This window comes from Neolamprologus brichardi, chromosome 17, assembly GCF_056152115.1.
Source record: "Neolamprologus brichardi isolate AB-2024 chromosome 17, ASM5615211v1, whole genome shotgun sequence".
In the NCBI taxonomy this organism is placed as follows: domain Eukaryota; kingdom Metazoa; phylum Chordata; class Actinopteri; order Cichliformes; family Cichlidae; genus Neolamprologus; species Neolamprologus brichardi.
In genome coordinates this window covers 832397-951809 of record NC_142120.1, presented here as the reverse complement: position 1 = coordinate 951809, position 119413 = coordinate 832397, and the positions used below count along the sequence as shown (strand labels likewise).

The following is a 119413-nucleotide window of genomic DNA, read 5'->3' as shown; positions in this document are numbered from 1 at the left end:
TCAGTGGCAAATCATTCTACCTTTGTTAATGTCAGCTACACACATACTCTGACGGTAAAATTAAGTTCCAAACCATGCTCCCTTTGTGAATGTTACCTACAAGCATACTTTAACGGGTAAAATGAAGTGGCAAACCATCCTGGCTGTATGCATATGAGCTACAAACATACTCTAATGCCACTTAAAGTTAAGTGGCAAACCGTCATACCTACTTAAATTGGTGCTGGAATTACTCTGTGACAGCAGAAATGTGCATAAACTACTTATGGTAGGACGTTTTGCCAAAGTAGGATGGTTTGTCAGAACACCGGAAATCAGTTTTTGGCACAACACCGGAATGTGTCTGTTTGTTAATGCTCCAAAATGCAGGTGTGACCTGAAATCGTCCATTCGGATTAAAGAGGTCTCTGGTCTTTAAAAAGGATCATTTTCAGTTTTGCTCTTACGCGCGTGCACCTGATGGAGAGGGGACCGTGCTCGGGCGAACATTGAAGCCTGATCTGACCCAACGGCAGCACATGATCTAATAAACCCAAACTAACAGCAACTACACCGCAATCAAAGCCTTTTCAACAGCAAACCACTATTTTTACATTCTTAGACGTGAAAATGTGCGGAACGAATGGAAAAGAGCGCAAAAGCAGAGGAGGTGGAATCCGTTCCACGAGTCCGTGCCTTTCTTTGCGCCTGGCTGGTTCTCTCCACCTTTAAAGCAGCTAGAGGGAAGAAAACAGCTGAGAGGGAGGTGACAGCGCAAATACAATGGTCACTGAAACTGCAAAAGACAATCCGAAGGCCGATTATTTCCCAGCCGAAGCGAGCGATTGCCCCAACTCTCCCATCTCATTTTCCTCCGAAGACGGCCAGCTAAGCAGGAGGCGCGACACCCAGACCACCAGCGGCAGCATCATCCCGGAGGACAGCGGCAGCATCCAGGCCCTGGTCACCTCATCCGCAGCCGCCGCCAGCATCATGACATCAGGGGAGTTCGTGCAGACCGCTCCCCTGCTGGCGCACAAATCCAAGAGGAGCATGCTGTACAAGGCGCTGTGCTTCCTCCTCCTCATCTTCCAGGGCGGCGTTCTGGATTTCTACCTCATCATCTTCACGGACCTGTACTGGTGCTCGTGGATAGCCACGGACCTCGTGGTGATCTCGGGCTGGGGGATTTTCTTCATGAAGAACGCGCGGAGTAAGCGGGAGCGGGCCTGCGGCTTTCACCAGAAAAGCTCCATTTTCGGCTGCAACCTCGGAGAGTTCACCTACGCCTACCTCGCATGGCTCATCTACGTCATCGCCTGCACCCCTAAGGTGGTGCTCATCCTGGAGACCTCCATCCTGGAGCTGATCACGTTAAAGGTCCCGTTCGGAGCGACCGGCTTCAAGATCGTCATGCTGCTGTCTGCGCCGCTGCTCTTCTGCCTCATCAACTCCATCATCGAGGACCTGAACGGCTCGACGCGGCACCACTCCCAGAGCTGCTTCATGGGCACCTGCCTGGACCTGCTGGACAGCTTCACGCTTGTGGAGATGCTGCTACGGAACGAGATCCCCACGCTTTATCTCAAGTACACCGTGATCTCGGTGTACTTTGTGGCGCTGGCCGTGCCGGTGGTCTGGCTGTACGAGCTCACGGCGTCCGAGCTGCGCTGCAGGTGGCTTTGGGCCCGTTTCTCCACGGGCCTGGTGGTTAACGCGCCCCTGCTGGTGGTCAGGTGTTTCCAGGTCTACATCTACAAGATGCCGGTGTCCGTGTTCATGTTCAAAAACATCTTCTTCTTGGCCTGTAAGCTGCTGGAGCTGCTGGAGCAGTGTGTGGCGTTCCGGGGGGTCCGCAGGCTGGCTGGCGGCAGCAACCCGGCCCAGTTCTCCCACTGCGTGTCCGAGAACGACATGTGTCCGCACGGGTATGTCAACACTCTGGCTGTGGCTCAGTCCTAGAGCCGTGGCGGCCGTCTGCCTGTGACGCAGGACAGACAGCTGGAACTTGGAAAATCCCAAATAGCACCGAGTCTCTGCCTCGGGACGCTTTTGGATTCACGTCCACGCGATAAGCAAAGCAGGTATCAGACATGCAGGAAACAATAAAATAAGCAGTGCAGATAAAGGCATTAAGCTGCTAAATAATAGACAAAAAATTTTTTTTCTAATCAGACTGAAACTAAATCTTATCTCCTGTGGTGAGCTCCTGTCGGGCCTCCCAGCTGCATCTAAACATCAACTAAATATTATTAAAGGGCCTGAAGAGGCTCCGTGTCTGTGTTGCCGCTAACAGACGTGTCATTGGTGGGAAGACAAGAAAATGTTCAGCATGAAATAAAAAAATGGGCTAAAGGCAGAAGTTTCATCCATGTGCTGATTCAGGTCTTTCTGTGTCCGTGGGCCCAGAGGCAGCTACGTAATGATCTTAATGATGATCTGAATATTTCAGTGACTGTGATTTGAAATTTAAACAAAGTTAATAATCTGCCGTGTAGCAGCTCCAGGGTCACCGAGCCTGTCAGACTCCAACAGGCTCGACTCACTAATTAAACCGCAGGGAGCACATCTGGCCTTTGTTGTTAATCGATGATGCTTACGACCAAACCACTTTGTGATTAATCCAGCCCGTTCTCACTCCCGAGGCGTAACATGCCGACGTTTTGTCACGTCCCGGGGCGTTTCTGAGGAACGCGAAAGGAGACCTTCGGCGTTCTTATGGTACGCGGCGGGTTCTGGGCGAAATCCAGTGCAATGACGCTCCCGCGGTAATAGACGTTCCAGCCCTGTATTCCAGCCCTAACCATAACCTTTTTCCTGATCTTAACCAGGACTTTAATGATGTTAAATAGCGTGTTTCTAAGCGATTTGAAGAAAAAGAGCGAACATGTGTAGATTCAGTCCATACGGTTCTCATATTTCCTCATTTTTCCGAGGTCGTCATTTAGGAACGTGGTGGGTAGCTGAAAACGTAATATGTTGACGATTTGTCACCTAGCGTAAAATGTGACGCTTTGGCAGTGAGAACGTGTTGCAACGTGTTGGATTAATCACATGCAGAGCTGTGAACAAGTATCTGACCCTGATTTCTTCTTTTGCATGTTTGTCACACTTCTGTGTTTCAGATCATCAGACTTTCTGATTCTAATAGGATTTAAAAAATAACCTGTTTAAATACAAAATGTGCTTTTATATGAGGAAGGATGATTTTATTTATTGTTGGAAAAAGTTAAACCTACCTGGACCGGTGTGAAAAGGGGACTGCCCCCCTAAAGCTGATAACTGGCTGTGGCAGCAACAACTGAAATCAAGTGTTTGCAACAACTGCAGTGAGTTTAACGTCACTGTGGAGGAACTTTGACTGGGCCATTCAGAAAATCTTCATGTTTTTTACCATTTAGAGGTGGACTTGCTGGTGTCCTGCTGCATAAAGCCACTGTAGAGCTGTGCATTCCCGGGAAGGTTCACTACTGTTCCAGGTTTTCTTGGTAGATGGCGTTATGGTTCCCAAAGCCTTTGACATGGCGTTGTAACCCTGTCAAGCTTCCTTCTTTCTGTCCTGACGCGTTCTGTGTTTTATGGGTTTTTATTGAACAGGTCTGACCTGAAACACTAAACGTGACAAATATGCAAACGAAACGAAAGAAAAAGCAGAAACAAGGAAATACTTTAACAAATACTTTTTCCCACTGCTGCACACGAAGCCTTTCACGGGGCCCTCAGAGCTTTGTCTGCTTGTTGAACCCGCGGCCATAGTGCAGGTGGTGGTGATGTCACACCATGTTGCTCAGACGGAGGAGAAAAACACGAGATAAGAAACGGCCCATTTACCGTTTTACACAAATGACTCATTACTTCACAGGATGACGTTATTTTGAGAACAGCGTGTTCCCATTTATGTTGGAAATGATGTCGCGTAGCTGCCTGTGACAGCAGGTAAACCTGACGAGTTTCTGCGTTTGGCGCTCAACGTAAACGGATTTTCCAGTTTCTGGACATGCCTGGTGTCACCTGTACCAGCCTTACAACGAGCCAGCCAACAGGTGCTACAGTCAGACACCTGCAGACTCACAACACTGCTGTGTGTTCAGCAGCTGTGCTGACATCAAACTGCAATCTGAAAACTCCAGATTGAAGTCCCGACGCCGGGCTCTGCTCCACCTGATGTACATCAGTGTTTTCTATCAGTGACAGTGATGTCTGCTGGTCTTTAATCGTACTGAAAGGAGAGCAGACTTGTGTGTAAGTTGCTTACAAACCAGCAGTGCCACGACCCCCGTCCCTACAGTGCCACGACCCCCCCGAGGCGTCTGTCAGATCCTCTTTTAATTCTTCTTCACTCTGAGTTCTGACTCTGCAGTTGTTTTGGTCACAAAGAGTTCAAGTTCTCCAACAAACAAACAAACAAACAAAGTAAACAAAAACCGTCTAATCAGCGGCTACATTATTTCTTCATCATTTAAAGTTTGAGCCCAGAAAGCTCAGCTCACTCTGAGCACGTCTGTTTCTAACATGCTCAAACTGGTTTCTCCACAAAATCCAATTAAAGGAGAAAAATAGTGATTTTTTTCAGTATATAGCAGAAATATAGAGTTCAGCCACATTATTGCAGCTTTGGCTGTGCTCATCAACATCCCTTCAGTCTGATTTTAGCTTCTATCAGCTGTGGTGCATTTTGATGTAAGTGCCTCTCAGTGCGTTACAAATAGCTAAAAACCATAATGCAGCGGTCGGAGTTCAGCCTTCAGCTTTCTGTGTGAAGGCTGAACATGTTTGGTCATTTTTGAATTTCTAGCTCTGTTCAATTAGTCTCTGGCTGGAAGATTCCAGAAGAAAAGAAACATGGACGTCAGCGTTTCACAAGCTTCTGTACCTGATACAGAGTCGGTCAGAAGCTTTAAACAACACGAACACGTATGTGTATATAAATGAACTGAATTTGTATTAAATTCATGGTTTTCAGAGTGTATATATCATTTTACTGAGATGAGACCTGAGGGGGAGACAGTCTGCGTCCAGGTGATGCTGGGGAGGGCACAGGTAATTACCCCCTTCCTGATATCTTCATTGTTTTTGGCATATTTATCACACTTAAACATTTCAGAGCATTAAACAGATTAATATCAGATAAAGATAATCAGATTAAATACAACCTAATAACTCGTTGTGGCAGCAAAAACTGCAATCAGGTGTTTGCAGCAGCAGGTTTGAAGGATTTTGTTTCATTGAAAGTCTTTGACGGCATCACAGGGTGGAGCAGTGTGTCTATTACACTCTTTGCTGGGTCATCCTGGTGCTGAAACCCAGAACAGCACAGCAGCACGTCTGCTGCTATTCTTATAAACAAGTGTGTTAATGTTCGGCCGAATTTAACGGGGACTCAGAAGCTTCACAGAATATTATCCCCAAAGTCTTTATTTTATTTATGTTTTAAATAAATGTAACATGAGCCTTTGTTTTATTCCAGTTACACGATTGCAGCAGCTGCTGAGGGTGAAACGATCACTTATTTGATTTCTCTTTTCACTTAATCAGTGAAATTATCTTTAAAAAACTGCATTTTGTATTTACTCAGGAGATCTTTAATATTAAGATTTGTTTAATGATCTGAAACATTTAAGTGTGTTAACTATGCAAATAATAATAATAATAATAATAATAACAATAATAATAATAATTAGGGATGCAACGATACCAATTTTTTCAAACCGATACGATACCGATACTTGGATCTGAGTACTTGCTGATACAGAGTACAAAAACCGATACTTCTACCACACACACACACACACAAATGCAATGAATTGGAAGACAGGTTTTATTTTATTCTCTGCCGATAAAAAATAAAATCTTAATAAAAATGACCACAAAAAAATTTCAAGTGAAAAATAAGCACTTCTGTTAAATTATTGCAGAGTCTCCACATTGTAATTTTACAAAATATCACTGAACTATTGGCACTGTCTCGAGCTTTCAGAATAATAAATAAACACTTCTGTTCATTTATTATATTTCATATCGCAGCTCGAGTATGCTGAGAAGACGGTGCAATCCTCTGTTTTCCACGGCCGGCATTGGCTGGTCATCCAGAGCGATAAAATGAGTCGAGCCTCTGTTATTTTAACTGTCCGTGGATTTTCTCTCGACATTTTTCATCGCTTTTCCAAAACCTGAGTTAAAGTTGGCTGTTCCACACTGCTGACATTTTGTTTAGCCTAGCTACAGCAGCCTCCAGTTTCTCTTTTTTATCTGGAGCCGCCAGTCTCACTCGCCTAACCCTGTGCCTGTTTAGCGCGGGATGTCCCCCTAGTGGCCAATCTAAAAAACTACAACAGAAATGACAAGCCACCCTCTGACTAATGAAATAAGTTGGTATCGGTTAACTTTTACGAGTATGAGTACACACACATTTTACAGTATCGACCCCGATACCAGTATCGGTATCGGTGCATCCCTAATAATAACAATAACACTAATAACAGGACTTTACATTAATAGGACACTTTTACATCAGCTGGTATCACTGGCTGTCTCTCTCCTGCTTTATGAGCTGTTGTTCTGTATTTTGCGATCACGTCTGGTAAAGTTTATAGTATGTGTGCAATATCAAGTCTGAGTAATCTGAACATGATTTAGTGCCTATTGCTTTGGAGAGGAGTGAACTTTAACGACGGCGAGTGTCGGTGTGTTCGTGACCAGTGTGTGCAGCGTAGGTGATTGTTGAGGAAAGACGGCGGCGGCAGCGGGGACGTAACAGAATTATAACCTGTTTGTTTGGCAGCAAACATGCTTTGCTTTTTTTCATAATTTCAGTCCAGATTAGAAAAATGTTTTGTCAAGAAATGCTTGTTTCTGATGCACTTTGATTAAATATATATGTTTACTATATTTAAGGTTTTTAGTTTCATTGAGAACAAACGATTTTATTGAAACTTCTCACAGCAGATGAAGGAAATCTGAGTGAAACAATACTGACGTCTACATGTCCTGCAGCGTGTTACCTCAGCGCTGTCCAGCTCTTTACAGGCTGAAGGACAAAGAACACATTGCAAAGCAGACTGATAATAATAATAATAATGATACCTGTCACCAACGATGGTGTGCTCACTGTTAAAGCTAAAGCTGTATGAAGGAGTTTGAAGCCTTTTAACTTTCACGCTGCAGCACTGATTGTCTGGAGGAAGTTCAAAATGTGCACTTTGCTTAAAAGATTTACTGACAAACACTTTAAAATGTGTTAAATATGCAAAAAATTGCAGAAAATGTCGACATTATTCGACTCCAGTGTTAGGAAGCGATTGAAACTGAAACTTGTGTGATGTTGTTGCACGAACCCTTAAAAGCAGTTTTCTGTTGTGTCGAGACTATCTCTCCGCCTTACATGTTCCAGATGCTGATGTTGAGGCTGTTATTATATTATATGTGCTATGGTATGACATTGTCTAAGGCAGAGAGAGTAGGGTACACACAGACTTTACCAGTGGCCTCCACTCTGGCTCTGGATTATCTCCACTCAGCGTCTCTCTTGCTCCTCCCCCGTGAAGGAATAAGACAGGCTGGATCTAATTGAGTTCAGTTCAACTGCATTTATATGGCGCCAAATTAACAACAAGTGTTGCCTTAGGATGTTCTTTAGACCAATAATACACAACAGGTTAAAGGGGACTCACCCTGCAGCAGAACCAGAGAAGAACCAGAGAAGCAGAGTGGTGTATTAAACATGAAAAGAAACATTGCATCATGGGAAGCCCCAGCAGCCTATTGCAGCAGGGTTCGGGGTCACCTTAAAGCCTGTCAGACCTGCCAGCTCTCTGCTCCCTGACAGCCTTCTCTCCTGGCACCAAGGCTGATACACAATCACCACACTCATGCACTTGGAGCTTCCCACCCCAACAAGGATGGGACGTCATGGCCTGTGACAATCCTTTGTTTCTGCAGGAGATGCTAGTCAGGCTTTTATGTCCCTTCAGCTCGGTGGCAGCCAAGGCAATCTGTGTTGCTCCCAACAAAAACTGCCACAGGATTCTTGTCACACTTAAGGGACCTCATAGGGTGACGCTTTATCATGTTCCCCACACCATCTGGTGACCAGCTGTCCCTCTGTGGGACTTGGACAGTGCTGATGGCCTTCCATGAGCCAGTTTAGCGCCTGTAAATGGTGGCGTCTTTGTGCCAGCCAGTGCATCGCCCCTCTGTCTGCCATAGAATAATGAAGCAAAGGCTAGTGGACCACTGTTGTGAGGGTAAACCTTCTTGGTCCCAGGCCCACAACCACGAAGCATTCAGGTCCGTGAAGACGATGAGGTAGAAATCCCTTACTGCACAGGTGTCCAACCCCAGGCCTCGAGGGCCGGTGTCCTGCAGGTTTTAGATGCGTCCTTGATCCATCACAGCTGATTTAATGGCTAAACGACCTCCTCAACATGTCTTGTAGTTCTCCAGAGGCTGGTAATGAACTGATCACTTGATTCAGGTGTGTTGACCCAGGGTGAGATCTAAAACCTGCAGGACACCGGCCCTCGAGGCCTGCAGTTCGACACCCCTGCCTTACTGGTACCAGGTGGGAATCAAACTTGCAACTCCCACTCCAAAGGTGTAATAATAATAATAATGGATTTATATAGCGAGACCCTCAAAGCACTTTACAATTCCACTATTCATCCACACACTGGTGGAGGCAGCTACAGTTGTAGTGAGGCTGCCATATCGCGCCATCAGCCTCTCTGGCCGACACCAGCAGGTGAAGTGTTTTCCCCAAGGACACAATGACCAGGGGATCGAACCGGCAACCTTCCGGTTCCAAAATGAGCTTCCCAACCCCTGAACCACGATCGTCATGTAGTCTCACCACTACACTACACAGCTGCACTGACTTAAACTACATCTTATACATGTATGTGGGATAAAGAAGGTGGAGCGATAGTCTCGTTACTAAGGGAACTTGAGTTACAATGTAACCAATCGTTCTGTGAGACGAGGACATTCATCCTGTTAACCTGATTCCAGTTAAACACATGGAGCAGAAACTGGCTGCACTGTACCAGGACCAGTCTGTGACTGCTGCGTCTGCACAGCTGACGTCCTGAGACCTGCACACATGCAGCTATCTGAGAGACGTTTCACGTTTAGCAGAAAAAAGTGAACTTTTGGTCAAATCGTTGATTATTTTTTAACGAGTGTTCATTGGTGTTTATAGATATTCATAAGATGACATGTTGTTGCCTTGGCTCTGTTTCTGTTATTTGTTTGCTGCTTATCATAGTTTACCATGGTACTCTAAATGATATATTTTATACTATTTTTGTATTATTTCCTTGTGCCAGTAATCTCTGAAACACTTGCATATGTAGACGGTGTTGTTGGAAATGCTCCCTCACAGTTTCTGAGGGATTTGCACATGAAGCTTGAGACTAACTCTTAGCAGGACCGTATCTAGATGAAACGAAGCTGACGTGTCGTGGGTCTTTACCTGCATGAACAAGCACAGTGCAGTTTTACTGAAACTACCAAAGGCTTTAACAGACATGGAGATTCAGAGGAGCCGCTCATGATTTCTTCTTCTTCTTTCGCCGTGTGAAAAACAGTGTGATTTCAACACTCCTGTATCAGAACATACAAGCTTTCCTTTTCTTCTAAGTTTACACAGATGTTGATGGGTTTTACAGAGGGGACCTGACCTGTACTATAAAATTGTGTGGTGTATATCTGTACTGATATAATCTATGTAGCCAACTCTATGTGTCAGAAGAGTCACGCGGTCGAAACCTGAAATAAATACTTTCAATTAAAAACAACAGTTTTTATTGTGGATCATGTTCTGACAGAAGGTGATGATTGAAAATGTGACACAAATGTACGAAGCATCAAACAAATAACATCTGTGCAGCAAACAGGAGGAAAAACATCAGATTTGATTTTCAGGTCCTTCAGAACCAAAGATGAAGCTTCGTGATGAGAAGTGCTCGTCGTTCACAGCTGTGCTGCACACGCTAGCGAAGCAGCATCACGTTACAGTTAACTACATTACATCAGTCACTCACCGTTAGACTGGAGATGGAAAAATGAGCCTTTCTCAAGGGAACAAATATGAGACTCTGATCATCTGAAAATATTCATTTGCCTCCAACTTAAATCACTTCCTGTTTGCCTGATTTAGGCGTCAGGTGTGTGTTCAGGTATGCCAAGCCCCTCCCTCACCCACTCATTCGCCATTAAACTTTTATTCTTGTATGCATTCATCCCTTTTCAGGGTCATGGGGGCGCTGGAGCCTATCCCAGCTGTCATAGGGCGAGAGGCGGGGTACACCCTGGACAGGTCGCCAGTCTGTCGCAGGGCCAACACACAGGGACAGACAACCATTCGCACTCACATTCACACCTAGTGGCAATTTGGATTATCCAATTAACCTATCCCCACAAGCTGCATGTCTTTGGACGGTGGGAGGAAGCCGGAGTACCCGGAGGGAACCCACGCAAACACGGGGAGAACATGCAAACTCCACACAGAAAGACCTGATGGTGGAATTGAACTCAGGACCTTCTTGCTGTGCAGCAACAGTGCTAACCACCGTGCCACTGTGCTGCCACATATATACATGTTTAGTGATTTCCAGAGGCTCTTAAATGTGCCCTGCTTCCTCTCTGGCCTTTTCAACATGCGGCTTTTAGGCCACATGTCCGAGGAGACAAACAAAGAGTCTGTGCAGGCAGGGAAAGGAAACAAAGTCTACTTCCTGTAAGCAGCACAATCACACCTGTGTAGGGGGCCCGTTAGCAAAAAAAGCTGTTACAAATTCATTTAAACCAAATGCAAATATTTTGTTAAATTCATGCTGGAGCTGTTTCCTACAACATCACCCGCTCATGTTCCCACGACAACTGTCGGGTCAACAATTAACAACACAAGTTTCAGAGTAACACAAGTATAACTACACTGATCGCTGACAGTCAGGCTGCGATGCTGTAACGATTAATGACGCAGCTGCAGTACGGCTTTAAAAACATCACATTAAATGCATTTTGGAGTTTTCTTTGCAGGAACCAAACTCTCAGTAATTCAGTTGTTCTTCCTCCTGCTACAGTCACACAACATAAACCGTTATTTGCAACTTTAAAGACTTTTAAATATCCTATTAAAGCATTGGTAATATTACACAAGCACATTATGGTCAAAGGTCTTTTGCTTATTGCCAACTTTTAAATGTGGAACTTTCTGGCCTTCTCTGGGATCAGCTGCACCGGCAGTCGCTGGTTTGCGAACTCTGTGAACGATTAACACCAAAGAAGCCACAGCAACATCATGTTTCCAGTAAGATCATCAAATATACGTCACACTGTAATGTCAAATCCTTCAAACAGCTCCTTCTGCAGCTTTGCCAAAGCCGCCAGTGACTCGTCTTTAAATGCACAGTCGTGCTGGGAGGAGTTTTTTGAGCTGTAGCCTTGATCGGAGCCACTGCTCGGTCCTTTTGGCTCCTGAGCCTCGTTCTCCTCGATCTGCACATGTTCAGAGTTATCCATCCCAGCGGGGGGGAGATGCTGCCTGGGGACACTTGTGCACGACGACTCTGGAGAATTGAAGTCCAGGGAGTTCGGCGGAGCTTGGCTTCTTTGGTCCAAATAAGCAGAAGCTTGGTTCAGAGATATCCAGGAGTCCTCCTCATTATCTTCAGTGGGAATGTGACTAAAAGGTTCATCGACGAGGGAGATCCAGTTCTGTCTGGGCGGCGGTGGATTGTTTAAAACGGGCTCGGCGACGTAGACGGACTCTGTCAGCACGTCGTCCAGGCCTGATGGATGCTGACGTCTGTCTGTTGGGTTGACTGCAGGGATCAGTTCTATGACTGAGGACAGCTGACTCTCCGGGTTCAGCTCGGGGGTGAGAATATGAATGCTGCTGCTGTTTGCATTGATTTCCACGTCGTGAACATAGACAGGAAACTCATCTCTGATTAGAGGGACGCATTCAAGGACAGGAGGAATATGCAGCTGTTCAATAAGCATGTTGGCGTCATTTAGCACCTCCTCTTCACTAACCACACACTGCTTCTCGAACCAGTCGGGATTTTCAAACTGGTGGGCCTGGAAGGTTTCGATGGCGGTCCTCAGAGCTCTACCAGAGGGACAGTTGAAGTATTCGTCTGCACCGATTCCCTCGATGTGCTTCACCTGCCCTGGCTGATACTTCTCGATGTCTAAGATGCGGAAGAAGAGCTCTTCGAAGTGCTTCATCAGCCTGTATTTCACCGCGATGTCGAAAACCGACGGCACGTCTGTTTCGCTGCTGATGTCATCAAAATAAGCTACCATGTACTTGCCCAGCGTGCCTGCCTGGTGCATTTCTGGCAGAAAGAGGTTGAGAAAGGGAGTGAGCATGTCGTCTGTGGGCGACAGGAGGTCTTCCTTCAACGTCACTCGTCCCTGACCGCACATGGCCTTCCACTTCGCCTGGACGCCTCGCGAGCACAGCACGAGAATTTTGTCCGAGGGATCTTTCAGCTGCTGGCGCTGCCACTCGAGCCAGCGCAGACGACCCACCATGCCCACCGAGGTGGAGTCGAGCAGGTCTACCAGCACCTTGGTGCCACACTTTGTCTGGAGGAAGGTGCAGAGTTTCAGCACAACGTCCCTGTACAGATGGTGGTCTTGTGAGTAGATGACCAACACTTTGGGCTTTTGTTTGACTGGCTGCACTTCCTGAACTCCCTCTGGTCCTGCACTGACATTAGTTTTCCCTGAAAGTAGAAGAGAACACGAGAGGATCATCAGCAACCGAAGAGCAAAGTGAAACCATAACATTCGTACACAAATCGATGGAGAGCCACGTCTCCGATCAAAACCTTTGAAGTTAGAACTTAAAGGCGACTAACCTGGCTTCCTGCAGATGACACACAAAGCAGCTGCCATCAGTATACACATGAACACCACTCCCAGGGAAACTAACCCGTAGGGAGGGGCATGATCTGCTGCGAATGCTGTAAGAAACAAAAACAATTCAATGTGACACCAACAGATGAACAGACACCTGAGCTACAGTAACTGGTCTGTTAGCTCGGACTACACCGGCTAGCCTTCGCTCCCCGTGTGCTTCAGCGAGCCTCGGCCACCCTGGAACTCATCATTATACTCGCCAATGTTTCCTGCTGCTAACACATCAACTATGGCTACGTTCACACTGCAGGCGAAAGCGCATCAAATCCGATTTTTTATGCGACCCATATCCGATCATGGTATGACAGTGTGAACGGCACAAATCCGATTCAAATTCCCAATTATCAGCGCCCGAGAAGACATCGTGAACGCTTCCTGGCCATCCGGTGTAGATGTCAGTGAAACTGTTGGGAAGACAACGTTGGAGAAACGTGAACATTTTATTTGTTCTGTATAATCTGCAGATTCTGACAGAAACCTGCAACTATCCTTTGCAGCAGCGCTCCTCTAAAACAGCAATAAGGATCATTATTAGGTTATTTACATTATTATGTCAATAACAAAATAACTTAAAGCAAAAATTGGGAAACGTAAACAAGTCTTTATATTAACGGCCATCAGTCAAACATACTGTTGCTCTGGGTCTAAACAGAGCGCGTTGTGTGTGACGTCTTCTTTTGCGCATGCGCCGCTTTGAGCGTTCACACTAGAGCGCGTTTGCTGTCACATTTTATTTGTAGTGTGAACGAGCAGACAAGAAAATCTGATTTGATCAAAAAATCGGAATTGAGCATCAAGACCTGCAGTGTGAACGTAGCCTAAGAGGACAAACTCTTCACTTGTCCACCCACTACCTGGTGTGATGATGACAGCTTCTTACGTAGCACTTTTTTACCCTGTCCTAGCTCCTTTACACATCTTGCCTCATTCACCTTCACACAAGCACTTTTTTCTATGTTTAAGTGCTTTCCATGTAACATTCGTACTCCGACAGATGCAGAAGATGAAGAAAGAAACTGACTGGAGCAGCCTAACTAAACTAAAACCCAGAAACATTCATTTTGGGTGTCTGAGCAATTTTCGCAGTTACTTTGTTCCAAAACCAAACTATTTGGTTACATTTAAGTCAAAATTAAATGGCTGTTAAACCCACTTTTCCTCGTAGATGCACAGCTGGTTTGAGTCATTATAGTAGCAACAGTAGCGAGAGCAGAGCAAGCATCAGTGAGAACAGATGCAGCACATCGTGAAAGGAGGAGGTGGGCTGTAGAGTGGGTAAGCTAACGCAGCTAAACTCCACATGTGTGTGGGGTGGATACGAGCAGACGCTGAACCCTCATGTGGGCCGCCATCAAGAACAACTATTCATCTCACCACACTTTAGAAACGTCAGTAAGAGACTTTTCAGTGTTACAGAAGAACTAATGTCAGAAAAGATTAAACAAAACAACGTTTACGGAAAATGCTGGGAATCAAACCCCTGACTTTATCATCACTTTATAAAGTATTCACCGGACAGAGCATTCAGCCGCCCTCTGACTCAAACATGATACTGACCTGCAGGACCTTTCGTCACACTGGGACAAATGTTTTGCGTTTTCCTTCGACGGGTACAGTCTTCACCACATTGTGAGAAATAAGGTTTAATCTGCAATAAAGACAAAATGAACTTGTGCACCGAGGTGAGGTGGGATCCTACAGAATGGTGAATTATCAGAATAATAATAATAAATATGATTAAACTAACATCACTGTGCAGAACAGGCTTGAAAGCTTTACCTGAACATCAAACTGGCAGCAGGATCTGGGCCAACTATCCAGGCTGAACGTTACATTCAGGGTCTGATTCGCCTGAAAACGAGTTTGACCAACATTTAATAAACAACACAGTAAAAACAATGTTTTAGATGTTTCACCAAATAAAATTCTGTTATTTTCATGTTCAGCTTCGTCTCTTTGGACGTGCATATGCATGAACCTCGTAACGCCGAGTCTGGAGCGTATATTTGATACAGGACATCAACCTAAAACCTACATATGCAAATTAATCTTACATCTCTTTTTGTAATAAATGGTACATGATTCAATAAATACTCCAGTTTCAAATAAATTATAATTGTCTGGCAATTATTTCATCAGTCGTGCTTTACAAGGTAACATCTATATGACTGTAGTTTACACACGATAAGCAGCCTTTTCTACAAGTGACGCAAAAAAAGAAAATAAATTGCAGAAAGAGGCAGAACGACGTTTCCTGTATGGAAAAATGTGTAAAAACTAGGTTAAGGTACAGAATATAGGCCACTGTGACGACAGTGCTGTTGAAATGAAACTGCTAACTGCACATGAACTCTTTAACCCTTTAAGACCGACCATAGAACCAAGTCCGCCAGAGCTTATATTATATGTTTACATGCTGTGGAGCCATTTTTGGGAGCATTTCAAGTTGATATACATCAATACAACCATTACAGCCTAAATTTTAATAATATGTCTGCATTAAGTGCATAGTAATTACATAAATTGTAAAAAAGTGCAATAAACTACAAAAAAATTGAAAATCGTTTTTGTTTTTTTAACATATATTTCTAGTTAGAGAAATTTAAGAGGCTTATCCCTCAAAACTGTAAATACAAAAAAGTTGCACAAAATAGTTTCCCACCACAGGAAATTTATTTTGAGTGTCTTCATAGTTTTATTTTTGAAATACACCAATTTTTATACACTGCAGGAAAAACGAAAATAAATATTATGATGCAAATTTGCAAAAAAGCAGCATATGCATCAAAATAAACTATTTCCAGCAGTGCAATATGAGTCCTAAGCATCCCAGAAACCACACAGAAAGTCATAAAGTCAAAGATAACTTTTAAAAACACCAGTATAGGCTCATGAGGCCCTGATGGTAAAAAAAACTACATTTCAGCAAAATGACGTCACTTCCGGTTTCGGGCAGGTCATGGCGGACATGCGATAGTTCGTGCTGATGGACGTAGGAAGTGTTATGAACAGCTGATCGGATCAGCAAAGCGTGTTTCTGGAATATTATGTTTTTGTTGCTGCAAGTGCTTTTATGCAGTTTTTGCAAAGCTATATGTGGAAGGAAACTGTGACCGAGGACAAGCTGATGGTATAAGATGTAAGTACAACTCCTCCGGTTTCATATGCAAAAAAGATTATTGCGCTAGCTCACGTGGTTGCAGAGCTACCGGGATTTAAAAATAGTTGCGCAAAACAGAGCGTGCTGCTCTGACACAAAACAATTTGAATATGTAGGACGATTCAATTTTATTTATAGCAGGTTTCTGTGAGGCAGAGAAATCGATTTGTACTAACAGACACTTGGAGGAGAGAGACCTGATATTTCATAATCACATTATTAATCCTTACCTTATTTAAACTGTGTTTGTCCTGTTTAGAAGAGCAGCCGTCAACAATAACCATGTACTGCTCACACAGGCTGTCGGGGCTGAAGCTCACAGCCAGAGCAGGTTTTCCATCAGCTAGAGCGACCTGACTCAGACTGATGTTGGGCTGCCACAGACTTCCTGTCAGCAGACAGCAGGACAGACGTGCTTTATAAGATTTACTGACTCTCACTGGATTTACAGCTTCTATCTGTGACGTACCTCTCTCTGTGCAGAACTGTGTATTCCTCATTTTTGGATCTTCACAACCTGAGTAAACCAAAAACAGTTTCAGGAAATCGATTATAGAAGATCGTCATCTAAACCTGCCATGGGACAGATTTCTGTATTTGAAAAGATCTTTATGATGAAAACGAAAAAGGATCACATCACTTTGTCTCAAACACTTTGTACATTCAAGTCTTCAGGATCTCTGCGGCGTGAGTTTCCCAACCAGTGATTTATGGAAAGGAGAGGGTGTGTGACTGCACACAGCTGGGCCTCTGATAAGTGTTTAGTCCAGTATATTCCAGCTAATCATTCGAATGATTCTCCAAAAGTTGATTCTGTTCATCTGGACGTAGCGTTTTCTGGGAGAAACGTTTTGTCACTCATCCAAGTGACTTCTTCGGTCTCTGAGTGACGAAACGTTTCTCCCAGAAAACGCTACGTCCAGATGAACAGAATCAACTTTTGGAGATTTATTTTCCTGGATGATTGAGATGCATCAAGACCATTCGAATGATTATATAAGTTCAAAAAATAACAACAATAAACAGAAAATCCCAAACTACTCCAAGAAAAACAACCAGCAACAACCAAACACTGGCTCTGAATTCAACTCACCAGGGACTCGGACGTTTTCCCTGATGTCGTAGCTGCTGTGGTGCAGCTCTGGTTTGGGTATGTTGAAGACGGAGACCTGGTAGCTCTGCCCCGGATCCAACACCAGCATATCAGCTGAGAACGACCACTGAAAGCCAAGAACATCGCTGAGCGTCAGGAGCACACGGGAAACCTTTGCACCAGTACGAACGCCACTGCTGGACGTGCTGGTGCATGTTTGATCCTCACTCACACAGTGGGATGAGCGTGATGGGTACAATCAGTGACATGAAAAAATGTATATGGACCTGTGTAGTAGTTTTCTCAATGGCTGCTTAAACTAACGCAGTACTTCACAGTACTTGAAGTATCCTCGTCCATTTTTAATAATATTGATTTATTGGATATTTTTTGTATTATTTGTAATGATGAAAAAAGACATGTTCAGTTTAATGAACTTTAGCTTCAGCTTTGCTAAACTTTGGTAAATTGTCTCCATCATTGCAACGATCAAATGTTTATGATAGTGGAGGAACGACAGCGTCAGCGATGATGCTGCGGTGAGCAGTGGTTATATCAGCAGTTACAGGTTAAAAGTTTGCATTGAGAACAACCATCATGTTCTCCGTGTACGTTCATCCTCTGTAGTTCAAACCATTTGGTCAGAGCTCAGCAAACAATCATTGAAGTTGAAGCTTTGTCTGCATTAAATGTTGCTGCAGGGATGAAGTTACACAACGCTGAAAACCACACTCACCTTTTCTCCTGATGGACTTCTCATCGGCAGCTCTTTTTTGAAAGAATATCGAACACACAGGTTCTGATTGGTGGATTCCACCAGGACATGAAGCTCGGTGGCGTTTAGGAAGTGGATACTACCTGCAGGTGAATGTAGCAGAAAATATTCAGGTTTTTAAATAATGCCGAGAAACAAACAAAAACACACACATTATCTTAACCTGGAGTAAACACCAAGAGTGTGCAAACGCACATTTTTATTATTAATCTTCTGTTTCTTTTCCAAATAAACTTTCCTTTTTGCTAAAGCATATAGTTAGGGCTGGACCAGGTGACCCTGAATCCTCCCTTAGTTATGCTGCAATAGACGTAGGCTGCCGGGGGATTCCCATGATGCACTGGGTGTTTCTTCTTCACTCACTATGTGTTAACAGACCTCTCTGCACTGAATCATATCTGTTATTAATCTCTGTCTCTCTTCCACAGCATGTCTTTATCCTGTCTTCCTTCTCTCACCCCAACCAATCACAGCAGATGGCCCCGCCCCTCCCTGAGCCTGGTTCTGCTGGAGGTTTCTTCCTGTTAAAAGGGAGTTTTTCCTTCCCACTGTCGCCAAAGTGCTGCTCATAGGGGGTCATATGATTGTTGGGCTTTTCTCTGTATCTATGAAGCGCCTTGAGGCGACTTTTGTTGTGATTTGGCGCTATATGAATAAAATTAAATTGAATTAAAAATAGTTTTAATGTAACAGTTTGTTTCCTGGTATCTTATCAGATTTGTTTTTACTATTTGTGAAACAAAGTGTGATAAAAATCTTTCAAGGGGTTGACTCAATGTTTTATTTTATTTATTTATTTTGTTGTTGTTGTTTATGCTGTTTGTATGTGTACAGCACTTTGTGAACTCTGGTTTTATGTTAAAGTGCTTCATAAATAAAGATGGAAAATGAAAAAACACCCACGTTATAAGTAACTGTCCTGACTTAAATCATCATCATCATCAGTTTTAAAATCAGGGATTGTTGAAAAGCTGATGGATCTGTGATGGACAGTGTGTACTGCTGTTCATCCCCTCAGACTCACCGTCATCCTTTAGCTTCCAACTAGCCTCCAGCACTGGCTGCAGGAGTCCTGCCTCATCTGGCCTGACGTGCACGGACACCTGCAGCTCCTCTGGGTTGCTGGGAGTGTAATCATGAACTCTCAGCCAGCGTTTGTCCAGACAGTTCGCTGCAAACACACACACACGAGAACAGTGTCATTGTCCCAAAGCAAAGGTTTTAGTTTAAGCGATTGTGTTAATTGTGCGTCTCTTTTTGTTGCTCTGTTCCAACACTGTGTTTGTTACTTCCTGGTATATTACAGCACGACATCACAAACGACTCTTCCCAAATGTAATATTGGTGCATTTAAAGAATAATTTTTGTTTGATTGTTTTCCAAATTCTTGTTGTCGTTCTGGCTGCGCCGTCTGAACCAGAGTCGAACCAGGAAATCTGAGCAGCAGCAGCAAGAGGAAGACTGAAGAGCAGAAATCCACTCACTTTTACGAACTTCACAATTCAAATCCTGGAGAGGAAAAGACGGACAGAAAGAGAACATCAGTAAGGAGACGTGTAGTATTCAGTGTTAGAAAATGTTTCCATCAGCTCCTCTGTAGGAGCCAGTTTCAGGTCCTATCAGTCACCTGTAGAGACGTTACTTTACTTTTATTTGAAGAGGAGTCACGTGAACGTAATATTTACAACAACTGTTACAATATTCATTCAGCAAACAGCCGTTTGAATGCCCGGATGTTCTGTTTTAAGTTGATAGATATCAGAGCTGTACAACGCTGTGCCTCACACACCGACACACGAACACTGCTTATCTGATAAACAGCTGTCAATCATTAGCACTGCGCGCTGTTACCGGTTAAACTGTGACTTTGTTCTTCGCCACACAAACACCAAAGAAAAGAAAAAATCTTCACTTGTTATACAATCAAATGAAATCATCAAACAGGTACGAGGACTACTCTCTAAGTAAGAGTTAAATGAATTACGAACAGTGCTCAGTTTTATTTTAGTTTGTTTAGAGAAAAATGGGCCTTAAACAAAATGTAGCTCAAAACTGTAAGAAACAATAATCTCATGTAAAGAAGACAAAAATATCGAATTCTTTAAAAGACAAACTTTCTTTCTCTACCAGGAAAATTCAAACAAAGTTTCTTTTCAAGTTTGTCTAAAATTATTTTCATAACGTTTACAAACAGGAACAGGAAGTGTTTGTTGTGTTCGACAAACTTGGAGCCAGCCACGCTCCACTGTAAAACCTTTCTCACCTGTCGAGAGCACTTGAGACGTCCGGATAAAATCCTGAGCGTGGCCGACAGCGACACGCACGTTAACAGCAGCAGCGCTCGATGGAGCCTCATCTTCTCCTTTCAAACGAACAACAGTCGCTCAGTCAGACGCTTCTCTGTCCACGGCGAAGCGAAAACCCCCGACGGGGTGTAACTGGAAAACTTCCTGCTCGATGTGACATAACCTGCTCGATTTACAGTAAGTTACTGAATGCTACATTCAGGACCCGTGGGAATTTAGACTACTGTTCTGTTGACTCTGACGAGATTGAATATGAAATAATGGATAATTCAATAAGCACTTCAGGTGATTCGTGTATTCGGTTTTTCCGACTCACGCATGGTGAACGATGCCTTCTAAAGCCGAGGCTATGATGGGATTTTTAAATGACTGAACTCATCACACTCGTTCAATTTTAAGAAACGCCTCAACATTTACATTAAACTTGCACATTAACACTGTGCAAACAGAGACAGCAGTAAATGACAGAACAGCGTCAGTGAGCAACGTTCATAGATTGTTTCTAGTGTAAAAATTTACAGCCTCCCACAAACCGTACCCGGTTCTCCCATTTTTCTCTCTGACAGTGAACGAAACATCAATTTTCCGTTCTCTTCCTGGTTCTGAGGCTTCGTTACTGTCGTTACTCACAAAGGCTCACAGCAGCGTCGTGGGAGGGCCGTGAAGTTGAAGGTCGGGGGCGGGAACACTAAGGCGTAACGTGCAGCGTCACATTTGAACGTAACTCATGTGTCGGCTGCTCTCAGCAGACAAGAACAAACAGCCAGAATTAAACTGTGAACGGATCCGCACAGCCGAGAGGAATAAGCTCACTCAAAGAGTTTGACGCAGATGCCACAATAATTAAACCCCGCAGGGCCGCGTTTACACATCCCGCCACGAGAGCAACAGGAACAAACTAAACCATCAGCTGAGCAGTGAACCGACTCCACAGGCTGGGCTGAGGTACAGTCACCACCAGAGAGCTGGATCATTTTCCTTTATTTAGCACGTTTTTAAATGAACTTTGTACAAGTTGTACAAAATATACACTATAAACAGCATAATAAAAGCCGAGGTCTCAACCAGACCTGAAAGCAAGAACAAACAGAGTTTTTTAGGAGACTGGGCAGATCTTTGGAAGCTTAAAGAATTAAACCAGGAGCCTCCACTGAAAAGACCCCATCGCCTCTGCTTTGAAGCCTGGATCTCAGAGTCTGCGGGAGCAGCTGGTTCATAGTCCGCAGTGCTCTGGTAGCATTATAGGGTTTCAAAGGTTCTGGCATCAAATCATTGATACTCTTAAAAACAGATAATACCATTTTAAACTGGATCCTGAAATAGACCGGAAGCTAGTGTAAAGAGGCCAGTAGGAGAGAGGAGTGACACGTGCCAGTCTTACTTTAAAGGAGAACATGACAGTAACGCTTCCAACTGAAATATGTTCATATATTCATGAATCTGGGAACGATCAGTTTGGATGTGAAATACAGGATTTAAGAAATTTAACGTTCTGAAACAAAAAGGTCTTTTTGGAGAGAATACCTTTATATACCTTTGGGTAAATTGATTATTAAAGTAAAACAGTATATTTTCATGTCATAAACTGTAACGCTTATAAAAGCTGGACAAATTGAATCCAAAATGACTTCTCTGAGGTTTATTTAAAGATAATTTACAACATCAAAGGTAATTTGATACGAGCCTTTTGCGCCACGTGAGCACACATTCAGAAATATTTAAATTCAAAAGAAAATGAAATTAGCTGTAATTGTCTTCACAGATGTGACCTCGTTCATAACATCCCACTGAAATATTTATTAATGTTTCCTGTTACTTCTTCTTAATAAATGCACACGTAACCCTGCGTGTGCCGCTTTGATCCAGCTGCAGAGACATCAGTGTCATTCCTCTGTATGTTTGCTCAAAGTGATGAACACAAAGGATGCTGGTGCCTTTACATGTACTGTCAGCTCTTTGATTGGCAGGTCCAGATCTCTCTTTTTTCCTCCGTCTGTCATTTTCATGTCATCCTGCACATGTTCATCTTCCTCCCACCTGACCAGCGGACTTCCTCTTCCTCCCACAACAGACAGGCCAGCTGACAGGTAAGGCTGAGGACACTGGTTTCCTGTCAGAAATGAATATTGCATCCAGTATGGAAGAAATGGTGAAACACTGTATGAGACTTGAAAAATATCCTCGTCAAACACGTTTCGATGTTGTTGATTTCACTGAAAGAAAGTGTGCTGTTTCCACTCCTGCCTGAGAAGCCAAGTAAGTGAAATAAACTGGACACGTGTCTCAAACTGCACAGAGAAAAGCCCGACTGAAGGAGAAAGGTGTTTGTCTTGGATATTTATATCTGTATAAGCTGTCTGCCTTACGAGTTGTGTAACCTGCTAAAATTCTCCATATTCACTCAAAAGAGAAAGAAAATGAGTCAGACATACAAGAAGAAACATCAGTCGTACAGTTTCTTCTACAACTTGTGTCCATGTCGGTGCCAGAACACGAGGCTGCGTTTTGTCAGTTGTACCTGAACAAACCAAGGATAAAAAAGTCAGCAAACCTGTAAAGACCTTCACATTTTCAGACACATTTTGCACTGAGTGACTCATGAGGTGAAAGGAAAACGCTGCACGAGTCAAGAACAGTGAACCAAGAAACGTTTGCAGAGTCACGTTTCTGCAGCTGCACTTCACAGCAACATGTTTTGAAGTGTACACACAGTGCAGGATGTCTCACAATAACAACACAAGACCTGAGTGCTTGGCCACACGCCACTGCTAAGGTGGAGCTGTATTAAAACCACAGGAGCAATGGTGAGGGGCCGGATCACTCATGGACCAGAGAAGGCTATGAACTGGGGACCAGTGACCCCACCATTAGAGTTGACCAAATCTCTGTTGCTCAGAGTGAGTTGTGGGTGAAGCATCACATTCATGACTTCAGTGCATCTATTGTGGGAGAAACCACTTTGTCTCCACTTTGCCAACATTATTGGCTCATTAGTGCAAATTCTGCTGCCAGGAAAATGATTTCTCCCTCTTGTAGATGGTCCACATCTGTAATCAGATCTCTCCCTGTTTACAGATGTGGCTGTTGATGTCTTTGGCCCATTTGAGGTAAAGAGGAGTTGCAGGTTTGTTATTTTCACTTGTATGTCCAGTAAAGCAGAGCATTTGAACGCACTTATTCATTGAATACCAGTTCTTGTATCCATGCACTGTGCAGACTGATTGCTACAGATCCTCCTGCTGCTCTGCGTTATGCTGGGAAAGGCTCAATCGCACAGTCAGGACTGTGCTGAGTGCTTCATCAGCAAAGGATGAATGATGAAGGATTACAAACCCTTTGAGAGGGTTACATTTGACTTCTAGCTCACACAAAGTGATCTGCTGCTCTTCAAGCCAGAGTTTACTTTATGCATGCAGTACCAATCTTATCCAGCAGAGGGGAGTGATGTCCTGCACCGTGCATGACTTTGCCATTCTCCATAATCATTACCTTCATTGTTGTGATGTTGACGATGAAGATCACGACAGCAAACACAAAAATGTCTTTCAGTGTTTTATTGTGAAATGATCCACTTCTACAAACATCTTTAAATTTTAAAGCAAACGCATTAAAAGTCTAAAACGTGAGGCAGTGTTAAAAAAGTCCAACTATAAATTCAGACTTTTTGATTTGTTGTTATGAGATGATTAAATGGCGTAACAGAGAATACATACAACACAACGTAATTACAAAATAAAAGACAGTTAACTTGTTATATGGATGTGTAAGCAGGTTGGAAACAGTTTAGTTTAGAAGTGGGAGGCAGACAGTTACTATAGCCAACATCACAGGGACGTCCCTGGATGGAAACAGTTACATCATTGTTGCAGATCATTAAATGCAAATATTCAGTTTACAATCAAAGCAATTCATCCAATATGCAAATCATTTAAATATCCACTACATATATGTGAATCAGTCGATTGATTGATTGATTGAATCAACAAGTATCATGAGAAGCAAATGAAGAAACCTCCGTGTGTGATGCATCGGTGTGTTGACTGAATCTTATAACTAAGGCTTCACTAACATTATGGACTCGAGCTCCAGACATACACATGTGCACATAATTATGAAGCAGTGGACACTTTCAAATAAAACAAGAAGCAACATCATCCATTATTATAATGAACAAAAATCCACAAACGACTAATAAACTGCTAAATATTTAAACTGTCATTACTGTCTCCCTTTGGCGCTGTTATCTGATTGATTGATTTCACATCGGTCATTTCATAGTTTCATACAACACAGCTTAGATGCAGTAACAATAATCTGCCTGACGACAGCGCACACTGATGGAGGTTCAGGCTGAATCAGACATAAGTGATTCTGCGTTGCTGTCTCACACTTTCACCACGAACGCTGACACTGACCAACCACCACTGTCCTTTTGCCATGTGTGCTGTTGTGTTTCTGCACAACACTACGGGCTGATTATAAATGTAAAAGAGTAAAACATACAGGAGAAAAGTTGCTGCAATATCATTCTGTAAAGCGATGAATGTTTGCTGTAGCTCGATAGCAGCAGGTCATAGTTTGTATTGCACGAGATTAGTAGCAGAAGCTGCTCTTTAGTAATAATATAAAGCTCTTCTGATTTCACGATAAAGGAAAAACGGTGCTGTGGAGCGCAGACGTGTCAAAGGTCCTTATTGAAACTCCCAGTCAGGGTTCATCTCTTCCAGCCCATCAGAGGATCACACAGCTGGAAGTCTCTGCACTGCTCAACACACAAACGTTTAAGTCACATTCAGTCACACATAATGACATTATTTTACTTCTATATAACAATCTCAAATATGATCCACCTCTCTGTGATAATCAGCTCTGTACCACAGGCCTCCGAGCTGGCTGTAGTTACACCTTTACTCAAAAACATCTCGAGGCCGGTGATGCTGAAGGTTTCTCGCTGTTAAGACAGAGTGTGGAGCGCAGGCTCACATGGTATCAGAGGATTGTTGGGGTTTTTCTCTGTTTTCTTATTATTGTGGGGTCTTTACATTATAATATACAGCACTTTGAGGCAATATATATCTATATAAATAAAACTGAACTGAATGAAGAAAAACAGGAAGCTGTGTGCATCGGGTCCTTTGTGTGTCTCCTGTTTATGAATGTAACAGATTTGTAACATTTTTCCTTTCTCTGGATTTATTTGGAGTTTTCAGCCGGTCACGGCTGCCTCACATCCACGTCACTCCTCATGGAATAACAAGGCCTCGCCTTTCCATCAGTCTGTAAATACTAAATTAGTGTAATTACACTGAAATAAAACTGAAAGTCTGCTTTTCAATCATATTGATATTTTGTTGTAAAAGCTGAGGCGGCGTGTACAGATAAAAGTGTCATCGTCCGTGTACTACTGAAAAAAACATCCCACCTCTGCTCTGAAGCATCAGAGGGCTTCATCCTCTTGGGGGCGCTGTACTCCTGCTCAACTGGAGGCTCCTGAGGAAGCTCACTGATCTCAGCAGAGAGCTGAAATAAGCAGCAGAGGAACAAACAGAAGACAGGAGCTTAAACTTGTGTAATGTAAAAATGACTAAACAGGCAGCAAGATTTGAGCTTAAGAAGAAATATCACTCATTTATTAATTAATCATCACCATTTGAAAATATCAGGATTAATATTTAAACTTTAAAAGTTTATTCATGTTTTATTTTGAACAACACATTTAACCAAAAGCACATTAGTGAAAACATCACGATACGGGGATGCTGTGGTTTGTCATTGTTAAACGTAAAATAAATCCCCATAATAATCGATGATGATGATGATGATGATGATGATGATGTGGCAGTCAGCAGAGCTCAGTAGAAGCTGGACGAGTTAAGAGACTAAACATCAAAGAAATTCTGCTTCGTATACGTCCACTTAGAGCTGCCGCTCCTGCCAGCTGTGGGCCAGCTGTGGGCTAGCTGTGGGTCAGCTGTGGGCTAGCTGTGGGTCAGCTGTGGGCCAGCTGTGGGCCAGCTGTGGGCTAGCTGTGGGTCAGCTGTGGGCTAGCTGTGGGCTAGCTGTGGGTCAGCTGTGGGCTAGCTGTGGGCTAGCTGTGGGCCAGCTGTGGGTCAGCTCTGGGTCAGCCGTGGGTCAGCTGTGGTCCAGCTGTGGGCCAGATCACAGCCGCTGGGCGTTTCCACTGTATACACGCCGCCTACACTCAGTTGCAGCGTGTCACCAAGAGACGGCCACTCCTTTGCAAAAACGTTGACTTTTATAGTTTCACATCCTTCTCTTTGGTTCTTTTCCATAGTGGACTCACATCTGTGAGAAGCTGGCAGTGTTACACTTGCTTCAAAACGCCGTGTGGGCGTGGACGTGATGTGTGGTGATTGGTGCACATGCATGTAAGGTTTAATGATTCATTTTAAACGTATTCAAATAAATGACAAAGTGGATGCACTAAGATCAGAGGCATGACTGTGATTGTCACTGCTGTGACTGCTCATTTATTTAGAGGGGCAGCAAGTAAATGCTGAGAATTACCAACAGCTTTAAATGCATCGGCCAAACTTCATGTCCTAAATGCTGTTCACTACTCGTGGTAGCGTTGTCATTAAAGCCAATGACTGTGCAGAGACACTGTGGAATGACATCAGTGGGGTTCTTTAAATCTGGTTGATATAAGGAGATAAGTTTTATGACAGATGCATGCAGAACACCAGCTCATTCCCAAACATTTATACCATTTTTCTTGTGCGTGTTCGTGATGTGAGCTTCATCAACATCTCTATCTGGTTGTCATAAATGTGTAAACTGTTGGTAAAATTCAGAAAAGATTTAAGACTCGTTCATTTAGACTCAGCCACGTTTAAACGTCTCAGTCTGAGGTTGTATCTGACACGGCAGGAAGACGGCGAATCCAAGCTGGACACAAAACCCGTTAAGCGCAGAGACCAACAACAAAGACTTGATGCTGTGATGATAATGCTGTGGGGACCGTGACCAATCCACCAGTTTTGCTCTCAGTATACAAGCATGTTACAACAAAGTATCCACTGCTGGTCAACCACAGAAATTAAAATAATGGATAGAGTTTGGTAACACAACAGTTAAAGTGACCTAAAAATCTGTTTGGTAACTTAAAGACACACCCACCATGTTTCTCTTTCTGCTGGCGGCGTTGGCGGTGTTGGCAGTGTTGTGGCTATCGGCGGCAGAGCGCAGAGGTCTGCGGCACAGCTCGTCTCTTTGATAGATCACCGTCTGCTTAGAATTCTGCTTCCTGTACAAAATAAAACAGGCAGCAACTTACTAATTCAGTTTTTTAATTGCACCATTTAATGGCATCCAGTAAACAGTTTACAACCAGTTTGACACTGTGGTCTTTTTTGCATGCAACACTCTGGTCACTAAGAAGCCCCCGGTTCAGTTCTGACTGTCCGACATGAAAAGGACCAGGTGAGAAAGTCTGTATCCAACACCGACTGACTATGTTTTCATTGTCCACCTGACGACATCCAGATAGAGCAAGTTTAGCCGTTCAAATAGCTGGACTCACTGATCGAGAAAGTCGCGTCCATGGCGGAGATCCACACTCGAATAGGTCAACTTCCACTTTTTTAAAGTGGTGCTCGTGGAAGTGAACCAATATTTCCATCTTGACCAAAATCCGCCTTTTCCAGACGTTGATGCTGCCGATTCTACTCTATGGATCAGAAACGTGGACATTGCTTAAAGCAGACCTCAACAAGTTTTCCAGATGTGTTGCCTTCGTCAGATATTACGAGAATCACTTCGAGACTGCCTTCGATACGAGGACATCTGACGGAGACGTGACAACCAACTGCCAATCGAGGAATTCAAAAACGACGATTGCGATGGTTTGGCCATGTGTGTCGAATGGACGCGAGCCGACTACGACGCCAACTTCTCTGGCATAAACGTCCCACACAGTGGAGAATCCAACGAACGGCGCCGAAGAAAAACATGGCTAAAACAGGTCGAAAGTAACATCAGAAATGGCAGAATAAATCTCGACAAGGCCAGGCCAATCGCCAATGATCTCCATGCATGGAAACGAGTTGTGAAGGAAATTCAACAACCGTTGGCACCCACTGCGGCGTACGGGCTTAGGATCCAGGCCTAACGCCAGCTAGGAATCAAAGAAGAAGATAAAGAGTCCTGTGTCAGACGAAAGTGAAACGCTCACTGTTTCAACAAATGTTTTGTTGTTTCTTCTTATTTAACTCAGTAACACTAACGGAGTGCTGCAGGGCTCTCTCCTGGGGCCTACACTATTGATCTTCACGGCTTGGGACAAAATCTAAAAGCATCTCTCCATTATTACACAGATGACACGATTATTTACTGTGGTGCTCGTACGACGTGGTTTTCCAACAGCTAGCTTTTGATTGCATACAGTCACAGCTGGGTCAGCTCAACATGATTTTAAATGCAGAAAAAAACAAAGGTCACGTTGGTCTCAAACAGGAAGAGGGTGTCGGCAGTACTTCCTTCTCTTTCTATTGAAACTGTGGCCTCATCCAGATATTCAGGTATTGTGATTGATGGTAAACTTTCCTTTAAGCCACACAGTGACTGAGACTGAAGTTGGACTTCAATCGTGTTTGTCTTTGAGGTGAATCCTGGATGTAATTAAATGAACTGCTCATTCTCTCCATCGTCTGGATTCTGTTTATCACGGGACACCAAGATTTATTACCAACTGGAAACCATCACCACACCATTGTACTTTATATTCTCTGGTTGACTGGTCCTCATTGGTATCATTTTATCTGTAACTAGTGGTTTGCTCCCCTCTTATCAGATTAACAGGTAACAATGACACATTACTCGCAGGTCTGAGCCAAAGGATTTAGCACTGGTAGTGTTGTGTCATTGTTCCTGTAAACAAAGACCTGAAAACGACATAAATATTTTAGTCGTAGTCTTTGGTCTCAGAACGTTATCAGTTCATACAGAGCTCTGAAAGGAGGCCGCCTCCTCTCAGCTGATTCCACCTGCAAACTTTAAAATACGTACAATGACCTTGTGAAATCATCACCGGGAACTCGTGTTGTAAATATAAAAACAGGATCAGTGGCCTCAGACCACAAACATAATCAAGTTGCTTATAAAGCGTGATAAGGAATGTCCCTCACATTGCAGCACACATACTCCAAACAGACGTTTCAGGGCCAACTTAGGCTCAAGTGTCTCACTTTAGGACACTTCAACATGTGAAGTGGAGGAACCAGTGACTGAACCACTGACCTTGCAATTAGTAGTAATGGTAGTAATTGGGTTCACCCTTGGGACGATGCATTATACATCCCTATGGGGCAAGCAAATCTTTCCAGTCAGCCTAAGGATTACGCACTTTGTCACAGAGTTTTAGGTTAAGCTTCTAAGAAGCTGCACAAATGTGACTGTGTGCTCGGTCAGGTTTTAAATGCGTAGTGAGGACATTAACCGTGACTGCACCATAGTCAAAAATCTAAAGTGGCTCAGACTACTGGGTTAAGTCCTGTTTTGAGCCAGAAATTAGACTTAAGTCTGAGCTAGCTCAAGGGTGAGTGAACTACTTGTCATGGTTAGCATTAAGGGGCTAGGTGTGTAACAGCAAAACATGGTGTTTTATTAGCTGTTGATAAAAAGAAAAATCTTTTCTACAGATACTAGTGATTAAAATGAAATCACAGCTAAGCAGTATGAGTGGAAATGTGGTGTTTCCATCAGAAACACAGAGAAAATGAAAATTAATTAAAAATAAACACAAAACGAATGAAACTTAACAGCATTAAACACTTTTCGGTCATCACTTAGAGCGATATCCAAAAGCCTCGGAGATGTCAGTCACGATGCCCTGCAGTCTTTATTAAATCAATAATTCAGTTACGTATGGACAAGCACACACACCCTTCAGCCTCACACTGCTCCCCAGTGGTGTGAGTGCTGTTGACCCCTGGTCCTCTCAGCCTGTCCTCTCCTCCGTCTTCCCCCACAGCTAATTACACTGCCTGGAGTTTAGAGCTGACAGCCTGTCTAGGCCCCCATCTGCTGCCTGGTCTGAGCTCTTTGACAGCCTCCCCTCTCTCCTAACTGACAAAGTGATAAACTAATTAGCCTGGCTGGGCACACCGAGGTCAGGGCCCTCACCACATCCAGTGGCTCCATATAGCAGGGCTGACCCAAGTCCTCCTCTAGGGAGCTGGGGCCAGGTAGGCTGGGAGTAGAATTACTAAGGTCTGACTGATTAATGGCAAGAGGCTGTCTGAGAGCCGGGCAGGCCTGAGGTAGCAAAACAGCCTGTGTTGAAGAATCGTTCCACACCTGTACAATCAAATGTTATCTGCTCATTATATAACAACGTGCAACTGTGCTAAGTTCCTCTGATCAACTGTGACTAGGAGCAGTTATGAAACTACTCATATTTGTTCCCGACTTTAAAACAGACATTCAAAGGACAAACTGCAAGATTTTGTGTTAAATGTAAGAGCCGGGTTTGGCTTCACGCTAGAGCAGGGTGGTTAATGTTACTTATATCAGGGTAACTTGCAGGTGAGACGCACAAACAGAGCAGATATCTGCCACAGTTTACCTGATAGCTGAACTCAGGCTTTGGTACCAGTTGTTGAGGTTCTCCTGGTTGCTGGACATCAGCAGCAGATTGGCTCTGGGGAAGGTCAGCTGTGGAGAGATGAAATTTGGTAAATGGACGGGTTCTTATATGGTGCTTTTCTCCTCCACACAAGCAACTGCACAACTCGCCTCCTTCACCCGCTCACATAGGCACTTTTTTTTCTGTCTAACGTTCAGAGAGCAGCGTGGGGTTAATGCTATGCAGACTGAACCAGACGCGGATGGAACCGCCAACCTGCCAATCAGCAGGTGACCTACTCTACCTCGGTGGCTTTACTCTTTACAATACACCAACTACGAGCCTCAAATCCAACTATGATTTCAAAATCTGACTGGGAACCAGTTCAGATAAAACTAAATCAGATCCTGATGAAATGGGAAGAAGGACGAACCGCTGCCCGTCATTGTGCTGTTGAGCAAGGCATGGGTTTACAGTAGCTGTTGGTCCTAATGTGCTGCCAGCTGGTTCTAATACTTGATGAAGACGAGCTGCGTGTGATAAGAACTTCTTCTCAGTCGTGATGTAATAAGTTGTAAGTGCGGTCGATCAGTTTACAGCAAAAAACCCTGAAATGTAAAACAATGTAACAATAATAATGTAACAATACATTTCAGGGTTAGGGGGTGTAACAATGTAACAATAATGCATTCCAAGAAGAGCTGTGCTGGTATTTTTGGGAAACCTTTTTCGATTTCACTTTAACAGTTTGTTCCAGATTAAATCAGAGGATGATGTCATTCCACAGCACTGTGTACAATCACAGAGCAGGTCTTGCATTACAGACTTGCTGCGGGCAGATGAACCGTAAAAGCTGCACACTGGGCTGCAGTTGCACAATAAAAGCTATAGGGGTCAACACAAACCAGCTAAAACTGTGTCTCCAGATCAGCTCCACACAAAGAAAACTGCTGCTTTTAAATCCTGACTGAATATAAAATCCAGGCATCAATTAAACTAACAAAATCTAACAACCAATTTAGAGAAAACTGCATTGTTCTGGACGGCGTCTTCATATCTCTTCTCTGTTCTGTATTGACAGGACTTTATACGAGTCAATTATCAGTTCTCTTGTTCACGTTACTCAGTCCAGCTTCAGGATGTACACGTTGAACAAATCTAAGCCAAACAAAAGGTGCTTTCAGAGCAGCAGTTACATCAGGGAAACTGTTTAAAGATCACAATCTCCACCTTAAAGAGCCTTTAACATTTCTCTGCAGAGACTAGTAGCTCGTTGAGCTCTGATAGATCAACTTTAGCCAGTACAGAGGAGATTACAGCTCATCAGACAATGACGATAGTCTCTTATTAGACATTAAGACTTCAAACGCACCATCATCAAAAGCACCAAGTTCAGTGAAAGGGGCCGGACTAAGTGCTGCATGATATTAGGCGCTCGCTGCTCAGGGAGGGCTGGTTGCTTCTGCACAAATAGATTCCACTTCTGTTGAGATGTCGTAATTAGGAATTTGTCAGGAAATCTGACCCTCTTAGGTAGAAATGACTTTGTATAATACAGCAGCGCCTCATCACTGCACATAATTTAGCTTGATTATTTATACATCAAAGAGAATCTGTCAGGGATGTGGGAAAATATTCAAGTAATGAGAGGATATTAGCAGTAGGAAGGGAGCAGAGGGGAGAGGATACAGAAAGCCGACACATTCGGAAGGAAAAGACGCAAAACGAAGAGAAAAATGGACGTCGAGCCACAAATAAGACCCAGCGGGGGAGGGGGCACTGGAAATTTTAATAAAACGTTTTAGGTTTTTTTGTTTTTTCCAATACTTAGCATATAGATTGCCATGACATTTACAGCTGTCAAATTTAATTTGACTTTAATACTTCATGGCCCCGTATAAGGAGGGCCCCGGTGTGCTGACAGTCTTTTTCCTCGAGTTCACGTAGGGATCAATAATGTGTCCTTATGAGGAATTACGCGTAACGCTATCGAGTATGCGTTTGGGCCTCCGTGGTATAAGAGGCTAATGAAATGCCATTTCTGCCATTAGATAACATGCAGCGGGACGGGCACAGAGCGGCGACAGGCTGGAGGAAGACGTATTTACTGGAGGCCCAGAGGAGATGGATCTGTAGCTTAATCTGATCCAGCACTGAGGTAACAGCAGGCGCCCATCACTGCACTCCTCAGTCCTTAAAACACGCACTGCCTGTAACACAGCTGAGTGTGATCTCTCCATCAGTTTCCTTTTCATTAGTCTGCTGAAGGATGATTTTAATTCTCAGGGCTTTTAACTGTGAAGTCTGGCCTGGTCATGACAAGCCGTCACATCACTGCGACTCTGCTCTGTGTGAAGATTTTCACTGCAAACTCACACAAAATATAAAAAACTACAAGTAATGAGCATTAAAGTAGTATTTAGAAAAAATGCTGTTTTCTTTGCAGATGTCACTGAATCAGGATGAACAGGTTCAACGTCCTCAAACAACACATCCAAATATGACGCTTCATACTGCCGACTGAGCGCTGCTGTGGACTTTTACACAGGCTGGTTAGTCGGGATGGAAGTGAGAACTGGTTCCCAGTAGGCCGTCAAGTTGGAATCATTAGCCTGCTCGCGTTAGCCTGTCAGTTTAGCTCATTGACTCCAGCTGCACTTGTGCTGATTTCAGTTTGTTTGCTGGGAGAAAATAGTCACGCAGTCTAAAATATGGCAGCGTGAACATGGACCAAACTTTTATTTTTATTGCACAAGTGCACACACAAGTGCACACACAACGAACACACAACGATCACAACTTCAGTGCTTTGCACAAAGCAAGAATGCAGAGTGATGCTGAAGCTGAGTGCATGCAGACCTCCAGCAGTGAAACAGGCGAGCAGTCGGGCTGCAGCCTCGCCGTCCACCTGCTCTTATTGCTCAAGCAGAATCACTGTGGCATCACTGTAAAGTCTGTGTGCGCTCGGCTTTGTGTTCACACCTAAACACTGAGAAAAAGATCACGCATGTCCTCATCAGGACACGGATTCCGCAGCCTACAGGTTTATATCGTTATAAAGCTGCAGCTTCACTGAAAAGCTGAACTGTTACATAATAACTGTGATTATTAGACTATTTTAGGTGAAAGTAGTGTAACTCATTACTTTCTACTGCATTACTTTTAAGAAAAGGTTTCTCTGTAAAAACAGCTCCAACGTGCACAAATGTAACCAGTTACTGTGTCCTGCTATGAGAGGAGCCAATGAGAACTCAGTGAGAATCAATACGTGATATTGATCAGAATCACCCGACTGGTTATTTTCCTGTTTATTTTTATTGGATCGTGTTTATGATATAAACTCGTTTGCCAGACCTCTTTGATGTAAAATAAGTGTTTATTAATCCTTTTAAAACGTAAACGTTTATTAATAAAAGTAAATGCATTTTTTAACCAACCTATGAAAACGTCCATGATGATCCACGTGATAAATGAAGCATGAAAGGTGCGGACATATCTCACAGTTAATCATCTGTACATGAAATCCTACAGTCTTGTTGTGTTTGACGGATGTTTCCCCATTTTTAACATTTGATACACTCAGTTTGAAACCTGACGGCCTGTTGGCTGAGCCCTGACAACAGCTCCAATTACTCTATAAATAAATGATAAATAAATAGAGTAATTACTGATACGATCAGAATCAGAAAACTTTATTGATCCCTGGGGGAAATGATTTTTCATTACAGTGCTCCATTACAAACAAACATTAACATAAAAGTCACTTATTAATATCCACAGTCGAATAGGTCAAGCGACTGCAGCATCCGCATTTTTAAAGTGGTGCTTGTGGAAGTGAACCAATATTTCCATCTCGACCAAAATCCGCCTTTTCCAGACGTTGATCCTGGTGATTCTACTCTATGGATCAGAAACGTGGACATTGCTTAAAGCAGACCTCAACAAGCTCGAAGTTTTCCAGATGCGTTGCCTTCGGCAGATATTACGAGAATCACTTCGAGACCGCCTTCGATATGAGGACATCTGACGGAGACGTGACAACCAACTGCCAATCGAGGAATTCAAAAACGCCGATTGCAATGGTTTGGCCATGTGTGGACGCGAGCCGACTACGACGCCAACTTCTCTGGCATAAACGTCCCACACAGTGGAGAATCCAACGAACGGCGCCGAAGAAAAACATGGCTAAAACAGGTCGAAGGTAACATCAGAAATCGCAGAATAAATCTCGACAAGGCCAGGACAATCGCCAATGATCTCCATGCAGGGAAACGAGTTGTGAAGGAAATTCAACAACCATTGGCACCCACTGCGGCGTACGGGCTTAGGATCCAGGCCTGACGCCAGCTAGGAATCAAAGAAGACAAAGAGTCCTGCGTCAGACGAAAGTGAAAAGTTTTGTTGTTTCGTCTTCTTATTTAACTCAGTAACACTAACGGAGTGCTGCAGGGCTCTCTCCTGGGGCCTACAAGGCCTACAGGCCCCCCCCAATAAAGAATTAAACTGGTTATTTGTTTTGTCTGTCTCAGGAGCGTCAAACTCATTTTCCATCGTGGGCCACAAACAGCTGGACCACTGATGCGTTCTGTGCAGAGGAAGTCACACATTTAACTGATGATGAAGAAACAGCTGCTGTCTGCACGACTCTTTGGACGAGAAATAAACGTGTAAAATGACAGAAAGTTGCAGGTTTTTTAAACTGTAGTTGAAACTGTATTTAGTTTATTTTATGTAATATTTAACTGTACATTTGAGCCTCTCTCAAGAACACATGAGGTCTGTACAGATGTGGAACTTTTTGTCCTCCACGGTGGAAACTGGCTAAAAATAAAACGTGTATCACGGGTTTATCCAGCTCTACTTTTCTACATTCTGCACTCATCCTTTCAGTCTCCAGGATCATTGAAATGCAGCCAGACGCTGCTCGTTTGAGGTTTGCATTTAAATCTGGCTCGCCGTCTCTCTGCGTACCTGGCCTGCACCACTGCACCTGCTGTCTTTGGAACATCTGACCCCTTTCCTTCTTTGACATAATGGTACGATCCCAGTCTGCCATTGGCCGCGTGGCGTGACCATTAAAATAAAGTCTCACAGGGCTGAAGGTTTGACTTCCACGTACCGACGGCCCATTAATAACCGCTGTGTGAAATCATCTCGCGGGCGGATATAACTGTCTCCACATCCAGCCCGTGGACGTACGTTTGACGTCCCGGTTGGGTTTTATTGGTTTCTATGTTGTAGATCTATCAGCAACTGTGTGCTACCAGTTCTGTGACAAATGCTTTACTGACAGGAAACATGCAAAGATGCTTCTAACAAGCTGAGCAGAAGCAGTGGACAGCACAAGCATCAGACGTGGCTGCTCTGGATCACAGGGAAGCGCATTAGCAGCGCTGCATAAAGAGCTCTTTGAGCGATCAGCAGAAATGAATATTGATACCGTGCAGCACTGGCACTAAACACTCGCTGCATAAACGCTTTGGTTCCTTGCTCAATGACGCGCAACTCCTTCCTTTGAATGTTTCATGACAGCAGCTACATCATTTAGACACAATTTGTCAGCAAGCAGCTGCACAGACCTGCGAGATGGATGGACCGCGCGGAGAAACACATTCAAAGTTCAACTTTTGGGCTACTTCAACAAGGATTAGAGGTGATGAGGGAGGAGAGGAAGAGGAGGAGCACAGGTCTCCGCCAACACGCAGGACTCAATGACATTTAATGGAGCGAGGCTTGAAAACATTCAGCAAACTTTTACACATCATACCACTAATCATCGAGGAACTGTAAGTAAGACAAATCAAAGCTACATGCGTCAAAAGTGGAAATGAAATAATGCTCCGCTAAAGAGTCAGTCATGTGTACCTGAAATCAGTGAACAGATGTCTCCCCACCTGCCCAAGAAAACAGTTTTCTTTCCAAGTTCAGCTTTTCCCAACATTTGGAAGAAACAGTGCAGGACACTTCTGTTGGTTTCATTAGAAACACACACGGAGCTCAATTCTACAATAAGAACGATGTTTCCATAACGCTCACATAGGGCTGCACGATTAATCGTTAGAAAATCGCGATCTCAATTCATACTTATGTGCGATCTCATTTCCAAATGACAACGATTTAAAAAAAAGAAAAAAGACAACGATTGTACCGCATTTTGATCCGGGACGTAATCTGCATGAAAACAAGCGCTCACTCTTCCTGCTCAACAAATGACGAGGGCGGAGCCTTATACCACGTGATACAGAAGCTGGCTGCTAAAATTGGCAGGGAAAAACAACGAGAGCACGTCAGGGATGACGAGAAAGTGACAGGAGAAAATCCGTCCCGGTCAACCACCCAAACATCAATAACGGGAACCTTATACAGCGCTTCCCTATACCCGTCGAACTCCCGCAGGCACAAAGAAATTACGGAGGATGTTACTTATCACCTGACCAAAGATATGTCTCCATCAACACTGTGCAAAACGAGGGATTCAGGAAAACGATCAACACCCTAGACAAACGCTACACAGTGCCGTCCCGCAGCTATTTTTCTATTGTTGCACTACCTGCTCTATACACGCAGTGTCGAGCAACGGTGGAGACACAATTTCAAGCAGTACAACATTTTGCGGCAACAACAAAACGTGAGACATTTGTTGTTTTTATGTTTATTTATTGTTTTTATGTTTATTTATTGTTTTTATGTTCAGTCTCAACTGTTACGAAGTTGACGTGCAGTTAATAAGTGCAACAAATATTTATACTGGAAAAGAAAATCGTGAGAGAATCGTGATTCTCATTTTATGCAAAATCGTGCAGCCCTACTCTCACAGCCATCATGATGACAGCACAGTGAGCATTTACATAATAATGGGGGAATGGTTCATATTAATATCATCACTTTATACCTTGTTAAAAACGAGTGTTTTGAAAAATGGGGACTGAATCTGTAATATGTGATGACTGTAACACCTGAACAGGTAAGGTTGTAGTTTTTGTTAAAGCCTTGAATTAAAGCTCAAAGTCTGAACTTCAATCTCATCTTAATTGTAATAATGTAAACAGGCAACATTAAAAACGTTGTGTCGTTTTCCATAATCCTTACAGCTCTAACTGTAAGAAGATACCGTTCATACAACGGTTGCGGCTGAGCCCTCTCTGCTGGCTCTTCAGTGACTGGTAGCTATGGTGATATTTTGTTTGCTAATAATGTATGGATACAGGGACAGCAGAAATCGATATTTTGTTACAAAAAGGTTTTTGTGCTCTGACTTCAGAGCATGTTGATCCTTTTTCTGAGCAAGAATCCTGACATTCCTTCACTGTCCAAATGTGTTTAATAAACATGACAGTTTACTTATTTTAATTTAAGACATGTTTTATTTTAATTAAGTTTAAAACTTTTTTATTTAATGTAAAATTATATTTTGTTTTAATTTACTTTCAAATTCTTCAGTTGCTGAAGGGGCTGCATAGTTTTCATAAACTGCATAGTTCAGAATAGCTATAATTGTACCAGATGGTTGATTCAGTTAAGTTGGACTAGACTGTAATACAAACCGTTCAGTTTGTCAACAATAAAACTGAAATGAGAGAAAGACTGAGTGTGAGACTTTGATATTAGAGAAAATGAATATTGATAAAGTTTACCTTTATGTACAGAATCTGAATATCGCAAAATATTTTAAAAATTGCAATAATATCGTATCGTGCGTTAAATATTGTGATAATATCGTATCGTGGGATGTATGGTGATTCCCACCTCTACTGGTAGCTGGCAGACACTTACACTGAGCAGGCCTCCCTGGCTCCTCGTGTGGCCAAACACCTTCTCCACGCTGCAGTCCTGCAGTGGATAGGCATGCTGGGCAGTAAACTTCTGCCCACTGGTGGAACGCAGGGAGCTGCAACGCTTGACCTGCAGCAGCATGTCGGAGAACAGGAAGAACATTTTAGGCTTGGCCTCTGCACCCTTTGGTGGGACCACCTTCAGCCAGCCCTCGCAGATGAACCACCTCCCTGTGTGGAGTAAGAACAAACAGAAAACAGTATTATACACATATATACATCCATCATTAGATACTCTGGACAGCCTGCAGGCCACATTCGGCCCTTTGGTTGACCATGACCAGTTTGGTCAATGCGAACTTGGGATTTAAGCATAAACATGTATTCATTAACGGAGCCATAAGAGGGCCAGCATACTCTTAGTGCAGGTCTCAAGGCTGGATACATTGGGAGGGTTACATCACATTCATGCAGAATGAGTGGATCTGTCAGGGCCTGGGTGCTGTTGGGCAGCAGGGGGCTGAAACTTGTTACCGCTGGCCAAAGACAAAGAAAGAGGCAGGAGGAGAGAAGAAAGGCAGAGTGTGGAGGTGCGAGTAGGGACTTTAAAGCCTGCCTACATGACGGAGAGAAAGAAGGCAGATATATGTGCATGCAGGAGTCTACATGGAAGCGAGGTGGAGTCCAGCTGTTCCAGCAGGGTGCAGATAGTACGTGTAGGGTTAATCTTAAAAGAACAGAATGCAAATAGTTTTGGCAAAGTGAAGAAAGCGTTAGTCAGGATCTTTGAATGTTGTCAGTGTTTGTGGCTCTCAGGCTGTCAGAGTAGCAGACGTCAGTGGACATATAGATAAAGGGAACAGAAGTGATAATGAGGTGTTGGGTGGCCATGGTGCCAAGGACATGGATTACATGGTAATGGATTTTTGAAAAGATGGAAATACTTGTGGTCGAGACATTTCAAGAAGCGGGAAGAACATAGGTGACATATAACAGCAAAGGGAGGTGCTCAAAGGTGGATTATATCTTATGCAGAAAGGCCAAACTGAGAGATATAAGACGAGAAAGTGGTGGCAGGTAGACAGCGCTGGACGTTTTTAGGATGACTGCAGAAATCAAGAAGAGGAAGAGAAGGAGGAGTCGAGGATTAAATGGCAAAAGCTCGAGGAGGAGTCGAGACAGCCGGGCGAGATTACATCAGGATCTACTCTGGTCTGTTTGCAGTGGTGATGCACGGATTGGCAGATGAGGTCAGGCAGGAGTCTTAGTGGTCTATGACAACTGCAAATGAGACTGTAGGGAGCAGATTGAAGATGTGGAGGTATGCTCTGAAGAGACGAGGAATGAAAGGCAGAAGCAGCAAGAATATGTGTGAACGGGGGAGACGGGTTTAACAACAGGCCTGCAAGGAACAGAGAAACTAGACCAGTTTAAACACCTGGGGTCAACCAGCTAAAGAAATGGACAGTGCACAAGAAATCTGAATCGCCATTATGAAACTAAACATGCAGCGAATACACAAAGCTGACTGACGCAGACCGAGAACAGACATCTGAACCTTTCTTTCTTTTTTACCAGCATTACAGACCCAGCGATGAAGTCAAAACCAACTTTGTGATTTCACATAAAATAACAAAACCCAGTAAACTCTTCTTAAAAACTCTCCATCAGAGGATCATTTGGTGGCCTTTGCCATTCTAATACACTAAGGTGTTACAATCATGGGTCCAAATCTGTAATGGAAAAACATGTTGGACGGGAGGGGCGGGGCCATGTGCTCGGCCCCAACCAGTCACAGCAGATGGCCCCGCCCCTCCCTGAGCCTGGTTCTGCTGGAGGTTTCTTCCTGTTAAAAGGGAGTTTTTCCTTCCCACTGTCACCAAAGTGCTGCTCATAGGGGGTCATATGATGTGTATTATTGTAGGGTCTGCCTAACAACATAAAGCACCTTGAGGCGCTGTTGTTGTGATTTGGTGCTGTGTAAATAAAATTGAATTGGATGCCAGATAAAGTGACTCATATAAACCCAGAACTCAAAGTATTTCTGCTTTGCATCACACACCAGGAGCTCTTCTACAAATCAGTTCTACAATCTAACCAAACAGTAAACGTCATTAGAGCACGAGCACACAATCACAGAGTGTTTGATTTTAAACTCTACTGCAGTAGAGCAGGAGTAGTGTTACTGAGATGTTGGCACTATTTGGATTCACAAATATTCTCGGGGGTGAACGAGTCCACATGCAGATCCTCTCGGTGTCTTTATTTCCACCTCAGACACTGAACCTGTCATAAACTCAAAGGTGAAGCAGACTCGATTTCTTCCTAAAAACCAAATAAACTGAAAAGCTGCTGATGAAGAAGTTAAACAGCAACACTGTCAGACTTCTCACATCCACATTTAGTTTCCAGTTGTTTTTCAGAATGTTGATTATATCCTGATAAAATGCTGAAAATAGTAAAAATAAATGTTTTTACTGAGTTCACAGCTTCATTGGCTCATTGTGTTACCAGGAGGAGTTTATTAGTATTTATTGGTGCAGCTGCTCATAACAGGCCCAGTTTCTCACACGGCCACTTGGAAAAATAACTGCCCACCACTGGTTTCACTGTGACATCCATTAAGACTGCGCTGACTACTTTTAATAATAAAAATAATAATAAAAATACTAATTTGTCAAACATTTAGTCATCTTTGAACATTCAATTGTATGTCTATAGTGCCGATCACAACAACCGTCACCTGAAGCCTCAAACTCTACAGCACATCAATTTCATGCTATAGGAGCCATGTTAAACTGCATTGTCCCTCTGAAGTAGATAAACTGAAATTGAAATTCAAGGCACTTTATATTGTAGTGTAAAGACCCCGTAATCTTAGAAAGAAAACTACAACAATATTTTGCCTTCTACAACAAGAAGAAGTAATTTCTAGTATTCCGGTCGCTGAGGAAAACTCATCTCTTTCCCTGTGATTGGCAGCAGGATGCTGATAGCTAATAAGCAAGCAGGGCTGACATTTGGATATAAGATTAAAATTTATCCTGAGTCCAGGGCGTTTTTGTAATTGCCCGAGCAAATAGCCTGTGATTGCAGCGAGCCCGAGTGGCCGAAGCTGTGCCTCTGGGGCTCGGAGAGGACGTTTTCAGCTACAGACGAGTCCAGTGAGATTAAGAGGCCGGGCCGAGTGGGGATCAAATTGCTTTTAAAATGCCTCTCAAACAGTCAAGACACATGCTATGACACTTTGTGTGAAGCCTGGAGATTAAATCTAATTTAAATAAAATCTTATACATAACAAACTGAAAACAATAGAATCATTTTAACAAGTTTAACAAAGAAAATCAGCAGAATTATAACAAACAGCTGATTACAAAAACAATAACTGACACTCAGAAAAACAATCTAAGAAAAGAAGAAAGAGCAAAGAAGGACAAGAACAAACGTGCTCTGAAGGGAAAAATAAAAACCCACATATCAAACCAGCCTTTCTCCCAAAATATTTGTTCACGTGCAAATAATCCCTTTAATGTGTATCAGCAAAACAGACTCGTTCTTCGCCTCAGATCTCTAAAATAATGCTGGACACTTTCTCCATGTGGTAAAGTGGACGGTAGCCATAATTGGCAGGGTTCGGCATTTTGGGGCTGGGGTTGGTTGTTCTTGGTTTTTCTTCTTTGTCCCTCATAATCATCAATCATAATCATTCGTGATCGATCTGCCGGGCTGGCTTGACATTCTCGCCCCACCTTCGGGTGGAGTCTTCCTGGCAGTTGTCCTTCCTGCACCTGTTCTAACGCGTCTTTTCCACGAGCAGCCGCTCGGCCTGACTTTTAGAGTTCAAAGTATTATTGTAGGATCTGAAAAGCACTGAGGTGACTGTTGTTGTGACTCGGCGCTGTATTAAAAAACTGAATTGAAGAAGTTGACCTGTTTCACTAAAATTAGAACGGGTCATTTCGTAGTCGCACCCTGTTATGAAGCTTTTTAACATGTCGGTGTTCTTGCTCAGGTAGTCACGTGTGACCAGTGTCCCTCATGCTGAAACTGTATCCTGTAGGGTCCAGTAATCGACGATGGGCGGTACACTCGCTCATTCGCAGACTTTCTGATGGGCGGGGCAATGTGATCATGCACGGACTGATTTGCGCGATTACACACAGAAGGAGTCCGAACATGGACGAACTAATTTCCCCACAAAAACAAACAAACAAATCGCTGTCAGCGTTTCTGCAGCTTAAATGCAATTAAACTCTTTAACGCGCCGACTCGTCTGGAGCGCAGAGAAACAAACTTTGGACAAACTGCTGAAATGCATTGACAGACATTTCATTGATTCTGACTCTGCGCACAGATGGGTTAATTGTTAATCGCGTTAGTCTTGATGACAGCGCGTTAATGCTGACAGCACTTAAAAAGAAAAATCCTGTTGACTGCTTCTATTAGCTCCGTTATTATTAGCAAACTCACTCGTGGGCAAATGAATAAATAAATCGCCCCCTGAAAAAACGATCGATGAAAGCCTCAGCCTATCATCGATAGATAAATTTGTCCAATCGCCCAACTCTAGTATCCTGTTCATCGGATGTGTCCGAGGCAGGAGAATAACAGATCGAGCCGACTGAGTATTGGTGGGTGTCGAGTCCGCAGGTACTTCATCCTCATTGTTTGGGAATGGCCAGTGTTGGGGGCGTTGTACTAAGCTCCACTGAAATCTACTGAGTTGTTGAATGCAAGAGTAGAAAGACTGAACAATACTACAGCTGTCAAGTCTGTAAAATATCAAAGTAATCAATCAAATCGCAGATATGATTCATAACATGTATTTTTGTATAACAATGGATAAAGAATGAGCAGAAAAATCATTTTTTTAACAACCATCCACTCCAACACAAAGCGGGGGGTGGGGGGTGGCTGCAGCATCGTAAGACGTAAAAGTATGTCATCTAGCCTTCTCCTTGGTGCAGAGATGAGCGTTCACTGTTTTTCATGTAAATGATTTAACTTTGACTCGACTCCCCTTTGAGTTCAACTGATCATCAACATCAAATCCTAGAATATCTGTGTATAATATAACGTAATAGCTAGGGCTGCTCAATTAATCGAATTTTAATCTGGATTACGATCTGGGCTTTCAACGATCATTAAAAATGACCGAGCCGATTATTAGCCCCTCCCTCGTGCTTTACTCTCGCGCTGCTCCGTGTGGCAAATCGAGCGCACCTCTCTGCGTTTCAAACACGCGTCACAACAATTAAGAGCAGCGGTCTCCAACCTTTTTTGCGCCACGGACCGGTTTATGCCCGACAATATTTTCACGGACCGGCCTTTAAGGTGTCGCGGATAAATACAACAAAATAAAACTAGTACTGGTACCGAAAAAAAGAAGATTTATTCATAACACACGTGAAAAGACCCAGGAAAACCAAGTAAACGATAAAACGATAACAAAATAACGCTGAAAACCGATAAAAACCCTGAAAACTATACATTTCACACCTGAGCCTCAACTCTCGCGGCCCGGCACCAAACGACTCACGAGGCCCGGGGGTTGGGGACCGCTGATTAAGAGAACCCGAGGGAAGCTCGGGAAGCTCAGCAGAAGTTATTTGGAGAGGAGAGTGACTGCTGTTGGTTGAAGAGAGGTAAAAAACTTGAGTGGTGTGGAAACATTATGGGTTCAGAGTCAGACGTGGATCAAGTGACACAGTGTGTAAACTTTGCTACAGTGTCGTAGCTGCACCACAGAGCAACACTGCAAACTTCACTAAACATGTTTACATTTTTCATTTATTTCTTATATTGCAAACATTTGCACTGTTATCAGTATTTGCACTATTTTATATTATTTTTGACAATCTTTAAAGTCATTATTCAACATTGTTATTGTTAAATAAATATCGTCAAATAATCGAGATCTTAGTGAAAATAATCGTGATTATCATTGTTGCCATAATCGAGCAGCCATAGTAGCTGTTATATTGAACTCAATATAAAAGAAATGTATGATTTTTGCACTTTAAAGACAATTCAGTACAGAATCACTTTTCTACTTTCTATTTATTGAACTTGTATTAATCATAATGTGATTAGAAGAAACAGAAATGGTAGATGATGCATAAGGAAACCTGTGTGAAACTATCAATCACATAAAGGACACGAGGGGAGAATCCGTGTGAAGCACGATATAAAATGTGAGACATCTTTGTTTTAAAATAAAGGAAGAGACATGAAACTGTGGCCTCCCAGGGAAAGAGGCTGGCTGCCTGCTGCACTGATGTCCCATTGATTCAGGCTTTGTGGCGCACAAACACCCCCCCCCCACCATCTCCTACAGAGCTACTTAATATGTTTGAGGGGCTCCGATGCTTCTCATCTGTCAAAGGCAGCTTTTCTTTTACCCACATTAGAGGTGGCATTGGTGGGGAGGAAGGAGAATGAGTCGGTGTGGGGTTGCGGGGTGAGGTGGTACTCCTGCAGCTCTGAAGTCTGCCTGGTGGGACCAGAGCTTTATTGGCTGGAAAGGAAGCTGACAGCAGAGTTTTGAGGGCCTGAGAACTTGGATGAGAGAAAGCTTTTGAAACTAATGCCCACATCGGCCTTAGAAAGAAGAGCTGCTGTTCAGCCGCCACTTCCAGCCTGTACAACACAAACAGCCACACACACAGAAAGCACGCCGTCATAACCAAGCACAGACTCAGGACATCATGCATACATGTATTTCCTCCTGCACACACACAGACAACACATTTTGGCTTCCTTTTTAACTTTGAGTCCACGAGGTGACTGGTCGTGGGGACAGTGGCAGGGCGAGCAGAGCGGCGTCCAGGACAAAAACCAGCAGGGCCGTGGGGAAATAACAGAACCTGATGATTCACTAATTATTATTGACATGATGTGTAGCATACACTATACTGATTATTTGCTTTAATCCATAGTTTAATATGCCGGCCCACAGCCTCAACTCTTCTGTGAAGGTTGACCGTTACTCCAGAAGCACTTGTGAGGTCGAAAACTGATGAAGGACTCCGACTGGTCAAGATCTTCCACACCAAGCTCAGGAAGGGGTCATCCTTAAAATCGTTCCCACAAAGTTGGGAGCATGAAATGGTCCAAAATGTCTTTGCTCCAGCATTACGAGTTCCTGTCACTGGATCTAAGGGGCCTCAGAGTAAAATCCCACCTCCACCATCCTGGGCACAGGGCACAGTACCATTCCCCTGACAACTGCTAAACCAACACTCATCCATCGGATCGCCGGGCAAAGAAACACCGTCACAGAGACCACATCTCCACTTCCACTTCCAGTGGCGGCGTGCCACCACACACGACGCTTTGCATTGTGGTTAGTGAAACTTGGATGCAGGTAGGGCTGCTCGATTATGGCAAAAATGATAATCACGATTATTTCCACTGAGATCTCGATTATTTGACGATATTTATTTAACAATAACAATGTTGAATAATGACTTTGAAGATTGTCAAAAATAATATAAAATAGTGCAAATACTGATAACAGTGCAAATGTTTGCAATATAAGAAATAAATGAAAAATGTAAACATGTTTAGTGAACTTTGCAGTGTTGCTCTGTGGTGCAGCTACGACACTGTAGCAAAGTTTACACACTGTGTCTACTTGATCCACGTCTGACTGAACCCATAATGTTTCCACACCACTCAAGTTTTTTACCTCTTTTCAACCAACAGCAGTCACTCTCCTCTCCAAATAACTTCTGCTCAGCTTCCCGAGCTTCCCTCGGGTCCTCTTAATCAGCGGTCCCCAACCCCCGGGCCTCGGACCGGTCCGTGAGTCGTTTGGTACCGGGCCGCGAGAGTTGAGGCTCAGGTGTGAAATGTATAGTTTTCAGGGTTTTTATCGGTTTTCAGCGTTATTTTGTTATCGTTTTTATCGTTGACTCGGTTTTCTTTGGTCTTTTCACGTGTGTTATGAATAAATCTTCTTTTTTTCGGTACCGGTACTAGTTTTATTTTGTTGTATTTATCCGCAACACCTTAAAGGCCGGTCCGTGAAAATATTGTCGGGCATAAACCGGTCCGTGGTTGGAGACCGCTGCTCTTAATTGTTGTGACGCGTGTTCGAAATGCAGAGAGGTGCGCTCGATTCGCCACACGGAGCAGCGCGAGAGTAAAGCACGAGGGAGGGGCTAATAATCGGCTCAGTCATTTTTAATGATCGTTGAAAGCCCAGATCGTAATAGAGATTAAAATTCGATTAATTGAGCAGCCCTAGATGCAGCTGCTCAGCCATGGAAACCAAGAGGTCACCTGGAGTTTGGAGGTCTGCAGTGACTGACCTTACTGAAACTTCGTGACCTCTACTCAACGTGCCGCAGCATATATATCATATATCTCTGACGCTGTGATCTTACGGCCTTTGTGGCCGAGTTGCCGTCTCTCCCAGTTTTCCACAAACAGCTGTAGAATATTTAGTAATGAGGAAATCTCACGAGTGGACTTGTTGCACACTTCTAAATAATGCTCGACTATTTATGAATTTTGAACACTATGGGTGAGTTTCTTCTTAATGACCTCACTTCCCCTTTAGTTTATGTGTGCTGGTCTGGTTTTCCTCTCTCCCCCAGTGTGTCCCAGAAGGCATAGATGCATGCATGCAATAGATGCAGCAACAGAAGATGTATAGAGGTAGTTCTTGAAGGAGATCAAAAGAATATTTAATGAGAGGATCTAACCTGGAGCCAACACCTTCATCTTTCTCCCTTTCAGCAGTTTCTGCACACGGCAAAGCTCCAAGTGGTTCTCATGGTGCCGGGTGTTGTCCTCAATATGCTGGGACACCTCACACACGACCGTCACTGCTCCTGAAACAAACAGTTTTTTCAGTGTAACTTCTTTATATAATATAATATGTATATATATATATATATATATAATATGTCTGGCTAAAAAAAGTAAAAACAAAGTCATAGCGTATTATTTTGTAGCGCATGTGTCATGGTCTGGAAAATAAATCTAAAGACTGACAAAGAACAGCAAAAACATTCGTTGGTATATTTGCAAATATTACAATGATGGTTGTAAAGAACAGTGACGAATAAAAGCTATTAGTGTGAAAATGACTGCAGCACAATGTTTTTTATTTCTGTGTTTTAAAAAGATGGAAGTCTTAGTGGCAGGTGAGAACACCAGAGTGACCATTTTGGCTCATAAAGCACAATAATAATAATAATAATAATAATAATAATAATAATAATAATAATATGATGATGATGATGATGAAGTATGGTGATTTGTGGGGTTCCTCACAGAAAATAATAAGTAAAAGGGAACTCATACTGAACATCTCATTTTGTGTGAACCTGTTCGAATATGAATTTTGTCAGAAATGTGCACATCCAAGAGTTTGACTATTAACAGCTATGTTCGGTACTGTAACACTTTAAAACATACTGTTGGCTGTAGGGCTGCCACAAACGATTATTTTGATAGTCGACTAGTCACCGATTATTTTTGCGATTAGTCGACTAATCAGATCATCATCCATTGGACTAAAACGTACAGCTTATTGCACCAGCAGCATCTGCTCTTATATAACTATCATTAGCTTACAGCTTTAAGTGTTTAAGGTATGTGCTAACTAAAAATAAAGACAAGATGATAGTTTATTAAATTTTAATGAAGTTTGCAGATTGTTTCGGTGAAGTTTAATAAACTCCTTGCTATCTAAAATATAACAGGACACCGGAGTATATTCTCCAGCATCTCACACTTCTGATAATCAGCTGTCTGCTTGATGTTTATTCAGCTGTGTAAAAACTATAACTTTAATCTCAGCCAAACCGATTTACTCAGGAACAAATAAAATACTGAAAAAAGCTGAACAATAACATTTTTAAGTTATCTAAGTGACTTATATATCATGTTTAACCTGAGTAGCGAAAGACGGCGGTGGGTTTGAAAATGGTTTGCCGGGAGTCCGGTGTTTTCACGGCTCTAGTTAGCCTAGCCCCCGGCTAGCTATCGAGCTAGTGGGTAACAGACGTCTCCGAAAACGTCGGAGCGCTTTTGAAAATATGTGGTGTCTTGATAAACTGAGCAGATATTTGAGGTTTACACAGCTACATTCTCGCCTGAAAATATGTTAAACGTTTATTTTGTGACCCAGAAAGAATAATAAGAGTAATATTAAAACTAACTAGCTGCCGCCATTGTTGGAAACTGAGCTGGGCTGCGCTATGAATTCTGGGACTCAGCTTCTTCTTCTTCGGGGTTTAACGGCAGCTGGCATCCTTGTACATGCAGTGCTGCCATCTTCTGTTTCAGTCCGTTATTACACTCTTAAATCCTACTACTTATTCCTGCGTCTTTTGGGATCTTACAAAGCTTCAAACGACGCGTCGACTATTAAATCAGTCGTTGACGATTTTGATAGTCGATGTAATCGTGACTAGTCGACTAATCGTGGCAGCCCTAGTTGGCTGTTAATAGTACTGTTGTACTGTTGTACTGTTAATAAATACACATATATAATACACCTATAGGAATGTAAGTATTTCCCAGTCATAACACCTGACCTGCATACTCCCCAAAAAAAAAGAAATCAATTAAAATAAACAGACAACATGTTCAAATTTAACACTGTAAGTTCATAAAGCAATGCTTACTTTCATTTTGACAGTCCAGACTTGACAATTTGCACGAGTAGATTTTATTAGAATTGCCACAGTTGTTGGGAAAATATGAACAGGTAGAGATGGAGGCTCATCGCTGCTGAAGTTCAGGCTGTGGCTGCTGAGCCGGGTTCAGCACTCAGCTTTAACATTCTTGGCTAGCTTATTGTTAGCAGGCTGTCTGTGCAGATACCTGCAACGAGCCAAAGGTTTGCTTGCTAATGCAGTCGTTTCTATCCTGATGCAGCTTCCAATGTAACATTGCGCTCTTATCCATTTGTGCAATGAAAATAAAAGCATGTCCATGTCCAGGTTCTAGATTGCACGACTATTTTACTGCTCTGGCACACAAACTGAAATCAGCTGATTGTAGTTGAAGTGGAATCAATAAGATGAATCAATGGGCAAACAGGCTAACAATTCCAGGGAATTGAACCACCCAGTATAACTCCACTCCTGGCGGTCAGCTCTCCGAGTCAAGTTACTTTTTTTGTACCGAGTTAAATGGTAAATGGTCTGTATTTGTATAGCGCTTTACACTACAGTCATCCACCCATTCACACACACATTCACACACTGGTGATGGCAGCTACTTTGCAGCCACAGCTGCCCTGGGGCGCACTGACAGAGGCGAGGCTGCCGGACACTGGCGCCACCGGGCCCTCTGACCACCACCAGTAGGCAACGGGTGAAGTGTCTTGCCCAAGGACACAACGACCAAGACTGTTGGAGCCGGGGCTTGAACCGGCAACCTTCCAATTACAAGACGAACTGCCAACTCTTGTATAGTGTTAAGACACACTATACAAGAGTTCGCTATGATCGGACGACCTTATTACAACTGAGAGAGCGCAGTCCTTCCTGGAATCCTACCCTGAGCTTTCAGGTTGTGCTGACTCGACGCTAGGCCGGCCCCTGACAGGGAGCCCTCCTAGCAACAGGCCGAAGCAGAGGCGAGGCAGTCGGGGAGCAACTGACCAGAAGCTCCGCCCTTTGGTTAGCAACGAAAGGCTAACCCTCCCGGTCATACGGTTCAGTCCCTGGAAAATAAAATGGACGACTCCAGGCCTGGATTTCTCCACAGAAGGAGATTCAGGATTGCTCCATATTGTGTTTCTGCGAAGCCTGGCTGCGGGAAAGGACACCCGACGAGGCACTAACAACAGACGGCTACACAGTCTACAGGAAGGACTGATGTGCTGCGGATAGCGGTAAGACTCCCGGTGCAGGAGCTGCCCTCAAACAATCATGGTGTACTGACTGTAAGATCATTTCACCCTGAAGCTGATGCCATTGTACCTGCCCAGAGAATTGCAATGCATCATTGTGAGTGTTGTGTACATACCCCCCTCCACTGAGGAGGAGGCTGCATTAAAGGAGCTACATGACATGATTAATAATAATAATAATAATGATTGCATTTATATAGCGCTGTAAAATTCCACTATTCATTCACTCTCACATTCACACACTGGTGGAGGCAGCTACAGTTGTAGCCACAGCTGCTCTGGGGCAGACTGACAGAAGCGAGGCTGCCATATCGCGCCATCGGCCCCTCTGGACAACACCAGGATTAATGAATATGAAAACATATCCTGATGCCGCTGTTATCATTCTGGGAGATTTTAACCACTGCAATCTTGGGAAAAACATGCCCAAACCACATTAGTTTGTGACCTTCCCCACCAGGAGAAATGAACACTGGACCACTGCTCCAGCAACCAGGGCTGGGCCATATCACACCGTTCACAGTGATACCGGTGTAATGTTGGGCAACGACAGGAAAATGAAATATGGCGATAGAATATGGGTAAAACCATATTCTATCGCCATGTGTGTGTATAAGCTCTTTTTAAGTTCTGTGGATATTCTACATGGTTATGCTGAGGATGTGTCGGCCAGTTTCCACTGGAAATGCCTTTTGGTTAAACTGTCAGCGAGGAATTTGCATTTGCACTGTTACATTTTTATATAACTTTAATGCACTTAAAACAGCTGCTTGTTTAAGTGAAAACACATTGATGGGTTTTTTTGCACTAATAAAGTTGTGGAGTTGTAAAGTATTTTGTCTCGTGTCAATTATATTGTTATTGCAAATTTTATATATATGTATATGGTGATAAATACTTTTGGTCGCCCTGCTCTACCAGCAACATCAGAAACACCTTTTCAGCTGAACCAAAGACACTTTGAAAAGTCTGATCACCTAGTGATCCGCCTCAGTTTATGACAAAAGGCTCCAGACAAAGTGCAAAAGTCTAGTCTGGGAATCAAATCTTTCACAAACTACAGGAGAACCACAACTACCACAGACACCTGAGATGTCCCCTCCCACACAGCCCAAACACCTACACCAGGTTTGACAGGCTGGACACAGACACACCCTCAGACAGAAGCAGCTGTGTGAGGCAGTGGATCTGTCACACAGCTGGATTAATTAAAAAGAGCACAGCTTGGTTCTACGTGCACCTTTTTAACTTTGAACTTTGAACCTTCAAACATCTCTGCTGTGCGTGTCAGCCTCTTGTCTGTTATTTAAATCTGTTGTGTTACTATTTACATATGTGCAGGTAACATCGTTGGTGCGCCTACAGTTGTATTGTATGTGTACAATAACATTAAACAGCTGTTCTGTTTTCACCATTTCTTTTCTTCATTAAAACACAGCGATGCACATTAAATATGATACACTGAAAGAAAAAACCTCGACCTCATGTCTGAACCTTAGTTATGTCCATGACTAGGATGAGTGTATCAACACAAACTGACTTGCATGTTAAAAAGAAACAAAAAAAAAATGTTTTACTTTCTTGTGCAAAGCTTTAAAATATTTGCCTCAGAACAAATAAGCAAATCATCAAAACAGACAGAAGCCTCCAATTACTGTGTGCCAGCTATAATAATTGCTGCAAACATTTAGAACCACATCATTAGCATGTCCAAAATAACAACAAACAGATGGATTTTTATTTCAAGCTCAACTTTGCTGCTCTCATTACGAACGCTGAACCTCAGCAGATGAACCTGATCCTCGGGGCAACTTGTCTACACTGAAATAATCACAGCCTAATTGGCTCACTTAACTTCACAACAATTAAAGTATAAACCAAACACGGCGTCCGTGTAGATGTTTTCTCTTTGTTGTGCATGTTTGGAGTCTTTTTCATTTCCTGCTTTAGAATAACAACACCTACTAATTAGCATGTTCTTGTGCTGAGTTCTGGACGATGCATCAATAATACATGAATTAGACTCTAAAGACATCCACACTCCTCACAGCTCTTTATTCTGCTTATTTTCTCTTTAGATGGTGTTTGACCACAACAGGAGGATTGGAGAGCTGCTGCTAGTCAGGTCAGACTTGGTTACTATTGGAGGTGGGAATCACCATACATCCCACGATATGATATTATCACAATACTTAACACACGATACGATATTATTGCAATTTTTAAAATATTTTGCGATATTCAGATTCTGTACATAAAGGTAAACTTTATCAATATTCATTTTCTCTAATATCAAAGTCTCACACTCAGTCTTTCTCTCATTTCAGTTTGATTGTTGACAAACTGAACGGTTTGTATTACAGTCTAGTCCAACTTAACTGAATCAACCATCTGGTACAATTATAGCTATTCTGAACTATGCAGTTTATGAAAACTATGCAGCCCCTTCAGCAACTGAAGAATTTGAAAGTAAATTAAAACAAAATATAATTTTACATTAAATAAAAAAGTTTTAAACTTAATTAAAATAAAACATGTCTTAAATTAAAATAAGTAAACTGTCATGTTTATTGCTGCCAAAAACAAGTTAAACACATTTGGACAGTGAAGGAATGTCAGGATTCTTGCTCAGAAAAAGGATCAACATGCTCTGAAGTCAGAGCACAAAAACCTTTTTGTAACAAAATATCGATTTCTGCTGTCCCTGTATCCATACATTATTACAAACAAAATATCACCATACTACACAGTATCCATTTTTCCCCCCCACCCCTAGTTACTGTACGAGTCAGACACTGGAGCACCACAGGAAACAGTAACAAAGAACCGGAGAAGCAAATGGATACAAGAAATGAACAACAAAGTCTCGTGTGATATTTGTTAGTCTGCTTAATTTCATACAACACAATTTATGTGAGATTCTTTTTTTAAACAATTCCCTTTACAATCCAGGCAGGCTGACACACACACAGACACACACACACGCACACACACACACACACACACACACACACACACACACACACACAGAAAAGCAGCAGAGTTTAAAAACAGATCTCTAATGAGAAGAGGAAAAGTGGTGGTGAGGTAAAGTTAGATATGTTCCCTCATCTTAGAGTCAGAGGCTGTTTTAATTTGTAAGCAGAGGCAGCACACCAGCAATGGGATTTTAATTGATACACATAAATAATTCTTTGTGTATATTTGCACTTGAGTCAGATTTGCTGTTTATTTGACGATTGAAAATAGTCATTATCGAGATTCGTGTTGATGTTGAAGATTTTATTTATTAATAAAGCTCGCCCCTTAATATCCTCTGATCCGTTCCCAATTAATTAAGTCAAAATCCACATCAAACTAGAACTTACACAAATACCAAGCTCTGCCTTTTATTTCTCTTCTAGTCGAGCGCTACGACAAAAAAACACAAATGAAAGCGAAACACTGCTCTTATTTTTGCTCAGATAAAATAATGAGGGCTGTCTGTGAATACGAGCCAGTCTGCTATGATGAAGGTTTTTAACAGGTTGTTTTGTTTCGGGTTTTTCTCCTCAGTCTGTTTTCCTGCTGATGGGAAACTAGCTTTACATTCGTCACATGTAAATCGCAGTCAGCTTTTGTTTTTGACAAACTAACGATGTTCACACTGTGAAACAGAGACATTTTTCAGTAATATTAACCTTAGCTTCTACAGCTACATCGTTCTATAACAAAACATCACAGTCAACCTGCAGACAACAGTACTACTGGGGCCGGGCCACATCAGACAGAATGGAGACATGAGGTCACAACAGCAGCTACTGAACAGAAGCTGGTTGGTAATAACTGGGGCTGGGCCACATCATACCGTTCACACTGATACCGGTGTAATGTTGGACAACAATAAGAAAATGAAACATGGCGCTAGAATATGGGTAAAACGCGCATGCGCAGTGCCTTTGTTTACATAGCACGTGGCGGCGACGCAGAATGAGAAGAGTGAAAGTGGATCGTTAAATGAAACAGATGAACCTGAACTGGTTTGTAAAAATGCTGCAGCTTCACTGGTGTGGAACTGGTTTAGCTTTCATCAGATACACAACAAAGCACTATTTTTGGTAGCGCATGCTAGCGGGCCGTCGTTATTACCGTGTTGTTTGGAAAATACGGCGCACTTAAAATCAATCCTTTGATTTTTCTGAAAGTCGACAGAGCCCCTTATAACCCCGTGTACCTTATGTATGAACTCTGGTTGTGTTTACTGACCTCGAAACGATTTTATGTTCACGGCGCTCGAAAATCTGTCAGATGTTTCAGTACGACTTTGCTAAGCTACGAAGCCGCACCGCTTGATGGATTGTCGGAGCATTACGGCTATCGTAGGCGGAGCCTCGCGGAGTGATACGTACTGTGCTTCAACATAATGTTACCGTATTGTGTGTGTATAACCTCTTTTTAAGTGTTGTGGATATTATACATGGTTATGCTGAGGATATGTCAGCCAGTTTCCACTGGAAACGCCTTTTGGTTAAACTGTCAGCAACGAATTTGCATTTGCACTGTTACATTTTTATATAACTTTAATGCAGATAAAAACAGCTGCTTGTTTAAGTGAAAATACATTGATGGTTTTTTGCACTAATAAAGTTGTGGAGTTGTAAAGTATTTGTCTCGTGTCATTTATATCGTTATCGCAAATTTTCAAATGTATATGGTGATAAATATTTTTGGTCGCCCTGCTCTAGTTAGTACAGACGGCAGCAAAGACACTTACTTAAAAGCTGTTCATATTCTGGATGGTCTGCACTGATGTTGGCTGTCAGATCCTGCAGGAAATGTTTATACCTGTGAGAAGACAGAAAAGAAATAAGGTCACAATATTACCTGACAATAGAAACGTAGTTTCCTCCATTCTCAGAGTTATAGCCACTGTTGAACAGGACACTCTTGGCTCTGTAATTGTGGACTGGTTACATTCAAACAGTGTCAAAAAAGCCTAACGAGCCAAAGAAATGTGCGAACTGTCACGACTAATTCAGATGGAAAGATCGAGTTTTACTTTGAAGTATTTTTGCCCGAGATGACGACAGACAGATACAGCAGTACCTTGATGAGAGGGAGAGCTGCTCTGGTCTGATCGTATCCTTCTCATAGTGAACAAATGAAATCCTGACTTTTACTCCAGGTGCAGATTAGAAATCATGTTTGAATTAAAGCCCCCCAAAAACAACTAAATGGCATTTTCTGTATGTGTGAATAAAACCTGGAACAATAAGTCGATGCAGCTGCACAGTTTACACGGCAACTTTAATTTTATTAAAGACACACGTGAACAAAAGAAACCTACAGAGAATTAGAGCGCTTAATAAATAAACTTATTTTGGTTGCAGTAATAAATGCCGGTGCATGCAAGCTACAGTCACAGATAACATGTTCAGTATTTTTCTATGTTGTCATAAATATAAGCAATGCAATTTTTTAAATAATGTGATATAATTTTGAGGCTATAAAAGCCCCCCCAGTTTCTCCTCACACACAGGAGCACATACGAGTCGTGCTGCCGGGTTGATGCCTGCTACAGCCCAGTCTAGCTCTCCTCTCTCCTGGAGACTGTCCCAGGGACGTTCTTATTCATTCATATCCTCTTGAGATCCAGCCTATTCGTTATGTCCTCTGTAGTGGACAAAAAAAGGTAAACTGAAAGAAACTTTTTATCCTCAGTTCTCAGGAGGTTAAAGCACCAAATCATAACAACAGATGCCTCGAGGCACTTTACATTAAAAGGTAAAAACCCTACAATGTAGAGAAAAGAGAGGAATGATTGTTTTGTGTTTTATACAAAACAGTATTTATTCTTTGTTGCAGGTTGTTAAAGCTGCTCTCTTTTTAGGTAGTAAATCATCGAGACCGGCGGGCTGTTAGACATGCCTGCTCTCATTGTGTGATCACTAACAGGATGACACTTTCTGAATCACCTAAACACAACAACAGTTTTATAAAGAATGGTGTGGCACGACGCTAATCCGGAATTATTTGTATATATTTATGGTGATATCTGGCTCACTTTAGAGATGTGAGTGCAGGTCAGATTTTTGCTGTCAGCTGTATTTTGTTTAGCCCCAGATAATACTGAAAGGTAAATACACATATTTTAAATACTGTCAACTTTCCACTGTAGGTGCCTGACCATAGACCATAGCAGACCCCAATGCAATTCCAGTCCACCACTTAAGAGTGTTGTACTTTTTTCAAAAAGCTAAACTGACACAGGACCAACAAAAATTATAATTATTCAACAACAAATTGTGTGTGTGCCAACTTGGCAATAAAGGTGATTCAGATTCTGACTCATAGGTCAAGGATGCCTCTAAAAACAAACGAGTAATAATAAGTCACATGCTTGGGGTTTTTTTTCCCTGATTGGCTAAAGATTAAATTATTCAGAATCAAAGGAAAATCACCTGCAATATAAAGTAGTATAACTCTTAAACATTTTTAATTTGGGTTTTATGTATATATATATATATAAAAAATGAATGTTTTTTTAAGTTATTTAAACTTGTTCAAATTCAGTTTAAATATGTTCAGATTCAATTCCACACAAAAAAGTTTAAGCCTCTGCCTAAGACAACAGTTGTGACGAGCGTCCCTTTCCTAAGAAATCCATGCTCCTTTTTACTGGGACGATGTGACCTTGAAGTGCATTGACAGCTGACATTGATTTCCACTGTGCTCGTCTCTGCCTTTGCAGTCTTCCCTTTTTCTTTTTTTTAGTCTGGGCTTGTTACAGAGACAAAGTGGTGCCAGTGAACGAGGCGAGTTGTAATGCTAGCACCCTGCAAATCATTGCTTCTGGTCCATTTGGTGGAATGAGTTTAATAAGGGATGTTACAGAGCACCAACGATAAAGTGTAATAGTGCAAGTACTATTTGAAAAACACTGTGAAAAACTATAGCACCATACCTCATTTCTTAGTGTTTTGCTTGAAAAACTGGGTTCAGGAATTTACTGAAACATGAAAACAAACATGGAAATCCAGTGTAGAGGGCTTCAACTCTATGGGAAGGCTTTCCACAGGGATGTGTTCATGGGAATATTCGAGCATCCTTCTGGAAGAGCATTTGTGAGGTCAGACACTGGTGTTGGACAAGACGGCCTGGCTCACAGTCTGTGCTCTAATTCAGCGGTCTCCAACCTTTTTTGCGCCACAGACCGGTTTATGCCCGACGATATTTTCACGGACTGGCCTTTAACCCTTTAAGACCTACCATAGAACCAAGTCCGCCAGAGCTGATATTATATGTTTACATGCTGTGGAGCCATTTTTGGGAGCATTTCAAGTTGCTATACATCAATACAACCATTACAGCCCAAATTTTAATAATATGTCTGCATTAAGTGCATAGTAATTACATAAATTGCAAAAAAGTGCAATAAACTACAAAATAATTGAAAATCGTTTTTGTTTTTTTAACATATATTTCTAGTTAGAGAAATTTAAGAGGCTTATCCCTCAAAACTGTAAATACAAAAAAGTTGCACAAAATAGTTTCCCACCACAGGAAATTTATTTTAAGTGTCTTCATAGTTTTATTTTTGAAATACACCAATTTTTATACACTGCAGGAAAAACGAAAATAAATATTATAATGCAAATTTGCAAAAAAGCAGCATATGCATCAAAATAAACTATTTCCAGCAGTGCAATATGAGTCCTAAGCATCCCAGAAACCACACAGAAAGTCATAAAGTCAAACATAACTTTTAAAAACACCAGTATAGGCTCATGAGGCCACGATGGTAAAAAAACTACATTTCCGCAAAATGACGTCACTTCCTGTTTCGGGCAGGTCATGGCGGACATGTGATAGTTCGCGCTGATGGACGTAGGAAGTGTTATGAACAGCTGATCGGATCGGCAAAGCGTGTTTCTGGAATATTATGTTTTTGTTGCTGCAAGTGCTTTTTATGCAGTTTTTGCAAAGTTATATGTGGAAGGAAACTGTGACCGAGGACAAGCTGATGGCATAAGATGTAAGTACAACTCCTCCGGTTTCATATGCAAAAAAAATTATTGCGCTAGCTCACGTGGTTGCAGAGCTACAAGGATTTAAAAATAGTTACGCAAAACAGAGCGTGCTGCTCTGACCGGCTTTAAAGGGTTAAGGTGTCGCGGATAAATACAACAAAATAAAACTAGTACCGGTACCGAAAAAAAGAAGATTTATTCATAACACACGTGAAAAGACCCAGGAAAACCGAGTAAACGATAAAAACGATAACAAAATAACGCTGAAAACGATTAAAAACCCTGAAAACTATACATTTCACACCTGAGCCTCAACTCTCGCGGCCCGGTACCAAACGACTCACGGACCGGTACCGGTCCGAGGCCCGGGGGTTGGGGACCGCTGGTCTAATTCACCCCACAGGTCTTCTAAATGGGTTGAGGTTAGGACTCTGTGCAGCCCACACCTTGCTTTGTTGGATCAGGAAGGGGCCATCCCCCAAACTCTTCTTGGTATGCTGAAGCATTAAGAGTTCCTTTCAATGGAAATAAGGGGCCAACTAAACACCATAATCTCTCTTCCCCTAAACGTTACACTTGGCGCACTGCAGTTAGAAAAGTACTATTTTCCTTTCAACCGCCAAACTCAGACTCGTCTATTAGATAACCAGATGGAAAAGCGTGATTCATCAATCCAGAGAACAAATCTCCACTTCTCTAGAGTCCAGTAGCGCCATGCTTTACACCAGGCAGGTAATCTCAGGCAGCGGATCTCTACACGCTGTTTTTGAGGTAATCTGAACGCCACATTGAGTCTGGAGGTTTGTAGCTATCGACTCTGCAGAAAGTCGGGAACCTCTGTGCACCAAGTACCTCAGCATGACCTCATGTCGACAAAGGTAGGAGGGAAAGAGAACTCGGGCCGAACCCCTTTGACCCCAGTGACCCTGTCACCAAGGATTTGTTTAACTGCCTCAGTGACCTCCCCCCTGAAGATAGACGAACTGTCCCCCTCGTCCCCAGACTCTGCCCCCTCCATCGAACACATGCTAGTGGGACTAAGGAGGTCCTCGAACTACTCCTTCCACCACCCCATAATGTTCTCAGTTGAAGTCAGCAGCGCTCCACCTGCACTATACAAAAAAGGTTTTGCGAGGTCTTAAAGTCTCTTTCCACGGCCTCTCCTTCCAACCCGAGTTTTTGCCCAAGTTCCACTTTGCCTGTCGGTACCTATCAGCTGCGTCAGAAGTCCCACAGGTTAATCAAGCCCGACAGGACTTCTTCAGCCTGGTGGCTCCCTTCAACTCTGGTGTCCACCATCTGGCTCGGGGGTTGCCTCCGAACCACATGGTGTCCAGATTATGTCCGTTATTGACATAATGTAACTTAACACTTAATTAACTAAAGTAACTTAGTAGGAGTCTGCATGATGTTTCCATATAATTACAATTACTTCTGCCTGAGATGCTATACCTTGCTTTTTCTGTATCCTGCTTTTCCACCATGTAACTACGTCAGTAATGTCCATGCACCATTTGCTTTTCTTTACAGCGCGCTCCAACGATAGTCATTTACTTACATCGGGGTTTCACATGACCAGCTGCTAGATTCTGGGTGTGTCGTATGCACAAAGGAACATAAATGCACAGTGTTGCTCTAACAATGAATACGACGCGTTGATATTACGTAACAATTGGCATCATTGTGGATGATATGATATGGCACAACTGTAGTTCAGGTACTGGGCTTGTCAGAGTGAGGGCTGTATAGCGAGCCACACGGGTGACAGATTATTTGATGTCAGAAATGCATCTTTAAAAATGTTTAAAATTTTATCAATTGAAAAATATTAAATTATTTTGTATGCATGTCACTTACAATAATTGTTCTTTGTCCTCTGATTACTACAACTTCAAAGAAGACTTAAAATGATATATTTTGGTAGCACGGGGTTAGTGTCATCAGTGGTGACTTAGATGTCAGTAGAATAATATCAAAGAAAAAAATGGATATACACCAGTAATTTGGTTTGTTAGAGTAAAAGAAACTGATTTTGTTAGCCTGGTTAATGAACTGGGTTCACATGTGGACATTTCTCTTTATTAGGACACTGATGGCTCACACCATTTCATCTTGTCTCCACTGCTCAGATCTTTGCGGAAACAGTTAATAATAATTCAGAGGACAGTTCGAAAAGGTTTCATAATATTCACACTTAAAGTTCTTCACTCTTTGAATAAATCACTGTTAGTTACCTTTTAAAGGAACGATGAGACAAAGTCGATTACAGGTCGCTTATAGTTCTCATTTACATAACGCATATGCTCTCGACTTCTATATTTACCAGCGCTTCTTCTCTTTTAAGCTATTAAAGTGTAGTAATCACCAATAAGTCCGTGTTATGTCCGCTCATCCAGAAAGGCGCCTGCTGACACCTCTTGTCTCTTAATTACAAATTCAAACCCTTAATGCGTGCATGCAAAATAATTAGAAATTTAATTTGTCTTCTATATTTACTGATGTGCAAATGCCCAAATGACCCGGTGTGTCTGCCAGACAGAGTGAGAAAAAAGTGAGTATTATCATCAGCAAAGCCATTTGCAACTCCTGCTGCAGGAGCAGAAAGCATATCTCTTTACCACCTCATGTTTTGTACAGCTCCGTTCTTCATTAGAATATCAGAACTATGAAAATGTTCAGGATTATGTTGTTGTCTCATTATATTTCCTTTGTTTTGCTGCTAATGAACAGGACAGGACGGCTAAATGAGAGCGTTCGGTTTACATTATTTGAAATGTGCCTAATAATGCTCATTAGTGTTTCCTTTGTGTTATTCTGTTTGTTTAATTAGATTTTCATTTCCACTTCCTACTAACAGAGACCATTGCTAATAATGGCTGTAATGTATTTGTTATTACATGAAAAGACAAGAAAACAGGACTTTTTTTTGTCTATTTGGGGAGGAGCGTCGAAAGTGATTTAATTTGTTGCTTGTTTTATTTGAAGTGGACTGTTTCCTTTCTTTTGCTCTTCCTCTAACAACAGATCCTTCAGTGATCCATCACAGATCCATTTCCTTCTTTATTCAGATTCTATAAATTCATTTTGAGTAAGATGAAAACACTTAACCAGGTTAGTCTTTGACCAAACCTTCATCTGCACTTCTGTCCAGCAGATGGAGTTTATTATTCGACAAACTGGAAATACTTAAGGTGGTATCACATAGGTTATAACTTAAGTCTAGTCATATAAGGTGACGTTTGATTGGTCAGCTGTCTGGCTGCACGGCTCCACTGGAGCCCCAGGAGAACTTTATTGACAAACCACTGACACCATTAAATGTGTGGATGAAGATTCTGCTTTAAACATCAACACAAGTCTGACAGGAGCCACTCACAGTTTCTCTGAATGATGTCGCTCATCCCTGTTTTCTAAAAAGGTGTTTCCTACTGTTGGACCACATATTCTGAACATAATCAATACCAGCCTTTTGTCAGGTCAAGTACCAACGAGTTTAAGCTTGCAGTTATTCATCCCTAACTTAAGAAGCCAGGCTCAGATAGTTCAGTTCAGTCAAACTTTAGACCCGTCTCTAAACTTCCTTTTCTGAGTAAGACCTTGGAAAAGGTTGTTCACACTCAGCTGATGGATTATCTAAACAACTCTCAAATGTTTGAAGGTTTTCAGTCTGACTTTAGGCCGTTTCACAGCACAGAGACAGCTCTCATAAAGGTCATGAACGATATCCTGGTAACGACAGACTGTGGTAAACATGTAGTGCTTATACTAGATATGACTGCTGCATTTGACACAGTGGATCACGACCTGCTGATCTCTCGATTACAGCTCTGTGTGGGCATTTCTGGCTCGGCACTCCTGTGGATAAAATCACATCTGTCAAACAGGAGCTTCTGTGTTAAGTTGGGCTCGTCCTCTGTGGCCCCTCTGCCGTGGGGTGTACCACAGGGATCTATTCTTGGGCCATTACTGTTTTCATCTCCTGCCACTGGGTGCGATCTTTCGTAAACACAACGTCTCATTTCATCTATATGCTGATGACTGCGGCTTTATTTTCCTTTCAGTCGTTCTGGTAGCTCCCCACTTAAATGGTAAATGGCCTGCAGACGCCTTAGTCCTTAAGGACCCCAAAGCGCTTTACACTACATTCAGTCATTCACCCATTCACACTCACATTCACACACACATTCACACACTGGTGATGGCAGCTACATTGTAGCCACAGCTGCCCTGGGGCGCACTGACAGAGGCGAGGCTGCCGGACACAGGCGCCACCGGGCCCTCTGACCACCACCAGTAGGCAAACATGGGGTTAGTATCTTGCCCAAGGATATTTGGCATGCAGCCAGGAGGCAGCGTGGGATCGAACCACCGACCTTCTGATTAGTGGCTGACCTGCTCTGCCACCTGAGCTACAGCCACTTAGACTCTTGCTTGATTGCCTCAGTGATGTAAAGTCATGGATGGCTCAAAACATTTTAAATGTTAATGAACGTAAAACAGAAGCAATTCTGTTCGGCCCGAATCGTTCCTCTGATATCCCTGATGTTGACCTTGCTGCTCTGACCCCTCACCTGAAGAGCTCGATTACCGATCTTGGGGTAAAAATCGACTCTGCACTTACTCTTGATGGCCACGTGAATGCGGTGAAATCATCATTCTGTCATCTCAGGCGTCTGTCGAAGGTTAAACCTTTTCTTTCAAGGCGTGACTTGGAGACTGTTATCCACGCTTTTATAACCTCACGTTTGGATTATTGCAGCTCCCTTTTAATAGGGGTTGGACCGGGACTCTGACACGCCTGCAACTAGTCCAGAAATGCTGCGTAGAAGGAAATTTGAGCACATTACTCTGGTCCTGGCCCCCCTGCACTGGCTTCCAATAGAATTTAGGATTCATTTTAAAGTCCTTTTATTGGTTTTTAAATCCTTAAATGGTCTGGCACCTGCATATTTGTCTGATTTGCTGAAGCCCTATGTTCCCACACTTTTAAAACCTTATTAAGATCATAATAATATATAATCTCACTGATCAATCCGCTGCAGGGGGAGTTGGAGCAAGTCCTCCAGCTTCTGGTTGTTGAATTCTGGGCGGGATTCCTGCAGCTTTTTGAAGCGTCTGAAGGCCTTGTTTTTCTTAAGCTGCATCTGAAAATGGACACAAGACACTGGGAGATTATTCAGAGACATTTACAAGACATAGCTTCTGAATTTATAAGACGTGTACTGGGACCAGATTTCATGATTGTGATGTGCAGAGCAGTAGTAACTACAGAGGAATAACGTCGATGAGCAAGACAATGAAGATATAGGAAAGGGTTGCTGAAGGTATGTTAAGAAGAGAAATGACAATCAGCGAGTAATAGTATGCTTTCATGCTGAGAAAGAGAACTACACATGTGAGGTTTGCTTTCAGAGCATTGATGTGCAGTATAGAAAAGGTCAGAAGGCGTTCACTGAGTGCCAGAGAAGTATGAGGGTGGTGGAGGACGTGTATGAAGACACCAGGAGAGAATCAAGGTGTCCAGTAGGAGTGAGAAGGTCGAGGCAGGAGTGGTTAGAGGTTAGAGGTCAGCTCTGAGCTCTGAGCCCATTCTTACTTGCAGTGGTCATGTGATTAAACGCATTTTATGGAAAGCTAGGTTCACTTTCAGTAGCCACACCCAGGCCTGATTACTGCCAGACCTCTTAAATCAAGAACTCACTTAGATGGAGCCTGTCTGACAAAGCAACGTGGGCTAAAACATATCAAAGAGCAATCACGCCACAATCTAAAGACACTCAGGAACAGATGAGAAACAAAATCATTAATACAGTCCTGATCAAAAGTTTAAGACCACTTTAAAAATGACAAAAAGCTTAACAAGGTTCCAAGTCGAGCTTCAACTTGCAACAAGAAGAAATGGGAGTGAGGCAAAACATTTTTGAGCAATTTATTGAAAACGTTTAAACTGAAACAGGCTGTTTAACAGCTGATCAACAGTTTAGGACCACTTGCCCTTAAAAGGCCAAATCTGTGCAAAAATGTGGATTCATTGTCATTTTCTGTCAGGCAGTCAGACTGTCATGATGCTCTCATGGCAAAGGAAAACAAAGCTTCCCTTGTTGAACGTGGTCGGGTTGTTGAACTGCATAAGCACGATCTCTCACAGCACGCCATCGCTGCTGAGGTGGGACGCAGTAAGACGGTCGTTTGATATTTCCTAAATGATCCTGAGGGTTATGGAACAAAAACTCAAGTGGAAGACCCAAAAAATGTCCCCAGCACTGAGCCGGAGGATCAAACTGCCTGTCAGTCGAGACACTGGACGATTCTCGACCCACATTAAGGCCGTTACTGGCGCCGACTGCAGCCCCATAACCATCGGACGCCATCTGAGGCTGAAAGGCTTCAAGAACAAAAAAACGTCTCGTCTCCTTGAACGCCACAGGACTGACCGTTTGGACTTTGCTACAGAGCACCAAACATGGGACACTGAAAGGTGGAAGAAAGTTTTATTCTCTGAGGAGAACAAAAGTAACCTCGATGGTCCTGATGGTTTCCAACGTTACCAGCATGACAAGCAGATCCCACCTGAGGTGTTTTCCACCTCACAGTGGAGAGGGCGCCATAATGGTCTAGGGTACTTTTTCCTTCAGTGGAACAGTAGTCTTCTCTTTATGGTAGACTTGGATATTTATCCAAGAATGTTGTTGACGATTGGCTGGTGTGAAGGGTTTTCTCATCACCATGATTCTGCGATCATCCACTGTTGCCTGTGGACATCCAGGTCTTTTTGCATTGCTGAGGTCACCAATGCCTTCTTTTTGCTCAGGATGGACTAAAGATTTTGCCACTCCTAAGACTGCAGCAATTTCTCTGATGTTTGTTTCCTGTTTTTGCAGCTTACAGATGGCTTGTTTCACCTGCATGGAGAGCTCCTTTGACTGCATATTGTCACAGCAAAATCTTCCAAATGCAACCATCACACCTCAAATCAACTCCAGGCCCTTTAGCTACTTAATTATCAATATCAAAGAAACTGCCCACATCTGCCCATGAAATAACCTTTGACTCAATTGTCCAATTACTTTTGTAACTAGATGTCACACGTCAAGGAGCTGAAACTCTTAAACCCTTCGTCCAATTGAATCTTCAGCCAACCCTCAAATGAAAGCTGAGAGTCTGCACGTTATGTCCATTGTATGACTATAATTGGAATATTTTTCAGTAAACAGGTAAAAAAAAAAAACAATGTCAGTGTCCAAATATATATGGCTCTAACTGTGTGTATGGTTAGAAGGCTATCACTGACAAAAAGACTAAAGGCCGAGTTGAAGGATTAAAAATGAAGATGTTGATTATGGAGCAGACCAGAGAGAAAACTCATGGATGTAGTGAAGGAGCAAATGCAAAGGTTTGGTACGATGCAAATGTTCGCACGATCTGATATCCTCGTGTTGGTGTTGTTCCCAGATCATCATACTAAAGGTTGTTCCAGGATCAACATTGCAAGTGACCAATCAGAATGTTGTGATGTCATACTTTTGCGACTTCGGGAAAAACCGGCGTAAAACAAAAAACTGTACTTAAGCTGCAAGAAACCGCCTTTGTCCGCCGATCAACAGACCCTGACCGTAACCCTTTAATAAACGCTAAGCAGAATTGATATTGTCCTTGCAACATTGGAATTTCATAAATGCACGAATGGGTTGGTGCGCAAAAGAATAACGTCACAATAATGTGATTGGTCACTTGCAATGTTGAACCTGGAACAACATTTTCATGATGATCTGGGAACAACACCAACACGACGATATCAGATCATCCCAAAGGTTCGGTTAAGATGGAGACAGATTATCCACTTTGGCTACTGCTAAAGAGAGCGGCCGAATGAAGACGCAGCAGCATGTTTCTTTACATCTATCAACATGTTAGATTCTGCAAAACCTGCATTCTTGAAGTTCACAGTAAAATTACATAATAAATTTGATCTGATAAAATCGCTGTGCTTTGCTATTAAATGTAACAAGAAATCAGTAAATAGATTAAAACAGAAAAACTGACATCAGTGACAAAAAAGATCAAGTTCAAATATAATGTTCATACCTGAAGCACTTTCTGGGCTTTGTAAATGTTATCCACATATGTGTAGTAATGGTGCATATGGGTGGAGAACTGGTCAAGGCCTTTGCCAAGGTAGCCATTCTCCAAATGGATAAGTAGAGTCCTGAGAGGAGAAACACACAAGTTTAAACATGATCTATTGCACGTTGTTTTTCCATGTGTTGCATGCTTTTGTTGCCAATGTTTGAAAAGCCAGATTATTAAAAGTTCTCTTTGTCCCTTTTTGCTTTGAAATTAATTAAATCAATTAATCAGCTAACATGATCCATAACATTTATGTATAATAACAAATGGTATCACTTTTAGCAAACATTAAATCCTGCATTAGTACAAAGCAAAATGTGTATTTAATATTTTGTAAACCAGTCTGTTAAATCAAAGACCCCATATATATACTTAGAACATGCTACGGTAGTCACTTTCACTGGATCATTGTCGCTTATTTTACGGGCAGTGCAAGTAAGCCGTGTGTGTGGCATGTTACTCCTGAGTCACAACATCCTTAACAAATCCACAGGACATGGCATCAAGAACTATTTTAATATACGTGGCACATTTTTTGTGCATCGCAGACCTTTGAGACGTTCGTGTTAGAGTTCACTCTCCTAGCAAACATTTAGCCTCGAGCTGAGTTATCGTGCATTATTGTCTGAGACGGCACTGCTTCTTTGCATCAGTGCCACGCTCCCTGAGAAGGAGCTCATGTGAGGTTAGATCGCATCTGAAGCATCATTTTCAACAAAGGCATACACATTTAGAGAAAGCGAGGAGGCTGCGCAGAGTTCAGAGGATTGCTTCCCTGTTAATGAGAGATTTAGCAGTCAAGGTTCTGTAGTGTTTCTTCCCCCATGGGTGACGTATTTACTGGGACCCAGACGACAGATGTACCTTCAGAGCACCCAGGGCTACTTTGTAGTAAGAACACGCCTGCCGAACTTAAGCAATTGGTTGGGGGTGTTGACACTTGTGAAGGAGCTTGTTATTTGAACTTAGAGGAAGTACCACATATTCACGCACACACATTCTCTAATGATGTTCCCAGAGACTTCTGCTCATACAAGCTGTGAGAAGGAGCACTTTACTGTTGAAGTTGATTTAAATAGATTTTAATGAAGTTGCCGGCAAAGGTAGGCTCTGTTCATAATCGGGAGGTGCAGGAGAAGCCGAGAGGGTCTAACGAGAGCAAAGGGCAGGAAAAATGTATTTCCATTTCTTTCCCTTCCTGACAGAGACTATTATGATAAATATGGAATTATGGATTGCATTTTTTACATTTTTTTCCACAGCAATTAAATTGTCCGACCATCAGCACCAAGGTGGAGATGACATTAGCATTCGATGTGTGTCGTCCGCATTAATTCCGAGCAGTTGCGGCATCGTGGATGATACAAACCCAAACGATTCAGGCCACGTCACCATTACTTGGAGAAGGCTCAACAGATGAACCGCAACTCTCAAAACACAGGATGAAGCATGAGAAACTATAAATGGAATAAACAGTTCGCTAATACTAAAGCATTAAACCAGCATTTTGCACTCCAGCTACTTTAATGACAACCTCACCTCTGCTTTGTGCTCGGTCCACACAGCATTCTGGACCAGTGCTGCACACTAACTTGCCCCATCACCTTCATTTAAGTTGAATGAAATCTTTTATCCAAATAAACTTTTAAGGTATCACCACCTTTATAGATATTTGCCTCCTCTCCACTGATAATTTTAAATATTTTATTATGGATGCCTGGGAGGAAATGACAACGTGAAGATGGGACATCACCAAACAAATGTGGGCATTACCCAGGAGCAGCTTTCTTCCTTTCATTATGCTTTGACATTTATTTCAGCTGTTTTCAGTATTTTGCCATTAAATAAAATGAATCATCTATTGGCCCGACACGTTTACTGACTTGTTTATTTTTAAAAACTGCAGACTGGCATCACCAGCAGTAACAGCTCTATACAGGGAAATCATTATTTGATCCACTGTTGAATTTGTAAGTCTGCTCACTTTCTATGGTCATTTCAATTTAATGGAAAGAGACATAAAATCAATGCAAATGTCAACATTTTACTTGCTTAATCTACAAAGACATACAAAATAATTATTGCACAGCAGTTTGTTTGTAACTGTCTAATTACATTTGGACCATTTAAAAAGGCCTTACAGGGATTACATATTATAGAGACGTCAGTCCTGAGCGATTCCTCTAATCTGAAGGAGTACAAATCAAAATTTATTTATAGAGCACATATTAAAACAACAGTGTTGACCATAGTGCTTCACAGTCAGTAAAAGCATGAGACAATTAAAACAAACAATAAAACAGGACAACAAACAATAGGTAACAACACAACAAGCTAGAATGGTAAATGGCCAGTATTTGTATAGCGCTTTACTTGGTCCTAAGGACTAAAAGCGCTTTACACTATACACAGTCATCCACACATTCACACACACATTCACACACTGGTGATGACAGCTACGTTGTAGCCACAGCCACCCTGGGGCGCACTGACAGAGGCGAGGCTGCCGGACACTGGACACCGGGCCCTCTGACCACCACCAGTAGGCGGTAGGTGAAGCGTCTTGCCCAAGGACACAACGACCGACACTGTTGGAGCCGGGGCTCGAACCGGCAACCTTCCGATTACAAGGCGAACTCCCAACTCTTGAGCCACGATCGCCAAAGTAAAAAAATAAGTTTTAAGACGTGATTTAAACGACTGATTTAAACGAACATGAACAGGGAGGTTATTCCAGAGTCTGGGTGCCACGGTTGCAACGGCCCGGTCACCTCTTGACTTCATTCGAGACCTAGGTTGTACTAGGAGCCTGTGGTTGGACGATCTAAGTGCTCTGTTGGGATTGTATAAGTGGAGGAGTTCAGAAAGATAGCTGGGCGCTAAATTATTCAGAATTTTAAAAGTGAACAAAAGAGTTTTAAAATCTATGCGATATTTAACAGGGAGCCAATGTAGTTTGGCTAAAATTGGAGTTATGTGTTCATGGATTCTCGTTCCTGTTAAAAGACGCGCAGCTGCATTTTGAATTAACTGAAGCCGGCAAAGAGAGGAGTGTTGGAGGCCTGAGTCTGGATGTGATAAATGCGTGGATAAGCTTTTCAAGGTCCTTTAAAGGAAGGAACGGCTTTGCTTTGGATATCTGACGCAACTGGTAAAAGCTGTTTTTTACCACAGTGGACACCTGTTTCTCAAGTTTAAAAGAGCCATCCAGGAACACTCAGAGGTTTCTTACAGTGAGCGAGAGATGGCTAGCGAGAGGGCCAAGGGCAGAGTGTGACTACCAAAGACTATGATTTCGGTCTTATTCTCGTTCAATGTAAGAAAATTATGTGATAACCAAAATTTAACTTCATGCAAACAGTTGAACAGAGGTTGCAAAGAAACAGACACATCGGATTTCAAAGGTGTATAAATCTGGATATCATCGGCATAACAGTGAAAGGAGATGTTGTATTTTCTAAAAATGAATCCCAACGGCAACATGTACGAAGAGAAAAGAGCAGGACGAGCACGGACCCTTGAGGCAGTAAATAGGGGCAGAAGCCGAGGAGTGTTGCCCCATAGCAACCTCTCTCTGAGAGGTAGGATTTAAACCAAGATAAAACCTTTGAGACCAACAACATGTTCCAGTCTTGATAGAAGAATGTTGTGGTTAACCGTGTCAAAGCAGCAGACAAGTCAAGTAAAACTAAAACCACAGTCAACAGTTAAAAGAAGATCATTAACACCTCTAAGTAAGGCTGTCTCTGTGCTGTGGCGAGGTTTAAAACCAGACTGAAACTTTTCATTAATACCATTTGCATCTAAAAAGGCCTGAAGTTGTTTTAACTACCTTTTCCAATATTTTGGAAATAAAAGGGAGTTTGGAGATCGGCCTGTAGTTAGTGAGAGCATTAGGGTCAAGATTCTTCTTTTTCATAATAGGTTGCACAACAGCATGCTTAAAGACAGACGGTGCACAACCTGATGACAATGATGCATTCAGCAGAGATAAGACACAAGGACCAATAACATGTAAAGCTTCCTTAAAGAAACGAGAAGGAAGAATATCTGGCTCAAACTGTTGAAAGACAGTCAAGCATTCAGAGGCTGGAACTGGGTCTAAAACTGATGATGAATGAGATGGATGAGAAGCCCTTAGAGCTGAGATTTTATCAGAGAAATACTTTGATCACAAAGAGCAGGGGAAGCATCCCTACAAGTGGTAGTGCAAGGGTTTATCACAGAGTTAAAAGTTGTGGCTATTAGTCATAATAATGCTAGACAAAAAGGCAGATTTGGCAGCTTTAACAGACTTTTGATACTTAGATAGACAATTATGGAGGATGTCCAGAGAGACGTGGAGTTTGTCTTTCCTCCATTTTCTTTCAGCACGACGACATTCACGCCTAAGGACGCGAGTAGTATCATTTAGCCAGGGTTGTTTAATCCTCAGAGGTGCCGCAGAGTTAAGAATGTCAGCGCATGTAGTATAAAAGAGGTTAGCAAGCTCATCCGCTGATAAAACCCCGTTACAGTTAGCATCAGAGAGGGGAGAGTCAAGGAAAGCATCAGTGAAGTGGGCGATTGACTGGGAGTTAATCGTGCGTGTTTGCCGCACAGGACCATCACTGATCAAATCCACATCGCTCGCTACAGTATCGAACAAAACCGGGAAGTGATCAGAAACCAGAGTCCTTTATGTCCGTGATGGAAATATCCAGACCATAAGACCAAATCAAGTATATGACCTTTAGTGTGAGTTGGTTCACTTACCCACTGGGTGAGATTGAGGGTGCTAATAAGAGCGAGGAAATCCTTAGCTAGCGAACTGTCCTCACAGCAAACATGAATGTTGAAGTCACCGACAATTAGTATACGCTCATAACGTGGCACTAGGCTCCCCAGTAGATCAGCAAATTCTGGAAGAAAACCCTTGATAAGTTTCGGGGGTGATACACCACAGCACAGAGGATGGAGGGGACGCAGTTCCAATAACTGCACCTCGAAACTGGGGTACAGAACAGGTGGCAGCTGCCGACATCGAAGTTGGTCTGTAAAAACTGAAGCTAGCCCTCCACCTCTTCCAGTGGTCCAGGGTGAGCTAATAAAAGCGTAGTGAGGTGGGAGCAGCTCCGAGAAGGGAAAAAGTTTGCCGGGGTGAAGCCAAGTTTCCGTCAGTCCCGACGATAGAATAAGATCGTTTAAAATAAAAGTCTTATTCGTCAATGACCTTGTATTTAGCAAGGCCATACGGAGAGTGGTCACACTGTTACTGGTAGGAGAACGCCGCAGCAGGCGAAGGTTGAGATTCGCACCTCCTCTGGAGAACCGCACCCAGCACCGAGCGGGTGGAAGATCAGCTGGGAGGTCCAGGTAACCATAAGGTCCAACAGGGCGAATCCAGCGATGACAGAACAGTCTGAAGTTAGCATGGTCCCGGACGGCAGGAAAAGATGACAAGATGTTTATAGAATAGCGATCATTTGTCGCAACATAGGACTTTAAAAAGGCCTTGATACGAACACGTTTACCCCGTCTCCGTGAACGTTTCCTTTGAGAGAAGGTAGATGGTAAGTGGCGGAGGTAATCAGGAAAGTCCTTCGAAAGCAGAGGAGGATTCTCAGGTCTCCATTTAAAGTCTTGTGTCTGGTAGTCCAAAGGCCGGAAATTCAAGAGTTTGGCGATCATAAGCAAGTAACGTGGAGACATCAGGGCAGCACATAGAGAGAAGGATGGCAAACAACAGTGGAGGAGACGGCTTGCCGTGAACACTGGCGCCATCGTGGAACTTATATACTATAAATAAGTCTGCACATTAATAAGCCAACACTCTTATTTTGGTAAGCAGTAATAGTAACTACATTTGTGGCAGTGCCCAAATATATTTGGATCTAAATGCATATTACACATTAGAGGAAAACAGTAACATTTGCATTCCTATTTCCTGTTGCTGAACTGAGAGATGATTACATTACTTGAAGTTTCACATACATATTGAATCATTTCCTAGTGGTGAATCGCTGCGGCGCTGGATGGCCCGTTTTATCTCGAGAGCTTGTCATTATATTCACATCACTGATTAAATAAGGACTTCATAATGAAGATAAACAGTATGTGAACTGCAAAACCATTTATCCAATACATCAGACTGTGTAATGCATACCTCAATCTTCATTGCGGCAATCTCAATGAGAAAGCCCGTCAGTCTGCAGGGGATGGAGGCCTTGGGGAACTCGTACAACTCATTATTTAGCTCGGGAATAGAATTCCCAATCAACGGTCTCCGAAGGCCCTACTCCACAGTTTCCCAGTCTGATAATGAACTATGGGCTAGGAGCAATCTTTCTCACATGAATAAGAAAATACACGGACACTTCCTACGTTAGACTTATAAGCCAACATGAATTACAGATACGACTTCAGTTTGAGTTCATCCATCCATTCTCTTCTGCTTATCCTTGTCAGGGTCGCAGGGGGTGGAGCCTATCCCAGCTGTCTTAGGGCGAGAGGCAGGTACACCCTGCACAGGTCGCCAGTCTGTCGCGGGGCTAACACATAGACACAGACAACCATTCGCACTCACACTGCTAGGCCATGCCTTATTATTTATTTGTTTAATATACATCTACACTATAGAGCACCCCGTTTTTCTACTGTAATTTATGCAGTTTAATGTCTCACTGCACTCTGAAATGAAAGCATGGTAGAAATAAGCAACTGGAGTTAAAAAAGTAAATCATGGAGTTAGTTTATGGACCAAAATATATTCCAAATGTCTGACTCATCAGAGTGGCCACCTTTGGCAGATATAACAGCTGGACACACCCGTGGCTTTTCTACAATGCAAATCAAATATTGTTCTTCCCATAAGTGTGTGGCCCATGTAGGCCGTTTTCCTTTCACTCTTCTGTCCACTAGGGCTGCCACGATTAGTCGACTAGTCACGATTACGTCGACCATCAAAATCGTCGACGACTGATTTAATAGTCGACGCGTCGTTTGAAGCTTTGTAAGATCCCAAAAGACGCAGGAATAAGTAGTAGGATTTAAGAGTGTAATAACGGACTGAAACAGAAGATGGCAGCACTGCATGTACAAGGATGCCAGCTGCCGTTAAACCCCGAAGAAGAAGAAAAAGCTGTCCCAGAATTCATAGCGCAGCCCAGCTCAGTTTCCAACAATGGCGGCAGCTAGTTAGTTTTAATATTACTCTTATTATTCTTTCTGGGTCACAAAATAAACGTTTAACATCTTTTCAGGCGAGAATGTAGCTGTGTAAACCTCAAATATCTGCTCAGTTTATCAAGACACCACATATTTTCAAAAGCGCTCCGACGTTTTCTGTTAGCCACTAGCTCGATAGCTAGCCGGGGGCTAGGCTCACTAGAGCCGTGAGAGCACCGGACTCCCGGCAAATCGTTGTCAAACCCACCGCCGTCTTTCGCTACTCAGGTTAAACATGATATATAAGTCACTTAGATAACTTAAAATGTTATTGTTTGGCTTTTTTAGTATCTTATTAGTTCCTGAGTAAATCTGTTTGGCTGAGTTTAAAGTTATAGTTTTTACACAGCTGAATAAACATCAAGCAGACAGCTGATTATCAGAAGTGTGAGATGCTCGAGAATTTACTCCGGTGTCCTGTTATGTTTTAGATAGCAAGGAGTTTATTAAACTTCACCGAAACAATCTGCAAATTTCATTAAAATTTAATAAACTATCATCTTGTCTTTATTGTTAGTTAGCACATACCTTAAACACTTAAAGCTGTAAGCTAATGATAGTTATATAAGAGCAGATGCAGCTGGTGCAATAAGCTGTACGTTTTACGTCCAATGGATGATGATCAGATTAGTCAACTAATCGCAAAAATAATCGGCGACTAGTCGACTATCAAAATAATCGTTTGTGGCAGCCTTACTGTCCAGTTTACCATCTTGATCTTTTTATTAGAAAATATTAACACCCTCTTAAAAATACATTTACAGATCAAAAGCAGAGACTGTTTAGCTCTTGAAACATTTAAAGCAGTAACAGAGGTGACCCTGTCCTATAACAAGTTGTGCCATGTGTGAATATTCCCATTGTTACAGCATAATATCATGAGCTTCACCAATATATTTTATAGCAACTTTTCTTTTAAATGTAGTGACAAAGTCATGGAAAATTGGAATTTTTAAAAATGATATTACAATCTGAAAATGGCTCGGAACAGTCGGAATGACCCATATTTGGACCAGTCGCAGTTTAAAATGCTTTGAAATGAAAATATCAGTTTTCCTGTCAGCTTCCAAAACCCATTTTGAGCTCGTTTCTCCAACATATTGATTTATGGATTGCAGAGCTAAGTCCGGGGCCTCGACATGCACACATGTTCCAACTTCAAACCTCAACCCGTTTATTTTAAGTCATTCATGCGGACTCAGGATCTGAATTTTACAGCATCAACACAAACGAATCAATTGATGTCTAGACATGCGGTGAGATCGGTTTGTCTCAGAATTGGTCATTAGCGAGAAAGTGCATTAATATTCTGCGATAATAATAATGCTGTTCATTTGTGATATACATCTACTGAGGTAGAGAACTACTCTGCACTGCAGTACAATAACACTAACCTTTGCTAATGTGAAGATAAGGACTGTGCTTTGGTAAACTAAGAGTTTATCTACGCTGCATTTTTGCAGAACAGACAAACTAAGCATGCCTATCTGTGCACAGGCTCTCACCACGATCCCCAGAGCATGGATATTCTTTAAATTATTCAGAGAATACTTACTGGTTTACTGATAGAATAGCTTTAATTGAACAGAAAATGTCTTCTCTAATGTCCGACCTCAGGGTTCCTTTGGCCTTCAAAATGTCCACAAAGAACTGCAAAGAAACAGAGAGAGACAAAGGGACATTATCTTCCAGCATTTGTGTTACTCTGTTGTCTCCGATTGGATTGTTTTTGATAAGCAGGTGCTTTTATTGCTGACAATCCTAAAAGTAAAGCTACGCAGAAAAACAGGACATTTAACAGCAGCAGGTACTATAAGGCTGGGGTGTTGCTGCCCTACAGCCACTTTCTGACTGCTATGATTATTTTGGAAGAGCCAATTTGAAGCACGAATGCAGAGGGACACTGTCGTACCACAGCACTGATAATAAAGCGACAGCTGTGCTGGTCTCAAGTCATTTGAAGTGAAAATGGGATTAGCAAATTGAATGTGCATTAGGCCTAAAATGACTCCTAATTGGAGTGAACGGATGGGGGGTGAATAATTGTGCAGAAACTGGGCAGCAGCAGTGAGCAGAAAAAGTCTGTTCTCTCTTTGAGGCAAATATGATGAGTTCCACCTCGGGTCTGGAACAACCTCCACAGACGAGCCGATCTTTAGAGATGGGATCTCAAGCTATCAAAGTGTTCTTGTTTCCTTGAATTATGACAAGTTACTAAGAAAGCAACTTTCAAAGGCACGATGGAGAAGAGGTGACTGATCAAACCCGTATGCATCCTGGATGATCTTCACCACCCACTGCACCACTAACACACGGGCAGGCCCACGTTCCCCAAGACACTGATTCAGCTCCACTCCAACAATGACAATTATAGGAAATATTTTTATACTAAATCCATAAACATTTTATTATACATTACTTCAACTGCCCTAACTAAAGAATTGTCTAAATAAGTATAAATTCAGATGGGGTCAAAATACATAATGATACAGTTTATGTTACATTACAATTCGACGTGTGAAGCTGCTAGTTCGCCCCTCTCTTGTCCACATTTGCCTCTGCCCCACCTCTCTCCCTCACTAAATGTCCCTCTCCCCTTCACCTGCAGGCGTTCACAGTGATACCGGTATAATGTTGGACAACAATAAGAAAATGAAATATGGCGATAGAATACAAAAACACGCATGCGCAGTGCCTTTGTTTACATACGCACATGGCGGCGACGGAGAATAAGTAAGTAAGTAAGTAAGTAAACTTTATTTATTAAGCGCTTTTCACAGACAGACAATCACAAAGCGCTGTACACAAATATTAAAATAAACAGTAAAATCAATAAACATTATATACAATGTAAAAGATCAAATGTAAATAATGTAAAAATATAAAATATGTAGATCAACAAAAGGCTTGTTTGAACAGAAGAGTTTTTAACTGTTTTTTAAAAGAATCCACAGAGTCAAGCAAACGTAATTGTGGTGGTAAACTGTTCCACAGCCTTGGTGCAACAGACTGAAAGGCTCCGCCCCCTTTTGTCTTCAGTCGTGTACGGGGAACAACTAAGAGACTCTGAGTCTGTGAGCGGAGATGACGAGCAGCAGTGTATTTTATAAGAAGCTTGGATAAGTAATCTGGAGCCATTTAGTGCTCTGTATGTTAAAACAAGAATTTTAAAGTGAATTCTAAACTCTATTGGGAGCCAATGTAAAGAATATAAGATGGGAGTAATGTGAACACGCTTGGTAGAGCGAGTCAGTAATCTGGCTGCTGCGTTTTGTATGGCTTGGAGGCGAGAAAGAGATGATTTATCCAAGCTAGTAAACAGGGAATTACAGTAGTCTAAGCGTGATGACACAAAAGCATGAATGAGTTTTTCCAATTCAGCTGAGGAAACCATGTGTCGCAGTTTAGATATGTTTCTTAAATGATAGAAACAGGAACGAGACAAAGATTTTACATGAGAGTCAAGGCCCAGAGAAGAGTCAAATATTACACCGAGATTTCGAATATTTGACTTGACAGATGGACAGAAAGAGGCAAGAACCTGACTGATTTTAGAATGTAGCTCAGGAGGAGCTATGATCATGGTCTCGGTCTTGTTAGTATTTAGAACGAGGTAGTTGCTTGAAAGCCAATCAGAAACCTGGGTTAAGCACTGGACTAGGGTGGACAGCCTATCCAGCTGATGAGGCTTAAAGGACACATGGAGCTGAATGTCATCAGCATAAAAATGATAAGACAGGTCGCTAAAAGATTGAATGATACCAGCTAAAGGAAGCATATAAAAAGAAAATAGTAATGGACCTAAAACTGAACCCTGTGGGACACCACAGGTCAGGGCAGCAGTGTTAGAGGAGAACCTATCAGTCCTAACAGAAAAGGTCCTGTCTGATAAATATGAAGAAAACCAGTCTAGGGCAGAGCCAGATATACCAGCCAAAACCTTGAGCCTGTTAAGTAGGATTTTGTGGTCGATGGTGTCAAAGGCAGCGCTGAGATCAAGCAAAATGATCACAGAACAGTTCCCTGCGTCAGATGCCATTAACAGATCATTATAGACTCTTAAGAGAGCGGTCTCTGTAGAGTGCTGCTTTTGAAAGCCAGACTGAAAAGGGTCAAGAATGTGTATTTTACATAATAGAGACCTGAACTGATTTTCAACAATTTTTTCAAGTACTTTACTTACAAATGGCAATTTTGAAATAGGTCGGTAATTACTAGCAGAGCTAGGATCAAGATTCAGTTTTTTTTAACAGAGGAGTTACAGAGGAGTTAAGAAGGGCGAAAGTGGATTGTTGAATGAAACGATGAACCAGAACTGGTTTGTAAAAATGCTGCAGCTTCACTGGTGTGGAACTGGTTTAGCTTTCGTCCGTCAGATACACAACAAAGCACTATTTTTGGTAGCGCATGCTAGCGGGCCGTCGTTATTACCGTGTTGTTTGGAAAATACGCACACTTAAAATCATCCTTTGATTTTTCTGAAAGTCGACAGAGCCCCTTATAATCCCGTGTGCCTTATGTATGAACTCTGGTTGTGTTTACTGACCTGGAAACGATTTTATGTACACGGCGCTCGAAAATCTGTCAAATGTTTCAGTACGACTTTGCTAAGCTACGAAGCCGCACCGCTTGATGGATTGTCGGAGCATTACGGCTATCGTAGGCGGAGCCTCGCGGAGTGATACGTACTGTGCTTCAACATAATATTACCGTATTGTGTGTGTATAACCTGTTTTTAAGTGTTGTGGATATTATACATGGTTATGCTGAGGATATGTCGGCCAGTTTCCACTGGAAATGCCTTTTGGTTAAACTGTCAGCAACGAATTTGCATTTGCACTGTTACGTTTTTATATTTATTTTAATGCACATAAAAAACAGCTGCTTGTTTAAGTGAAAATACATTGATGTTTTTTGCACTAATAAAGTTGTGGAGTTGTAAAATATTTTGTCTCGTGTCAATTATATCGTCAGTATATCGTGATAAATATTTTTGGTCATATCGCCCTGCTCTAGTAATAACAAAATCAATGGGAGATGGTTCAGTTTCAAAGTTAGATGCTTCAATCTTAAATATGATCAACCTATCTCTAATAATCGGCTATGTACCACAGGCCTTCAAGCTGGCTGTAGTTAAACCTTTACTCAAAAAGCATCTCTAGACCCAGCAGTCTTAGCTAATTATAGGCCAATCTCCAACCTTCCTTTATATCAAACATCCTTGAAAGAGTAGTTGTCAAACAGCTAACAGATCATCTGCAGAGGAATGGTTTATTTGAAGAGTTTCAGTCAGGTTTCAGAGTTCATCACAGCACAGAAACAGCTTTAGTGAAGGTTACAAATGATCTTCTTATGGCCTCTGACAGTGGACTCATCTCTGTGCTTGTCCTGCTAGACCTCAGTGCAGCGTTCGATACTGTCGACCATAATATCCTATTAGAGCGATTAGAACATGCTGTAGGTATTACAGGTACTGTGCTGCAGTGGTTTGTATCATATCTATCTAAGAGACTCCAATTTGTGCATGTAAATGGAGAGTCCTCTTCACACACTGAGGTTAATTATGGAGTTCCACAGGGTTCAGTGCTAGGACCAATTCTGTTTACATTATACATGCTTCCCTTAGGCAGCATCATTAGAAGACATAGCATACATTTTCACTGCTATGCAGATGACACCCAGCTCTATCTGTCCATGAAGCCAGATAACACACACCAATGAGTTAAACTGCAGGAATGTCTTAAAGACATAAAGACTTGGATGGCCACTAACTTTCTGCTTCTTAATTCAGATCAAACTGAGGTCATTGTACTCGGCGCTGAAAAGCTTAGAAATATGGTATCTAACCAGATTCTTACTCTGGATGGCATTACCTTGGCCTCCAGTAACACTGTGAGGAACCTTGGAGTCATTTTTGACCAGGACATGTCCTTCAACGCACATATTAAACAAATATGTAAGACTGCGTTCTTCCATTTGTGCAACATCTCTAAAGTTAGAAATATCCTGTCTCAGAGTGACGCTGAAAAACTAGTTCATGCATTTATTACTTCCAGGCTGGACGACTGTGATTCATTATTATCAGGGTGTCCTATATGTAATAGTGTAGGGTCTTTGTCTTACATTATCCCCACCTCAAGCTACAGCTGCTAAAAACCCTTGAAGAAGATACTAGTTACCTATTCGGAATTACTTCACTAGCAGTGTTGAAGGTTACTTTTAAAATGTATTCCACTACAGATTATAGATTAAATGTATTCTGTTACGTTACTCAATGAGAGTAACGTATTCTGAATACTTTGGATTACTTAATATATTATCATGCTGTTTACAACTACATGAATGTACTATTGCTGTGATTTATTACTGTTACTGAAGGTCCGCGGCTCCGAACCGTAGTAAAGGGACCTCTGGCTAATACGTCGGGTTCATGTCGGGCTCGTAGCTGAAAACTAGCTTTACTTTGTTGTCTGGGTCAACTTTGCTAGCAGAGACAGAGAGAGGTGTTGAAAGGCTGCTCCAAAGGAACTTATTGTTTTTGGAGGAAAACACGAACACAGTGTACAGTCGAGTCTTAATAGCTTACTTACAACTGGGCTCGTCAGGCTCTCTTCTTGGCTGCAGTGGTTATTATTATATTTACATACATGAAACCGATAAGATCTGTACATTTTCACCAGACCTGATGTGTATGCAGAAGTTCATGAGTTTTTGACCATGTTTAGGCAATTAATTTGCCAAAATAATAAATGGAGCAGATAAAGCTTCATTCATCATACAGTAAAGAGACACAACAGGGCTACCCCACTTTTAGTGCTCGGACCCTAAATGTAGCCAGGATAGCTAATGGAAAAAGGTTTAAGCAAAATTCACATAGATTACCTCAGACGAGCCCTCGAGACAATCCTCGGCCTATAAAACCTTTACTGCATGTCATTCACATTTCCTGACTGCACTGTAACTATCCAATAGAGACAAAAGTCAAACAGTATGTGGGTAACCTTAGCAACAAAAGCCTGACATTAGTACTATCACTTAAGTATTCAGACACATAAATCATATTACATTATGAAATATGATGTCGTATGATTTTAAGACCATGAATAGGTCAAATATGCTGTAGTACATACGGTGGTGACCAGTTCCAGCTTTTGGCAGTAGCGTTGTTCTGTTTGCACCATTTCTTTGGCTATTCGACAGAATTTTCTTTGCCATAAGTCCCTCTGCTCCTGGACACTGCTGCACCCAAGAGGATCCACAGGGCGAGGCAAGAAACTCATCCTCACTGTGACGAGGACAGAACAGAAACACAACCAAAGTGAATTATCTACCACAGTAAAGGAAAGCAGACCACTAGAGGTAAAAGATGTAACGCTTTCCTAAATGACTGAATATTTGTGGACAGATGAATTGAGTTTTGTTTGTTTTTTAAATAATTTGTTTGATATGGTGGAGCATGTGCTTCTGCCCTCTCAGAAAACGGTAACTTACAAGCATAACACGCATCTGCAGAGTTCAGCTTTGGAGGAAAATAAATCTTTAAAATTAAGTGCAAAACTAGAATGACACATTATTACAATTCTTTGTTGTTTTGTCTGATAAATATCAAGTTCCAACCTTGAACCATAAATGAAAGCAAAACACACTACATGGATAAAGTTACTCCTACAGGTGGTGCTTGGCCATTGATGCCCATTCCATGAAGCTCCCACTGTGTTGAGAATAATCCCAGAGGATGTTTGGGAGGCTGCAGTTATTGAATCAATAGAGGATTTATGACTTTTATGCACCATGTGCCTCAGCAGTCAGTAACCTGCCCTGAAACCTTACATGCTATACCATTTCAAAGCTGAGCTGCTGCGGTTGGTCATGAACTATCTCAGAGGGAGGAAATTTCACAAACTGACTGTTTGCAACAGTAGCATCTGCTGCAGTATCATTAAAGAGCTTAAGCTCTTGAAAATAATGAGCAGACTGCAGAACTAGATGCATGCTTGACTTTCTACCTGAGACAGGTAGCAAATGGGACTGGAAACACCCGAATTCAATTCAATTTTAGCACCAAATCACAACAGTCACCTCAAAGAAGTAACATTTCAACGTAAGCAAGTAAATACTTCTCGTGTTGTCCAGTTATTACATGATGTTACTGACATTTGTCGAAATGTTTCATTCAGTTTCAGACTAAATGCTCCAACATCTGTTTCCTGTCACTCAGTCTTTCAGATGTTTCTAGAACATTTCGTGATCGAGATGTACATCAGCTGTCGAGACCGTTTCTACCGGTTATGAGGACGAAAAAAACTTGTCAAAACTTTTTTTCAGCGAATTTATTGTCGCAACAAAACGTCTTTGAATGAGAAGTTAATTACTTTACAGAGATTAGTTTGTTTTTATGGTTTGTTTAACGGTAAAGCGACGCTAGGCTTACCTTTCTGTAACGTCTCTGTTTTCAATCAAGGCGCTCTTTTGGAGATTCTGCTTCCTCTTTCCGGTCTGTTTGAGCAATGACCTTTGTTCCACACGCTGATTGGCTGCTCCACAAGCGAACTACAGGAAGCACCCCGTTCTCAGCGGAAGTAGTTTTAACGATTCCAAAGTTAAACCAACTGTTTACAGTATAAAAAAAGATGTTTAAATAAACAGAACAGGTCGTCAACTCTGGACTAAATACATATATTAACATATGTCAAGCTTAACACTTGGTTTAAATAAGATGGTGCTAATCCTGAACATTGCAGCTAAGATCAGTTTACATCAGCAGTGTCAAACTGCTTTCACACGTACAGCCCACTGTGACCTTTAGTGGGCCGGAACCCTTTCTGTTGGTGTAGAGTAAGTTACATATTTAACTGATTTTCTACATGATGAAGAAAAAGCTGCTGTGACAAAGAAATAAATCTGACTGCACAACTCTTTGGACTTAAATTGTGAGAAATAAATGTGTGAAGTTACACAGAAGGCTCTGATCATTGCCCAGACTGTCCAGTTTTTTCTCAACTGTAGTTGTAAAAAACAAACAAACAGATTTTTTTATGTCAGAAAGAGAAACAGAAAGTTTTCTGTCATTTCATTGTTTATTCCCAATTACTTTATGTAGTGTGAATGGTCATAAAAGAGGAGGAAAAGCTGTAAAACTTATAAAAAAAATATAGTTAATATAAGTCCAAAATGTCTGCTTATGCTTGTTTGTGGTGAGCAACACAATCAGGCCTGTGAGACTCATTTACACACTGAGCCATGACTCTGTGCTACATGCACACATTTCTGCATCTCCAGTGTTGGGGAGTAATAGAATACACGTACATAGTTACATATTTAAAATAAAAAATATGAGTAACTGTATTCTGTTACAGTTACCGTTTAAAAAGGTGGTATTCAGAATACAGTTACTTTGCTAAAATAAAGGGATTACACTGCAGTCTTTTCCTGTTTCATATGTTGGGCTGTCCCCTCTCTATTTTTGGTAATTCCACGCCGGTGGAAACCCAAACAAAACACGCATTAAGAGGCTCTAATGCCCGTGTCTCAATCTCATAAAGACGTGAAGAAATATTTTTTTAAATGATTTAATATGAAGGCAATAGCAGAGTGTTACAGGCTTTCTATACGAGATCGCTGCAAAAAGTGCAGCCTTAGCTAATGTCCACCTACTGTTACTCATTTATATCAAGATTTAAACATCGAGCTGGTGTTGGTGTGGAGAGTAACCTTCAGTAATGAATCACACAGCAATAGTACATTCATGTAGTTATAAAAAGCACGATAATATATTAAGTAATCCAAAGTATTCAGAATACGTTACTCTCATTGAGTAACGGAATATGTTACAAAATACATTTTGGGGCATGTAATCTGTAATCTGTAGTGGAATACATTTTAAAAGTAACCTTCCCAACACTGTGAATCTCTGCCATTCAATCACACTTTTGCATATAGTTTATGTGATGTTTACTGAAATGTGAAATGAATCTTTTTTTAGCGATTTTTTTGTTCAGTGTTTTCATAACAAACTCATTTTTATGCATTTAGTGAGAACACACATGATGTTTAAGGTCCTGGACAGCTTTTTGTCCTCCACGGTGGAAAATAGCTAAAAGCTAAAAACAGGTATGACTTTATCCGGCTCCTAATTTTATAAATTCAATATTCAGCTTTTCAGTGTCCGGTATCATTGAAGTCCAGCCAGACGCTGCTCATTTGAGCTTTGCATTTAAATCTGTCTCCACGTTTCTTTGTGTACCTGGCCTGTACCAATACACCTGCTGATCTCGGACGTCTGACCCCTTCCTTCTTTCACATAATGGTATGATCCCAGCCTGTCTTTGCATGTGATTGGCCGCTTGGTGTACACGTTAAAATAAAGTCCCACCCCTGCCTGCGGGCTGGCTCCCAACTAACAGCTGACATATGAAACGTGTCCCCTGGTTTAGATAAACTCTGCAGATTAGGGGTGTCAAACATCAGGCCCAAAGCACACAATCAGCCAGTGCAGGTGTTAAGTGTGCTTGTGTGTGTTTGATAGCTTGTTCTTTAGTGAAAGACTCCGTTAGCTTTGTCCTCCATCCATACACCAAAGTAGTTAAGTAATAGATAAAAGTTATAGTTTTTTTTAATCTATCACAGAAGTTTCTGTTTTTATTATTGTGGGTTCACAGTTTAAACAGAACAAAATCCACGAATGAACAAAACCTTTGTTTCACCCCATTTAAGATCAAAGTGGGCTTTCTGTGGCCCACAGTATAAACTAACTGGAAACATTATTCTTAATGGAGGCTCAGCAGTTTGTACCACTGGAACTACCTCCCATGTTTCCCTTCATGTGTTGGACACCATCACTCAACCTACACAAACATCTGTCTCATTGAAAAATATCAACAGACTTCTTCCCTGCATCACAACTACTGCATCCTTTATGTTTTGAATTTACTTTTAAAGTTTCATTACACTTTGTTCACAGCTTTTATTGAATCACACACAGCTGGATATTACTACATACGTTTGTAGTAAAGAAAAGTTCTTCAGCTGTCACGTTATCTTCAGGTGTCACAGGACACTTCATGTGATGTTAAAATATCACATTTTCCACTATTCTTTATAAACAAGACAACAAGTGCTACAGGTTCTTACAATGTTTAAAACAGAGATAAAGTGACAGTTATATGTAAGTAAAGGATATGAAATCTCGAGCCATTGCAGGCTGTACGCCGTTTTTATACAGTACTTCACATGATGCAGTAAAATATGAAATGATATTAAGTATAGTGTGTGTTTAATATTACAGTAAGAGTTTTGCAGCTGTCAGAGAAGAACATGATGATTATCAGCCAAGCTGTGTCTGAACTGGGCTGTTGTAGCCTGAATCAGGATCCCGGATCTCTCGTTTTGTTCCTTGTGTCTTTGGGATGTTGTATTATGATCAATGTTCCAGGTTCTCTTTGTTAATCTTAGTTTATTCCATAGCGTCCAGTTTTGTAGGTTTCCTGTGTTCTCTGTTTAGTTCACTGTGTATTTGATAGGTCCCCCTCGTGTAGCTGCCGTCTGTGTGTGTTTATATTGTGATGTTAGCTCTGGCGTTCCCACTCGCTGTGTTTCCTCATCCCGTCATATTCAGGTTTTTCCATGTTTCTGATGTTTTTGTTTCTTATCCCTGGTGTTTAACGTTTCTAGTTTCTCCAGTTTAGTTCATGTTAGTGTTGCTTCAGTGTCCGTCTGCCTTTGTGTCTTATTTTCATATCAGCCAATAAATCATCTCGCTTTTTGTTGAGGTCCCACTTCCTCATCTGGTTTGTCTGCATTCAGGTCCTCACTTCAACACATCGGCACCGAAAGGTGACTCGGAAAAATGCAAGTAAACTCCTGACTTGATCAACAAGGTCCACAAACTTACACTGGATCCAGATGAAGCTCATGTGGTCTCTGACTGTAAAACTATAACCAGAGGATGCTGTCAGAAAACGATTTATTATAGTTGCGTGTATGTAAATTTAACTGTGTTATTGTGTAACTGCCTTTGTTATTGTGTCATTCACACACATGGAGAGATGCCAAACTGCCTTTCATTGTTTTTGTAACAATGACAATAAAGAGCTATTCTATTCTATTCTATTCTATTCTATTCTATTCTATTCTATTCTATTCTCTATAGAAAGACCAATATAAGAATAAATCACTGGACAAAAATTTAAATGATTCATTTGAACTTTTTTGTTTTATGTAACACTTAAATCTACATAAACTGTTCCACTTTTATTGTTCATGTCATTTTCATTCAGTCCATGGTTTTTATGGTTTTCAGCAACTTTGTGCAGGATGCTCATGTTCTGCAGGTACTGTGGTCTTAAAATAGGATAGTGAGCTAAAATGCTTCAAATTGCTGAACAGATGAAATGCATCTTTAATGGAGAGATTATTAAAATGCATGATTTTGGTAGGCTCTTTATTGTTTTAAATTATATTGTGTTTTCAGCACATTTGGTATTATAATAATTGGCTCCAAAACAGACCTGAGCAAATTAGGCTTCTTTTGCCTCGAGGCGATGAAGGCACAAACCGTGCAGGAGACCACAGACAAAGGCTCTGCTGGTTTTTACCTGAGGACGGGAAAAAGTGAAAGCATCAATAATCTACCAAGTGGAGGAACTCTCCCAAGGTTTCGGAGTGTTTTTGTGTTATTCATAGCTGCTGCAGCCTGTAAGACTCATAATTGACCTCTGCACTCTGTAAAAATTTTTAAAAAACTTTATGAGATGAAAGATGATGTTTTGTAATTCAACTTTTGAGTCCCCCTTCTCCCCAATCCAATAGTATTGAATTGCAAGTCATGAATTATTCAACGCACAGGAGGCGAGGCTACCTTAGCTGGAAGATGTTATATGAAACAGGGTTGCAACACCAAGTGATATCAAATGAGCCGGCACAAAAAGAAAACACAAACAAACAACAACAACATAAAGTAAATAAACTGAATAATGTTGGACAGAGATGTCTTCAGGGAGAACTGGAGGGATATTACTGTCCAGTAGCAGTTTTTCCACAGCATGCTGGTGCTTGATGTGAAAAAAATCTCTTTAGTGTTTGCTGACGTGCAATCCCATTATCTAGCTTAGTTGAAGAGGGGCAAAGGCTTAATTTATGTCCTAATGCTTCAGTGCCAGCTCTTCACTTAACTTCTGGGTTGTAATTAACAATGTTTTTATCAAACGGTAATCATAGCATCAAGTGTTGACACTTCTGGGCGGCTCACAAGTGCATAATTGTAGCTATTAAAATGTACTGTATTTGGGGCTTTTATGCAATTGTCTGATAACTCTTTAAAGTAAAGTCTCATGAGCTGTGATGAACTCTTTAAACACTCAGTTTTTAGAGTAGACGTCTAACGTAGCTTTGTCTACAGATCTTTTCCAGTTTGTTCAAATGTGGACAAACAAGAATACATGAAACAGGAACTTTATGCACATTTTATTTTGAGTAAGCAAAAAAACAACAAAAACCCTCACAGTGTTGTTCAAAAGTAACTGGCTATAACTGTGTCATGGTTCTGGGTCTTTTGACCCAGCATGTTGGGTTTCATGTCCCTTTTGTATCACGATGTTCTACTTTATATGGTTTAAGCTTGGATTTGTTCTGTTTGAGTTCTCTATGTTTTCCCATCTCGTCTGTTTAGCTTCCTCCCACGTCTGTGTCTTTCTCGGCACGTCGTGCCTTCAGTGTGCGAGTCTGTCATGTCCCCTGTGTTTAAGTCTCCCCGGCCCTTTGTGTGTCTCAGTGATGTCTTTGTCTCCCTTCGTGTCCCTCTCTCTCTCGCTGTGTGTTCGTCTCCTCCTCTTGTTTACATGTTTCCCCTTTACCACGACCGCTCAGTGAGAGAAGGAATTGCTTCCTATATTAAATCATCCATTAGGAACCTTGGTGTTACATTTGATCCAGCTCTGACGCTGGACACACACGTTAAATCTTTGGTTCGCTCTTGTTTTTACCATTTAAGAAATATCGCTAAGCTGAGTCCCGTTGTGTCACGTTCCGAATTGGAAATGATTATTCATGCTTTTGTTTCATCTCGCTTAGATTATTGTAATTCCTTGTTTACTTGCTTAAGTAATGCCTCCCTGGAACGACTGCAGGGTGTTCAGAATGCTCACAAATACTCCCATGCCACGCCCCTGCTGATTCAACTGCATTGGCTCCCTGTCAAGTTCAGGGTCCAATTTAAGATCATAATCATGACTTATAGGGCCCTGCACGGTGTAGCTCCAACTTACTTAAGTGATCTTCTTCTTTCCTATCACCCCAGCAGGTCCCTGAGGTCTTGTAACCAGGGGTTGTTGGTTGTCCTGCATACAAGGTTAAAAACAGAAGGTGACAGAGTGTTTGTATCAGCGGCTCCCAGACTCTGGAACTCGCTCCCTTTGAGTTTGAGATCTGTGGACTCAGTCACGTCTTTTAAAACCTGTTTAAACTCGCTTTTGGTTGATTTTGTTTTGTTTTAGATTTTAATGTCTGTTTTCTGCCTCTGTAAAGCACTTTGTGATTTTATCTTGAAAGGTGCTATATAAATAAAATTTTATTATTATTATTTATTATGGCAGCGCAGAGACAGACAGCAGCTGCTCTCTGTCCCGACCAGGAGAGCTCACACCCTGCATGCTCCACAAACCATCAATGGTGCTGCTGTGGGGAGGGTACGCAGCACCAGGCGTGCACAGAAGATCTCTCCCATCACTGGTCAGTAAAACCCAACAGCGACTCTACTTCCTCAGCAAACTGAAGAGCGCGTCACACCCGCTCCATATATTTCAGTTTAAGCGTTGTTTTCAGTATATTGCACACTAAAAAATGCTTTGTGTCTCATTTCTTTTTGTAGCATATTGAAGCTCTACTGCAACCTTGTTAAGATCCAACCATGCAAATAGGATTTGTTGCCATTTTGATCTGGACTGTATAACTCCACTTCCTCGGGATGCTGAGCAGCTATCTGATAAGAAACTGTTGGCAGCTTTTTACCGCAGCACCACAGAGTCCTCGCCTACTGCATGATGCCCTGGTATCAGCTAGTCAACCAGGACTCCAGGAACGCTGAAATGTACGTAGAAAACTTACGGAAAATATATTAATGTACTTAAATTAAATTGTAATTAAAGCTTCTCAGATGAGAGGTGAAACGTCTTCAAGCAACTTAAAGAAGTCCAGACGCTTTTCTTTCCAAGCGCCTACTCAAAACATGCTGTACTTTTAATTTTAACAAAATGTCAAAACATGTGAAATTGTTTTAATGTTAACAAGCTCAGGCTGCTTGATAAAAGAGTATATCTTAACAGCAAATATAATCAATTACTAAAAATTTAAAAAATATGTATATTTCTTTAAGTTCTACAGTCTCACCAAGTAAACTGCAGCTAATTACAATGAAAACAAACATTTGTGGCATAGCGATGTTTAAATCATGGATCTACCACTGTTCAGTCGTGATCTGTTTGAGTGTGATACCACCTGCTGAAATTAAAATTAATTGATCAAAATGAAATACAAAAAAATAATGAAATAATGTTAATAAAATAATTAGTGTAGTTTGCAAAGTCAAGAGCAGTCAAAGAGTGTATTATGCCAGCACAGGCATCCAGTATCCGTAGTTTCAGGTGCTGCACATCTCGTCTCTTCACACCATAGACAATTGCCTTCAGATGACCCCAAAGATAAAAGTCTAAGGGGGTCAGATCGGGAGACCTTGGGGGCCATTCAACTGGCCCACGACGACCAATCCACTTTCCAACTAACGTTCCACAAACAGGACTTTAATATCACCAACCATTCCCATGTTATTACGGTGTATCCATATAAATGGCCCACCCTGTAGAGTTGTCCTGTTGAAAAACCCAGTCGCTAACACACAGACGACGGCCCTCAGTCATGAGGGACGCTCTCTGCAACATCTGGACATAACCAGCAGCCGTCTGACGCCCCTGCACCTCCTGAAGCTCCGTTGTTCCACTAAAGGAAAAAGCACCCCAGACCATTATGGCGCCCCCTCCACTGTGGGGCCTAGACAACATCTCAGGTGGGATCTGCTTGTCATGCCAGTAACGTTGGAAACCATCAGGACCATCAAGGTTACATTTTTTAACAGGAGAAAAAAAAAGGTTATATTTTTTTCTCATCAGAGAATTTGTTTTTGAAGCCCTTCAGTCTCAGATGCTGTTTGATGGTTATGGGGGTGCAGTCGGCACCAGTGATGGCCTTAATTTGGGTTGAGGATTTTTTAGGTCTTCCACTTCACGTTTTTGTTCCATAACCCCCAGGATCATTTAAGAAATGACCGTCTTAACTGCATCCCACCTCAGCAGTGATGGCGTGCTGTGAGAGACCCTGCTTATGCAGTTCAATAAGCCGACCACGTTCAAAAAGGAACGTTTTTTTGCTTCTGCCATCAGAGCATCCTGACAGTCTGACTACCTGACAGAAAATGGATCCACAGTTCTGCACAGATTTGGCCTTTTAAAGGCAAGAGGTCCTAAACGTTTGATCAGCTGTAAAACAGCCTGTTTCAGTTTAAGTTTGTTAAATGTAAGTTAAATGTTTTGTCTCCCATTTCTGCTTGTTGCATGTTGTTGGAACCTTGTTAAGATCCAACCATGCAAAAGATGATTTTTTTTGCCATATTTCAAGTGGTCTAAAGCTTTTGATCGGGACTGTATTTAATAATCGATTAGTTTCTTCTGACAAAAAGTCAAAGAATGTAAGTTTTATGCCAGTTAGCCCTGTCGTGTTTATTACCTCATTTGTTGGGCTTTAATTTTTTAGACGACATTCTGGCTGCAACAGCAATAATTTACTGTAAATATGAACTTTTGAATAAAAAGGCATGTTTTGTATTATACAGCTGTTCTGTGCTTTGTCAACAGGAGACGTAATCAAGCTTCTTAAAAATGTATTTTAACTGTTTCACTTTATGTTCGTTTTTTATTTCAATGTAATTATTGCACAAAAACCAAAGTTCACTGTGAAGTTTACATTTATCAACAAAGTTATATATTTTACATTATCACCATATCTTCCACAGTAAAATTCTGGCAACCACAGCTGCCAGAATTTTACTGTAATATTCAACTTTTTACTATGATACCGTATTATTTTATACAGTTTGACTATATTTAACAAAGTAAGACTGTAATCAGGTTAACGGAGAGTCTGTTGTTTTCACATGAATTACTCATAATAATTTTACATTTTATTTTTAAATTCATAGTCATTTACTGTAAAAATAGTAATTATTTACTGTGAAGTTTATGTTTACCAAAATAGTTTTGTGTTCTACAATTACAGTTTATTTTTCATGCACACAAATTTCTTCTAAATTCTACAATATTTTTTACAGTGTAATCTATGAACAACATGATGATTTAGTTTCGTGGTCGCTTGACGGCGATGTCACTGATCTTTCATTTGAAATTGTTTGCCAGTGCTGGGAAGAATTACAGCAGCTGTGCAAACTAACATGAAACCTCCTCTGCTGTTAGAGGTGCATGAGGTCTCATAAATGTCCACAAGTGACGTCACCAATCAGTTTTAGGCTGAAGACAACAGATGAATAAAGTTAGAACCAGTTTTATGTCTGACAGAACTGTCAGTTCATGCCCTGCCGTTGTAAAGTGGGTTTCATGTTTTAGCAAAAAGAAGAATCTTTAGACTTTAAAAGCCAACTCCTTTGTTCTGCTGAATTAATTTTTGATTTTTAACTGTGACACTTGAAGACATCTTCTTACTCTGCTTAGCAGCTATTTTAATGAAGTTAAATTAAGACAGCGGCAGCCTGCATCAACATAACAAACAGGGTGCGCGGCAAGAGCCAGGAATGGCTTCAATAAGAATCAAGAATAACTTTATTGATCTCAAAGGGAAATTCACACGTCTGACGTATCTGTGAAACGTGAAGTTAGAGAAACCAGCAACGACTCAACTGTCTTCCAGGTGCCTTAAACTGCTGGTAAAGACAAACAGACTGTGATGTTCTGGCTGTTTCAAGCTTGGTGGTTGCAGAGTTGTTCCTGAGCACCAGTTTCCTCCCATTTGAGGGTCAAAACTGGAAATTAAAACATAACTGATGATGATCTGGAATCTGCTGTTGTTTAGAAATGGCTCCGAGAAACCTTCCCAGGTTGGGTTCAGGGCAGAGCCGGTGGAGGCTGCTCGGCACAGCTGATAACGATCGTCTAATCATGTCTCCCCTGTTTCTGTGGCTCCCCGAGGATCTGGTTGGGGGAGGACAACCTCCAAGCTAATATTAAACAATCAACACCAGTAAAAGAAAATAAATACAAAGAATAAAAACTTCACAGTAAGCAAACTAAGAATGAAACTGCACATTAATTTGTAATTATTACAAACAGACATTAAAAGTCCAAAAAACACATTAGAAATTGGAAAATGAACATCTTAATCCCAAATTTCAAAAACAAAAGTGCAGATGGATGTTTGTGCTGACTGAAGCATCCTGGGATTTGGAGTCAGTTTTATTTTGTAGTGAACTCTACACTGAAGCAAACAACACGTTACTGTGATATTTCCTTTTGTCTAATAAGGAAGGAGAAGGCAGGGGTGGGAGGTGGTGTGGGGGTCTAATCAGGGTGGGGGTTGGGGTATCAAAAGCTGTCCCAGAGACGGGTGTGTGGTGGGATAATGGGAGGAGGGAGGTGTCTGTGAGAGTGAAAGAGGGAGGATGTGGGTAATTATTTTGAAGGGTATTAAGTCATCAGATTTACTTTTATCTTGACTGCATTGTAGAAGTCGTGCATAATTAATAGAGGGAGCTTATTAGGAAAAGATGATTAGGCAAATTACACAGGTGTCGGGTGGATTTTTCATGATGGATTTTTCCAGGACACTCCTAGATTTCCATCTGTTCGGCTCCTCCGAGAATGTGTCTTCAGGGGAAATTAATACGACACAAAAACAAATCGCAGGCTCGCAAAAACAGAAAATAAAAACATGAATCGTCATTTTTATAAATATTCTAATTATTAACAAGTTTTTGATTGATTTTAATGGACATTGGGAATTAAATTTATCATTACTTTTGCTAATAACAAAAAACTCAACAGAAAACAAAAACAAGACTTTGTCCTCAATGATTATATTTGATCTGACATCATTCAATTCTTATTCATACAGTGCAAAAAGTGTTCACAGCCATTGTTCCACATTTTATTCAGAACCTTTCCACAGCCTTATCCAACAATTTTACACACAATATCCCCATAATGACAAGACGTAGAGTCCTTCACTGCTCACATCAGCTCAGTGGATAGAAACATGCAACAGGGAAGACACAAAGGACTGTTGGCCATTCCTGGACTGGTCCATGCACACTGAGGAGAAAGACAACAAGACTCAGCTGTACAGGGGTGTCCAACTGCAGGCTCGAGGGCCGGTGTCCTGCAGGTTTGAGATCTCCCCTTGGGTCAGCACACCTGAATCACATGATCAGCCTCTGGAGAACTTCAGGACACGCTGAGGAGGTCATTTAGCCGTTTAAATCAGCTGTGTTGGATCAAGGACACATACACATACCGAGTAGGCAGATAGTTTGAAAGAGGAGTGAAATAAGCCACGTATGTCCACTGTGAATGACCATCTGACCATTACTCAGACCATGGCTCAGATTGGTGGGGTGGTTGGGGGGGTTAGTGTTTGCTAATAGGTTCTGTTGGAGGTTTCTTCCTGTTAAAAGGGAGTTTTTCCTTCCCACTGTCGCCAAAGTGCTGCTCATAGGGGGTCATATGATTGTTGGGTTTTTCTCTGTATCTATGAAGAGCCTCGAGGTGACTTTTGTTGTGATTTGGCGCTATATAAATAAAATTTAATTGAATTGAATTAATAGTCCAAATGGCCTAGAGGAAGAAGCTGTTGGTGAGTCTGGAGGTGTGGGACCTGATTCACTTGAGGCCCGACCACAGGGCAGCGGGTCAAACAGGTGGTCGAGTATGAAAAGGCCCTTCTATCCTGATTTCTCAGAGGTGGCTGTAGGAAGAGTTCTGGTGGTTTCAAACCTTCCACTTACAGATAAATTTACTGTGCTCACAGGTCGACTCCAGTTAAGTTGTAGAAACATCTGGAAATGATGTGTCGTGGTAAAGAGTGAGTATACTTATATACTTACATACGTGAGTGCTCTCATTCACCCTTTTCTTTTGATTCAGGATTGTTGAAAATAAAGCCTAAAATGACTCAGCAGACTTCCTGTTCCACCTTTTTATAAATGTAGTTTTGATGTGATGAAGCACATTCAGCAAAACAAAAAACTCGAGGAATTAAAAACATAAAGATTAGGTCACTGTTGTCATCCTGTCATCAGACTGTATGGTGATCAAAGCCACAACAGACCAGCTAGAAAATACTGACTTTTAACTGAGTCTGTTTCTCTGGAGGTTCAGACCATGCACAATGATCAGGCCTACTTGTTGTTCCAGAGTATTTAAAAGTAGAATGGGAGGGAGAGCCTTCAGTTTTCAGGCCCCTCTTCTGTGGAAAAAGCTTCCAGTTTGGATTCAGGAGACAGACACTATCTCTACTTTCAAGATTAGGCTTCAAACTTTCCTTTTTGCTAAAGCATATAGTTAGGGCTGGACCAGGTGACCCTGAATCCTCCCTTAGTTATGCTGCAATAGATGTAGGCTGCCGGGGGATTCCCATGATGCATTGAGTTTTTCCTTTCCAGTCACCTTTCTCACTCACTATGTATTAACAGACCTCTCTGCATTGAATCATATCTGTTATTAACCTCTGTCTCTCTTCCACAGCATGTCTTTATCCTGTCTTCCTTCTCTCACCCCAACCAATCACAGCAGATGGCCCCGCCCCTCCCTGAGCCTGGTTCTGCTGGAGGTTTCTTCCTGTTAAAAGGGAGTTTTTCCTTCCCACTGTCGCCAAAGTGCTGCTCATAGGGGGTCATATGATTGTTGGGTTTCTCTGTATGTATTATTGCAGGGTCTACCTTACAATATAAAGCACCTTGAGGTGACTGTTGTTGTGATTTGGTGTATAAATACAATTGAATTGAATTGAATCATCCGCTCCTGCAATACAGGAAGGAAATTTCACCTCTTGGCTCAGTGTGACCACCGTGTCTGTTCTTCATGTGGTCCTCTCCCACTTGCCATTATTGGGGTTCCCTGAGGAGTACTTCAAAGCCTCCTTAGATGTTTGGCTTGTTCACACCTGTGAACCTACTTCATAGACCCCTAACCCCTCCACAAGCCAATCAGCCTTCATCTTAGCATTTTCTCTTGCTCACTGTTTGTGGTTAAGCTCATCATTTGTCTGCATCAAACAAAATGTGGTAAGTTTTTTTTTTAAACAGCTATAATACTGACACATTTACATACCCTCGTGGTCATTTAAAAGTGTATTAAACTCACAGACAAAGACCTTGACGTTGAAGTGTAGGTGAATAAATCGAGCATCTGTAGGCAGTGTTGGTCAAGTTGCTTGAAAAAAGTAATCAGTAACTAATTACTGATTACTTCCCAAAAAGTAATCCCGTTACTTTACTGATTACTTATTTTCAAAAGTAATTAATTACTTAGTTACTTTTAAAAAACACGATTTACAACCTGAATAGGTGATAAAGTGATAGATCTTTCAGCCCAATTCTACTTTTTCTGCATAATCATCATACAAAATGTAATCAAATGGAAAAGTCTCTTTTTAAAACTTGTTTTATTAGTTTTAATCTTTTAACTTTATGCATCAAGAATACATTTAATTATCTGCAACATTCTCTGACTGGAAGAAATTAGTTTAACATTTGAACCTATTTTCTGCACATTCCAGCACATAAAATAAAATATTTTGTGTGTTTACACTCAGTCTTTCAAATAGATGCAAGTAAAACACAGCAGAAAATAAATAAAGTCAAAGACTAGCGGTCCTGTTGCTCTATTTTCACCTGTAAAGCAGGAGTGGGGTAGGCGGAGGGTTACCCTGGTGCAGGTGTGCAGCGGTCAGTGGAAGAATCCGCGAGTTTCTCTGTGAGTTTCCCATTACGTCGTAGCTACTCGGTGCTTGTTTGGAAGTTTAGGGGTTTTTTCGCTGTAAAAAGAAGTTTTCTTCCCACGCACAACGGACACTAATGTTTTTGTCACTTTTTATGGAATCAAACTCAAAGTAAGGTCAGTACTTCCACGCTTTAAACGCTGCACGCTCATACTCTCTCTGCACTCGATATATGATCCATTGTTGATCTGCACACAGCTGTTGTCACGAACGTCGCACTCGCTTACGTCACTGTCATGAGACATTCTCGCAAAAAAATCACGGTTTTAGTAACGCAGTAACGCAGCGTTCCTACAGGAAAGTAACAGTAATCTAATTACCATTTTTGCAATAGTAATCCCTTACTTTACTCGTTACTTGAAAAAAGTAATCAGATTACAGTAACGCGTTACTGCCCATCTCTGTTTGTAGGTAAAGGGACAAACCGTCAGGAGATGCTGGTTTGCCAGGTGCCTCCCCGCTCATTCACAATGGGTAAATCTGCAGTGAGGATGATGATGAAGAGGGTGACAGAAGTCTGAAGGATGACTGAGTGGACGGACGTGTGACACGGGAGGTGAAATTGGATTTGGCTCCTGTCTGTTAGCACTGGTAGAGGATGGCTACAAGCTGACCACACACACACACACACACACACACACTCATTTTCTGCAAAGCATGAAATCAAATCTAGCCGTGATAATTACATGATGCTTATTTCATCCCAACTCTCGTATTTATGATATCATGTCACAGTTTTAATTAACAGCTGCACTGTTTGTTCAGTCCTCATGTGCTCTAAGAGCAACGGGAGATTAACACAACCACCTGATGACAGCCTTTATTACAGACTGCTGATTGACAGCACACACTGTCCGTGATTACACTGGTAATCTGTATAATTTGACTTGGACATATCCTCATTTGATTGAACGCCTTGAGGCTGGATGTGATGAAGTCTGACATAGATAGATCATGTCACCTTTAAAATGTCTCAGTGTCTGTTTAATGGCTAATTACATTACCAAAGCAAAGCGCAGACTGGTGTGAGTCCTCTGTCACCTTGGAGGAATTAATGATTAAATTATGAATTAAAAGCCTCGAGGGCACTAAAGGAAAGTTGAGATCTAATGTTGGCAAAGATACTTTAGAAAGAAAATGAAAATGTTCCCCGACGTGTTGGATCTGATGTGTCAGAGAGGAGCATTTGTTGAACTGTTAACGTGTGATATATGCTCAGTATAAAATCAGCAATAAATGAAATACCAAGCTTTTCTTAATCTAGGTGTGTGCATCCCCTCCCATGATTCATGTGTCTGTTTGTGCAATCGTCCTTCCTGCTCATATTCAACATTTCCTCTCTGTGTAACTCACTTGAAAAGGCTCTTGGCTGCAGGGATGTTGCACAGGAAGCAGGCAGAGGAATGCCTTGCCTGTGGCGCTGGCTCGGGGCACGGTGTGAGCTGGGACCACCCTACGTGATCATCCATGTTTCATTGTGGGCAGAGAGACTTTAAGTTTACCCCCCTCCCCTCTCCCACTTGAGTGAATTCTGGATAACAGAAAATCACGACACCCATAATTATACCTTGTGGATATTTTTCGTTTTCTACTCTTGATCGATTAAATCATGCAAAACACTCCTAATTCCCCACAGGATGATTTGTGTCTCAGAGCCGACTGCAAATGTCACGGATGACTGTTTGTGGCACCAGCATTGACTCTCGACTCTGCTGCAGACAGATGGGACTCTGTATGCAGCTCCTCTTCCAAAAGAGCCACCGGCAGGGCCCCCTGACCTAGAGCTCTGCTGATACTGACCTTTCAATATAACTACAGCAGCGGCCCATCAATGACCATCTGTAATAATCTTGATATGTATAATGGAGTGATTTGTATATATTAGTGCTACTTCTTAAATTTGTAACATATTGTATGATTTAAATAGTTACTGTCTTGGAGCTGTAACCATCATTTCCTTTGGAATAAAGTATTCTGATCTGGAGCTGGTATGATAGGACGTCTGTAAAAGATGTAACATGCTTTACTATTCTTTAAAGATCATGGAAAGAGCGGTAATGACGAGTAAAGTGGGTAATTTACTGAAGATATCATGTAAGGAAATGTTCTTATCTGGGGCAAACCCAGAAGCAAAATCTCACTGCATGAAAAATTAGCTTTATGATTTATATTTTAAAAGATATTCATGTATTATTATTCATTTATCCTTTAGTACTTGGGCAATTCTTTTAATGTGTGATTGTAAATTTGCCTTGTCACACACCCACACAAAATCAAGAAATTTATAAAGAACTCCATAATAATCAGTAGCAGTCCTTCTCTCACCCCAACCAATCACAGCAGATGGCCCCGCCCCTCCCTGAGCCTGTCGGAGGTTTCTTCCTGTTAAAAGGGAGTTTTTCCTTCCCACTGTCGCCAAAGTGCTGCTCATATGATTGTTGGATTTTTCTCTGTATCTATTATTGTGCGATCTACTGTACGACATAAAGCGCCTTGAGGCGACTGTTGTTGTGATTTGGTGCTGTATAAATAAAATTGAATTGAAAGAAATTCCCTTTATTTGTGTTACAAAGTTCATGAAATAGGCCAATTCAAGCCAGTCTGGACAACATATGCCTTACAGCTAAATATACTTCCTACTGGGGACAAAAATAATCACATCAAAAGTTTTAGAACACCCCAATTTTTCCAGTTTTTTATTGAGAGTTACACAGCTCAATGTCTCTTTGCACTCTGAAATGAAAGTATTTACAAATAAGCAACTAAGTTATAAATTGATTCCATAATTTTCTTTTTTTTTAATCAATTCATAAGTTCATAAACGTGGACCTTGTAGTTGCTTTGCTTTCACTCTTCTGTCCAGTTCAAATCAGCTCGATGGGTTTAAGTCTGGAGACTGTGCTGCACACTTCGTGTTTTCAAGCTCACCATCTTGTTCTTTGTTCCTGAGGTAGTTCTGGCACAGCTTTGTCTTATGTTTTGGATCATTATCTTGCTGAAGGACGAAGCCCTGACCAACTAGGTGCATACCAGAGGGTGCTGCATGGTGCTGCAGAGTGCTGTGGTAGCTGCTTTGGTTTAGGGAGCCTCTCAGTCTGTACCATCACTGACCCTGGATCCAGCAAACAGCCCCAGACCGTCACACGTCCTCCTCCAAGTTTGACAGTTGATGCCACTCACTGTGGATCTTTCACCTACTCGACGGTGATGAACCGAAGAGTTCAGAATGACTGAGCTAAGATCCTGTGGGACTTCAGATACAGACGGACAAAATGGTGATGGAACCAACCGGACATAGTGGTGGTAGACAAACAGAAGAAGACGTAGTGATCGATGTAGCGGTTCCCAATGACAGCAACATCAGGAAGAAATGGTAAATGGTAAATGGCCTGTATTTGTAAAGCGCTTTTACTAGTCCCCCCTAGGGACCCCAAAGCACTTTACACACCCAGTCATCCACCCATTCACTCTCACATTCACACACTGGTGGAGGCAGCTACAGTTGCAGCCACAGCTGCCCTGGGGCAGACTGACAGAAGCGAGGCTGCCATATCGCGCCATCGGCCCCTCTGACCATCACTAGGTGAAGTGTTGGCCAGGTAGGTGAAGTGTCTTGCCCAAGGACACAACGACCGAGACTGTCCGAGCCGGGGCTCGAACCGGCAACCTTCCGATTACAAGGCGAACTCCCAACTCTTGAGCCACGATCGCCCCCAGAAGAAGGAACACGAGAAGCTGGAGAAATACCAAGAGCTCAGAGAAGAGCTGGAGAAGATGTGGAGGGTGAAGGTGACGGTGGTCCCCGTGATAATCGGAGCCACTAGTACAGAAGAGCGCAGTCCTGGGAAAAGCTAAGATACTGCAGGATCCTCAAGCTCCCAGGCCTCTGGTAGAGGACCTCAGCTTGAAGGATAGACCGTCTGCAGGATGAGAGGGGGATTTTTATACATATAGAAATTCAGTGGGATGCTGCGTTGTTCTGTAATAAGCTGTGCGTTTAAAGTCACACAGCCGTTAATGGATAAGTTGCAGAACTGAACTCATACTGAATGAAAGTTGTTTTGACTCAATAAATATCCATGTCTGTCAAACATGTCTTTACTCAGATACAGACAATAACACAATCACACATATTGATTTAAAGGTTGTTTTTTTTCTTCCTCCTTTTAGGTGCTTCAGCACGATTAACTATATATCATCTAATCTGGTTCATACGGGCTCTCAGGCTGCTGATAAAAATGCTGTTCGTGGCTCCAGCTGAGGAGACGGTAACCTAAAGGGTAAATGTAGCGTGTAAATAGTACACATGGCCTTTAAAACAATGTTAAGGTGAGAAGGGTGGTACTCCTCAAGGCCAAGAGAGTAAAGGTTACACACCTCTCTGCTGGCAGCATCCTCATAATCCTGTCAGTCCCTCAACATGCGGCTCCCCCAGTGGCAAAGCAGCCCCCCCCCCCCCACACACACACACACAAAAGGTTTGGGGAAGTGCTGCATCTGACCTTTTCTGATCTACGCACATATGTGTGTGTGTGTTGGTCATTTCGATTGTTGGCTGTGGGTCAGAAGTTTTAAGAGTGAAGGGCCTCGAAGGTGAGATTTTGTTGCCATTGTTTTCTTATATCAACACTCTGCTTCAGTTATCAACAGTTACTGCCTGACCTTCATACAGGCGAAGTGCTGAAGAGGATTTTACATGATAGATCCACATTTTATCTCCAGTGTTGGGGAGTAACGGAATACATGTACCGCCGTTACTATTTAAAATACAAAATATGAGTAACTGTATTCTGTTACAGTTACCGTTTAAAAAGGTGGTATTTAGAATACAGTTACTTTGTTGAAATAAATGGATTACACGGCGGTACTTCCCTGTTTCATATTGTGGCGGGTCAGGACTGTTTGGGTTTTGTTTGACAGCTACGTTCTGTTGTTCCAGGCGGCAGCGTTACGGTTGCCATGGTTACAGGGCGACGCTCTCTCTCTCTGCGTGTTTCCTGGGTGAGAGAGGCCTTTTTGTTGTTGTTGTGCTAAGCTAACAGGCAGAATGCTACAGGCTCTAAAGAATGTAGCATCATGGGCAGTGTAGTCCGTGCTGCAGGGAGAATGGACTGCCATACCCGTTATGTGTCTGTGAGCGAGGGAGGGAGAAAAAGGAAAAGTACGAGCTGTCATCGAGCAGAAACGGGAGCTGGAAGCATGTAAATATAATAATAACCACTGCAGCCAAGAAGAGAGCCTGACGAGCCCAGCTGTAAGTAAGCTATTAAGACTCGACTGTACACCGTGTTCGTGTTTTCCTCTGAAACAATAAGTTCTGTTGGAGCAGCCTTTCAACGCCTCTCTCTGTCTCTGCTAGCAAAGTTGACCCAGACAACAAAGTAAAGCTAGTTTTCGGCTACGAGCCCGACACAGAACCCACCGTATTAGCCAGAGGTCCCTTTACTACGGTTCGGAGCCGCGGACCTTCAGTAACAGTAATAAATCACAGCAATAGTACATTCATGTAGTTGTAAACAGCATGATAATATATTAAGTAATCCAAAGTATTCAGAATACGTTACTCTCATTGAGTAACGTAACGGAATACGTTACAGAATACATTTTGGGGCATGTAATCTGTAATCTGTAATGGAATACATTTTAAAAGTAACCTTCCCAACACTGTTTATCACCTACAGGCACAGATTGGTTCAGCAGCAGCAGTACTAATTTATTTCTGCATTATAAATATTATAAACAGAAACTCTCTTTTCACTTTGCTAAAACATCTGGAATCTTAACATATATTAGACTTAGACTTAGATCCTCCCGCGCCGATCGGCGCATCGGGCGACAAGAGAACGCCATCGAACTCGGTCTATCAGTTGTTGCTTCATCCCATGACAGTTCGATTGAACGTAAATCTTCAAGGAAAGTCCTCCTCCATGTTATTTTAGGTCTTCCTCGCCATCTCTTTCCATTCTTCGGGCTCCACAGAACCGCGACACGGGCAGATCTCGGGTTCGGTAGCCGAAGGATGTGAGCGGCAAATCTGAACCGACGCTTGGTGACTTGGACGTGGAGCGGCTCTACTCCCGCACGGCGATATACTTCTTCATTGGTAACGCGATCCCGATAATGTTGTTGGAAGACGTCAAGATGGCGGTTGATCTTTGCAGTTGCAACATATATTAGACGCGCATTTAACTGTCAAATGACATAAAGTGGTTTCATTATTATTTGAGATCAGAGCAGCTGCAGAATAAAATCACCCAGCTTGTCTCTCGTCAAAGAGCAAATACAAGATTATCAGTTGAGGAAAAGTAAAGACCTAAAATCAGAAACACCGCGGTACTTGGTAGTACTTCTTTCTCTGACACTTTTATTCTTACAGTGGTCGGTAAAACGTCTGCTCTGCAAGTGAGGATACTTCCAGAAACTGTGTCCAGAACCAGCCTGTAGTCGTCGTCACGTGAGACAGTTATATTTTAAAGTTCTCAGTTTCCCCATAGAAATCCAAATCCACGTATGGATTAAGTGTTTACTGAAATAAAATGCTTACTGGAAATCTGAATATATGACCTTCTGCCATTTCAAACATTCCCATAAGAGAGGGTTCAATAGTTAATCATTATGGGCACTGAAAACATTTAATATCAAGTTGCTAGAAGAATTGTGCAGTCATAAATATGATGAGAACTCATGATGCTGTGTGTAAACTTTCTGTGATGGGTTGGCTGTAGGAGGTCGAGGAGGTCATAGAAACAGAAAAAAGGGCTTGGGTGAATGAGGCAAGATGTCTAAAGCATTTTGAGTGAGTAGAAAAGTGCTTTGAAAGAAGCAGAGCAGAACTATTTTACTTAAAGAGCCTTAAAGAGTCTGTGCATAGAGTGACACAAGCCTGATGACGGCAGTAAACACGGCAGGTAAAAACAGGAAATTTGACATTTCTGAAGTGAAACTTGCAACTTGCTATAAACCTGCACACTGGTAACCAGTGTTGGTCAAGTTACTTGAAAATAGTAATCAGTAACTAATTACTGATTACTTCCCCAAAAAAGTAATCCCATTACTTTACTGATTACTTATTTTCAAAAGTAATTAATTACTTAGTTACTTTTTAAAAACACGATTTACAACCTGAATAGGTGATAAAGTGATAGATCTTTCAGCCCAATTCTACTTTTTCTACATAATCATCATACAAAATGTAATCAAATGGAAAAGTCTCTTTTTAAAACTTGTTTTATTCGTTTTAATCTTTTAACTTTATGCATCAAGCAAACATTTAATTATCTGCAACATTCTCTGACTGGAAGAAATTAGTTTAACATTTAAACCTATTTTCTGCACATTCCAGCACATAAAATAAAATATTTTGTGTGTTTACACTCAGTCTTTCAAATAGATGCAAGTAAAACACAGCAGAAAATAAATAAAGTCAAAGACTAGCGGTCCTGTTGCTCTATTTTCACCTGTAAAGCAGGAGTGGGGTAGGCGGAGGGTTACCCTGGTGCAGGTGTGCCGCAGCGGTCAGTGGAAGAATCCGCGAGTTTCTCTGTGAGTTTCCCATTACGTCGTAGCTACTCGGTGCTTGCTCGGAAGTTTGGGGTTTTTTTTCGCTGTAAAAAGAAGTTTTCTTCCCACGCACAACGGACACTAATGTTTTTGTCACTTTTTATGGAATCAAACTCAAAGTAAGGTCAGTACTTCCACGCTTTAAACGCTGCACGCTCATACTCTCTCTGCACTCGATATATGATCCATTGTTGATCTGCACACAGCTGTTGTCACGAACGTCGCACTCGCTTACGTCACTGTCATGAGACATTCTCGCAAAAAATCAGGGTTTTAGTAACGCAGTAACGCAGCGTTCCTACGGGAAAGTAACGGTAATCTGATTACCGTTTTTGCAATAGTAATTCCTTACTTTACTCGTTACTTGAAAAAAGTAATCGGATTACAGTAACGCGTTACTGCCCATCTCTGCTGCTAACATGCTTCATTTTGTCTTGCCCTTGATGTACAGAACATTTTAGGGTTTTACAGAAATATTGCAGCTATGACACGTGTCGTTTTTTAGTTTTTAAGAAGAAGAAAGACAGAGAGAGAGAGAGAGAGAGAGAGGAGTAAACTGGAGGATGTGGTGGTCCTGAGGCAGGAGAGAGACGGGAACATATTTCAGTAAAAATGAAGGAACAGAGGTAATGAAGTGTTAGGTAGGAGAGAAATTAAGAAGGCCAGATGGTAGCAGACTTTACAACATATTTCATAAAAGAGCAATGAAAATTGGGTGATGTATAATAGGAGAGGAAGGTGCTCACAGGTAGCTTACAATGCAGTCTGGAAAAGTCTGCAGCGTAGAGTGCAGGTAACAGCAGCTGACGGCAGTCTGAAGGATGAGTTTGGACATCAAGAAGAGGAAGCAGGAGAAGGAAGAGGCAATGATTAAGTGGTGCAAGCGGAAGAAGGAAGCATGTTGAACATACAGTACTTGAGGAAGGAGATAAGACGGGCTCTGTGTTACCAGATGACTGTGAAAGTACAGCTGCTGTGCTGAAGGAGGCACAATAATGAAAGTTCAACAGGTTCATGGTGGAAATAAGTTCAGCAGTTGTAAAAGAACAGAGCTAGTGGATGGATTTTCATAGAGTTTAACCATGATAAATCCACAGTCACGTAGCTTTGTCCTTACCTCACAGGGATCCTCTGAACCCGCTGAGGAAGTCTGCACAGAGGAGAACTTGTTAGTCTTGGCAGAAATGTTCCAGTGGTCCAGAGAAACAACAAAACATGCAGCCGAACAACACCGGTGCAGTAAGTGCAATGATTCAGTGACAACAGAGATTCAGCCATAGGAAGCAAATATGTGATGGCTAACTGCACATTCATCAGCAAACAGCTTCCAGTTGTATCCACCTAACTTTCAAACAAACAAAGGAAAGAGCAGATTCTTACTCTGGATGGCATTACCTTGGCCTCCAGTAACACTGTGAGGAACCTTGGAGTCATTTTTGACCAGGACATGTCCTTCAACGCACATATTAAACAAATATGTCAGACTGCTTTCTTCCATTTGTGCAACATCTCTAAAGTTAGAAATATCCTGTCTCAGAGTGACGCTGAAAAACTAGTTCATGCATTTATTACTTCCAGGCTGGACGACTGTAATTCATTCACATACAAGGTCTTAAATAATCAGGCCCCATCTTATCTTAATGACCTTGTAGTACCATATCACCCTATCAGAGCACTTCGCTCCCGCTCTGCAGGCCTACTTGTTGTTCCTAGAGTATTTAAAAGTAGAATGGGAGGCAGAGCCTTCAGTTTTCAGGCCCCTCTTCTGTGGAACCAGCTTCCAGTTTGGATTCAGGAGACAGACACTATCTCTACTTTTAAGATTAGGCTTCAAACTTTCCTTTTTGCTAAAGCATATAGTTAGGGCTGGACCAGGTGACCCTGAATCCTCCCTTAGTTATGCTGCAATAGATGTAGGCTGCCGGGGATTCCCATGATGCATTGAGTTTTTCCTTTCCAGTCACCTTTCTCACTCACTATGTGTTAACAGACCTCTCTGCATTGAATCATATCTGTTATTAACCTCTGTCTCTCTTCCACAGCATGTCTTTATCCTGTCTTCCTTCTCTCACCCCAACCAATCACAGCAGATGGCCCCGCCCCTCCCTGAGCCTGGTTCTGCTGGAGGTTTCTTCCTGTTAAAAGGGAGTTTTTCCTTCCCACTGTCGCCAAAGTGCTGCTCATAGGGGGTCATATGATTGTTGGGTTTTTCTCTGTATCTATTATTGTAGGATCTATCTTACATTATAAAGCACCTTGAGGTGACTGTTGTTGTGATTCAGTGCTATTTAAATAAAATTGAATTGAATTGAATTGAGTTTCAGCTGTGACAGTAGATCTCATACATATATACTATGGTTTGGAGATAATGTTGCCAAGTTGCATGAAAGACCTTGTGGTGTATTAGCAGTCTGATGCTATTAACATTAACTGTTGCTCTGACTGTCAATGCTGCTTTGATCTCCCTTGAAAGTCACTATGGTTGTTTTTACGACAGCAATCTTAGCTTATCCCAAAGTAACCATGTACACATGTACCTAGTGATGCCCATGTGTCCAGCTTCACCTGTTTCTGTTCCTTCCCACATCTTTCCAGAGACGAACGTTAGCTGTTGTACTCTATTGATTGAAATCTATTGATTCAAGCTAATTTGATGTTCCTAAAAAAGAATAAATCCCAGCTCTCTGATGCTTATGTCTGTCACATTATATTGAAACAGTATTATACAAATGCTAGTTTTATAGCTATTTTGTGATTTTGATAGTCTTTAAAATTTTAATTAGTCCTTAGAAATCCCTTTGGGGTCAGACTTACTCTATATCAGCCCTGGGCCGCTTGTTTTGTGATACGAGGTTTGCTATAGTGTATCTTATGCCCAAAACATGTCAACAACAACAATGTGATCTTTCCTGAAATCATGCTATATCGTATAAAGCACAGACCCAATTATCAATTCTTAAGAAAATTTTTAATTCTTCACATTATGTTATCGGGTTTTTGAACAAACCTACTAATTAGGCTGATAACTGGTAGCTGCCAGTATCTAAAAAGATAAAAATGAGTCATTTTAAATGGCCCATCACCCACGGGTGAGTTTCTGATTGGACTATTTTGGGAGGAGCTCAAAGAAACAGGAGCTAAAGGGGGCCAGAGATCAAAGAGGGTCCTGCAATGACGCATGATGCAATCATTTAAGCATGTTGACATCAGCTGTAACTGATGAGCATCTGCATCGATTTATTGATGTAGTCAATTGTTATTTTGACATTCAGTTTCTTGCAGGTTTGATCACCTGTTATCAGTAACATCATCAGAAAGATAAAATGAGATGTTCATAAAACAAAGCACCAACATAATTTACTTTGTAGATCAGATACAAATCAAATAATAAGATAACTTTATAGCATACTCATTGTTGGTTTTTGAAACAACAGCTCAGTTTAGTGCAGATTAAAGATTCTCATCAGTCGATATGAAACAACACGAGAGCGACTGAGTTAGTCTCGAGTGTTTCACTCATTGAAATGCAGCTTTATAGCAAATATTCATCACAGCACTTTACTCTGAATCTTATACTTTAAAGTTAGTTGTTGCCCGTCGAGAAGCTCTTAAGCAATGAGTATTCACTTGATTCACCTTGATGGCCATATCAGAACTGTGTGATTTCCAACCTTCGGTCAACGCAGCATGAAAGAAGCGATCCTTGCTTATAATAAGATTAATTATTATATTTATTCGTTATTATACTTCTTCAGTGTTTCCAGTAAGAGCTCTGTGTGTAGAACAAGGTTACAAGGCCACGTGTGACAGGATCACAGCACGGCCACAAAGCTGATAGTATTGATATTATAGGAAATGCGATCGCATCCAGTCTGCACTTTTTCATTTGGCTGAGAGACGGAGGACAGAGAAGTCAGAGGGAAGCGTGTAAGGGATCCTGCTGTCCTCTTAGCATATCCTCTGTTTTAATCAGTGAGGCAGCGACAGCCATCCTGTCTTACTGCTGCTTGGCTGACACACCACAGCCTATTGATGGGAGTTTGGGGTGGCCCAGCCTTACCCAGCACTTTCCCATCTACCAGTGGAGTCAGGCAGTCTGTCCGGTCCAAAAATGGCACGACGTCTTAAATCTGAGGACAAGCTGTCCTAGTTTGTCCATTATCACAACTGAGTGATAAAATGTCCTTACGTGAACTGAAGAATTTGAAAAATAACCGAATTATGTACCAGAAAGATCAATGTGCTGGGTTAAATATGAGGTTTCATCTGTCTGTAAATGAGTATGTGAGCATTTGTGCATTTAGTGCGAGTTTTTAAAAAAAGCATCAACACAAAACACTGAAGAGGTTGAAATGAATCATTAGATTTACAGGTTTGGTCTTAAACCTAAATAAATGCCAAATACACAGCCATCAGGTAACTGCTGTTAATAAAAATCAAGGTGATAAAAATTATTACTACTTTTACTTTTAAGGACATTTCGTATCACTGCTATGCAGATGATATTCAGTTATATATCTCCTTTGAGCCCCATGATGTTTCCAAGCTACACCATTAGATGTTGGATGGCTGGAAACTTTCTTCAACTAAATGAGGAGAAGACTGAAGTTCTTGTTTGTGCTCCTAAAAATGTTGTACCTAGTGTTATGGAAAACTTGGGTCCACTTGCTACATTTGCAAAACCGTCTATCAGGAGCCTTGGTGTTAGTATTGACTTGCTCTGACTTTGGATGCCCATGTAAAATCTTTGGTTCGCTCCTGTTTTTATCTCTTGAGAAACATTGCTAAGCTGAGTCCCGTTGTATCGCGCTCCGAATTAGAAATTGTCATTCATGCATTTGTTTCATCTCGTCTGGACTATTGTAATTCTTTGTTTACTTGTTTATGTAAAGCCTCTTTGGATCATCTGCAAGTCGTTCAGAACGCTGCTGCAAAGCTTCTGACCAAGTCCTCCAAGTCCTCCCATGTCACACCCCTGCTGATCCAGCTGCACTGGCTCCACGTTAAATTCAGAATCCAGTTTAAGGTTTTGGCCTTGACTTTCAGGGCTCTGCATGGACAAGCACCAACATATATAAGTGAACTTTTACATCCATACATTCCCAGCAGGTCCCTGAGGTCATGTGACCAGGGCTTGCTGGTTGTCCAACACACGAGGCTGAAAACAAAAGGCGACAAAGCTTTTGTGACTGTGGAACTGTCTCCCTTTGAGCCTGAGATCTGTGGACTCAGTGGTCGCTTTTAAAAAACAGCTAAAAACTCATCTTTTTAAACTTGCTTTTGGTTGATTTTTATTTTTAGGTTTTAGCTTCTGTGAAGCACTTTGTGATTTTTATCTTGAAAGGTGCTGTTTAAATAAAGTTTTACTTACTTACTCTCCATCCTGAGACATAAATTTGTGCGTCACAGTTTCATGTAAATGTTTTGACAAATGAACTTTTGTTGGTGTCCTGCAGTCAGCTGATTTCAGTTAATGACGCTCTCAAAAGGAGATTTGATTTGACGTCAGGAGGTTTGATGTGTTGTCAGAGGCTTTGCTCGGTGCGAGGAGGACACTGATGAGTCATCGGTGATGCAGACATGTACTTTTATTTGATAATAAAAAGACGAGTGTGCGATGGTGAAGTTCAAACTGCATTCAAGACAGGCTGACACAACATCGACTGTTTGCAAGCTTGAACAGCACGCTAACACAAAGCTAGCAAACACAGTGATGTTAGGGGTGAGTATATATGAACGTATCCTGAGACTCTACATTCATGTTTGTCTGTACGTGTTTCTACAGTAGAGTCACAGTAACAATCACTCTGAAGTCTCTTTGGTTAGTTTTCAACGTTACTTTGTATCATATTTATGATAAATGTATCCATTCTCCCAAACACTGATGTCAAAAGTGTTGATCGAAAAGTAGAATCATGCTACAAAATTTAGATGGTAGCATCAAAATTCGGGGGTCTATATTGATATTATGCTAACTGTAATCCAATAAGACCATTAAAAAGCATGAAGAGGATTTATTGATGAACAGAATACAGATGTTTGGCAGTTAGACTCTGATGGCCTGTTTAGGCAGGACCCCAAAGAGAAAACGATCTTATACCAGAGGAGTTCTGGCCGACATCGACATGCACGTCAGGAGTAATGCATGGCGCAGGCAAGGCAGAACAAGCATAAGAACTGAGAAGGAAAAGAAACTGGGAAATGAAAACAGAGAAAGCAAAGGGCTGAGGGATGGCAAAGGCCAGGAGAGGTAGAGCTTGGTTTAAGGCTCGGGGCCATAGATGACCACCAGAGAGCAAAAGGCAGAGAATGCTGAAAGATACAGAGAGGAGACGAGCTGGGAAGAGACTGCTGATGGCCAAAAGAACGGAGAGCCTGGAAAGGCTAAAAATGCGAGAGGCAGGAGCTGCAATGGTGCAGAGCCACTGATGGCCGACAGAACAGAGAAGCTGCAACGACTGAGTTTCGAGGCAGGAGAGAGAAGAGCCTGAGCTAAAGGTGATTAGCAGAAGGCCGAGTTCCTTAGCTAGTGTTTGGTCGATGAAACTCTGTTTCAGTGCAAGAGTGAGTGTCAGAATGTGATCTCGTACCAAAAACACAAGATTTTACCAAAAACGGCTCATAAGACAGCTCGGGGTTAGTCTTCAGGACAGCCTGCGTCGGCCCTCTCAATAACTCCACCATGCAGAGATTTTAGCAGAGTTTGTAGAACAGGTCTGACTTTGTTGGTGGAAAACGTGAGCAGATTGGGTGAGAAAATCCCTGCTTTTATCCAACTCACCACAGGGGTGAGGGGGTGGGTAGTGGGTGGTCCCGAGGCTCCACCAGCAGCGAAGGAGGAAGTGGGCAGGCGGCAGTGTTTGGGGGAAAAGGAGGAGATGGGAACTGGGCGACATTAGGATGATAAGATCTTAGCATACCTTTGCTGAATCATTGAAGCCTGGGCCTCTTCATGCAGATCCAGCTGATCTTCCTTGTTAAGGTTCAATGTGGGGGACTCAAACGCAGACTCCTGAGTCAGCTGAGCACAAAGATTTATTCACAGAGTTCACCAGGTGTATATACAGGAAGTGCAGGGCTGTATACAACAATGTGAGGGACGCTCCGGGGAAATCCAACTTTCGCTCTCCAACTTTCCACATACGCGACTGCACTTCCTTTCTTCACACTTCAAACAAGAATGAATAACAATATTCACAAATGGACGCTTGACTCTGACGCGTGGTAGACAACGATCCAGCGAAGACCAGCAGTCTCCTCCTGGCTTAAATGCCGTTCATCTTGATGGGCATCAGGTGTGTTCCCCTTCTGTGGGCGTGGGCTGAGGGCGTGAACCCACAATGAGCTCCGCCCCGGCGACAGAGAGGAGGAAAAGGAAGAAAAGGCCAATCAGCGTCTCGCTGATCCTCCAGGCTGTCTGCTGGGTCATTAGTGGCTGGATTGTTTGAAAAACAGGAGCCACTCGCAGGACTTTTCTGAACAGTGACAGTGAGTTTATTTACACTGATCAAAGTGAAAAAGTGCGAGTCTCCGTGTAGTGAACAGTCCCAGCTCCTGGTGCAATAGTTCAGATACACGATCTGCTCCGTCCCCACAGAAACACGTTAGCATTTACAAAGTGTTCAGGTGGTTCTGGTGAGCTCGTGTTTGTGTTCCTGTGTTCAGCCATCTCGTCACGGGTTGAAGGTTTTATTTACAATTTCTTCACCAAGTGTATTTACTGGCAGTGCTGGGATTGTGCTATTTACAAGACGGGAGGGCAGGCTTCCAGGGCAACCGGGAAATCACACAAACATCCGACCTCTCCACACAGGGAAACACGGGGACGGGGAATCTAGAGACACAGACACACACGTTAACGTCTGGTATGTCGGACTTGTACTAATGAGAGTCTTCACAACAATCCAGCATCGAACAGCTGACCTCCTCCCTCTTAACTACCAGCTGGTCTGATGAGGCCCAGGTGTTCCCAATCCAGGAAGGCGTGGGCCGAGGGCGTGAACCCACCATGAGTTTCGCCAAAACAGGAGAGAGAGAGAGAGCCAGGAGCAGGATATGATGATCAGCGCCTTGCTGATCCTGCAGGTCGTGACACATCTCTTATTTATTTTGGAAAATCTCTGGACAGTATGAACAAATATCGCTGCTGTTAGAAAACATCTTATTACGCAATTCCAGGACAAATCAAGAATAAATTGGACACAGTTACTTGTACATATCAGATGTTGTAATGACCCATTTGCTTATCCAACAATGCTAAAACAATCACTTCCTGTTGGCTTTAGCTGTGCATAAATCACCAGATGTCTGCTGTTTCTGATTACCACGTTGCTTCATTATCATAAGCAATGCAAATAAACAGAAATTGCATACAAATGATTCCAATAACAAAATAATTCAATTCAGTTTTATTTAAATAGCACCAAATCACAACAACAGTCGCCTCAAGGTGCTTTATGTTGTACAGTAGATACAGAGAAAAACCCAACAATCATATGACCCCCTATGAGCAGCACTTTGGCGACAGTGGGAAGGAAAAACTCCCTTTTAACAGGAAGAAACCTCCAGCAGAACCAGGATCAGGGAGGGGCGGGGCCATCTGCTGTGATTGGTTGGGGTGAGAGAAGGAAGACAGGATAAAGACATGCTGTGGAAGAGAGACAGAGGTTAATAACAGATATGATTCAATGCAGAGAGGTCTGTTAATACATAGTGAGTGAGAAAGGTGACTGGAAAGGAAAAACTCAATGCATCATGGGAATCCCCGGCAGCCTACGTCTATTGCAGCATAACTAAGGGAGGATTCAGGGTCACCTGGTCCAGCCCTAACTATATGCTTTAGCAAAAAGGAAAGTTTGAAGCCTAATCTTGAAAGTAGAGATAGTGTCTGTCTCCTGAATCCAAACTGGAAGCTGGTTCCACAGAAGAGGGGCCTGAAAACTGAAGGCTCTGCCTCCCATTCTACTTTTAAATACTCTAGGAACAACAAGTAGGCCTGCAGAGCGGGAGCGAAGTGCTCTAATAGGGTGATATAGTACTACAAGGTCATTAAGATAAGATGGGGCCTGATTATTTAAGACCTTGTATGTGAGGAGCAGGATTTTGAATTCTGGATTTAACAGGAAGCCAAAACAGGAGAAATCTGCTCTCTCTTTCTAGTCCCTGTCAGTACTCTTGCTGCAGCATTTTGGATTAACTGAAGGCTTTTCAGGGAGTTTTTAGGACTTCCTGATAATAATGAATTGCAGTAGTCCAGCCTGAAAGTAATAAATGCATGAACTAGTTTTTCAGCGTCACTCTGAGACAGGATATTTCTAATTTTAGAGATGTTGCACAAATGGAAGAAAGCAGTCTTACATATTTGTTTAATATGTGCGTTGAAGGACATGTCCTGGTCAACAATGACTCCAAGGTTCCTCACAGTGTTACTGGAGGCCAAGGTAATGCCATCCAGAGTAAGAATCTGGTTAGAGACCATATTTCTAAGATTTTCAGGGCTGAGTACAATGACCTCAGTTTGATCTGAATTAAGATAAAATACAAAGTGAAAACCTATGAAGCAAAGTTCAAGACAATTTTAAGTTTTTTTAAAAACTGATTTCATATCAGTTAAATGTGACTATGCAAAGTCAAACACCAATAAGAGTCCTTAATAAAAATATATATTGAGATGAAGACACGAAGCAGTGCTCCAGACCCCGAATCATGAACTTCCTGGACTACACCGTTAGCACCAGCGCGATATCTGTTTGCTCTGATGTTTTAGATCTTTAGCAGCAGCTGCTATCACGAAGTCAAGAAGCAAAAACATTTGTAAAACTTTGTGTTTCCGTGACAACGATCAGACGCTGCAGCAGTTAATCTCAAACATCAATTTTATCATCAATTAAAAGAAGAAAAAGGGCTCATGAATAATTCTTTATGATTCATCACAGGAGGGTTGAAACCATGCTTTAGCACTAAGTAATGAATGGAAAGGTGTGCACACATGAATGAAAGATATCGGCTGCATTCAGGGTGAAATATATTTTAAGTAAAAACTCTGAAAATGGCAGAAATTTGAAGAATATTTAAGTAATAAGTAATAATCAGTGTAACAGCAAGAAAAAATCCACCTACACCCCTGCGTTACCTTTCCACACATTCATCTTTGCCTTCAACATGGATGCACCAAATAATGAGGGCCAATTGGATTCAATTAAGTGGCAGTTGTGTTGATGGTTATTGAGTGTGTGCGCCACTGGGCCGGCTGCTCCGTCCTCTGGGACGCCCTCAGGCCACAAACGGGATAATTAGAGTTCATGAGAGCGGGTTAACCCACCTCACTGGTCAGAGGAGAGCGAGACGATTCGCTCTTACGCTTCGCTGTTTGATGTTTGACTCGCTATCTCTCCCACTACCTACCTGAATGTCAGACAACTGGGACAGTGCAGGGGCTTGACATTATGTCTGCAGGTTATCATTATATGTATTCTTTTTTTTCTGATCGATCGGCTATGGTCTGCAGCGCTGCTTCTGGGGGTAACTGTCATTGCTAGTTAGGGATTGACCAGTGGGTATCATTAAGAGTGAGAGTGGAGAAGCTTTGTTGTGCGCCGGGGTTGTGAAGAAGCGAAGCCTTTTTCTTTTAGCCTCCTGGACTTGCTTGACCTTTCACTTAGGGAGCAGCTGGAGCTGAGAGATATTTAATTGAATGGAGTCTTCAAATGCATTTTGGTGAGACCAGAGATGATACTGCTGGCTCAAGACCGGGGAGGGGGGGCAGTGTGCTTGACCTTCAAAGCCTAATTGATAGGCTTTTCATAGACCTTGTTTGAAATGTGCGTGGTCCCTGTTGTTCAGCAGATCCTTACAACTTCTGAACAAGAACAAAGTCAACCGCAGGTAGAGAGCCTCCAGTGGCCCGCCGCAATCAATAGCAGCCTGCTCGGCTAACAAGAGCTGCAGTCCCTCTCCTGCCTCCACAGGCCCATTAATAGGAGCGCCCGGCCTAATTCTGCCGCCTCACTCGTTAACGTGCAGAGATACCAGCAGCAGCAGCATTATGAGACAGCCTGGAGAATAAGTGCTGTTTGTATTTGCTGCAACATCTTCTATGTGGAGCTTGACTGATTAGGAGAAAACCAGAGTTAAAGAAGGAGATGCATCAGAATAAAAGCAGCTTCTCCACCTGTTTAGCCTGAAGTTTGATAAATCAGGTCGATGAGCAGCTGATATTTCAATTACCTTCATGTCAGAGAGTAAAAGGTAAAAAGGCTGAAGCTTAGTGTCTGTTAAAGACGGGGAAAGTTCAGAAAGAGGAGAAAGCTGCGGCCTTCCTGACTTTGAAAGGCAATTTAATTACTGCCCCCCCCCCTCCCCCTCGTCTATCGCCCGCTCTATTAAGCCAGCTGGGAGATGGGGCTCGAGCACAGGCAGCGGCCGTGCGAGGAAAAGATTTTTGAGGGATCATGTACGGAGATCAACTGATAAGCAGCTAATTTTGTGTACTTATGGGAGCAAACGATTGCGTATTCGCCCCCATTCCCTCCTCTGATGGAATTCCCCCGGCCGACATGATGAAAGCAGGCAGCAGAGCCCAGATCTAAGGCTGCTTCAGCCATTAATGCTGATCTCTAAAATAAAAGATTTATGCCACTTGATAGAGCTCACTCGTAGCACACACACACACACACACACACCAAAGTATATTTATACAGCTTGTAGATGAACTGTTTTCTTAGACGTTTAATTTCAGGACTCTCAGCTTGACTCTCTGTACACATTTGTGCACTAAAGCTGAAATGTAAAATTCAGATGGGCTTGAAATATATTTGCATCGACTACACTGTTAGCATTTATGTAGCCGCTCTGTTCAGCCACCTGATCATAGTGCCGGGCTTGTGTGTCCCAGTGATCCCAGTGTTTCACACCTGCTAGCTGGGCGAGGCAACATGGCCCAACAAGGAGTGACCGACATGAGCCCTGTGCAAACCAGTTTACCGTCTGTGGTACAGCGTTACTGTGCCCCCACAGTGGTGCCAGGTCTGGGGAGGGAGTGAAGAGGTGAGGGGGCCTGCTCTCATTTGAGTTCAACACCTGCAGGAGGCATCGTAGGAGGCATCGTAGGAGGCATCGCAGGAGGCATCGTAGGAGGCATCGTAGGAGGCATGTGCAATGTGTGTTGGGCAGCCCTGGTGGTCTGATTGGCTGTTTGGACGCAGAACATCATCTCTGTGGGGAAGCAGGCTGAGCTATACCAGCTAGTTGTAGCAGGGTTCACCTCAATGCCAGAGTCCTGGAGAGGGCCTGGACTCTGTACCCTTGTCCTTGGTGAAAGGCAGCGGTCAAGGTGAGTATTTTTGTTTTTTGCCAGGATATTTACTAGGGGTGGGGAAAAATGGATACTGTGTAGCATGGTGATATTTTGTTTGCTAATAATGTATGGATACAGGGACAGCAGAAATCGATACTTTGTTACAAAAAGGTTTTTGTGCTCTGACTTCAGAGCATGTTGATCCTTTTTCTGAGCAAGAATCCTGACATTCCTTCACTGTCCAAATGTGTTTCACTTGTTTTTGGCAGCAATAAACATGACAGTTTACTTATTTTAATTTAAGACATGTTTTATTTTAATTAAGTTTAAAACTTTTTTATTTAATGTAAAATTATATTTTGTTTTAATTTACTTTCAAATTCTTCAGTTGCTGAAGGGGCTGCATAGTTTTCATAAACTGCATAGTTCAGAATAGCTATAATTGTACCAGATGGTTGATTCAGTTAAGTTGGACTAGACTGTAATACAAACCGTTCAGTTTGTCAACAATCAAACTGAAATGAGAGAAAGACTGAGTGTGAGACTTTGATATTAGAGAAAATGAATATTGATAAAGTTTACCTTTATGTACAGAATCTGAATATCGCAAAATATTTTTAAAAATTGCAATAATATCGTATCGTGGGATGTATGGTGATTCCCACCTCTATTATTTACCCCCAACTCCTCACAGTGGATGAGAGGGTTGCTTCGCTGCACCTTCGGGTTGGCGAATGGGTCCTGACTGTTATCTGTGCCTATGTTCATAGTACCAAACTGTCTCTGAGTCAGTGGTTGGGGTGCGTTTAGAGCAGAACATCCACCACTGGACCAATATTGACAGAGAAGAAGGAAAAACATGATTGGTCCCCTTCAATCAAGTTATCAGGAGTAACGTTTTCATATTTCTATGATGTTGAATTAATTTGTGTGTGAACATTCCTGGAACAGCAGTGGAAATTTCCCCTCACATAACTTAATTATATCACATCATGGTAGCCAGGTGAACGCTTTATTCACTGTTTACAGGAACATTTTATAGATGCTTGTTATTAAAGCTGACAGGAGAGCCTGTTGTTCTGCAGTCCTGAAGGCTGCAGCGTGAGGTCAGCACACAGAAAACTAACAATGTTACAGATCAGTGCTTTGATCAAACACTGCAGAATCACCACGAGCAGCGCCGCCATGTCTCTGCTGGACCCACCGAGCAGCCATCACTGCAGCTAAACCCTCGAGTCAAGTTAAAACCAAAACATTGGGTTTGACAATTTTTTTATCATTTCCTGGTGTCAACAACAAAGAGGAAGTAATTCTTAATGACCAAAAAAGAGTAGTATTTGTGTGAAATGTAAATATTTTTTGCTGTTCTGTTTCTCTGTCGCGTCATGTTGATCATTTAACTGTTTGTTTTGGTTTTTGGATGTTTGCTTGATTTGGTTCATGAATAATTTCATTTGTTGATAAAAGACAAAAAGAGAGAAAATGTTTTTTAACATAATTATATTTTTCTTTTCAGGCATTTCTTTGCTGCTCTGATGAGCAGAGATGGGCAGTAACGCATTACTTGTAACGCGTTACTGTAATCCGATTACTTTTTTCAAGTAACGAGTAAAGTAAGGGATTACTATCGCAAAAACGGTAATTAGATTACTGTTACTTTCCCGTAGGAACGCTGCGTTACTGCGTTACTAAAACCGTGATTTTTTGCGAGAATGTCTCATGACAGTGACGTAAGCGAGTGCGACGTTCGTGACAACAGCTGTGTGCAGATCAACAATGGATCATATATCGAGTGCAGAGAGAGTATGAGCGTGCAGCGTTTAAAGCGTGGAAGTACTGACCTTACTTTGAGTTTGATTCCATAAAAAGTGACAAAAACATTAGTGTCCGTTGTGCGTGGGAAGAAAACTTCTTTTTACAGCGAAAAAACCCCTAAACTTCCAAACAAGCACCGAGTAGCTACGACGTAATGGGAAACTCACAGAGAAACTCGCGGATTCTTCCACTGACCGCTGCACACCTGCACCAGGGTAACCCTCCGCCTACCCCACTCCTGCTTTACAGGTGAAAATAGAGCAACAGGACCGCTAGTCTTTGACTTTATTTATTTTCTGCTGTGTTTTACTTGCATCTATTTGAAAGACTGAGTGTAAACACACAAAATATTTTATTTTATGTGCTGGAATGTGCAGAAAATAGGTTTAAATGTTAAACTAATTTCTTCCAGTCAGAGAATGTTGCAGATAATTAAATGTTTGCTTGATGCATAAAGTTAAAAGATTAAAACTAATAAAACAAGTTTTAAAAAGAGACTTTTCCATTTGATTACATTTTGTATGATGATTATGCAGAAAAAGTAGAATTGGGCTGAAAGATCTATCACTTTATCACCTATTCAGGTTGTAAATCGTGTTTTTAAAAAGTAACTAAGTAACTAAGTAATTAATTACTTTTGAAAATAAGTAATCAGTAAAGTAACGGGATTACTTTTTGGGGGAAGTAATCAGTAATTACTTACACTGATGAGTCGTCTGGATGAATTTCGGCAGCACCACCTGAGCCGACTCGCAGACACTGTAAAATGAACCTCAGTCGAACGGCAGCATAAACGTTAGAGTTTGGGCATCTGTCTCTCATTTATCTGACTTAGCATCATAACATAAGGAGGATTATAATAATGTGTTTGTTTATATTAACAAATGTTTGAAACATTTCTGCATATTGTTGGACCAACGCATGTGCATCATGTACATAAAGCACTTTGTTTTGGGGATTACCTCCCTGCATCAGACCTTCATGAATCCATCAGACAATGAGGAATCGTCTACGATCACGGCTGAGCTGATTAGGTCACGTTTATTTTCCAATCTAAATGATGACAGGAAGATTACCTGTATCAGCGTTGATATCTTTAAGTTGTTCCAGTTAGCTGAAAAATGATCATCCACGACTGTCACCTCGTTCCCCACTTAAAGCCTTGAAAGCAAAGCCTCTGCGCCCACCTCCGTCCTCTGTTGTTCAGCGTGTTTGTGTTTGAGTGCTGTGACGTATCAGGTAAGAGAAGGACTTGTTATGGCTGTACTAATTGCCAGAGTGATCCTAGAGATGTGTAATTTATTTCAATTGGTTTTTGACATTTGGAGAACAGCTTCTATCGTCGCTGTGCCCGAGCTCGTCGGTCAGTAATTATTCAATTACACAAGCTAACTGACGCTCTGTGTCGGCTTTTATAGGTTGATTTATTGGGTAATTGCGCTGCCTGTAAAAAGCCACTTCACCCCTGTTATTGAAAGTGTGCGCTCGTTTATGGGTACTCGTGAGGCCCACAACAATACAACAAAGAAAGATTTCAGCATGTTTTTGACTTTAGCCGTTGATTGTTTTGATTGTTTTGAGTGTTTTGAATATGCAACGAGTGCTTTGGTGTCCTCAGCTGCTGTTTAATCATCCCTGAGTCCGTGAAGCACCATTGAACACAATATCGCTTATAAACTGCAACACATCAGCGCCTTATTAAACTTTACAAAGTGCGCTCAAACTCTGAAAAGGTCGTTGTTAAATGTTTATTACACAGTTTTGTGTTTTATATAAAACGAGACTTTATCATCATATGGACAATAAATAATTCTACATCAGTTTAAATGATGATGCGCACATCGCGTGAAGATTACTCCACATCCATGGGACTGGG

At 42.0% G+C, this 119413-nt stretch overlaps 3 protein-coding genes across 4 annotated transcripts; 1 reads left to right on the top strand and 2 right to left on the bottom strand.

The window, feature by feature from the left end:
- Positions 1-504: 504 nt before the first annotated feature.
- Positions 505-4349, top strand: tmem121b (transmembrane protein 121B). The gene has a single exon (XM_006799740.3). The coding sequence runs from the start codon at positions 763-765 to the stop codon at positions 1939-1941; it is 1179 nt and encodes a 392-aa protein (XP_006799803.1). The 5' UTR covers positions 505-762; the 3' UTR covers positions 1942-4349.
- A 5414-nt stretch (positions 4350-9763) lies between these two features.
- On the bottom strand, positions 9764-20402 carry il17ra1a (interleukin 17 receptor A1a). The gene is made up of 11 exons (XM_087830738.1): positions 20201-20402; positions 19422-19446; positions 18962-19108; positions 17899-18020; positions 17163-17289; positions 16539-16586; positions 16300-16457; positions 14689-14760; positions 14467-14557; positions 12849-12953; positions 9764-12713 (listed from the first exon to the last, which is right to left on the bottom strand). The coding sequence occupies exons 1-11, from the start codon at positions 20291-20293 to the stop codon at positions 11308-11310; spliced, it is 2394 nt and encodes a 797-aa protein (XP_087686864.1). The 5' UTR covers positions 20294-20402; the 3' UTR covers positions 9764-11307.
- Positions 20403-23782: 3380 nt separating this feature from the next.
- arhgef39 (Rho guanine nucleotide exchange factor 39) lies at positions 23783-82320 on the bottom strand. 2 transcript variants are annotated; one of them, XM_087830902.1, is made up of 12 exons: positions 82252-82320; positions 80951-81105; positions 75376-75470; positions 66573-66693; positions 63513-63631; positions 55232-55302; positions 47312-47440; positions 38602-38831; positions 30829-30917; positions 27384-27510; positions 25666-25763; positions 23783-25005 (listed from the first exon to the last, which is right to left on the bottom strand). In XM_087830902.1, exons 2-12 carry the CDS (start codon positions 81098-81100, stop codon positions 24975-24977), a joined length of 1260 nt encoding a protein of 419 aa, XP_087687028.1. In that variant the 5' UTR covers positions 81101-81105; positions 82252-82320; the 3' UTR covers positions 23783-24974. The 2 variants fall into 2 exon arrangements, with proteins under 2 accessions (XP_087687028.1, XP_087687029.1); XM_087830903.1 differs by lacking the exon at positions 27384-27510.
- Between the last annotated feature and the right edge of the window lie 37093 nt (positions 82321-119413).

Coding starts and splice junctions, on each gene's coding strand:
- tmem121b (XM_006799740.3), top strand. CDS start 763: ATGGTCACTGAAACTGCAAAAGACAATCCGAAGGCCGATTATTTCCCA.
- arhgef39 (XM_087830902.1), bottom strand. CDS start 81,100: ATGAGTTTCTTGCCTCGCCCTGTGGATCCTCTTGGGTGCAGCAGTGTC. Junction 66,694..75,375: donor GCTATTCTATCAGTAAACCA/GTAAGTATTCTC, acceptor TTCTCCTCTCAG/GACTCTACTTATCCATTTGG. Junction 38,832..47,311: donor GATGAAGGTGTTGGCTCCAG/GTTAGATCCTCT, acceptor TACTCCACACAG/GGAGGTGGTTCATCTGCGAG.
- il17ra1a (XM_087830738.1), bottom strand. CDS start 20,293: ATGAGGCTCCATCGAGCGCTGCTGCTGTTAACGTGCGTGTCGCTGTCG. Junction 18,021..18,961: donor TTGGAAGCTAAAGGATGACG/GTGAGTCTGAGG, acceptor ATTCACCTGCAG/GTAGTATCCACTTCCTAAAC. Junction 14,558..14,688: donor GCTGCCAGTTTGATGTTCAG/GTAAAGCTTTCA, acceptor TCTTTATTGCAG/ATTAAACCTTATTTCTCACA.